The following is a 144,179-nucleotide window of genomic DNA, read 5'->3' as shown; positions in this document are numbered from 1 at the left end:
ATGGATACAACCATGGTATCTGAAGGGCCAGTCACCAATCTGCTTATTAGACCGTACATCTAACTGAGTCAGTAACTGCCATAGGCACTCAGAGAGGGAGTGAGTATTGTGCACCAAGGAAGGAGGAAAAGTTATGTGCAGGGCTAAGGTGTAGGTCCGAGCACCAAAGGGCCCAGAAAGAAGAAGCAAACTCCAGCATCTCAGTGGGTGATCTCAAGTGGAGGCTCTGTGTGCCAGATATAGCAATGGATATTCACTACATAATGTTTTTAAAACTTTTCTGATTGTTGATATTTGTTAGAATAAAATGCTGTGAGGTCACAGGAAAGATAAGGACCAGAGAGATAGCTCAGTTGATAAAGTGCTTGCTGCCCAGGCATTTTCAATCCCCCAGCACCTACTTTAAAAACTGGACACAGTGGTGTGGGCTTGCATTGGGAACATGAACACAGGAGGATGCTGGGGACTTGCTGACTGGCCAGTCTAGTGTAATCCAATAAGAGTGGCTTCCAGAAATTACATGTAAAGTTAACCTGTATCCTCTACATGCATGTGCACACACATGCATATGTGACAGCACACACCTGAACATACAACACACACACACACACACACACACACACACACACACACACACACACACACACTAAATAAGCAAATAAATGTGCTACAAATTTGGTAACTCTGCTGAGCTTTTCTGGCCATGGTTAGCCTCAGCACAATAATGAAATCAGGGAACCAGATCTATAAACCTATTCAATGGGCGCTGGAGACCGAAGTGAAGTGGAAACAGCTCCTTTCTTATCTGGAAGACACAAGTGGAAACCTTCCTACAGAGAGCTGGAAGTTGGTGTTGCTGTGCCCCTGTCACAGCTGGGCATGAGGCCTCAGCCCTTTCTAGCTCTGCTTCCAGCCTGCCTGGGAAACAGCTTGACGGATAGTGGCTGTGCTCTGACCTGGGAATCTAACTGGAGTATGTGGAGCTTGAGAAACATACCTTGCTTGCTCCTCCTGAGCAGAATGGACTAGTGAAAATTCAGAGTTACTGTAAAAGCCGGCCTCAAATGTCCTGAAGTGTGTGTGTGTGTGTGTGTGTGTGTGTGTGTGTGTGTGTGTGTGTGTGCGTGCATGTGAGAGGGACTACTGAGGGTCCTGGCAGTGACTCAGTCTGCTCTTTTGTTTAGGCTTGTCAGGTCATGCAGGGCATGAGGTAGTGGGTGTGGTGCTTATGTCCAGGAGTTAGAGAGCATGGTTCTTATATCTAACAGGGCAGGCAGTACGGTGTTGTGTACAGTGGTAGGTCTCAATTAACTTAAAAATCCCCTCCTAAAAATGTAGTCAAGGGAGAGCACGTGTTATATCTGAACTAAAGACAAACATATATATCTTAAATCTCATAGTAGTTTTGAAGCCCATACATATCTATTCTGCATCTATTATCTACAGTGTGATTACATATGAAGTAACTGGTCTAGAGATGGGTAAGTAACTTTCACAGCAATGGGTAAATTATGTCATATTAAAACCTTTTTTCCCATGTTGTTTTGTTTGTCCTTTTAAGAATGTATTTGTATTACTGTTTGACAGTTTTGTACATGCATACAATGTATCTTGATCATATTCAACCCAAATCTCTGCTCCCATTCTCCCGTCCCCTCCTTTTTACATACACCCATATAACCTACTGAGTCCAATTTTTGCCTATTGTGTGGACATGAGCGTGAAGCCATCCACTAGAGCTTGGCCACACTCCCACCCCCCCAGCCCCCCAAAAAACCTCCCTACATTAGCAACCACCAATTGCCAATAGCTCTTCAGTCAGAGGTGTAGCCTTGTGAGGCCCTCTCCTATTGATGACTGGTTTGCTCTTGTGTGGGTCTTATACAGGTCACCTGAACAATGGCCACACCATGCACACAAGTCAGCATGCTACAGCACTCCTCCCCATCCTCTGGCCCTCACAGCCTTCACACCCTGACCTTAGTGATGTTCACTGAGCTTTGGCATGCTGGCATGGATATAGATGTCCTTTTTAGGGCTGACCAATCAACAGCCATATATATTCTTAGTACTTGGATGAGTTATGAGTCTGTGCATTAACCACTATCTACTGTAAAAAGAAGCTTCTCTGATCAAGGTTGAGAACAGCACTAATCTATAGATCCGAACATAAAATATTGAAAATGTGGTTTGACAAGATGTCCATTTAGCAAAGCAATAGTAGTAGCTTCCTTTTAGAGCCTACGATCTCCACAACTGGAGGCCTTTGATAGATTTCCAGTGCTGTCCATGAATTCCCTCCTATAGAATAGACCTCAAATCCATTTAGTAAGTGGCTGATTATCCCCATGACAATCATACCACGTTTACACCAATAGGTACATGTTGCCTGGAAGGTCAGCATTGCAGGGTCCATTCCTAGGTAAATCTATTGATTATCCCCCAATCCCCTCCCCAGGATCCCATAAAGCACCTTCCAGTTCTCTGAAAGATAGCCATCAAAGGGGACATTTCCAGGCCAGGTACAGCTTTATTTCTCTATGTTCTACAACCAAAGGGCATTATGTCTTCAGCAATAGGCTCTTACCATTTAGTTAGTTAACAATGAAGACCAATGGCAAAGCCTGTGGCTTTTGTTTTTATTTTTATTTTTATCTTTTGGCATTCAGGGGTCTCTCTAAACAATAACTCCTAGGGAAGTGGAGATGGAGATTTTCACTTAATAACCCATGCTTGGAGAAGCATTGCACATCCATGCAGGGTACCTCCTCCCAAAGTCCTTCTGGTTTTTTGTTTTATTTTTGTTTTTGTTCGTTGTTTTTTAAGTTGCTTATAAAGCAGTGGGTTTCCATAATGCTTTTTAATATACCCTAAGTTTCGGTTAAACTACCCCACCCCCTCTTTACTCCACGCCTACCCTTGCTTAACCTTTAACCTCCAGTAGTCCTCTCTCCCCTCTAATTTCACATCACATGTATTCTGCTATCCCTGCTCTTAAAGGTCTCCTACACTCCATGGGCCCTTTCTAGCTTCCTGACCTCTATGGATACACACAAATCTAAAAACTCAAAGCTAGGCTCCAGTGAGAGAGAACACAAACTGTCCGCTGGGCTGGATTATTTCACTTTAGTATATAGTATTTTCAAGTTCCATTCATTTTCTTGTAAATGTCAAAGTCTTATTTTTCTTTACAGGTGAATTAAAATGCATTGTGCATAGGTTGCGTATTTTCATTGTCCATTCACCAGTTGACATATATCTAGGTTGATTCCATTCCCTAGCTATTGTGAATAAAGCAGCCAGGAATATGGATGCACCAATACATCCTTTACTAAGATATGGTGTCCTCTGGGTATATGTTGAGGAGTGGCATATTTCGGTCATATGGCAGTCTTGTCTTTAGCTTTTTGAGAAATCTCCGCACTGACTAATATAGTGGTTGTACCAATTTACATTCCCCAGCAGTGGATAAGAAGTCTCCTTTTCCTCCTCCTCACCAGCATTCATTGTTACCTGTTTTCTTGATGACCACCATGCTCACTGGAGTGAGATAGGCTCTCTAAGGAGTTTTAGTGATGGCTAACAGTGGTGGGCACTTTGTAAATGTTCATTAACCATTTGTATTTCTTCTTTAGGGAAGTCTTGTTCATTTCTGTAGTACAGTTTTTGAATGACTCATTTGTCTTTTTGATGTTAGTTTATGAAGTTTCTTGGTCCTCTGTGAAGCTGGCAGATTTTCTTCATTTTGTAGGCCACCTCTTCACAGCCATTGACACTTTCTTCTTCTGTACAGAAGCATTTACTCTTATGAGGTCTTAGTTGAGGCTGTCCTTCTTTCCTGACCTACTATCATCCTATCCAGAAAGTCCTTGTCTCTGCTTACCTCTTGAGGGGCTCTCCCTACCTTTTTCTCTAGTGCCGAGTTGCAGGTTGTACATTGAGACCCTTTATCCACTTGCAGTTGATGGTTGTGCAGGGTGAAAGGTAAAACTCAATTTTCATTCTTCTATATGTAGATATCCAGTTTCCTGGAACTACTTGTTAAAGACTTTCTTTTTCAATGTGTATTTTTGGCATTTTTTTGTCAAAGATCGGGTGATGCATTTGTGTGGTTTGTATCCTCCATTCTATTCCATTGATCTAGGGTTTGTTTGTTTGTTTGTTAATGCAGTAGCATGCTGTTGCATTACTTTGGCTCTGTAGGATAACTTGAAATCACGTATGAGGGATAACTCCAGCAGCATCTCTTTTGTTCAGGATTGCTTTGGCTATCCGGTGTCTTTTGTGCCTGCTTTCTGTTTCTGTGAATGTCACTGAAATTTTGATTGGGATTGCTTTGACTCTGTACATTGCTTTCGGTAGGATGGCCATTAATTCTTCTGATATTAATTCTTCTGATCCGTGAACCCGGAAGGTCTTTCCATCTTCTAATGTCTTCCTTGATCTCTCTCTTTAGTGTTTTAGAATTTTCATCGAAGTCTTTAGTTAGTTTTATTCTAAAGGGTTTTGTTGTTGTTGTTGTTGTTGTTTGGCTATTGTTAATGGTATTGTTTGCCGGGTTTCTTTGTCAGTGTGTTTGTCCTTAGCAAATAGGATGGCTTTTGTATGGTAACTTTGTATCCTGACACTTTGCTGAGTTAAGAGTTTCCTTGCATAAAAAGTCTTTTATGTATAGATTATGTACAAATGCAGATACTTTGATTTTGTCTTTCCCTTTTATGTATTTTGTATCTGCTTCTCTTATCTTATTGCTCTAGCTAAGAATTCCAGAACTATATTGAATAAGAGTAGAGAAGGTGAACATCCTTGTCTTATTCCAAATTTCATTGAAAATGCTTTATGTTTTTCCCAGTTTAACATAATGTTGGGTATGTTTGTTATATACAGCTCTTATTATGTTGAGATATGTTCTTCCTATTCTGAGTTTCTTCAGGACTTTTAACATGAAAGGGTGTTGGATTTTTGTCAAAAGCATTTTCTGCATCTATTAAAAATGACCATGTGATTTCTGTCCATTTTTGTAATGTTTAATATTTATTGATTTATATATATATATTGAACCATCCATGCGCCTCAGTAATAAATACAATTCAACCATGGTAAGTGATCTTTTTGATATGTTCTTGAATTTGGTTGGCAAATCTCTTCTTGAGAATTTTTGTGTCTGTATTCATCCGGGGGATTGGTCTATATATAAGTGCATTGTTGTATCTTTATCTGCTTTGGGCATCAGGGAAGAACTAGCTTCATGAGAGTTTGGTGATGCCTTTTCCTTTCTGATTTTGGGTAATGATTTGAAAAGCATCACTTTATTTCTTCTTTAAAGATTTGGTAAAATTCACCAGGGAGTCCATCTGGAGCTGTTCTTTTTTTAGTTGGAAGATTTATAATCACTACTTCAATCTCACTGCTTGCTACAGATCTGTTTAAATAGTATATCTTGTCCTGGTTTAATTTTGGCAGGCCATATGCATCTAGAAATTCATGTATTTCTTTTAGATTTCCAATGTATTACAATATATGTCTTAAGGTAACACACAATGATTTTCTGAATTTCAAAGGCATTTGTCTTGATGGCTCCATTTTCATCTCTGATTTTATTAATTTGAGTTTTCTCTCTTGTTACTTTGCCTAAAGGTTTGTCATTCTTGTTTATCTTCTTAAGAACCAACTCTGTCATTCATTCTTTGTATTATTATTTTTTTTCTTATTTCTGTTTAATTAATTTTGATATGAATTTGCTTTCTTTCCATATACTGACTAGAGATTTGGCCTGTTCTTTTCTCAGGGCCCTGTGGTACATTGTTATTTCTTTCAGACCTCTCTGATTCCTTAATGTAGGCATTTAGATCTATTTACCCCCTTCTCTGGACTCCTTTAATTGTCCCAAATAGGTTTTTATATGTTGTGTATTCATTCGATTCTATTTTTTCCCTTATTTCCATCTTGATTTCTTCTAGGACCCATTCATTGCTCAATAGGTTATTATTTAACCTCCAAAAGGTTGTATACATGTGGAGGGTTCTCTTGGTATTGATTTGTAGTCTTCCTCTATTGTAATAAGATAGAATACATGGCATTGTTTCAATTGCCCTATATTTGTTAAGACTTACTTTTATGTCCAATTATGTGATCTACTTTACAGAAAGTTCCATAGGTTGCTGAGAAGAATGTATATCCTTCAGTGTTTGGATGGAATATTCTTAGATGTCTGTTAAGTCCATTTGATGTATGATGACATTTAATTGATGAATTTCTCTGTTAATTTATTTTTGCAGAATGACATGTGAATTGATCAGAATTAGTTATTTTAATTACCAGCTGTGGTGATTTGAATGCTAATGCTCCCAGAGACTCATATCGGAGTGTTTGGTCTACCAGTGGTGAAACTGCTGGCAAAGGATTAGGAGTATGTCCTTATTGGAAGGTGTGTGTCCTTGTTGGAGGAAGTGTGTCACTAGGGGTGGGCTTTGAGATTTTAAAAGCCCACACCTGCTGGGCATGGTGATGCATGCCTTTAATCTAAGTACTTGGGAGGCAGAGGCAGGTGGATCTCTGGATCTCTGTGAGTTCAAGGCCAGCCTGGTCTACATAGTGAATTCCAGGATAGGCAGAGCTGTGTAGAGAGACCTTGTCCCCCCAAAATGGGAACATATATATTCAAATAAAATACCATTCACAGTTAGCTCTCTGCCTCTTGCCTCCAATTTGTAGATAAGATATAAGTTCTCAGTTACTGCTCCAGCACCATGTGTGCCTGCCTGCTGACAAGCTTCCCACTGTGATGATCAGAGACTCACCCTCTCAAACTGTAAATCTCCAATTAACTGCTTTCTTTTGTACATCACATTGGTTATGGTGTCTCTTCATGACAACAGAAAAGTGAGACACTAACTACTATTGTGGTGGTGTTAATGTGTGTTTGTCTCATGAATCTGGATACACCTATGTTTGTGATGGATCTGTTTAGCATTGGGACATGCTCTTGATAGATTGCTCCCTGCCAGCATGAAGCACACTTCTTTATCTTTTCTCACTAGTTTTTGTTTAAGCTTACTTTGTCAGATACTAGAACCCGCTTGTCTCCTAGTTCCATTTGCTTGGAGTACCTTTTTCCACCCTTTCGCCCTAAGGTAGCATCCATCTTTTGTCATGAGGTGGTTTTCTTGGAGATAGCAGATAGATGATTGCTGCTTTTTAAATTCAATCTCCTAGTCAGTGCCTTTGGTTGGGAGACTCAGACCATTAATATTCATAGTTATTATCCAAAGATATGTATTGCTTCCTGTCATTTGTTATTTTGTAGCATTTATTCTCTCTCTTCTCTTGCTTTTGTTTGTTTTTGCTTGGCATGGTTTATTTTTTCTTGTGGCTTCACAGATGGATTTGTTTTTCTCTTCAACCTGAAGGGCTCCTTCAAGTATCTTCTGTAGAGTTGCCTTGCCAGGTAGAAAGTCCTCTATTTTTATCATGGAAAGTTTGGATTTTCCCTCCAGTTATGAGAGGTAGCTTTGCTGGGTATAGTAGTCTGGGCTGGCAGCTCTTTCCTTCCAGAAACTGGTATACATCATTTCAAGACCTTCTGGCTTTTAGGGTTTCGTTTGAGAAATCTCTGTTACTCTGACAGCCTGCCGCCTGTCTGTGCAAGTCAGCATTCCTCTCTTCCCCCTTGCAATGCACTTTCTTTGGTTTGCACATTTATTGTTTTGTTATAATATGATAGGGGAAGTTCTTTTCCAGTTTTTCTATTTGGAGTCATAAAAGCCTCTTGTACCTGCACTGGCATCTTTTTTCCTAATTCTGGGACTTTTTCTCTTTTGATTCTTTTAAAAACATTTCCTAAGTCTTTAGAGTGAGGGCCAACACCCATATACTTGGTCTCTTCAGAGGACCCACAGACTTTGCTCTTCTGGGACCTTGGTATTCCTCGTTTTCACCCACGTTTGCTTGCCTTGGTCCCTCCACCTTGTCCTCAGGCTCAAAGTATCTGTCATCTCCTTGGTCCTTTCTATGGGAAAGACTTTTCACCGATCTTTTTTATTGATGTTTTTCATTTCCAACATTTCAGATTGCTTTTTCCCCCAGTATTTCTTTCTCTTTGTTGAATTCCTCTTACATATGTTACATCATCTTCCTTATTTTATTCAGTTGTTTGTATTCCCAATCAGGATCTTGTTTTCCTCTGTCATTTCTTACAAGATAGTTATGATCACTCTTTTGAGTTCTCTGCCAAGGAGTTCATCTCACTCATTCTCTCTGGATGACATTACCATCAGGGTTGTCTTGGTTTTTCATGTTTCTTGGGTTACTGAATTGGGATTTATGCATCTGGGGTTAGTTCTCTGAGTTTTTTTTTTTTTTTTTTATGGAGCTTTATTCTTTCAGTTGAAATATTTTCATGTTCAGGTGGGACTTGGATGTGGTAGAGTTGAAATCCATTATTCAGAAAATAGTTGCTTGGTCCTAGAGCTCAGGATGTTGCTGATGCTGTATTAACCCCTGGGTAGAATATTAATTCATCCTGAAACCTTTGGCAGATCCAGTCTCTTCTTCTCTACCTTTATTTTCAGGACCATGGTGGGTCTTCATAGTGATGCAGATGAAAATCTGGAACAAGGCTGAGATACTATTTTCAATGTGGTGCGGGGTCCTCACAGTTTTCAAGTGTATCATCTGAAGGATGAAATTTTTAAAAGTAATTTTAGAAGTAAAAATATGCTCGAGTGTGTGGGCACATGCCTGTCATCCTGGCACATGGGAGGCAGAAGCAGGAGCATTACCCTCCCTGAGCTACACAGCAGGACCCCCATCTCAATAAATCAATAAATAATAAAGCAAAGCAATAAAAAAAATTAAAAGGCCAATAAAGCACTAACTGAAAAGCCTGAGTCCACTTTTGTACAACACACCAAGCTCTCACTCTCCAGGGGTTTCCCTGGTAACAGAGTTTTGCATACCCTTCAAGAAAATGCTTCTGCATACGTAAGCATCTGTGACCCAGATGTTCCTTACCCATCTCATCTGTTTGGCTGACTCTCTTTGGCTCCAAGCTGCACTTGACACAGAACTCAGCTCTTTGACCAGCATTTACAAGAAATCCACTGACACCAAATATATCCTGATTCTTAAAGAATTATTAAAGATTGATGGGCTGAGGGGAAGGGTCACGTTATACAGCATCAGCTCCTCTTACTCTCCAACCAAAACAAAGCTGTGTTGAATTGTCTCCCTGGTGTTGTCAGCCCACACTACAAATGGGGACTGCTCTTCCCTGGCCTCCACTTACCCAATTTTGACACATATACCGTGTTCCAAGGCCCCATCTTTGCATAACAACCCTTTCCCTCTCAGTCCCTGCCACCCTGGTTGGAAGGACAACCCACACTCCATTTCAACAGCTCTTGCCTGGCCAACATTTGGCTTGCTTCAGGTTTTCCTTTAGCTCGTTAGCCCTCCTCATAATTAGTATGGCAGAAGCTACATCTCTGTGTACTTGTGAGGTTGCTAGGGGGCCAATTCTTAGAAGTGTAAAATCTGAATCAAGCATGCAGGCTTGATTTGCAGTTTGGATATATTGTGATAACTGGTTCTGTCAAAGAAAAAAAAGGTAGTGTGAATACTGTAACTTAAAGATCATGGGAGTGGCCCCACGTCTCAGTGTCTTGTCCATCACTGAATGTTACCAAACGGGGTCATCCTCACCAATATAAAGGTGAAAATATGTATTCTTTTAGCGATGAGTGGTATTAGGCAACTTTCATCAGTGTATTTGACACACACACATACAGTATGAGAAATGAGTCCATGCTTCACGTGTGTGAGATAAGCTAGGCCTCTGAGCTCCACCCCTCAGTAGCCATTCATATTTATTTCTTATCTTTTTTTTTTTCCTGGTCTGTATCCCAGGCTGGACTCAAACTTGAGTTCTTCCTGCCCCAGCCTCCCCGAGTGCTACAAGTTCAGCCTCCTGTCACCACACCCAGCTGTTGCATTTCTTTTTTCTGAAAGTTTTCATCCTTTCCTCCCCCTCCTCCCCCTCCTCCCCCTCCTCCCCCTCCCCCCTCCCCCTCCCCCTCCTCCTCCCCCTCCCCCTCCTCCTCCCCCCTCCTCCCCCTCCTCCTCCCTCTCCTCCTCCTCCTCCCCCTCCTCCCCCTCCTCCCCCTCCTCCTCCCTCTCCTCCTCCTCCTCCCCCTCCTCCTCCTCCTCCCCCTCCCCCCTCCTCCCCCTCCCCCCCCTCCTCCTCCCCCTCCCCCTCCTCCCTCCCTACTCCTCCTCCTCCCCCTCCTCCTCCTCCTCCTCCTCCTCCTCCCCCTCCCCCTCCTCCGCTTCCTTCTTCTTCCAGCTCTTTATCTAGGTGTCAATATCACCAGGAAATCTCTCTCCTCCTTGGAGGGATCAACTCCCTTACCTTCCAAGCCACAGCTATCTTCTGATTCTCTGAGGCCCTTTTGTGGTTTCTCTGCTGTTTTTTTGTTTGTTTGGTTGGTTTTTGTTGTTGTTGTTGTTGATCTGTCTCAAAAAGTCACTGTCTCAAGTTCCCTGAGGCAGGTGTTAGCCGCATCCTGTCTCTCCTGTCCATCATACTGTGATCTCAACTCCTGAATAAGAGGTTTCTTTTATCTGTTACTTCTTATGTCAAAGCTTGCCACCAGGTGCTCTGAATGCTTATTATTGTGCACTAATTCTATGAGGCCATTTTATCGGCCTCAGTTCTCCAAATAGGAAAATGGGGGTTACAGGCTAATCTGCATGCTGTAGATGGAACTGGATACCAGCTGTGACTCTCCAGTGTCCCCTCCTGTCATTCACCTCACCGTGCCCTCATTTACCTGCAGGGAGATGACCCTGACCTGCACTGTCACTCAAGACCTCTTCCCTACCTTCCAACTTGTCTATCCACCTTCTCCAGAGAAATCTCTACCTGGATAGCTGCCTGAAATTCATGTAGCATGCTCCCCAAACCTGCCTGAACCTGCCCTTGCAAGGAGTCCCCAGGCTCTGGCAAGAGTCGCCAAGTCCTATAGAGACAGCCCTCCCCTCCTCCCCTCTGTCACTCCCTAGTCACAGATGCTACATGCTTCCTATCCTGCCTCTACCCTCTACTTCATCCCAGCTCTGCAGCCAGATGTGCCTCCCCTTCCAGCAGAAGAATCGCTCTGCCTCAGACTCTGTCAGAACAGCTCTTGTTGGGGTCATAAAGGCCCTTGTGCCCACAGATCACTAGGGAAACCAGGAATGTTAAACAAGCAGGGGCTCTTCTCAATGGAGGAAATAAAATACCTGTTTTCCCACCCAGAAGGCTGGGAATGGATTTTAATGACTTGGTGACCTTTTTGCTATCTATGGAGGCAGACCTCACCCTAAGTCCCCAGAATGGTTATTCCAGACTCTTCTCTCCCTAGACCATTACCCATCCTTGGGGGAGATGTTACATGCACTGTATGACCTGCTGACCTCTATGCTATAGGTCAGAGATCACATTAGATTCTCGGCCTTTTAGCTATCAAAGCCACCCTCCTGGTCACCTGTACTTTGTAAGGACAGTTTCTATGTAGTCACACCTTAAGATGCATTGTGCACCTGGAAGTGGAATGACTGTTGCCTGGAAACCTTTTCCCAAATCGTACTGTGTTTTAAAGATGCTGATAACGAACTGCTTGGCATTAGACTCCCTGAAGTCTGGTCCAGGTTGATGAAGTCAATCAATCTGCACTGGGTTTTCATTCTCGTCTCTTCTCCGATCACTGCCTATGCTGATGCCTACAGGGTCCCCTTCAAGCTCTTAAAGGAAAAAGTGAAACAATCTATGTAAAATAGATGCTTTATGCTAATTCCACAATCAACTAGACTTTTCTCAGCACCCAGGAGGCAGAGGCAGGAGGATTGCCACAAGTCCTTACCAGGCTGCTCTACCTAATGAGTTCCCAGCCAGCCAGGGCTCCGTAAGAAACTCTGTCTCAAAACAAAACAAATCTAATTTCTCAATCAATACTAGACTCTGACTCGCCTCGTGGAAAGTCAGTCCCTGTGGTCTAGAGAGGAATGTGGCAAACCCCAGTTTTGAAGGCTCTGATAGACAACCCTGGCTTTGCTGCACATCTCCATATCTGCCAACCAGAGTCCTCTGTGCCTTTGTGCACATTGTTCTCAAAGCTAGGAACTCCCTTCCCTCAGTAGTGCTGGGGACTAAGCCCAGGTTTGTGGGGCAAATTCTCTGTCATTGATCTGTGTCCCCTAGTTTTCATTATTTATATTTTGAAACACAGTCTCACTAAATGGCCCAATCAGGTCTTAGTGTTCCTTTGTTGTTGTTTGTTTTTTAGAGGGCGTGTCCCACACCTCTCAAGCTGCCTCTACCTTGCTATGTAACAGAGGCTGGCTTTGAACCCCTGGCTCTCCCTTCTCCACCTCCCAAATGATGTGGCTATAGGTGTATGCCACTATGCCCAGTAACCTTTAGCTCCGGATCCTCCTGCCTCAGCCTCCAAGTATCTGAGATTACAGGCCTGAGTCACCCAGCCCCGCTTAGCAAGTGAGCATTCTTAGATTTTTCAGATCTAGCTTAACGGGCACTTTCCTCATGGTGCTGACCTGCATCCCTCCATTCAGGTTCCCAGGCATCTTCTCTGGCCTCCTTTTCCATTCTTCTGACACTGCAAATTATTGCTCTTCTGTGTTCATCTATCTCCAAGGCAAGGCTGCCAGCAAAGGCTTCATTATCCATTGCCAGCTCTGTGTGTGACGCTCACAAGGTGCCTTGGAAATGTGTGTGGAATTAACATGTTCCATGTGTAAGTCTCATCACCTGTGCCCTCCCCTTCTTCAGAACTAGAACTGTGAAGAAAAGGGCCAACAGTGTGGTGGTACAGTGACAGAACACAGGGAACACATGGGAGGCAACATAACTATTTCTGCATCCTAGCCTGAGGTGGGAGATTAGCCTCATCACCCTGCAAAGTTGTTCCCCTAAATCTAGATAGTCAAGAAGAGCCATCTATATATATGTTAGTGTGCTTGGGAAGTAAAGCAAGAGGTTAGTAGTTCCGGGATAGCACGAGCTACAGTGAGACCCTACCCAACAAACAAACAAACAAACAAAGTCAAGAGACACATATGGGAGAAGCCAAAAAGTGCAATCAAGATTCAAGTAGACATGAAGTTATAGTTGTCGGTGCAGGAAGGTGGGAAGCCTTTTCCTCCCCTCACCCATAAAGAGCATGGCTGACGCCTCTGTGACAAAAGACAGGTTGCCAAGGGAAAGCCATGACGAGTTTGTCTAATCAAAGCTTTACATCATGGAAGAATCCACAAATGAAGATCCAAAGACCCCAGGCAATGTCTTTACACTTCTGATTAATGAAGAAGAGATAGCCTTGAACAAATGGATCTGCCCAAAAGGTGTGATCTGATATGAAAGACAGAGAGGGGACCCAGCGAGGCCTCTCTGGGCAGCCTTCCCTCCTCCCTGAAATGAGACTAGACCCACTGGAGTGAGGGCTTCGGAGAGGAAGGGAGAGAGTGGCCTTGTGAGGTGGCTTTGGGGGAGATGTTCTAGTCTCAGTGGTACACTCTGGGGAAGGGGAATTCTGGGACCTGTGACTCACTTTAGGGGACAGAGACAGGGAGACAACAGGAGGGCAGGAGAAGGCTTCTCGGGCTGCCTCGGAGGTTTCCAGCATCCAAAAGTATCCAGCAGATCTAAGCACTGTACTTTAAGATGTTTTGTTGTGTTTTTTTTTCCTTTGTGCCCTAACATAGCCAAGGCCAGAAGAAAAGTAATCATTTTCAGGAAATAGATTGATACTTAGGAAGAATGTGGGTGCTAGAGACAAATTTAAATGTACAGTGTCACCCTGTCCTGACCAATTAACGCCGAAGTACCCTTGACCTGACACAAGAGTTGGTTTCACTCTGGGGACATGTCCACCATGGGGGATGTGGGTCCTGCTCTACACATTATTTAAGGACCCACTCTAATTAAGTGTGGCAGATTGAGATTTTCCTCAAGAGCAGATTTTAAAAGGTTCCCAACTGAGAACTTGTCAGAATACAAAAAATGAACACACAGCATGTTAGTTATGGAGGTCCCCTGGGGTACCTTTGGGGTCAGCCCCTCTGAGAAAAAGCAAAAGAAAACGATCGTGCAGAGTGGGGAATCTCACTGCAGTGTAGGCCCAGCCACAGCCTCGGTCTCGCCTCTGGGTCTCTGGAGCTTGGCAATCCCTTCAGAGCTGCTCTGGAGCCAAGGTTAGACCTCAGCCCTTGCAGCTGAGGAAGCCTAGGGGAGACTGACAGCTGAAGAAGACCTTTTGTGGACAGCGCTCCCAGTCCCGGGGCCACGTGTCTTGGGGGAAGAACCCGATGTGAGAGTAACTCCATTTTGCAGGAGCTGTATCCTGGGAACACAATCCAAAATTCTCAGCTTGGGGTTTCCCAGAACCTGATCTTGAGACTGGAATGTGAGCACAGGATGTCTGCTCAGGAACCCGGAATGGAGACGCTATGCTGGTCAATTCTGTGGAACTGAGATGGGTGCCAGTCAGTGTTTACCAACTGGACACCAATGCAAATCACCTGGGAAGAGTCGACCTCAATGGAGGAGTTGCCTTCATCAGACTGGCCCTTGGGCACGTCTGTGGTACATTTTCATGATTAATGATTGATGTAGGAGGGACCAGCTCACTGGGTGCCACCACCCCACAGTAGGTGGTCCTGGCTTGTATAAGAAAGCAGGCTGAGCAAGTAAGGAACATTCATTTGTGTCCTCTGCTTCAGCTCGGGCCCTGATGTCCCTCAGTAATGGACTGTGGCCTGTAAGCCCAAGGAGCCTTTCCTTCCCTGTGTTGATTGGTCCGTGTTTTATCGCGGCAACTGAAAGTGAACTAAGGAAGGCAGGAGAGAAACGGCATAATGGAGCTGGTGGACAGGGAAGGGTCGAGGACTCAGGCAAAGCAGGGGACAAAGAAAAGGTGGGCTGCATCAGCGAAGCCACTCCCGGAAATGGTCACTCTGACATTTCTCACCGGCCACTTACACCAAAAGTTGCAGGTCACTGGAGAGGAAAGCCGCTGATGTGAAGGTGAAAACCAGCAGTGTCTGCCAGGCCAGCGGAGTCTGAGCCACCTCCAAGAATGACTTCTCAGCCCAGAGGTGCCACATTCAGATGTCCACAAGGAGAGTTCATCACATGATCTGCCTCCTGGTGATGGCGGCAGGCGGAACAGGGAGCCAGCCTTGCTTCCCCTCGAGACAAGAGAAAGGGTTTTGTTGAGAACTGATAAGGTACACCCTGCTGCTTCTCCTCCCTCTTAGCTGCATGAAACTGAGAAGGGCTTCTTTTTCTATGCCTCGGTTTACCAATCTGTAAAATGGGAAGGCCAGAGAGCACCTCTCCGACCAGAGTGTGAGAAATGATGTGAATGCGCACAGCATTCCTGCCGTCTCCTGGTTCTAATCTGAATCAAATGAATGGAATGAATCTGACATAGCTCCTCCAATGCGATTCTTTTACCTTATAACACAAATGCATTATGTAAGGTTTTTTTTGTTTTTGTTTTTGTTTTTGTCTCAAACAACATTAAGTGTGTGCATTTGACGTGAGGTATGCTTGTCATTCTAGGACTGATGTCAAATATGTAAATATCCCAGAATACTAAATGAAGGAGCTCCGGTGAATGAGAACACAGGTAGCAAACCGCCTATGGGGCAAGCAAGAGGGCCCAGGTTTGGATCCCTACCCGATGCTAGAGGGTCGAGTTAGAGCAGGGTGGAGACATATCCCTGAAGCTCATTGGCCAGCTATCCACCTGCTGGACTGAGCCTCAGGATCACTGAGAAATCCTATCCCCACCCACGGGAAGACACCACTGTCAACTCCTGGCCTCTACGCGCATGCCAGCACATGTACACACTCCACCCACCCACACCTCCACAAATAAATACATTTTTAAAACTGTGATGGTCGACCACAGGGCTTAGCTCATCCAGGGCCTTCACTAAACAGTGACTCATCACTGCTTGGGAACTTTGGAACAGCGATCTCATAAATCCAAATCAGACGGGAGTGTGAGTTGCCCCGATAAACAACCCCACTCTCAGGTCTCCTGCGGGAATTGGAGGGCTGAGCCATGCTTGGACTCACGATGTAAACAAAAGTCACAGCCACTCACTAACAGTGAAGATCTATTTCCCACTGAGCTCTTCCAGTCGGGGCTCCAGGGCAAGGGGTCAAACAGGCTCACATGGAACCTGCTTTTCCTTCCCGCCAGGTTCCGAGCTGCAAAGGCTCCCAGGCTACAATGTCATTTGAATGAGACACAGAAATTGCTCACCTGCCAGAAGCTGGGCAGAGCTTCTGAGATGCAAACCATATCAGTCCTCTGAGATGAGAACTGCAACCAGAGAGAGAGAAGTCACTTTCAGAGCACTGCCCACCTCCTTCTATACACACCCGCTAAGCATACACCGCTTGCTCAATCTGCTACGAAAACAGAATTCTAAAATAAGCCGTAGTCTACCCTCTCGAATTGGGAATCTGGAAGAAGGTGGATTCGTGTATTTGGGTGAACGTGTCACCCTCATGCATGCACTCTCTACCCCCACCTCCATTCCCACAAAGGGCAGCACTGGTTGGCAGAGCCAGTTAAGAACAGGAGAGAGACACCAATAATTACAAGGGCAGGCTGCAAGGGCCATGAAAATAAAATGCACAGAAGCCAGCAGATGGCACTTAATCATAATTTTTCCTACAATTTCTATTAATTGTCGAAGATCCTTCATTCTGTCTACCCGTAAGATGAATGATAGGCTAATGTGGCGTCGTAAGTAATGTTTCCCCTTTGAGATATTAAATAAGCTTGTTACATAAAGGTTCCCTCCCACATAACCAGCCCCAGACCTGCTTTTCTCATACATATATTTATCATATCATAGCATGGCATGCATATGCATGCCCATATATCTGTGCACTTCCCAGCACGCTGCGTGCTTGATCAATGTATAAAGTCAAAGCTAACGCCCGGGTTTATCTCCAGAGGGGAGACTGAATCAAGGAACTGTTGTTTCTAAAACAGTGCCGAGAAACCATTTAAACCACATTGTTGGACAGAAATAGCAATGTGGAAATACCTCCAAGGCTCTTATTACAAGCATTAACAAGGTGTGTGACCCCTTCCAGGCTGTTCTGCCTCACCTGCCAATCCTTCCCCTCCCTCTCCCTACATTTCCACAACGCCTCTCCTTTTCTGATGTCTCATTCCCTTCGTTCTGCTTCTCCTGTTTTCTTTTGCACCCGTGTGTGTGTGTGCGTGTGTGTGCGTGTGTGTGTGTGTGTGTGTGTGTGTGTGTGTGTGTGTATGTGTGTGTGTGTGTGTGTCCCCGTCCCTGGTTTTCTGAGTCTTGCAGGGACAGATGCTATACCAGGCAGGGTTCTTGATTTCCAACACTACAAATCGACTCTTGGTAGAAAAAAAAAAAAGAAAAATTATTGGATAGCACTCAAGTAGTTCACAGACTCGACGGGAAGCCTGGGAGATTTGGCTCAGTAAACAGGCAAGAACCAACGGATCTGGCACCCAAGAGCAGAGCCCAGGTCACACCACTGAAAACTACCCAGTATGACTGCCATGGGCATCCAGGCCACCAGTCACTAATGACCACCTCTGCCAGTTGACTCTGTGGAAGGGTAGTCTACACACCTGAGGCCTGGCTTGGCCCCCTGCAGTTCCCAGTCTGGGCTGGAGATCAATGCCAAGGCCTAGAGGGAGAGAGGCTTGCACACAGCTTTCCAAGAGCAGGGCTGTGGTTCCGGCTCAGACCACAGCTGGGTCAGGGCACACAGCCCAGTGGCTGAGAGGCTAGCAGAGTACAGGACACAGTGGGTCTGGAGAGGCATTAGGTGTCATTGGCAGGGCCCAAGTTAAAGTCACCCCACCCCCACTCCCTCCCCGCCCCACGCACGTGCAAAGGTGTGGAGATCTGCACTTTCTAGCTGATGATAACTCTGGGGAGAGGTATTTGGCCAGACACATCAGGATTAGTGATGCCTCCTCTGGAAAGACAATGTCTAGTGAATTCCTGCTGGAGCTGAGGCCCTCCTAGCCCACTCAGTCTCTCCACACATACTCAGGCCCAGGCTGAGCAAAGAGCTGCAGCCGCTGTGCACTGTGATGTGAACGCTCTTTGTTCTCGGGTTTGCTTAGCCACTTTCCAGCTCTGCTCTCAAGGACTGCTCTCCTGACCTCCCACATTTTAACCCTTAATGAGGACTAGTTTCTTTCTAGGGAGCGAATTTGCACCCACATTCCTGGCCCAGCCCAGGGCCTTGCTCTCTCCTGCCAGCTGTTTTCAATTAGGAGCTGGTTTAAGTAATTTGAGCGACCTAGGGTGTCAGTCAACAGGAGAATATTTGTTAGTACCTAGTTCCCCTTAGGATCCCAGCCCCACAACTAATTCTGTAATATCCCGAATTACAAGGTGATTTTTGTTGGTTTTCCAAGGAAAGGGAATAAAATATATGAAATAAAGTCTCCAAGCAGCGGGCCTGATGGCCCCTGCCGCTGCAGGGTGAGTGATGGAGGCAGTTCCCTGTGTTATTCTGACAAGGCTCTGACTTTGCCTACATTTCTTGGGTGGTTACCTCAATTCTCCTCCATGTTTTAACTGAGGGTCTCTGTGTTGCAAGAAGCTTCCTGGCAAAGGACACCCAGGCAGGATTCTGGGGGAGCTCCGGCTTAGCGTGAAAAGGACTCCGCACACAGGACTCCGCACACACCCGTATTCACTTGGTTTCAGCCTAGTGTTTATTGAGCATCTATTACAGCTGAAATACTCGCCTATTTTGGAACTCAGAATGACATGAAAGTCACAATTTGGTAATACGGACCCCTTCCAGCCAGTGCCATTTTTAGAGGAAGGAAGACCAGCCTTTGGCTGTATCTGTCGCCAACTATTCGAAATTGCCATGGCCACGGTGATGATATAAACCAGATGGCTTTTAGTTGGTTTTAGTATTATTTTTAAACTCTAAAGACTAATATGGCCCTTATTGCCTGCACCTGGCTGGCTTCTTCCCTGACTCCCTTCCAGTACTCACTGCTTTCAATCACTCCTCCAATTGACAGCCGCAGAGAAGAGAACGGAGGGGGATAAATGTCACCGGAAGGCAAGTGCCGTGGCTAAGTGGACTGTGCTGCTTGGCTAGTTAAACCACTTTCTGTTGCTTTGGATCTGCATTTGGGAAGCTACCTGAGGCACTCCCTCCATCTCTACAAGCTGCTCCTTTTAAGTACAGATGCATGCTCTGGGGACAGTCCACCCTTCTGGCGCCACTCACATGTCCTCGAGGCACATTGTGAGCATTTACAAGTCAGCTCCTTTTGTCTTTTATTGTTTACTGTCTTTGGGCCTACACTGGCCTCCTTGGTGGGATGTGCCTAAGAATGGTCTCTCCTGGAGGACTCTTTTCAGGAGTCAGTCAATGAGCAAATACACATGAGATGACCAAGTCTAGGCAGAGGCTCCGTGAACAAAAGCTGTACTTTTATCAGCATTCTGTCAGAAGATGTAATGCTATGCTTACAGTTATGGAGTGGTTTAATACAGCTGTAGAACTCAATTCAAGGTCATAAAGACAGGGCTCAGGAGTGATAGAGACCGCCTGGGGGACACACGGGACTGTGGACCCAGGTCAGCTGTCCAGATGACAAAGACATAGTTCTGAAAGATGGAGGCAGCGTGGGTGGCTCGTGGTTCCAAGTCCTCTCCTATTGGCCTCAACCACGGGGGTCCCATAGTCACTGTCTTCTATTAACATTTCTTGCCTTTAGTACCCACAATGATGCCCATCAGAGGGGGACTTTCTCCTGCCATCGTTGCTCTGTATTTATTAATAGACCTTGTACTTTGAGAAATAATCTCTGCATGTATTTGTTCATTTATAGAATTATATCTGGGTGAGCATATGTGTTTGTATTTTATCAATGGATCTTTACTGTTATTTTGACCCTCAGATTGTTTCAGATATAGCCAGTAGAAGTCTCTTAAAGGCTGGACAGTAGTGGCATATGTCTTTAATCCCAGCACTCGGGAGGCAGAGCCAGTAGGATCTCTATGAGTTCGAGGCCAGCCTGGGCTACAGAGCGAGATCCAGAACAGGCATCAAAATAACACAGAGAAACCCTGTCTCAAAAAGAAGAAGAAGAAGAAGAAGAAGAAGAAGAAGAAGAAGAAGAAGAAGAAGAAGAAGAAGAAGAAGAAGAAGAAGAAGAAGAAGGAGAAGAAGAAGAAGAAGAAGAAGAAGAAGAAGAAGAAGAAGAAGAAGAAGAAGAAGAAGAAGAAGAAGAAGAAGAAGAAGAAGAAGAAGAAGAAATCATCCCTTAAAGCTGGTTTCAGTGTCCTTTTATTGTTATCATTTGGGGGAAAAAACCTTTACAACATACAATCACATGTTTGTTTGTTTGTTTGTTTTTCTTGTTGTTGTGGTGGTTTTTTAATGTATAGCTGAGAGGTAGACTGTCTGTCTGTCTTCCTGTCTATCTCATTATTTGCACTAGTAGCTTCAACTTCAATCCAGTACTAGTTAAGTTTCCTTCAACTAGCTTTCCCTTTTCTACATCTGAGCCTCTCTTCTCCAGTCCTGGGAAAGCAGGCTCCCATCATCTCAATCTGTTTGTACGTAGCCAGTCTCCAGCGCTACTGGGCATGCCCCGGGCCCTTGGTGGGTAGCATCCTCTGAACTGACTATCTTCTTCCTTCGGATTTGTTTTCATGAAGAAAGAGGCAAGGATTCTGGGAGTGGAAAGGTCTATATGGGAGTAGTGCCAGAGAGATTGGGAAAAGGAGAGGGGTGTGGGGAGCTGGACCAAAACTAAGGATATATGAAAAGCCTTATGGAAACCCACTACTTTGTAAGCTACTTTTACAAATATAACTAAAAGAAAAGAAGTTTGAGTGGTGGTATCCTGAATGAATACAAGCTGTAGGTCACTAGACCAAACCCCAGTGCTGGGAGTGGATACCTCCCCATGGGCAGAGGGGCCCCAGAGGCTCCCCCAAACAACGTAAGGGGGCCATTGCTATTGTTCTTGTTTGCTCACCAGATGGGAAGACCCTATTGCTGGCCTGGACAATTCCTTGTTAGCGAGCTTTCGTAGAGACAGAATGTGCCACGCAAGCCGCTGAAGAACAGTCATTGGTGGGCTTACCACAGAGGTGGGCCACGCATGCTACAACACTGACCTGCTAGGCAAGATGGACCCACTGGTGAAAGAGAGACACAAGTGTTGTGAGGCTAACCAGCCACATTCTGGGTAGATATGAGGCCTTCTTCACAGGAGGGAATTCACGCCTGGTGCTGGTCACCCGGTCAAAAGCCCATGGCTAGGAGGTTATAGGCCCTAGTGAGGGCCTGATGACTGTTGTTTTGTTAAATGGACATGTTGTTAGCTGCCTTCTCCATGTCAATGTTTATATTGATGTATTAGTACTACTCTCAGGCTCGGTTAGAGAAGCTTCCTAGTGGCTGAAATGTTGAGAACAAGTGAGTATGGAGTGCTCAGTCCTACCATGTCTTTAAAACAAACGAAGTCAGAATCTAGTTAAGGTCGCCGCCATGTGCATGGGTGTGAGGTGTTTGTTTGTTTGTTTTCCTACATCATGGTAATTCACCAGAATTCACCGAAGAAAAATGACTCCTCCCCTAAGACTCAAGGAACATCCGGGAAGAGGGGTGGGAAGAGTATTAGAGCCGGAAGATGGTGAGCGGTACTCTGACATGTCATCCTCTGGACATGACATGGGGGTGGCACACGTGAACTCACAGCAGCTGTGGATACCTGCACAAGCCCGTTAATAGTCCAGAGTGGATGAAGGAGGGGCATATGAAACCCCGCCCCCAGCTGAGCACTATTGTTAGTTAATAGTTTCCGGAGGAGGGGGAGTCATTTTTCTTCTGGAGGTACAGCCACTGGTGAATTACCCATGATGTAGGAAAACAAACCAACACCTCATACCCATGCACACGGCGGCGACCTTAACTAGATTCTGACTTCGTTTGTTTGTTTTAAAGACACGGACATAGGAAGAAGGGGTCCAGAGGAAGCAGGTCAAAATACATTATATACATGTATCAAATCCATAAATACTAGATAAGAAATTAATGGTCAAAAATAAACAAGGAGCCAGTAAATACTTTTTAAAGAGAAGAAGAGCAGGAGAAAAGTCTGAAGAGAATAGGAAGAAAAGGAAGTGAACAGCCTGAAGGGCAGGAGAGGGAAGGAGGAAGGGGGAGGAGAAGGAGGGAGATGTAGGTTACATTTGGCTTTGCATTTTTGAAGGGCATCCTGGTGGTTCTGAAGAGAAAGAATTGAAGGGTAGGTTCTCCTCATCCTTATTTTCTCACTTTGTAGCCTGTTCTGTGGAAGGCACTGTCTGTCTAAGGGTGGAGGGCAGAATCGCGTGCATCTCTACGTCGGAGAACTCACAAGACAAAACTGTCCTCAGTGTGTGTCTTCTTTGTGCTGTGAAGACCCTCTTAAGTGGCTTCCTGTGGTTTCTGATGTAAGATTGGTGCATTATTTTGGAGTAGATATTCTTTGCTCGGTGGCAAAGCACTCATAGTCTGTTAGTTATATACATGTAGGTCAGATACAAGCTTTGTCCTGGGAGACATTTTGGCAGGTTTTTTTCTTCTCCCCTCAATCTATTTCTGGTCAAGACTTTTCTCTTTCTTTCCTACACAAAGCTCACATTCTGGAAGTGGAGACCTATTTCCTTGCGAACCCAGTGATCCTGGAAGAAAGAGGATTAAAGTTCAGGGTCCTGCTCCCTGAGTTCAAAGCTGGTAGACAGCACAAGATGTGGCTGACGCTGAAGCTGGAGTGACTAGGAAGCTGCTGTGGTATTTGGGAGCTGGCTGGCTGGGTCATGTGAACCGAAGTTCTCCGAGGAAGCCCTGTCTCTACTGAAGACCTTTCAGGCTGATTTATCTTGTGTTGCTGACATTACTTCCAGGAGAGAGTTAGAAACAACAGCTACCCCTCCTCCTAGGGCCCAAAGGGCAAACTAAGGTACCGATGACTTCAATGGGCTTACTTAACAGAGCAGTGGGTGAGGGATTGTGGGCCGGAGCAAGGGTGACCATAGGGTAGTCACACTGGAAGGTATGCACCCATCAGAAATGACGGCTTCCCCAGGACTATGTAGATGGGACTCCCTTTTTTTCATCTTTCCCCACCTGTATTCTCTAGCCCCTCCCCCAAGACAGAATTCCATCCAACTGATTGGGAAGGGTGGCTAGAGTATCAGGTGAGATTTCCATGACCCTTCCCGGCCCCTCCTTCCATGAGGGACCCAGCAGACCCCTGAAGACAGTGGCAGTTTGCCCAGTCTTGTACAACACCTTGGCTGCGTTCAACACCATGACTGTGGAGAGGTGGACTGTTGTAGATCTAAAGTTGTCTTGGGCCCTCTTAGCCATTTACCGTCAACTTCTGTTTCTGACCTAACATCATCCTGACCTCTAGATAACATTCCTAGAATGTACCACTAAGCCTGCTAGACCTCTAGGCTCCACCAGGCCCCAAAGCAAGAATGCAGCAAGATAACATCTGACGTCCCTAGAACACTTCGCCTCACCTTGCTGTAGCTGGCCCAGCTGGTATTCCCACCGTTGTAACTGATAAATGTATTGATTCCCGGCTTTCTTTTATTCTGTGACTGCAAAGATTACACATAACATCTTCCATGGTGGGAGATGTCACTCAAGATAAGTTGAACCTGTGTTCTTATATCACAATCTTACTTCCTTTAACACAGGGAACACACTGACACGTACATGAACTCTTACGTTTTCTTAAATTCAGAAAGCTCCTTGTTAAACGTATCCTGTAATAATGGTTAAATTATGTAAACTTTCAACTAAATAACTACATTTCAAGCTGTGAGTGGATGAAGGTTCTGGCTGCTCACTGCTCGAAAGCCAGTATTTAGTAGTTGAGAGCTAGTTAAAGGAACTGGGATTTTAAAGGGACAGTAACATTGAGGAGATGGGGGTGGGTAACCTCTTCAAAGTGCTGTCTGTCATGGGTGTCTTTAGGGACAGGTCACAAAGGGCTTTTCCAGGAAGGGAAAGGAGGAACAGGAAGGCCACACACTGAGTGGGTCTCCATCATCATCATCATCATCAAAGCCCATGTCTCTTTTGTTCTTCACTGGAGCATTGCAAGGGACTAACTTCCTCAAGCAAGTTCCCGTATTTTACAAACAGACAGACAGACATGTAGAAAAGGACTTTAGGAAGGGTGCTAGAGAGAGAGCTCGGGTGGTAAAGATGTGTGCTGGCTACTTTTACATCAGCTGGACACAAGATACAGTTATCTGAAAAAAGGAAACCTCAATTGAAAAAATGCCTCCAAAGATGTGATTGCAAGGCATTTTTTAAATTAGTGATTGCTAAAGGAGGACCCAGCCCATGGTGGGTGGTGATATCCCTGGGCTGGTGGTCCTGGGTTCTATAAGAAAGCAGACTGAGCAAGCCAGTAAGCAGCACCCCTCCATGGCCTCTGCATCAGCTCCTGCCTCCAGGATCCTGCCCTGTTTGAGCTCCTGTCCTCATTGCTTTTAATGGCAAACTGCTATATGGAACTGTGTGTGAAATAAACCCTTTCCTCCCCAGATTGCTTCTGGCCATGGTGTTTCACCACAGCAATAGTAACCTGTAGATGTAACTGTCTTGTTAAATAAGAAACACAGATCCAATTGCAGAGTTAAAAGCCAAGAGGTCAGAGCAATAGCTGAGAGCTGAAAACCTTACCCTTCACTGCTTCTGCTGTCTTTCCTCTCCGAAAGAGAGCTACTTCTGTGTGTTTTTTCTTTTTTATAGACTTTCTGTTCTGCTTTCTCATTGGTTGCAAACCCAGCCACATGACCTCCTCGTCACTGCCTGGCTGTACAGACCTCCAGGTCTTCTATGGTTGGTATTGAGATTAAAGGCATGTGTCGCCATGCTGGCTGTATCCTCGAACACACAGTGCTAGGATTAAAAGCATGCGCCACCACCACCCAGCTTCTCCTATGGCTTGCTCTGACCCCAAGGCAACTTTATTAATATACAAATAAAATCACATTTCAATACAAATAAAATATCACTATAGTAACCTTAACTAAGACACATTACAAGCGTGAAGACCCGCCCTAGTTTGGATACTCTTGCTGTGATAAACACCATGACCCAAAACAAGTTGGGGAGGAAGGGGTTAATTTCATCTTACACTTTACAGTTTACCATTAAGAGAAGTGGAAGCCAGAACTCAAGTCAGGAACCTGGAGGCATAAACTGAAGCAGAGGCCATGGAGGATGCTGCTTATTGGCTGGCTTTCCATTGCTTTCTTACACACTTCAGGACCACCAGCCCAGGAGTGGCACCACCCACAGTGGGCTGGGTCCTCCCATACCAGGAAAATTCCCCACAGACTTGCCTACAGGCCATCTGATGGAGGCATTTTCTCAGCTGAGTTCCCTCTTCCCAGATGAGTATAGTTATTATTAATTACCATTATCCAGCTCTACAGTGAATCAAAACCGAGTGGAGAAGAAAGATGTGAGAAATGTGCAGTTTGCCGAGGACAGAAGTGCGAGCCAGTTAAAGCTGCAGACAAGGGTGCAGAAGAGCCAGGATTGTTGAGGATGTCAGTACCACTAAAGAGAAGCCTTGTGTTCTACCCTGGGAAATTAGCAGAGCTGGTCTGAGGGCAAGACCCCACCCATAGACTGGTCCAACTTGTGAAAATAAAGATGAATTTAAAAGGAGAAAATCTATACTGAGCATGCCACCATGGGGCAGTGGGGTGGAGGGGAATCTATTCTCAAAACACATGTGTAGAAGCATTTCCCCAGGACCAGCCTCAAAGGCATGCCAGGCCATATCTTATCTGGCAGCAGAACTTGGCAGCATTGCCCACATGGTACTCAACTGATTTTTGCAGACATGAAAGCTGCAATGGTTTACAGGGGGTGGGGACTTGCACCAATATTCTAAAAAGCCCCTGAGCCAGAGCCAGATTTCCTGAGAGGAGCCCCCGCCCCCATAGACCACTGCATCAACTTGGGAAGGTGAAACCCAAGTTTCAGTGAAGATCCTGGGATGTTGGAGATGTCTGGGATTGTGAAATGTGTGTCAAGGAAGGCAACAGGCAGGAAGGGCAGCTGGTGGCCTAAGGGTGTGATAGGGTGGCAGAACTAGAGGTCTAGGCATGCCCAAGCCATTGGAGTCCAGATGATTCCATCACAAGTACAGATATGGAACTCCAGGGTTTGGTGTGTACCTTGTTGGGTATGGATCTATCTATGAGTCAACATTTTCTTGATGTGCTTCTATTCCTCCATTTTGGAATAAGAATATTTATTCTGGGCCATTGTATACCAGAGTATGTAAGCTATTTTTTATTTTATTTTATAGGCACTTATAGTTAAGACGTTGTCTTGAGTCTCAGAAGAATCTACTTTTGAACAGTGACTGAAACCATTAAGGACTGTGAAGACTTCAAAATGAACTAAATGCTTTCTGCATTATGAGCTGAAACTGAGTCCTTTGGGTCCTGAGATGGAACATAAGATTTTAAGTGTTGTGTTTGGGTGTCAAGTGGACACTGGGTAAGAATGTGATGGCTGTTCTTCCTCGTCAAATTGGCTGGATTTAGAACCATTATGGAAACACACTTCTGGGTGTGTCTTTATGGGGGTATTTCCAGAAAATTCTGACCAAAGAGGGAAGATTCCCTGCTGAGTGTCAGCCACCCCTTCCCGTGGTCTGGGGACTTGGACTAAATAGAAAGGAGAAAGTTTGCTGAAGACCAGCGTTCATCTCTCTCTGCTTCCTGACTCAGTGTGAGCAGCTGTTTTACATCCCTGCCGTGGCCATCATGATGGCCTGTACCTGTGAGCCAAGCACACTTTTACTTCCTTTAGTTGTCTCTTCTCGGGCATTTGGTGAAAGCAACCAATGCGTGTTCCTTCTCCACACAAGAGAAGCTGTCACTTCAGAGTCTGTGGTCAATGTCTGCTCCCTAAGACAATCTTCCCCTGGATAGCCATGTAGTTAGCCCCCAACTTCTCTTTGCCCTTGATTCAAAAAGGCCTGTTCTCAAGGCTGGAGAGACGCTCAGCAGCTAAGAGCACTTGTTGATCTTTCAGAGGACCCAGGTTAGGGTCCCAGCACCCACATGGCAGCTCACAACCATCTGTAACTCCAGTTCCAGGAGATCCAGTGCCTCTTCTGACCTCCAAGGGCATGCATGTGGTGCATAGATAGATATACATGCAAGCAAAACACTTACACACATATAAAAAATTAAATCTTCTCAGGGAGCCCTACCCTAGCTACTCACTCTTCATATTCAACTTTTCTTCCCTATTTTTTTATTGCACCGTGTTAGGGGGGGGGGGGCGACACACATTGATTGACATTGATTGGCTTTCTCTCTCTCTCTCTCTCTCTCTCTCTCTCTCTCTCTCTCTCACACTATCATGTGAGTTCACAGGGCAGATTTGTTTATTATCTGGGTTTTAAAACATTGCCTTGTTCATGGGAAGCATGTATTTCAACTCTTTACTACTACATCATAAACTGTCCCATGACATAGTGACTTAAGATAATAGTTTATCATCAACTCTCAGTTCCATGGGTTGAGAAGGATCCACTAGGAAGTTCTTCCTTGGGGATACTAAGTAGTTGGGGTCAGATGGCCACAGGGAGTAGAGTCACCTGGAACACATGCTCTCACAGAATGCTAGCTGTTGAGTAGAGTTGACTAAAGTCTGTAGTGGCTGTATGTAGTGCTGCCAAGTCCATCAGAGGAACCATGCCTAAGGGTTGGTCACAAAACAGCAGTGAGCATTTGGGGAGGAAGGCAGGCGGACAGCAGGAAGAAGGGATCTGAAGGATTGGAAACAAAGAAATAAGGAAGGGGTGGGGAGGAAGAGAAGGGGAGAAAGGGGTTTCGGAGCCAACGGTAGCCTGGTAGCCCTGGAATACAAGCCCTGATTGCCTGGCTCTATTTCCCATCTCCCTCAAGTTACACAACGAGCTGGCTTAGAGGCAGAAATCCATCTCATACGGCCGATCAGAACTGGAGTGCTCTTGGCAGGGTCTTTTACAATTTATGCCCCACGTTGAAAATCAAGCCAAGGCGTAACTCCAGGGGAAGAACAACAGAGCACTTCATCTTGAGGTTGCTCTTTCCCCTTGGTAAATTCAAGGCAGTTTTATAAACAAGTGTTATCATTGTCCGGGGAGGAAACGGAAAGGAACTGGTAATATTTAGGTAACGAATAACAAAATGCTTGAATCAACATACTGACATGATTAAGTAATTATGTGGAATCAGAGTCAGGCTACCAACTGCAGCAAATTAATAAAATACAATTTGGAGGAAAGAAAATGTTGAAAATTATGTGCGTGCGCGTGTACACACACATACACACACACACACACACACACACACACACACACACACACGACAAGTCAGTGGGGGAGGGAAGGAAGGAGACAGCAAAAGTACACTTGTACACAACCAGGTAGAGAGAAGTTTAGACGGTGGAATGTTTAAAATGGACTAACTTTTAAAACAGTTTGGAAAGATTCTGTCATTTTCCAGAGCCTCAGAGGGTCTCTGCCAGCTGGAGGCTTCTTCCTAAGCCAGCCTGGCAGGCGGTTGTCTAATAAGAGACTTTGCAGACAAGCTTGCGGCTAACATTCAGAGACCGTGGGCCTGAAGATCTCAAGTTTCACGGTCAACAATGATGGATGTCCTCGGAGCTTCAGCCCTCTCTGCCCTGGACGTACCCAGGATGCCGTGTTACTGTGCTTACTGTGACCTTTGTCCCTGCGGCTCACATAGGCTCATTTTGGGGAAACTGGAGCAATTTTAAAAAAAAATCAACTTCTCTTGTTTTGACATTAGGCTTGGGGGTTTGAGGGGGGACTCTGTCTGCCTCTAACTCCATAGGTCATCACACCATCCATTTCTGCAAAAACAAGACAAAACACCACAAACAAACAAACAACAACAACAACAAACAGTGGATTAAGCAACTTACAAAGACTCTTCTCTTTCATACAAGCCTGGATATGGGACACAGACCATAATTTTCTTTTCTAATCATCTATGGCCCAGCGTGACTGTGTTAGCCCCAGCTCTCACATCCTCCTTCTATTCAGGAGAAGACATAGGTAAAGAGAAGGGACTACCTCCTCCCTTAAAAACAGTTGCTGTGGGCTACTCATGTTACTGCTACAGGTATCCCAGTACCCACACCTCCATCACCTCACCTTACCTGACTGGCAGGAAGTCTGGAAGCCCAGGAAGTAGCGTCTTTGTGGTATCATGCACCGGGCAAAGCATGAAGGATTCTCATATTACAGAATAGAGAAAAATGGAACAAATATTTTCTTGGGAGATGGAGATAGGAGGACCAAGAGTTCAAGGCCAGTCTTAGCCATGTAGTGAGTTTCGAGGCCAGCCTGCCTTTTATAAGAACCCATCTCAAAAAAAAAAAAAACAAAAACAAAAACCTGAGAAAAGGTGGGGGAGGGGCACAGACCAAACAGCCTCTGCTACAGTTCTACCCCTTTGTCATCTTAAAAATTCTTCTCCAAATAGGGCACCCCCCCCAAGAGAAGAAATCACAAAATCCTATCAAGAGTAAGATGATGATGATGGTGGCGAAGAGCAAACTTTTAGGTACTGTTTCATCTCCCTCCTTGAGTCCAGACACAATGCTATGCAAACCATCTTATTCTTTTCAAACTGCCTTAATAAAGCGCCCGAGACTAGGTGACCTCTTATACAGACTAGAACTTCATTTTTCACAGTTCTGAAGACTGACAAATCCAAGATCAAAATGGCAGCAGATTTGGAGTTTGGTGAGGTCTCAATACTTCAAAGACAATGGCCCCAATGAGCCTTTAGTCAACATCCTGTGACAACCATGTGCTCAGGTGCTCAGGTGACTCCAGTCCTGGCTGCTATTTGATCCCAACTACATAGAGATTCCTAAGGAAAAACTGCTCAGCTGATCCTACTAAACCCATGGGACTGTGAGATTATGATAAACGATTATCTTGTCATTGTATAGTGGGATAGTTTATGGTGTAGCAATCGATCACTGAAAAGTGGCCAAACAGACCTCCTTATGCCCTCCATAATAAGGGTGGTCCTATTCACAAGGATTAAGCTCTCACAGGTGTGTTCTACCTTTTCACACTGCAACATGCAACTAATACCTGCCCAAAATTTATAATATATTAAGTGAGATTACAATTTTGGATTAGGCCATATCTATAGCTATCCCTGGATGCATGTGGCCCCAGGACTGCAGGTTCAACACATCTGAAAGTCTCCTTCTTGTACTGTTGAATTGAGGATTAAGTTCTATGTGGATTTGGGAGAGAAAACATATAAACCATAACACAAACCATGAACCAAAAGACCAGTAATTTGCCCTCTGGTCCACTACATACACTGTAAGACAGGAAAACTGTAGTTAAAGTTACCCTTCAGAAAATGCAAACCCCTAAAATGATCAGATCCCTGGGGAATCTTATAATAATGATCAAACTCTGCGGGTAAAGAACAAAGGAGCCCTTCTAACAGCAGACTGTCCTGGGGGAGGTGCTCAGGGCACAGCATCCTCTACCACCATGTTTGAAGCAGGAAGTAGAAAGCTGGCTCTCTTGGAACTTCACAGCTTCCAGAGCCCACTTCCTGCTGACAGAGATGTCTAGACTCTGGGGCTGCCTGAGGTGTGGAATCACCTTGGACTTCAGCAGGTTGGACTTAGAGATTTGGGTTCATTTGCCTCTCCCCAAACGCAAGAGGCACCTCTTCCATTTGCCTCCCGTTATTTCCATGCCTGATTAACAACATCTAAAGACCTTGTATAAAAATATTTTTAAGCTTAAAGACTCAAGTCTTTTATCTATAGTTGTGTGCCCTCTGATCACCTGCCCCCAAATTTGATGCTAGTAAGTTGAGACTATCTTTAGCAATAAGATTTGGAAGGGAAGCAACAGCTTTAATTGGATTGTTGCCATGAAGCTGTCACCCATCACCTCACAGAGAGATTTTCATGCCACTTGGATGGAATTGAGCTTTGGAGCTGCTACCTACGAATGTATCTCTTCAGGGTCAGCACATCTGCCTTTTGTACTTTGAAGGTCTCGGATCACTGAATTGCTAGTCAATTTAGGTGACAGTTAAGACAGAGAGCATAACCTGTGTCACCTCCCTAATATAAAAACTGGGAGGTTTAGCTCTTGTTTCTTACTCTCCTGCTGCTCACAGATTTTTAGGGTTTCATAATGATATTACTCCGTTTATTTTAGGATTTTGTAATGATACTTTACCACCCCACTCCTGGTACCAATTTATGTTTTGATTAGAGTAAACTAAATTGCTCCAGTAGTAGACCTAAGGGTTTAATTACTCTTCTACAAAATGAAAGTATCTCCCTTGCATGTAACTGACCAGGATAGGTCCTTTAGAGATTCAGCGACTCCGACTGCTAGAGTTAGTGTCTTCACAAGCAAATCACCTCATATAATGTCTGATGAAGGCCTCCTGTCAGACTTGTGATTTATCTAGATTTAAGAAATCTAGATCTGTGATCTACACAGCAGGAAAGTAGATTTCACTAGGTAGACAGTAAATAGAGTTTCATGCACTGACAATAGGGTGTCTGTATTAAAAAATGCCCATTTAACAGTTCTCTCGGTCTCCTAATCTGGACCCCCAGCCTCATGGTGCTTTGAATAGGCCTGCATTCGATTATCCACCCTGTTACTTACTAGCTGTGTGTTTGGGCAAATTAGTTAACTCTTTTGAACTTCTGTTCTTAAATGTGGGATGCCGTTTAAGAAACCTATTCTCTCTGCAGATTTGACATAATACCCCTCAACTATGCACATTTATTTAATATTTCATAGACGCTGAATAAGTGATTCTTACCCATCAGAGGAACACACGCTTAAGATGAGAACTAGGGTTTGGATTTTTACAGACATGGATGGATTCTCATTCCTCCCTCCCTTGTTCTATGGCCCTGGGAAAACTCTCCTCTCGTCTTCTGTCTATAAAATAGCAACCATGATATCCATTTTGGGGGTCCATTCTTGTTTTTATTCTTTTGCTTTCTATTTAACAGGGCAATGTTTAGAAAACACAAATGTTATGGAGACATAGAGTCCTACTGAACACCGACTGCTCAGATGGAACTGGCACTATTACAGCTTGTGATTTCATTTCCATCGTTCTTGGCTCCCAGGCTGTTACTTTTTACAGCTGAAGACCATGGGATGCCCTTTGGTTCCATCCACAGTGAGTTCCTTACTCTGTGCTATGAAAGAGGAGCCAGACGTCCCTGCCAGTGTGGAAAGAACTGCCTAAAGGCTCCAGTTAATATACGTGGGCACTCCCAGTGAAGAGAGCCTCAGTTTGTCTAGCCGGCCAGCCATCTTGGAAAGAGAAACTGGCCCATATGGGAATAGGAGATCCAGGCTGAGTGTGAGTCTGTAACTCCTGAGACCAGACATTTGCCCAATTCACAGCCTCGCCTTGGGCTAGTTCTGCTAAGGGAACAGCTAGAGCTTATTCCACTCAATGGGGGTATTCTCATCACAGAGGGATTGTGAGATTTGGCAAAGATCACAAAGGGGAAAAAATGCCGACGGAAATACTCAAGAATTGCAACTCAAGATGGGACAGAAATAAAGCCCCGATTTTGATTCACATATTCTGTCATACCCAGTTGATCTGGAACAAAGATCAAAAATTTAAATTGGACGTTTCCCAGCTAGGACTTATTTCCTTCCCAATGAGCTGTGTAGTATTAACAACCAAGGAATATCTTTTATAATCACCAGTGATAAGCTGATAATGGAAACACAGACACATTTGTCGTTTGTAATTTCTATACCTCCCCTTTTTATTATCAGAACCTCGACATTTTGCACCCATCTTTAAAATGTAAATTTACCTACAGCTATTCATCCCGCCTGTCCTAATGCCTGTCAAACTGAGATGAAAGAAAGCTGTACCAAGGCAAGGCTAGAGCCTCCTCTCAATCAGTAAAATCTTCCATGGAACCTTGCATTACTCAAGCAAGACAGATCTGAGCTCTTGATACAGTCAGAAGAGGTGACCTACTTAAAAAGCCAGCAGTGTGTGTGTGTGTGTGTGTGTGTGTGTGTGTGTGTGTGTGAGATGAAACGAAAGTGAATTGTTTTGCTGAAATCTGACACTAAAAATAGGGCACTGGATCCTTCCCCTGCCGGAAAAAAAAAAAAAAAGCATTAAAATGAGTGTGTCTGTATGTCTGGGAATATGTTTCCATAGCAACCATTGTCCCACCTCCCCTATCAGCAGCATTACCCTTCTCTACGAAAAGAGGGCATATGCACGCCTTTCCCAGCACCCCTCCCAAGCCCTTACTCCATGAAATCTAATTAAAGAGTGAAATGAATTTTAGCGATGGTCCTAGAGGCTGGGAGAAGTCCAAGGCTGGGGAGGGAGGCACTTGGGAGGAGGCATAGGGAGACCTGCCCTTCCACACTGGAGGAGCGGCGTGCAACTCCTTTCTCATTTTTAAAAAGAGCCACAGCTTCCAGGCTGAGGGGCTGCAAGGGAGTGATAAACCCGCCATGCAATGATGTTATTACTTTAATGGATGCAGGACCGGTTGAGCACTTTATTTCCACCAGGGCTTCTTACTTTGCAGCTTCTTCTCTTTATGCAGCATCTAGTTTTCCTCAGACCCTCCTTCTGTTATTAATGAACGTTGTCCCCATTTCTTATGACACTTGGGCGAGGGAAGAGGAAGCATCATTGGAGAAAATACATCTGTCCCTAGAGTGAGGTGAGTCCATCACCATTAGGAACCTTCCCCACCTCCAACCTTAAACACTCTTTATTTAGATTGTGCATAGAGGGGCACATAGGGCAGATACCCCGGGAGGTAGAAGCTGCTTTAGGCAAAAGCTACAAGGTAGATTTTAGCATCTGCTAGGGAAATTTCTTCAAGTCCTTCTAGGAACTGCTTTGCCTCTTTCCTTCATCCTCCATCACCCACTTCATTGTCTAGCCACCAGCAACCCAGTACCCTGCACTCCCTCTACTCTGAACATCCCTGCCCTTGGCTCTGTGGTCACAAGGTTCTAATCCTTACATTCAAATTTTTTTCTCCAAGTTGGCTGCTGGTCTGACTTTTGTAGTATGGGTCCCCTCAGAAGCAAAATCGCCCTCACACAAGCATTCGGTCAGGTCTGGGCTCGTCCCCTTGACAAGCAGAAGTCTGCTGGGGTCTTCTGGAGTGGAGGGTAGCGTTAGTTACCCATAGCACACAAGCTGGCATGTTTTGGAGCTGAGAGAAGCCACAGTAAGGAGAGCAGCTAGGCCCTGTCCTCCTTCCTGGTGGAATGAGCCCAGCGAGCTGTGTGCACATGAAAAGTCAAAAGCTGTGATCTCACCCAGGATGGAGTGGTTGGCACAGGGCAGCGGGCATGTGACTCGGAGCTCTGGGCAGAGCCAGCTGTGGCATCTGCGGTAGCGTCCACCTCAGCTGCCAGCCCTGCAGCTGCAGCAGCAGGCATCTCCCGTTGTCCTTGGATGGGATAACCAGCCCCCCTGCTGGGGTCACTGGAGCCTCCCTTCTTGCCAGCCAGCTGAGGCAGCAAGAGCCCCTTGATTGCCAAATACCTGTGAAGCCTCCTGGGGAAAAAAAAAATCATGAAAGACCCAGAAGAACAGGTCCCTGTAAGGCCAGAGAAAGTCCGATGACCTCCGTGCTTTTACCCAGGCTGACGTGGCTTAGAGCTCAATGCTTACTTGCAATAGAATCATGAAAACTAACGTTTACTGAGCACTCACTCTGGGCCAGGAGTTTCTCTGAGCACGTCTAAGGGTGATTTACAGAGATGGAAACAGTTATCATTCTTATCTGTGTTTGACAGACACGGAAAGATGAAGGCTAAGTTCTCAGCCCAGACAGTTGGAAGCCAGAGCACACAAGCAGTCCAAGAAAGCTGGTGAGGGAGAGAGACAGCAAGAAAATGCTGCCCATCCACTGGCAATAAATCTTCAGTTTTCAGACCATCTTCATTTTTTTTTTCTCCTCCAAAGTGCTGAGGAATTTTTTTTACATCCCCCCCCCAAATTTATCATATAATCGTTAGGTAAATGACATCATTAAATACTAGTGTTTAAATGAGAAGAAGGCACCATTAAGCTAACCATCCTGAAGCACCCGTAGCCACCCCCACCACTTGCTTGTGTGTTCATGTTTCACACAGTGAAATACAATTCTCTATTTCCCACTGGCTTTATAACAGAGTGCTATAAGTGCATTTCCACAGGGTTGTATTTTAATTGCAGTATCACACTCATTCCTTCAAGTTCATGTACCGAAACTGACTCGGCCAGTCTCTTATTTTGGACTTTTAGATGATTTCCATCTTGTCACCATTTAAAAGTAACAAAAGCAAATCCTTTGCTCCTTCCCCCCCCCCCTTTTTTATAGATTCCTTACAGTTGGGGAGGGCCATTCACTCTGTGCATTCTGGTGACTTTGATAACCTTTGGCCTATAGTCAAGATTAACTCGAAGGTTAGAAGTATGCGAGCTGGAAGGATTTCACTCAGTGCTGCTCATTGCCTAAGGACTTGGAAGGAATGAAGGTGTGAACAGAATTACACTCAGTACCACAGCACTACTGCCAACATGCTAGCATGGCATACACACCAGTCCCAGGTTGAGCAGCCATCCTGCTGAGGCCACATTGAACTTGGTAGTAGACAGCCTGAGCTCAAAAGGCCAGGGCTCCTAAAATCAGCAGGACACAAGTATGTGATTCAAATATTCTCTGTAACCAGAGGGACAGACATTGTCCACTCGCCAAGGGGCTGTTGTAGTCAGTGGTGATGCTAGGGAAGCAAACACATGGCTCTGTGTGTGTGTGTGTGTGTGTGTGTGTGTGTGTGTGTGAGAGAGAGAGAGAGAGAGAGAGAGAGAGAGAGAGAGAGAGAGAGAGAGAGAGAGGGCGCTTTGGGATGTTCAGCTTAGTAGTGACTTCTCTTTCTACAGCTCTTTCCTATCCTAGGATTAGGGCTCTTCAAAGTAAAGGACCATGAACAGGGTCCTAGCCCCAGCTGGACTCAGTCCTTATGAGAAACCTCAAGATCCAGTATATACCTGGATCAGATGGGACTCAGCTTAAACCTCAGCAGAGACAATCCATCTCTCCCTGTTCTCAAGCTCAGTTCTGGGCAGTACATCAGTCTAAAGAGGCACATACAAGTGTGTCGGAGTGCTCAAATCTTACTTTAAAAATGTGCTTATTTTTATTTTCTGTGTATGTGTATTTTACTGCATGTATGTTTGTGTACCATATGCATATAGTGCCTGTAGAGGTCAGAAAAGGGAGGTGGATTCCCTAGGACTAGAGTTAGACAGTTGCTAGCCACCAAGTAAGGGCTAAGAATTGAACCCAGGTCCTCTGCAAGAGCAGCAAGTGCTCTTAACCTCTGATCCATCTCTTCAGCCCGATAGTATTCAGTTTTTAAAGATACCTCCTTTGCAGGTACTAACCCCATACCCATGTGACCCTGAGTGTGAAAGTCACTTAAACTTTGTGTCTTAGGCATCACCTCACTTGCCTCAGCCCTGTCCTGGCCCTGCCCTAAAGTCACAGCAAGGTTCTGGCACATACATTGCTGCATTTACCATGTCCCTGCCCCTTTGGGCTCTGAATAGCTCATTAAACCTGGCTTCCTGACATCAGAAGGTAAGAAAGAAAGAAAGAAAGAAAGAAAGAAAGAAAGAAAGAAAGAAAGAAAGAAAGAAAGAAAGAAAGAAAGAAAGAAAGAGATGGCTGCATCTATAACTGTAGACAAAGGACTAGGCTGACCTCCTTTGCATGGTCAGCTGGGGAATGAAAACCCATGGACTTCACGTTGCAGCCCAGGCCAATTGACAAAAGGACCAGACAACCCAAACCTTGAGTTCAGTATGGACTGGCGCTTGTGCTCTTAATCCTGTCGAGGGAATTAGCATTGAGCAGCTGTGAGTATTCACACTGCTGAATGAGTATTGCACAATATTATCAGATGTCCTCCTACGCAGAGCGGCAGTATTGGCCTGTTGGGTGATTCACCGGGATCCCACACAAGCTGCCAGAGAAAAGGAACCATCCAGACTTGGGTGAGGAGAGAAACCAGAACACATGGTCGCGGAGAAAGGCAGGCCGGGTAGCTTTCCAGGCTGGAGCAAGAAAAAGCTTTGACAGGATGGCATGACTTTCCTTTATCTGAATTGCTTCAGCTCCACAGATCCATCGTTCAGTGTTTGGACCAATTCGAGGAGTTACTCAATCCTCATGAGCTGAGAGAGGAGAAGGCTGTGAAAACCGAGGAGGGAGACAGTAAACTCAGGTTTGAATAATAGATATTTTGCTAATATAAGCACAGAGAAAGCCAGGGCTGACCCAGCCTTAGTTTTCCCCAGCTTAGACTCCTAAATAGGCCACAGAGCACAAGGCTACTCTAAGACAAGACCCTTCAGCTCTCCCCTGTCGCCTGAATCAGTGACCCACAGTGTGGGCAGTGTGCACCTGAATCTTCTAGGGCAGGGAGGACATCAGGGTTATCTTTAACTCACTGCCTCAAGTCCTATTCTTGAATATTTTACACCGGAACTTTTCTTCATACAGGAGGAATGAGAGACATCTGGACAGAAGATAGTAATGAGATTCATTTTGACAGAAATACTCCAAAAAACGTCATGCTGATGGATTTCAGGATCAAACATGTTTGGAAATCCCTCATCTGATAAGAAGATGAAACCTCTTGGCCTGATGTTCAGGGTCTCTGGATTTTACCCATTCAGACTCCTCTCTGGTTGACTCACTTCTTGGACCATCTAGTGCAATAAAAGGAATCTGGTTCTAGACCTATCTTCCTCAACAACAACAATGAACCAGTTTCTTGTTCTTTTTCTTTAAGACTTATTTATTCTTTTTTCCTTTTTTTTTTTTTTTTTTTTGGAGCTGAGGATCGAACCTGGAGCCTTGTGCTTGCCAGGCAAGTGCTCTACCACTGAGCTAAGTCCCCAACCCCCAACTTATTTATTCTTATTTTACATGTGTGAGTGCTTGTCTGGATGGATGGATGGATGGGTGCTCTGTGTGTGCCTGTGCCTGCAGAGTCAGCCGAGGGTGTCAGGTCCTTTGGAACAAGAGTTACAGATGGTTGTGAGTCACCTGTGGGGACTGTGAGTCAACTCTGGGTCTTCTGCAAGTATCCTTAGCTGCTGAATCATCTCTCCAGCCCCCACTTGCCTGTTCTAACTCTTGGCCAATGGAACAGCAACAGATGAGGTCACACTGACAGATACATTGAGCTCCCATCCATTTTACTTAGAGGGGTACCACTCTTGTCATAGAACACTCCTTCATGGATGAGCTGTCCAGGGGGAAGTACCACTATTGCTCAATGAAACACAGCCCGCTATTGTCCGCTCAGGGGGCCCAGGTGTAAGAACTTGCATACATAAACTTAACTTCTGCCTCCTCCATTGGCAGCTGCCCTACTTCTGATAGGCTAGAATCATTAGATTAATACCAATCATGTATCACCACCAGCACCTCCACTCACCAGCATTGCTGCTTGGGCTTGGGCAATGCCAAGCAAGAATGGTTCCAGATGGTATGGTATGGGGATCCAGAGAGCAGTTACCCCACCTCTACAATCCACATCAGTGGATCTCCCAAATCAAAACCGCTGAGAGTGTCAGTGGTCCCTGCTCTGTAGACCTCTGATTATGTAACAGTTCCAGGCAGACAACAGAGTAACTCCTCCACCTACTGCTGTTTGTCAAGGAACCTGGAGGCTTCTTCCCAAGATGGCAGCCTCAATGGACCTATCTTTCAAGATCTCTGACAGTGTGACATTGGCATTCTTCTTATGGAGTGCTGAGGTCAAGTGCCACCTCTCTTTCAACTTGAGGATCTTATAATGTTTGGCAGAGATGAGAATGTGATTTCCAAGGCTGGCCGTTAAAATGCCATGGTCTCTACAAAGGCCTCCCCCATAACCATTGTTGGTGGTCATTAGTGCTGTATGCTCCAGAGGAGCTGTGTGACTGTGGATCCACCACCTATGATAGTGGGCCTTCACTTTCCTCTCCATAAACTGGGATAATATTGATCTCTATTTCCTGAAGATTGAATAGTTAACTCATGCAAGCCTGTAGTATAATGTCTAACATACCATAGCTACACACTTTTAGCAATTGATATCACTTCTTCACATTTGGGAGGGGACCAGTTAATATTTGTTCATTGTTTACTCAAAATTCACAGTGTATACGTGGAAAAAAAAAGGGTGAAGATCCAATCTGGAGACAGTGGCATAGAAGACCACTTGTGTCCAGGTCCTGTCAGTGTCTCTAGTCTCAAGCCATGTACTGAGTGCCTTATACTAGCCACTGAAGGACATCTCTCATCCTAACCCTTTCTAGATTTCTCTGGATTTCCCTCCAAACTCTGTTTTGCTGGAGTATTTGCTTTGTGGTTCTCTCCTCCCAGAAGGTTCCCTTCAAGCCCCCCCCCTTGCCCCTTTCTGCTGATGCCCACTGGTGCTTCAGCCCTCATACGACCTGGGAAGCCTCTCTGGACCTTAGGAGTAAATAAAGTGTCGATATTAGTAACTTTTCTCATGCTGTGACCTGAAAAGAAACTTGGGAGGAAGAGCTCATTTCCACTTGCAATTTAAGAAGGGATGCAGCCCACCATGGTGGGGGTGGGGTGGGGGTGTCAGGCATGATAGAGGGACTGTGCAATACTGCCTCTGTATTATGGGAGCAAAGAGCAAGTGGAAAATGGGGCCACACTATCAAGCTTCAAAACCGCAATGACTCTCTTCTTCCAGCTAGACTCCATTTCTTAGAGGTTCCACAGCCCCTCCCAAACAGCGTTTGGGCCTCGGGACACTTCACATCCAGACCTCAGTGGTGTTCTCCACCAGCAGTAGTTCATTACAGAGCAGCTGTGGCTCCTATCTCCACCTTCTCTGTTTTCTGGAAGGACGTGGAGGAGAGGTTTATAGAGTGCCTTTGGCACTGCTCTCCTAGGACTTAAGAATGTACAGCCAATGGAAGTCCCTCAGCAAACACTCGACTAAATGGCTGCAAATGAACAACTATCCTAAAACGTAAAAGAATGTTTAAAGGAAACTAACAGTGTCCAGTATCATCACCATGGTAGCTCTGTTTTTAATTTTTTGAGAGATCTCCATAATGGCTATATTAATCTGTATCCTCAATAACAGGAAGAAACTAAGGTTTCTTTCTCTCCATTCCCTCTCCAACATTTGTTGATGATAGCCATTCTGAGTGGGGGAGTAGTATCATGTCAACGTAGTTTGAATCTGCATTATCCCATTGGCTTGGGATAGTGAACACTTTTAAAAATAATTTTTCACCATTTGGACTTATTTGTTTGCAAACTTTCTATTTGGTCAATTTGCCCATTCATTGACTGGCAGTTTGATTTCCTTGGTATTTAATTTCTGGTGTTCTTTGCAAATTCTGGATACTAGCCCTTGTCTGGAGTGTAGCTGCTAAAGACTCTCTCCCATCCTGTGGGCTGTCTGTTAACTCTGCTGATTGTTTCCTTGATGAACCGAACTGTTTGTTTTCATGTAGTGTCATCTGCTGATACTTAGGGTTAGCTCCTGTGCCGTTGGTGCTCTGTCTAACCAGCGCTTGCCTATCTGCAAAAGCTTGTGTTTTCTTCGCAAAGTTTCAGTGTGTCAGGCTTTAAATTGTACAAGGCAAAAGAAAGATGAAAATCTGATTTCCTTCTTCTGCAGGTGGAAATCCAGTTTCGCCAGCACCATTTGTAGGAAATCTCTTTTCCAAAGTAGTGTTTGCCTTCTTTGTCAAGATTTTTGTGAGCACAGCTTTACCGTCTTATTTGCGGGTTCTCTTTTCTATGCCGTTGCTGTCTGTTGTCACGCCAGGCCCAGCCTGCTTTATAACTGTCCCGCCATGTTATAATTTGAAGGAGGGTATCGTGAGACCTCCAGCAGTGTCCTTTCTCTTTGGGAGTGCTTGCTGTTCGTGGTCGTCAGTGGTTCCAGATGAATTCTTGTATTGTGTTTTCTAAACCCATGAAATATGACTCAGGAATTTTGACAGGTATTGCATTAATTCTGCAAATTGATTTGACAGCATCAACATTTTCACAATATTAATTGTGCCTGTCTAGGAACATGGGATATTTTTGCATTATCTGGTATCTTCTGGGATTTTGTTTTCCAGTACCTCAATTTTTTTATTATAGAGATCTTTCACTTTTGGTTAGATATCCTAAATACTTAATTTTGGGGGAGTTACTCTGAATGGAGTATTTTTATTAATTTCTTTCTCAGAGAGTAGAATGCTACTATAAAAGAAGGCTACTGGTTTTGTGTATATATATTTATGTATAATATATTCTTACATATAATGTATTTATATGTATCTATATAAGATAAATATATATACAAGTATATATTTATATATGATATATCACTAGATATAAAATATTTATTTATATATAACAGTAGCTTTCTTTTATAGTATAGTATTATATATATTTATATATCTTATCTTATATAAATATATAATTTATTGTATATAAATTTCTCTTATATAAATATATGTAAATATAAACTATAAGTAGATATTTATACATGTGTTATATAACACACACATATATATATATATGTATATATACAGTAGCCTTCTTTTATAGTAACTTTCTACTCTCTGAGAAAGAAATTATTCATATTTTTTTTGGATCCTGCCTAATTTACCATCATCACTTTTAAGGTGCCGGGTAACATATTTTTAAAAGATTTGCATCAAAACAGATTGAAATATAATCTTGGCATGTAGTAGAGTAAGCTTTAGCTGTCTGGAGAAGGCATTCACCTGCAGGGCTTCAGCAGAAGATGGGAGCTGAAGGAGGATGGTGTTTTCTTGATTTCTCACCAGTGCCTCAGGTAGGCCTTAGAGGAAGGGCTGGGAAGGAGTCCCTGCAGCCTGAGTGGTGCCACAGCTGAGGTCCTGAACGCTGCCTTGCCCTGTGAATGTTTGATGACTGAAACCTAAGTTTGACGATGAAATGAACCTTGATGACTGGCAGAAGATTGATTGAGAACTGAGCCATGACAACCCTGGGGGATGGACCACAGAGCTGTCCCTGCCTCGGAGGGGAAAGGAACACGTCCCTCTAGGCCAGTGATCTGACCCCAGGTGTCTGCACTGAGTGGCTTTCCAGGAACCCAGCCACCCTGCCAAGCCTGTCTTCTCTGGTTTGACACTAAGGCTCTCCTTATGGAACAAGGAACTGTGCAGTGGGTTTTGTTGAAGTGTGTTTAGCACAGCATTCTGTGACATTCCTTTCCAAGGAAAGCGTATCACACTTCACCTGCGAGAACACCCAGAATTTCCATTGTGAGAAATCCACCATGGCAGAGCCAATAGCATTTGCTATCACCCCACAGAAGGTTCTGTCTGGGTTTGTCTGACCAGGACCCGCTGGAGCACTGCATGTCAGGACCTGAGCTCCTCGATCTGCTGCTTGTTCTATTAACAAAATCCCAAGACTATAACAAAGGGGCAATGACCTTCAGAATGAACAGTGGGGTTTCCTCCCAGCCTGGGAAAGTCTTCTGCTACGCAGGCTAGCATGTGCCAGTCAGGGAACTCTTAGGGCTCATTTTACCTGCTTCTGCCCACGGATACTGTGGAGGCAGGTGTTCACTTACGACTCCACCTATCAATTCTAAACCTTCCTTCCTTTCTTTTCCAACAGTGCACACCTCCAGTGACAGTTCCACCCAAGGCAGTCTCTGGCAGGTGATTCAGACACAAAGTCAAGCGTCAGTACACTATGGAGAGATGCCTGACATCCCAAGGGACAAGCGCAGCTGTTGTACAACACAGGAACACCCTTCACACGGGCTATCCTGCCAGTGACCTGGGTTTGGGTGTTTCCTCTTGTTGCTTAATTCTTTTGACATAACCATAAAGTCTCAAATGTTTGATTCCTGGCTGCCCCTCACCATAGTCCACATCCCTTTCTCCAAGGCTCTGAACTTGGGAACTGACATTTCTGCTGGCGTAAAATGATGGTGTCTGACTTTCTCTTGTAGCTAACCAAGTGTTTCTGTGCATTTTACAACACGTGCATACAGCAGTCTCCTGAGAGGTGGGCAGTTACTATTACCCTGGGTTTTACTTTTTATTTTTAATTATGTGTGTTTGTGTGTAGACTTGCACATATGAGCATGGTGTCTACAGAGGTCAGAAGAGGGCGTCAGATTCCCTGGAGCTGCAGTTACAAAGCAATTGTGAGCTGCCCAGTGTGGGTCCTGGGAATGGATTACAAGTGGGTGCTGGAAATTGGGTCCTCTGCAAGAGCTGTACACATTCTTACCCTCTGAGCCATCTCTCCAGTCCCAATATAACCCTGTTTTACAAAGTGAGAGAGGCCAGAGTCTCACAGAGGTCATAACTGGCCCGTGGTCCCCCAACTAAGCGAGAGCAGAGGTCTTGACTTCTAGTGTGTAATTTATTCAATTTGAACTATAAAAAAGTATTATCCCAATGGTGCTGTGGGGTTTCCAGTCGCCCTGTCTCTCCTGCTTATTTTTAAGATCCTGGGGAAGCCGATGCATACATGTGCACAGGCGTCATCAATGGTCACGTGACATCTGCCATTCCGTTTGTTCCTCTGGTCCTCTGTCAATGTTGCCCATTGCTGGTGCCTACAGCAAGGCAGACTGAGCCGCTGCTGGGTCAGTCCTTCCCCATAGGGAGCAGGAGAAGGGAGGGCACCAGGAAATGTCCTCAAGCCCTTCCTGCTGATGTCGGCATGTAGAGAATGCCAGGGACCCTGACAAGCCTGTGTCTGACTCACCCGAAACTCTCTCCTTCCAGAACCTTTCTTGTCAAAAGCCTACTGGTGGCCACCTCCATCTGGATTTCAATCAGTCATGCCTGGAGTGACTGCTAGAATACCAAAACTGGTGCCGGAGGTACCAGTGTGACCTGGGAGCCACAGCCACTTGACTCACGTTTCCTCCCAGTGGTGTGCATACCGCTTTTTTCCCAGCACCCTTGACAGGTAACCTACAACACTGTCCTGTTTTCTTTGTCTCTGTGGACTGCATGCTAGTGTACATGGAAACAGCTTAGTGAACAGTACTGAAGCCATAACCCACACTTAGGTACATTGTGAACCGGAATAGGGGCAGCGGGGCTACCCTCAATGAGACCGGATCATCCCATTCTTCTCGTGTATTTAGACCCTTTCGTATTCATGTTGTGAAAGTGTCTTTCTTGCTTGGGAAATTGTGAAAGAAAGCTGCATTGAGAGCAACATTTGAAAAGAGGATTGTATCTTGCCAAGTGTACCCAGTCAGTACCCAGATTCTGTTTGGGCCAGTGGAAATGGATCAATAGGAAAATCTCCTATAAAGAGCTTTTATTGATAGAAAAGTAATTTATTCTTGGAGTCACAAGCTAAATGTTGAACAAATATTTCAGGTATATAAACAAAATCAGGCTGGGCATGATGGCACACAGCTTTGATCCTAGCACTCAGGCAGAGGCAGGTGGATTCCTGTGAGTTTGAGGCCAGCCTGGTCTGCATAGCCAGAGCTGCATAAGGAGACTGTTTTTTCTCTCCCTTCCCTTCCTTTCCCTTCCCATCCCCTCCCCTCCCTCCCTCCCTCCATCCCTCCCTTCCTCTCTTTCTTGGTTCCATTTGTTTGATCCAGCTCTGGACAAGGGAGTGTGTCAGAAAACCGGCCTCCAGACTCACCTGGCCCATCACTTGCTCTGACATGACACGAAGGAATGAAGATGGAGCTTAATCAGCATCTGATAATGGAGTACCTTTAGAGCCACAGGCATCACTGAAGTCCTTCCAGAAAAAAGCCCTCAGCTGGAGTCCAGGAATGTCCTGCGTGAGGGATTTCCAGGGCGGTATTGCTGTGGTGATTAGATCTGAGTGAAAGGAGTAGCCATGGTCCACCGACCACCCAGGTGGGCTGGATTGCTCGCAGACAGTGAGGTTTCTAGCCTGACCCTGCTTCTTGATCTGGCTCTGTTCCTGGTCTGCCCAGATGTGAGCAAGCAACCTCATTCTCCACGTCTTCCCCACCATGACAGACAGTACTTTCAACCTATATGCCTTAGTAAACCCTTCCTCCACTACCAAGTGTGGTGGTGCATTCCAATAATCCCAGCACTGGGGAGGTGGAGGCATGAGGATTGGAAGTTCAAAGTCAGCCTTGACTATAGCTTGGACTCTGTCTCAAAAACAAAGATAAACAAAAAATAGATAGTGAGGAAGATCCCGGGGGCTTCACAGCTCCCTTCAGGGACATGATCCCAATGACCTATACACCTCTCATGAAGTCCAACCTCTTGGAGGGTCTACTACCTCCCCAAACTGCCGCCCCAGAGACCAAGACTTTGGGTCCACACATGGGTCTCTGGGGACATTCAGATCCACACTACAGAAAGTGGCAGCGTCTCTGAGAGACACAATGTCCTTTACTCACTTCTGAGTCCTCTGCCTAGTTTGATGTTGGCATCTAAGGTCTCCACAGGAGCTTGCTGACAAAATGAATCAACCAATTATGACATTCCACTTTTTTTTTCTGCAGTAGAATAAATGTAGCATAGATTTACCCTTTAAAACACTTCGAGTGGAGAATTCAGTGGAGGTAAGGACAGTGTACAGCCGGCACTGTGTCTGTCTCCAGAAGTTCTCCTCACCCCAAACTGGCACTGACCCTGTCAAACAGTAACCTGTTCCTGACTGCCTCTACCCCTGGTAACCAGTCTTCCATCTTCCGTCCCTGTGTCTGGCTCTTCCAACTACACCAAACAAGCTGGATTATACACTACCCATCCATTCAGCATTGGCCCAGTTCAATTAGCTTTTCTTCAGCGTTCATCCACGTTGTGCATGGTAGATAGAGGTCTACGCCGATAACCTTAGTACTTGGGAGGCTCGGACCAGAGGATGACTTTACATTCAATTTCAGCTTGGGTTACATAGTGAGTTCCAGGTCAGCTGGGCCTGCATAACCAGACCCCCGTTGTTGTTGTTGTTGTTGTTGTTTTAAACATTAATTTATTTATTATGTATACAGTATTCTGCCTGCATGTGTCTCTGCAGGCCAGAAGAGGGCACCAGATCTCATTACAAGTGGTTGTGAGCCACCATGTGGATGCTGGGAATTGAACTCAGGACCTCTAGAAGGGCAGTTGGTGCTCTTAACCTCTGAGCCATCTCTCCAGCCCTCCAGGCCTCCCCCTGTTTTAAGACACTTAGGCTGAATACTACTCTGTGGCATGCCCGTGGTACACCTTGTTTGCCACTCAGTCATCCAGGGGCCCTTTAGCCACTGGCACCTTTGAACTATTGGGAGGAATGCTGAGTCCCTGCCTTCACATCTTTTCAGTATAGTCCTGGGAGCGCGTTATGGGCTCATACATTAATTTTCTATTTAGTGTTTTCAGGAACTTCCTCATTATTTCAGTTTTGTTTTGGTGGCGCTTTGAGGCAGGGTCTTTCTGTGTACTTCACCATGGACCATCCTCTTCTGTCTCCCAAGTACTACGATCAGAGGTTTCATTCACTGTGTAGCCCAAACTGGCCTGCAGTCCAGGCTGGCCTAGAACTCCTAATTCTTCCGACTCGGTCTCTAGTGTGCTGGAATGACAGGTGTGAGCCACCATACCCAGGTCTCAATGTTAAATTTTAAAAATATCAGTATTTGCATAGTCCCGGAGTTGGGAACGTCAGTAGATTCTCTTTGCCTGGAGAGGCCTTCAAATGTGCTGACTGGTCGGAAGATTCCCTCTTTTGGACCCTCCTCTGAGAGGCAATGGTAACACTGGTAGGTTGGCGGGGGTGGTGAGACTGTGGGTCACAAGGTTTTCTCCACACAGGACAGGCCAATCCTCACAATGTCAGGTGGGGCTTTCAGCAGCCGGCTCTGAGAGTCCCCCACCCTGGGAAGGAACAGGATGGATTTCTCTCACAGAACACCTGAAGAGCAGAGCCAGCCTGGATCCTGGAGCCAATGACGGGTTGTTTTCTACAAGTGACAGTCCTGGTGGGAACATTTTCCAGGGGCCCGAGGCATGGTACTCACAGACAGCCAAGACAGGGGCACAGCTGCCCAGAAGCTTGGGGAGGGCGTGGCTGAGGCTCCTGAAGGCCGGAAAGGCTGATCCACAGCTGGAGGCCCTTAAAATGTGGCAAGGACTCTCTTCTTTGTTCTCAGGGTAAGTTTAAAGTGCTACCAGCCTGTAGGGCAGGGAGTGAGATTCCAGGAACAAATGGGGAGACCGAGGGAGATCCTGACAAAATCCAGACTTTGAAACACAGCATGCCATCCTTCTAAAAGCTGTTTATCGAAACAACAGACGTTTTTAGAAAGCATCCAAAATATCAACCATAGGTTTCTGGTGTGTGTGTGTGTGTGTGTGTGTGTGTGTGTGTGTGTGTGTGTGTGAGAGAGAGAGAGACAGTGTTTTCACATATTCTGCTGCTGCTTCAAACTTGGCTATGTAGCTTGAACTCACAATTCTCCTGCTTCCATCTTTCCTGATCTGGGCCTTCTACAAGCTGCCTTCCTGTCTCCCCTTATGTCTGAAGGTGGTTTTATTTAAATTCTCATCATCTTTGGCTTTCTGGGATTGCAGGGGAGGAAGGTAAGACCCTTGGCTGCTGTTTCTAGTTGCTTGGGTCCTTTGCTCCAGTTCTGTGGGAAAGGCACCAGGTAGGGAGGAAATATGCCAGTTGAGCTTTATGCTCAGGTCTCCAGTCTGCTTAGAGTGATCATTACCAAAGCCAAGAGGGGTGGGGGAGATGCCTCAGAGGGTTACATGCCTGCCTCAGACCCCTGACACCTACAGGAAAAAGCTGGCCAAGGTGAGCACTCTGGAACCCTGTGTGGGTAGAGACAGGGAGATCCTGAAGCTTGCTGGCCAGAGCATCTGTTGGCAAACCTGATGACCTGAGTTCCATCTCCAGGTCCCACATGCTGAAAGGAGCAAACCAATTCCCACAAGCTGGGCTCTGACCTCCACCATGGCATGCATGCACCCACACACATGCACAAATAAATCAATGGAATTTAAATTGTTTAACAAAGTAAAGAGTAGTAGAGGAACGCCCCAATGTCAACCTCTGATCTACACACACACACACACACACACACACACACACACACACACACACACACACACACACACACACGCGCGCCCCATGGGGAAGTTCTCTTGCAGCTTAGTGCCAACCATTCCACACTGTATCAGCAGAACCCTTTTCCTGATCCTGGTTGTCCCGCCCCCCCCCCCCACCCCAACTTGAGACAGGGGTTCTCTGTGTAGTCCTGGCTGTCCTGGGACTCACTCTGTAGACCAGGTTGGCCTCGAACTCAAAGATCTGCCTGCCTCTGCCTCCCGAGTTCTGAGAATAAAGGCATGTACCCCCACCCCCACCTCCGCAGTGGTCCTGAGTTTTTTGATTGACAGCTCAGGACAGAAAACAAAGATGGAGACGCTCCTAACACCAGACCAGGCTAAGAGCAGAAGTGAGCAGTAGGAGGTGTCCAGCAAATCTCTGGAAGCCCTCAGCCTCCACCAATCAGAAGCAGCGACCAAAAAATTCTGCAAGGATAAGATAAGCTTTTGAAGGGCCATAAAAAATGCAGGCCCCGGCAGCTCAGCACACTGGTCCCCAACTATTCCTCAACACACAGGAGCCACTTGTCCTAGCCACAGGGCACCCTTCCCGATCTCCTGCCTCTGGCCTGGCTCTGGCTTTGGTGTCCAGCACCATGGTTGACCTGACTGAGTACAACTGAGGCCGTGACCAGCAATCCTCCATTGCTTTCATCTGCTACAGAGCCAGCACCCATTCACTGCCCTTCCCATCAGTGGGTGTGGATGTGGTGGCATTGGACAATTGGACTTGTGCCCCCTCTGCTTGCTGTCCCCGAGTAAACTCTGTTTCTAGATATCAGTGGCATCATTTAGAGCTGGATTTTCAGGCTGTTAGAGTCATTTGCTGTGTGCGCCGTTTCTCCTTTCCTAATGTGTGAACGATAAACCGTGGGTTTGAAAAAGATAACTCTCAGCCTCTGTGATGTGTAAGTCACGTTCAGGGAGGGTTTCTTCCTCCCTTCCCGTCTGTGACAGCAGCTCTCAGAAGCTCCTCTTGCACTGAGTGGCTGAGCCTTTGCAAGAAGAATTACAGTGTTTGCACACTGCCATAACATAGTTCGTTTTTCATGTCTCCCAACGTCTTAAAACTGTGACTTTGGCGGTATTCCGAGCAGAGACCAGGAAAGATTTAGGGGCCATAGGCTCTTTCTAGCACCTCCAAGCTAGCATCATCCAGGTCTTATGCAGAGCAGAGGCAGCACACAGGGCCTGGGGCATCCCCCTGTGGCTTTTGCTGCCCATGTGTCTGACTCTGACCTAGAACTTTTCTTCAGTAGCACCCACACGCCCTGACTACTTTATTTCATCCTCCATGCAAGGATTGGGGTCTGTCAACCCAGAAAAACACAGTTCTTAGCTCAAAGGAAATAGGAGATTGTTTATTCTTAAGGCAGCAAACATGAGAGGCCATGGCCCAGGAATACAGATTCATGTTGCTGGATCGATACATTCCAATGTAGACAAATTTTCATGAAGTTTTTATACTGACTGAACAAAGCAAAGTCACAAATCAGGTTATTTTCCAAATGCATTTGTGGTACGCCGAGCAGAAAGGCTATAGCAAAGCAGGAGAGGGCATCCTTTGATAGTTCCAGTGTTAGTTGATGATGCTTAGGTCCTGGGTCGGCAGAAGGTAGTGATCTGCTAAGAAAGTCTAAAGGTTTTACCCAATAAATGAAAGCATGTTATCAGAGGTGGTCAATGAACAGCTACAAAAGAGACAAAATAATTTGGCTCTGGATTTGCAACATTCCAACTCTCCACAATCATGACGTTCTTGTTAATCACCCCTGTAGAACCTTCAACATGGATGTCACTTCTTTTCTTTCTTGAAGTTCACAAGGCCTAATATTAGCTCCTGGTTGCTTGTTCCTTCTCTGTCGGCTCAACTCATGAATCTCTTTCCTCAGAAGTGCCCAGGTAGGGTTAAGTTAGGAGACATAGCCCAGACTAGAACGTTCTCTATGTAGCTGACTCTGGTATAACACTCATTTGTCAAGCTCCCTTTTCTTAATCAATTTTTCTTTGAGGTGAAAAGAACCATGTTTCTGAGATTCAGAAAAAATTAAAGTTCGTCTGGGGTTGGAACCTTTCTGTGCCATCGATTAAACTTTGTAAGCTTGGAAATGTGCGCAGTTTCCTCAGCCTTGATGTGTGTGCACTGGGGTTAACACAGCTACCTCCATACTAGGCTTGCTAGGCATCGGGAAGCAAAGGTGTGTGGCACTCAGTATACTGACTGTTCAGTGTTCTGTCATAGTATCCAGAATTACTTGCTAACAGTGATTAAGTGCTGACTCTTGCTCCTGTGTTAACACACTAATGTGTACTAAGTGGGGTATGTTTTATTGCAAATAAAACCCAGTTCGATTGGCTGAAAACTTAAGAAGTTTTTTTCTTACTCTGCCATGATTTTCCATGGCGGGATGGCTCAGTGTGTACTTGGTGTCTTTAAAAACACAGGTAATGTCAGGCATGGCCACACGTGCCTTAGTCCATTCTGATACCTGGAGTTTAGGGCAAGAGGATTGTGGAGAGTTCGAGCTTAGTCTGGGCTACATAGCAATATCCTCTCAAAAATAGACTCACAGTGCCTGATGGTTGTGGTGTATGCCTTTAGCACCACTCGGGAGGCAGAGGTAGGCAGATCTCTATGAGTTTGAGACCAGCCTGGCCTACAGAGCTGGTTCTAGGACAGCCAGGGCTACACAGAGAAACCCTGTCAAGAAGAAAAGAAAAGAAAGAAAGACAGAAAAGAACATGCTCCTATCTTTGAGCATGAAGAGTTGCCAGGGTCCTACGTGCCCTCCTGACAAAGCAACTTGGAAACCAGACAGAGCAAGAGAATCCTGTAGTGGGGGCTCTCAGGGTCACCCCAGCAGAAGGGCACCATACCAGTGGGCCTTCTACCACCTGGTTTTCTTCATGAAGTCATTTCCTAGACTACAGAGAGGGGCAAAGTCCCCCCAGGGAGTGAGAAACTGGGATTTGGAGAGATTTTAAAATACACAGTTCTGACATTTTTCAGGTTTCTGGGCTTGTAGGAGGGGAGTCCCTTGCTCTGTTTGTAATGTGTTTTTACCTATCTCTCTGTGGGGATGGAGGCTGGAGAGGAAGTTTCACAGGAAGTGAAATCCAAGGACCATGCATAAAGGGAAGCTTGGAGTGTTTGGCTTAATATGAAGTTGTACCAATTCCAGCTGAAACCGCATAGGATAGGAAATCAAAATGTCTCTTGGAGGTCAGTGCCCTGGACCATCTCTCTGTTCATACAGGAAAGAGAATTATTTGTATTTCATCTAGGTAAAAAGGAGAGCTGAGCATTCTCTAAGGGCCCAGAAGGGTCACATCTTCAAAGAGAGCTTCAGTTAACCCTACAGTGGAGGCTATCTTCAACAAAGCTCAGCACACGATCCTGAAGAGAATCTAGATGCTGACCTGCAGGCCACTTGACTGTCCACCCAACAAAGCCTTTACCCTTTAAAGGAAGACAACCCAGTTCAGATAATCTGCAGTAACAGTTTCGATGCTTGGCAACCAAGAGTTGACACACACACACACAAAGGAGCAGGAAAACTGGACCCGTACCAGGAGAAGAGGCCAATAAGAACAAACTTGGTTTTGAGCATTCCCTCCCTAGGGAGATTTAAACACTGTCTACCCCTCCTTCTAAACTCCCAATGACTGACTGATGTAACACTCCACCAAAGGTCGATGAGTCTATCGGGTTTACTTACAGAGCATGGAGAGGGGTTATCTACAGGAGCAAGATCATGGGTGACCCCTGAACAACACGCTAGAAGTCTTCACCTAGTGTGGGTGATGGCTTCCCTCCACAGCCACACACACACACACACACACACACACACACACACACACACACCCTTCCCCAGGCTGAGTGTTCTGCTCTTCCAGAGTCTCTGAAGCCACCTGCAGTTAGGAATTGCATCCAAATGGCTGGAATGAAAGGCTGGAGTCTTGTGAAGGGTTCAGTGATGTTCCCCGTGTCCAACATATTCTAGGAAGGGATGTCAGCAGCCAACAAGACAGTGTGTGATGGACTCTTGAAAGCAGCCTAACTGACCTGACGAAAATGGTGAGTGCTCTCAGAGAGTCCTGTCCTACTTAGAGTGGCCCACAGAGGAATTCTCCAGAGAGCAAAGAGACACAGCACGGAGACAAGAATGACCACAATCTCCCTGTCCTAAGTCCCCAAAGCTAGACAACAATGAAACTCCACCTTCAAAAAGCTGAAGGGAAATGAAACCACACACACACACACACACACACACACACACACACACACACACACGGTTTGTACATGTATTATATATATATTACAAACTATAATTCTACATTCAGGGGAAATAGTTTAAGAAATAAAGACAAAGGCATCTCCAGGCAAACAAAAGCCAAAGGGAATTCTTCAAGCAGAAGGAGAATGAGCAGATGGAATTTGGGAATCACACAAAGAAACAAAGAGCTCTGCAAAGGGTAACATTTTAATGACTACAAAAGATTTTCCAATGTGTTGAAGTTTCTGACTTTTTGACTGGTTTTAAAAAAACAGCATTAATATAGTCTGAGATGGATGGTCTATGTAGAAGGAACTTAAAGGAGGACAGCCCTAGAGGGAAAGAGACAGCCTCCCATCTGACCTGGGTGGAGACTGGGACTATGGAGATGTAAGATTGCAGCTGGTAGACACAGAGGCCGGGTTATAAAAGAAGAGGGACAGGTAAAGCCCAAGTGAGAACCCAAAGAACCAGAAAACAGAACAAAGCTGCATCCAGGGAGACGCAGAGAAAGAACAGATGGGGCACACGGAAAAAGTCACAGACCCAGACATGTAAGCATTCGTCAGCAGCTATGTTAGAGGTGAGTGTTTTACATACTCCACCTACAGAAGAGAGCAAAATCCAACTGCACAGTATTTACTAGACTCCAATTTTTATATCCATCTATTATTTGTGTACGCGCTCCCATACTCCTCGCCTGTGTGTGTGTGTGTGTGTGTGTGTGTGTGTGTGTGTGTGTGTGTGTGTGTGTGTGTGTGTGTGTGTGTGTGTGTGTGTCTCTGTGTGTATGTGTGTGTGTGTGTGTGTGTGTGTGTGTGTGTGTGTGTGTGTGTGTGTGTGTGTACCCTGTACATGCAGATGCGAATACTATGCAAAAGTCAGAGGACAGCTTGCAGGAATCAGTGCTCTTCCTCTATCATGCAGGTCCCGGGGATTGAACTCAGGCTGCCAGGCTTTGCAGCAAGCTCCTTTACCTGCTGAGCCAAGAAAACACCTGCAAAATGTATCTGATTTTTTTTTCCAGTAGTGAGGATTGAACGCATGCTAGGCATATACTCAATCACTGGGCTACACTCCAACCCCCTGACAAATGGTTTATATTCAAAATATATAATGAACTCATAACTTATTAATAATAAACCAATTAAAAGTGGGAAATATTTTAACAGACATTTCCCCAAGGAAAATATCTAGATGGCAAAAAGCACACAAAAGGATGCTACAGATAATTAGTCACAAGGGAAATGCAAATCAAAGCCACAATGAGATCCCATGCTGTACCACAGAGTCCTTTAAAACTATCTGACAATACCAAGTGTTGACAAGGGGCAGAAGGACTAAAATGTTCATACATTTCCACTGATAATGCTAAATAATATATTCCAAAATGTTACTTGGGGGAAATGTGTTATAAATCTAAATGTAAACCTACTACGTGGTCCTATAATTCCACTCCTGAGGTTTTTCCTAGGAGAGTATGTCTTCACACACAAACTTGCTTACAAGCATTCATGATATCCTGGTTCATAAAACTAGAAGGAGTCTAAGTCTGCATCAGCCAGTGAATGGATGAGGCAAGTGTCTTGCAGCTGCAGATGGGAATAACTCCCAGTGCTAATAAGGAACGGGATGTAGAACAACAGCGGTAAACCTCCAGGCAGGTACAAGGAAGATGGCCAGGTTCTAGGCCAGTGTGAGCTACATAGTAAGTTCCAGGTAGCCGGGAAGACGATGTGAGACTCTGACTCAAACAAAAATAAGTATATCTACATGAGTCGATTTATATAAAATGTTAGAAAAGAAAAGAAAAAACAACCCAAAAAACCAACCAAACAAAAAACCCCATGGTGATAGCAAACAAACTGTTTTCAAGGGCTGGGTGTGGAGGCAGGGTGTTGACCATAATCAGGTGCAGGGAACTTCAGGGAGGGTTGGAGATTCCTTATAACTGTGGCAGTAAGACTACATTTATCAAAATTCATCAAACGTTTAAACTGATAGATTTAATTTTGTATCATGCTTAACAACGAAAAAGAAGGCAAAGAACAACCTCCCCTCCTTGGAAAAAATAAAACAAAACTCCATCAGTCATAGGGAAGCTAAAGAGCCATACAACAGAAGGCAAAGGCCTCTCCAAGAATCCTTCCTAGGAGACATCTCAAATCTCAGTGCCCGCCTTTCCTCCCACGTCCATGCTTAAGCCGGCAAGGAATGAGGATTAACCTCTCCGTGTACAGTGCTCAGGTTTATAAAAGTCAAAATCACACCCTGGGCTGGGAATGGAGCCAACCTCCCTTGAATAGAGATGAGAAGATCTGTGAAGAACACTGAGGCCCCATTAGGAAAGAAGGAGGTTTGTTCCTGAGGTGACCGTAGTCATTGTAACAAGGGAGCCCCATGTTTTGGTTGCTTACCACCATCAAAACTTTTCAGGCCCCATGTTGACAAAACAGTCCCCCACACTCTTGACCGGGTCAGCTTTCTTCTGTGTGGACTCTCAGGGGGCTCTGAGGAGTTGTCATCCTAGGCCTCTGGTCCCACCTAGACAAAGGGTGTGAAGAAGCCAAGGCACTCTTTCTTAGCGTGGTCATCTTGAAGTTAATGCATACAACTTCCGCTCAACGCTGTGGCAAGAAGAACCATATCCGGCCGCATCAAGCAGGTGGGAACTTCTGCTTCTGGCAGGAAAGCTGGTTCCCAGTGGGGGACTGTATGTACTTAATGTCCGCATTACTGACAAAGCAACAGCTCCTACTATAGACTTTATCCCAACCGGGCGGGGGTGGCGCACGCCTTTAATCCCAGCACTCGGGAGGCAGAGCCAGGCGGATCTCTGTGAGTTCGAGGCCAGCCTGGTCTACAGAGTGAGTTCCAGCACAGCCTCCAAAGCTACACAGAGAAACCCTGTCTTGAAAAACCAAAAAGAAAAAAAAAGGAAGACTTTATCCTTCCTCAGTCACCCCCTAAGCCTCTATTATGTGCTCACTTTACACATGTGTGGCTTGAGGCCCAGGGGAGCTAAATAAGGTATCCAAGGTTGGATAGCTTACCCAGCTAGCTGAGCTGGGGCATGCTTCCAGGGTTCTGAGACCCAATGCTTTGTTCTATTAATTGCTGTGTGTGTGTGTGTGTGTGTGTGTGTGTGTGTGTGTGTGTCCACGCATGTGCGCGCGCACGCGCGCTTTGAAGGTGGGGTAGAGCTTTACCATTTCTCTCAATCATTTGACATCATGACATCATGGTTCCACTCAGGTCAGTGTCAGAAGGAAATCTTTGGGGGCTGGGCCACACAGACAGGGCTGGGTATCTGCCTCCCACTCCCCAACTTCTTTTGTATCAGCTACTCTTTTCCAGAGTAATGCTGACCCTTGTCTGTGCAAATAAAACAAGCTTAGTATGAGGGGGTCTGTTCAAACAAATCCTGCTTCTCTCGTTTGGCAGGAACAGCTAGTCCCCAGGACTCTCAAGGTAACCCCACCATCACTGTTTATTCCCCTGGCTTTTTATGCTAGCATACAGGGAGAAGTGGTATACCTTTTATTTTGGTATTTGTGTGTGTGTGTGTGTGTGTGTGTGTGTGTGTGTGTGTGTGTTATGGGTGTGCACATAGTCAGAAATTGACTTTGTGTCTTCCTTATTTATTCTCCTTTGAAACATATGTATTTGTTTTATTTTTAATTATGTGTATGTGTGTGTGTATCTATGTGTGAGTGTGTGCATGCGTGAGTGCAGGTGCCCTTAGAGTCCAGAAGAGGGCGTCAGAGCCCCTGGCGTTGGAGTTACAGGCCCCGTGTGGATGCTGGGAACCAAACTTGGGTCCTCTACAAATGAAGTATAGCACACACGCTACTCTAACCCACTGAGCCCTCTCTCCAGCCCCCACCTTAGTTTTTGAAAGAGGGCCTTTCACTGCACCTGGAACTCACCAATTTGGCCAAACCAGCTAGCCATCAAGCTCCCTGGGTCTATCTGTCTCTACCACTCCTGCAGTGAGGTTTTGGGTACGTGCTGCACGTGGCTTTTTCCTCACCCTCTGAATTTTTGGTTTCCCTGTAACCTTTGAAAGTCCCTGGCACTGTGTGTCTCACAAATGTGTTGAAGGTAGCAGGGGAAGGACACAGAGGTAGGAAAGGGTCAGCACACTGAGGAGGAGGGAGACTCTAGAGGGCTCTTATAATTTATTGAGTTAGCGGAACATCCCAGAACTTCAGTTTTACTTTAAACAAAGCCACTATTATCTCTATGCTGCCATTGTTGCTGAACAAGTTGGAGGAAGAGAACTCTCTGAGAGTTTGCACTCATATGAAATCCTTGCTACTTTACCCAGCATTCTGTCTTGGTCACTGTCCCATAGCTGTGAAGAGACACCATGACCAAGGCAACTCTTACAAAAGAGAGCATTTAAGTGAGGCTTGCTTACAGGTTTCATTTACTACCATGGCAGAGAACATGGTGACACACAAAAAGACATGGTGCTGGAGAAGTACCTGAGAGCTTTACAACCATGTCCACAGGCAGGCCAGCAAGTAGAAAGAGAGCCACTGGGCCTGGCTTGGGCCTTTGAAACCTCAAGGCCCATCCCCAGTGATACAATTCTGCCAACAAGGCCACACCTACTCCAATAAAACCATACCTCCTAGTCCTTCTCAAATAGTGCCACTCCCTGATGACTGAACATTCAAATATATGAGCCTACGGGGCCATATTTATTCAAACCACCACACTTATAGAGGGTGACTGTCTTCCTCTTGGAGGGAAAGCCTCATTCATATTGCTCATCTCCTTAATTAGAGCTCAGGAACTTTCCAAGTTCATTTATTTCAAGCAATTTCCTATTGGAAATTCAGCAGAGAAGTGGTCAAACTGTCCATCTCAAGTGTTAACAGCGCACATTATAGCTCCAATCGGCTCCCTGATCTGCCTTTGGCTTGCTTTGTGGACTCATTTTAATATTCCACAATTACTTTAATGTGCTGTGTAATCTCAGATAAGTTGCTTAGGTTCTCTGAGCCTCACTTGGGCAAATTTAGTGGTTTCAGATGATTTCTCTCCCCTCCACCCCCAAGGAACATCCATATAGCACTCTGGACTATAAAAATAAAAGCAGAACTCATAGCCGGACCTGAAGCATTTACTGAGCAGACCTACTGTGTGTTGATCATGGTGCCAGAAGTGCAGGACACAGCCTCTTCTACCATCCCAGTGGAGGAGGGGGGCAGAACTTCTGGATGCTGGGCTCAGGAGGATGCTGACCACAGGGAGGAGAGTTGGTACCACTGTGAGCTAACCTCAGAATCAGAGAGTGGGGACCAAGGAGTCAAAGCCTGCAAAGGACACTGCCAGAGCCCCTTTCCAGGGTGGGGGCACAGCAGGGCACACTTCCATAGCACACCTCATCAGCTCTCCTGCTCCCTGCCCTGCTTTTCCTGTCTCCTCCTTGCTGATTTCTGAGATCGTTTCTTAAGGGAAGGACGCAACCACATGGGCATCTGGAGCTTTCCTGGGCCATGTGAAGAGGGTGAGAGGCACTGTCAAGGCAGGGGACAATGAGAGACAGCAGGGAGCAGGAGGGAGGTCTGGGCAGCTCCTCCCTGGCCAGACCAGTCTGATTCTGTGCAGTTAGTAGTGTGGCATTGGACTAGCTTGCCACGCACTGGCCTGGACACTCAGGCCACTCCAACCCCTCCATGACTGTGTGCTTAGAGAAAGCAAACTACTCCTAATATTTACTCACCCCTTGCAGATGGATAACTGTGCACGCTCCTAGGTTAGAAGAGGCACAGCCACTGTTGGCTGCTCCTGGAAACGAGGCTCTTTGTCCAGAGCTTGGTGGGTCCCAGTGCCCTCCTCACCACACAGGCCTCATCTCACGGCAGCCCTTCCCAGCCAAGCAGAGCTCATTGAGATGATTACCTCATTGCATGTCGTCTGCAAATGGGGAGTTCTGATTTAAAATGTCTTTTGAAGGGCAGGAGCTGTGGACTGGATTTTACAATAAGGAGCAGAGCAAGACAGCACCCTACACAAGGAAATAGGAGTAAAATGGGGGGAGGGAAGGCAAGGATGGGGAGGTGAGGAGGAGCTGGAAAGGCAGACCTGCAGGGGGTCCTGTCTGTGTGGTAGTGGCATTCTAAGCACTGTGTACTGTGGAAAGGAAAACACCAACAGTTACAGATTTACAGAGTCCAGGAGGTGAACAGAAGCCGGTCCCTACCAAAAGAACATCTGAGCAGCTGAGACGAGAATGCAATTTCTGCATCTTTGTAGGCAGTGAGGCTGCTGCCTGGAGTGACAGAGGGCATCTGTAAACCTGTCCTGTGCACAACACAATGACAAAGTGCTCAGGGCTCTTTGTGAGGACATCCTTCAATAAGGCTGATGGCATCATGACAAAGAGCAATCTGTAAAGACAACTTTATGGGGGTGCCGGTGTGATGTATCCAAGTATTAAGCTCACTGACAGTCTCTTTAATTCATAACTCAGGGGAAGATCTTAGGGACTCTAGAATGTACAGGCTGCATCTTCTTCAAGTTATCTTCCATAAATATTGCTTTTCTCGGCTGAGCTTTTAAAAAAGATATTGAGAGACAGTAAGTTTGAAATCATCTTCTGGATGTTGGCTGTTCTCCGTTGTGGGTTAGGCATAAAATCATTTGTTTTGCTGATCAATCCTCCCAGCCAGGGAAAACCTGCCATCACCTGGTGAAGGGCAGCTGGCTATGACTTGGAAGTAGACCTCAGTGTTCCAATGGGCAGGGCACCCAAGAAAGTCACTGCATTCTACCTGAGACCTCACCAACTCTGTGGAACAAGGTATGGATGTAGCCACCGTCGGGGTGAGAAGTCATTCCCTAAGTACCCATAAAATCACTGACAGCAAAATATCCACTCCTGTAGACCCTCCAAGACAGACAAAGGAGCAAGTTGTACCCTGCAAGGCAGGGGCTGGCTGACCTGGAGGGGACGACGAGTTACCAAGTAGTCAGAAATGTGGAGATGAGGGCCATGGAGATGGCTCAATGGGTAGACGCTCTTGCCCTCAAGCCCGACAACCAGAGTAGCATCCCTGGGACCCCTATGATGGAAGTAGAGGATCAGACTGCTCCTACAAGTTGTCTTCTGGCTTCCATATGCACTGTGTCCCATATGCACACATGTGCATGCTAATCATAAATTATATTTTTAAAAAAGAGGACTAAAGAGAAATGATTCAGTGGTCAAGAGTGAGTTTGGTTCCCAGCTCACATCAGGCAGATCACAACTGCCTGTAACTCCAGCTCAAAGGGGATTTTGGCACCTCCAGACTCCATGGGCACTTGCAACTCACATGGACACACTCCCTCTCCCTGCAACTCCATACACACAATTGAAACAAATAAACAAACAAACAAGAAACAAAAAACCTTCTTTCTTTTCAGAGATGTGTACTGAAAATGTAGCTTGGGTTTCCAACAGTAATAGATGGGTTCTCTTATGTAGATGGCAGGTAAGTGGTGAGGAGAGCAGACCTATGTTTCCCCAGTAAAATAGTTACAGCTGAGCCTCTCTGTAACTAAAGGTGCAGGACCAATGCAGCTCAGCCCTTGCTTTTGTTAGCTCAAAGAATGAATAATTAGAACAAAGGCTGAACTTTTAGAGTAAGCCGGGTGTGGATGAACTGCCCATTTTAAGGAAAGGATATCCTTCAAGTTAGCTGGTCCGTGGCTCGTCTTCCTAATGCAGCAAACTGCTTAATGGTTCCCTTCTCAGGAAGGCACTTCACTTAAGGATGAGTGTGTTTTAGAGATGAAGGGATGCTACCCCACAGGGTAGCTCCAAGCAACTTCTAGCTAACTCTGGCTCTACAAACTAGGCAGGTTCTCTAGGCATTTTCTACCAGAGACCCCATGGAATAACCCCCTCCCCCCCAATAGGATTCTTTCCCTAAAACACAAAACTTCAAAACAATCTGAAGATGGCTTACTCAGAGAAACCACATTGTCTTCTCCAATCCTTCAGTGGGATCCATTTCCATATAAGGTAACTCCTCTGTGGAAGAGGGCTGACAGGCTCAGCAGATAAAAACATGGGATGCTGAGCTGCATTGGAGTTTCAGATAAATGAGGGATGACTTTTTAGTATAAGTGTGCTTTGTATAATATTTAGGCATATTTGCCAGGCAGTGGTGGTGCATGCCTTTAATCCCAGCACTCGGGAGGCAGAGCCAGGTGGATCTCTGTGAGTTCGAGGCCAGCCTTGTCTACAGAGTGAGATCCAGGACAGGCACCAAAACAACACAGAGAAATCCTATCTCGAACCCCCCCCCAAATATATATAGGCATATTCATACTAAAAAGTTATTGTTTGATTATTTGAAAATCAGATTTTAGTGGGCATCCTGTCTCTTAGCCCTACAATCGATGTAGTCTAGTTTGTAAATATCATTGTAAAGACTTAGTGCTTGAGACTCAGGTCCCACTCGGACCCACAGTATAAATGTGAGGGGGGGGGGCAGTGGGAGTGGTGAAGGAAAGGGAAGAGCACACCTTGTTCTTCCCAGCCTGTACCCCTGTACCCCTTAAAGCTTATAGGCATAACCAGGGTAAAGACTGTCCTGAGAGACGGAAGCTTTCTCCCTGGCTTCAGCTGGATGTGAGGGCAAGAGGTGTGCTGGAAGGGGTCACCTCGGGTACAACCAGCTAACTTCCTCTCTCCCTCCATGTTTCTTTCTGCCTTCCCCTCCCTTCCTCCCACCCCTTTCCTCCCCACCCCTACCTTTTCACTGCTGGAGAATGAACCCATAGGCAAGTGTCCTACCTCTGAGCCATGGCTCCAACCCTTACATTTCTCTTAAATGAGTAATCCCTTCATTTCAATGGGGAAGTTACCTTCAGACACAGAAGGGAGTTTTGAGTGAGTGACTAATGGGATAAAATGTTGCAATACAACATACTCCTTTTCCTAAGGCCCACTGCCATGGTGGTCAATTTGGATACATACCATGTATGGGCTGTGGGCAGTAGCAGGGTAAACTTACCACATCTGGATGAATCTTAAGAAAAACTATCAAATTCACCTATTTGGAACCTTTTAATATTTCATTCTGAAATTTAAATGATACAGTGTGTTGTTGTTATATTTGTTTGTTTTTGACAGATTTCAATAGGGAAACCGTTTGAGAGGAGAGAATGTGAGGACTTTTGTGGGACATTCAAGGGTCACAGCTGCAGGCTGATACTCATTATCAAGAGCTAATAAAGGGTCTGTGCCCTTGATGGTCACTGTATCACAGTGACACCAGGGCTGGGATTCAACCTCCTTGGGCATGGGGGAGGGTTAATCATGATTACTAGAAATGAGTCTTGTTGCTTCAGGCAAGCCTGTACATGAACTGACAGAACCACTGGCTGGGGCAAAGAGGCTTACCTGTGCAGAAAGTTACTCACACTGGCAAACAAATAGCTATCAGAATCGAAGCCTCATCAGGTCCCACAGAGATGAATGGAGCTGCTATGGGCCTCTGCAGCAGGTGCGGGGCTTCTAAGTTGGAAACATTGTATCTGTTGGTAGTCAGCCGGAAGGGTGGTAATAGGATCAAGTGTCTGCTGTTATTAATTTGTGCTTGTTTTCTGCTACATCAATGGCTCATCGGTGGCTTCTCATGACACAGTTGACTGGCTGCCAATCAGTCAGTCAGGTGACAGCCATGCACCTAGTCTCCTTTGTACTTGTCCTACCCGGATAGTCTCATTAATTCCTACCAGTTCAGTTGTTCACCACAGTTATTACTGCGATTATAAAGTGTACATTTGTTTAATAACACGTGGGGGCCGGGATGGGAGGAGAGAAGGATCTTCCATAGCATATGTGTACCCTTATTGTTAATTTCTTGCATCTAGCAAGCTCCTGGTCTGTAGGACTCACTATGCAATCATCCTTCTGTGCAGTCTGTAAACCTTCTCTAGCGCTGACCACTCCTTAGGTGTGTCGTGACTGGACTTTGCACCTGCTGTCACACTCACTAAGTCACAGGGCCCACTATAAACACCCCAGGGGCAGGAACTGACTCATAGCTGCAGTTCCGGGGTCTAGCTCAAAGACTCTGCAGTCAGGGGGCTTTCCAAGTTCCAGATTTTGTTTGTTTCTTAAGCAAAGAGCACAGGATCCCCAGCAATGTGAGGATGCACGATGACAATGTGCCAGCCTCTTAGGTCCCCACGTTAGTAGGCAGAGGTGGAAGCAGTATCCATAGTGTGCTGAGCTCACTGTGACCAAGTGCCGAAATGTGCAGTCCAGACGTTAAGCATTCTGGGTGGTAAGAAAGCAGAAAGATTGATGAGCTGAAATCTGAGCTTCTGGAGGAGCCAGGCCTTACATTTCTCTGTACTTCCAGCAGATTTCATAACTTAGCATCGGGCTTGTATTCAAGATTGGTAGAATGGAGAGAAACAAAAGAAAACAAAACTTCCCTCAGAAATACTAGGAACAGGGGGTGGGGAGGGAAAAGGGATGATGGGCAGGGGTGTGGGTGGGGAAGCCCTGGGAAAGGCTTGGTGGCAAGACTGAAATTAAAAGAAAAAAAATTATTGAGGTAAACTATACTTAACACCAAGGTTACCATTTTTAATTCTGCCTAACTGTTGTCACTGTGGCAGTTAAGTAAATTCACACTGTTGAACCACCAGGGATTTGTTTATTTAGGTCTTTTGACCAAACCGGGTCTCAGGAAGCCCATGCTTAGTCTTGAGCTCTGTTTGAAGCCAAGGATGACCTTGAACTGGTCCTACCTCTACCTCCAAAGCACAGTGGAGGCCACCATGCCTGGCTGGAAATAAATTTTTAAGAGTCTCTTTTGGAAGGCTTCACACCTGGCTAGTCACATGTCAGTTAACAGAAATGAGAAACACGTGTGGAAATCTGAACAAGAGCAATGTTCTGCACCGGAGAGGGCAGTTTCCCCAGGAACATCTGTGATTTGTTTTGCATGTATTAATGAAAGGCCGGGGTGAGGGGGGGGGTCACTGGATACCAGTGAGCCTTTTTGAGTGTCTGAATCATCCTTGTGAAGTTTTAAACAAGGAACATTGATTTTCCCCCCAGCACTGTGGAGCCTTTTGTATTCAAATCCAAAGCACAAAACTCTATTGTGGGAGGAAAAAGAGTCTTTAATAGAAACCCAGACGTGTCCACTTAAAGCAATGAATGTAGTCTCACGTGGCAGACATACCATTTGAGCACTACAGCTAATAATAGGATGCTGTGGGTTTTCTTTTTCTTTTTTTATGGGTACCTTTGTTGGAAGTTGTTCTAATTAGTACCACAGGGACAGACCCTGGAGAGGAGGGAGGTGGGCCAGGAGGAAGGCAGGCCCACCCAACTACACGGTGCTGGATAGTCAGGCCAGACAGAGCCTTGGTGGATCTGATGCATGGCTGAGAGTCCCTGGTCAACTCTCTCCAGCACATCAGGTCTCTGGACCATGAGGGGGTGGGAATTCACTGCCTTTGAAGCCCTTTCAATCCTATCTGAGTAATTATTTTTAGCAAGGGCTAAGCAGGTGGCGGGTGGTATGCTTAGCTGGGGACCGGAGGGTGTACGTGTGGGTTGCTGGCTGCTAGACACTCGTGGGGATTCCACAGCAAAGGAATGCCGGACGTCCCGGGATAGGGCCCAGTCGATGAGGTTTCCAGACAAGTCTTCCAGGCCAACTTTTAAAGGTCGGAGGAAAGTTTCTCGAGGAGTGGGGACCCGAGGGGAAGGCTGGGTGGGCTCGGGCATCTCCTCCCCTTTAAGCGGGTGGCCCCGACGCCTCCTCCGTTACCTGGAGCGGGGAGGGGCTTGGGAAAGTTTGTGTTTGTTGCTGGCAAAGCGCCGAGTGGGAGGCGCGGGCGGGCGGACGCCACGGCTCTTCCCTTTTGCTTTCGGGAGGCGGTCGGGCTGTGCCCTGGGATCGGCGGGGCCGGCTCCGGGGCCCGGCGACTGGCGGAGGGCGGGAGGGAGGAGGCGGAGGGCCGCGCCGAGCCAGGTGCGCACGTCCGCGCCGGCGCTGGGCTTGCTCGGCCGGCAGGGAGAGCGGAGCAGGCGCGCGGCCCGGCGGAGCAGCCGACTCTGGAGCAGCCGGAGCTGGAGGAGGAGGAGGAGGAGCGGCGGCGGGGAAGGAGGAGGAGGCGGAGAGTCGCTCCCGCCGGCCGAGCATGGGGCGCCCGGCGCCGAGGCCCCTGCTGCTGGCGCTCCTGTCGCTGGGTGAGTGCGCGTGGGGCGCGGCGGGGCGCGGGGTCCTGGAGGTGGGGGCGCGGCTGCAGCACGGGGCCTGGGGCACCCGGGGTGCCCGGGGCGGCTCCCGGGAGACCCGGCTCCGGAGTGCGGGGTCGCCGGCCGGGCGGGGAACGGTGTGCGGTCGCCGGGAGCCCGGTGCACATCCTCCTGGGCCCGCGCGCGGAATACCCGGAGCCGCCCGGCCTGGCCGAGCCGGGTCCTCACGTGTGCCGGGGGAGTGGCCCGTGGCCGGTTCCCCGACAGCGCTCTCTACCTGTTGGCCACCGGGAACCGGGCTCACCTTGAACTCCCGGCCCCGGAAGATGCCGGCGGCCCCGGCCCGCGTGCACGGCTGGGCGGAAATATGAGCCTTTGCTGTGCCCCGCCATAGCCGCGGCTGGTCCGGATCGCTCTGCACTCGTTAGCCCATGCTGAGTTGCTTTTCTTGGGGAGCAAGAGAATCCAACTTCCTTCCACGAAGGTCACTGGGGTGGCCCAGAGCGTTACAGTGACAATCGTGTACCGTCCCCGTCATTTTAGTTGTGGCTAGATCTGCCTCAGTGTTTCCTTCCAGCTTTTCCTGAAGCCGACTAGGCTCTGATTTATACACAAAGACCTGAGAGCCCTGCTTCCCCAACTTTTCTACCTGTTACTTCCCTTGTTACTGCCCCTTTCTCTTCTACCCTCCGGAAACCCTTGGTGCCTTCCCGTGGTTCGGCCCAATGTCCTCCCCCCACCCTAGGAATCTTTCCTGGGCTTTCCCCCCCTCTCTCCATTTTCCATTCACTCCTTCCACAGACACCATCTTCACGTAGATACACACAGGGTGATCTTAACCAGCCATGAGATGTATTTATTTAGTGCCTGCCATGGTACAGGAAGGCAGATCTCCAAGTGAGGTTATATGGTTGGATCCTTGTGATCAGTGTCATCTAGGACAAGCGGAATTCCAGACTCAGCCCTAGGTTCCCTTCCAAGCCTCTGCAGAAGACAGAGCTCAGTCTTTTGCAGGGCACGTGTTGTGTGTTGTCTATCCCAGCCAGGCCTCAGCTGCATATAGGCTAAATTACTGCACTTCTGGTGGCCTGAGGGTCCCAGTGGAGGCCTGCCTCCACCACCCCCTTCCCCCTGGCATTAGGACTTTACTGTCCCAGCCCCCATGAGTCCTGGCTGCCTGCAAACTAGCCTTTCTAGCTGCTAGTGTGATACTTTACCTCTGAGGGCTTTTCTGGAAATGACTCCCTCCAAGAACTCATCTAGCCACAATTCTTCAGCCACAGCCCATGTACAGAAGGCATCCGTGGTCCTCTGTGGTTTCTGATCCATGTTTTCCCCTGCTAGGCATCTGCCCTTGTAAGTTGTGTATTTGTTGCACATTGCTGGGGATGGTCCACACCATTTAATTGGCTTATGTGTCTGGGTCAAGCAGGGCCATGGCCTATGGCTGCACAGATTGTGCAGGGCACCACCCCCATCTGCTACTCACTTTGTGGTTTATGTGAATGACTTTTCCTAGAGTGGTCAGTTTGCAGTCTGTGTATGAACCAGTTAAGAGGGTAGCATGAGGGAGAAGTTTAAAAAGAATGCCCTTGAGCGTGTTGGGGTTGTAGCTCTATGGAAGAGGGCTTGTGTAGCTTTGCTAGGCTCTGGATTCCGTTTCTCATTCTAAACAAATAAACAAACAAACCATAGCCAATGACACAGGAAAAAAGGCACAGCTTAGGGAAATCATGGTAGTGTACTCATGCATCCAACCTTGATGAGACATAAGGAATTTTGGCTAGTGCGGGTTCACCAACAATTCTCTGAACTATTGATGTGCTGCCTGCAGACTGCCCCCTTGGCACCTCACTGGGTGCAGCTTCCATCTGACCCCGGAGGCAGCCTCCCAGTGTTCCACCATTCTCCAGATACACTGAATCTGGACATGGAGTGTGTTGGTAAGCACGATCATCTTCCCTCAGGTCTTGCTCCCAGGATAGAATCTTGATGTCACTGCTACTTGCTTGGTGATCGTCTGTTCCGTGACCTCCACCTGTACCCTGGCCCTTTGTTTTGTAGCTTTTCCCAAGCACAGGGTCACACTGTGTCCACCTTCTGAGGGAGCCCCACATCTCACTCATTCCACACTCCGTCTTAGCCAAGGTCCTGGAGGAGCCCCACCAAGATAACTTCTGATCCCTCATGTTGACATTTTCCTCCAGCTCCCTTCTAAGGTGACCATGTTTCTGATGGATGATTTGGGGGCTCTGGCCTGTGTGCACTGAGCTCTTGTGATTTTCCTACCAGGAGACGCCTCTGTGCTCGCTTCCCTACTCTTTCTGCTTCAGCTATTTTATTCTAAGCACCTGTTTGCTAACATTCATGGACTCTGTTGAGTCTTCTAGCCCTCCTCCTGGCCTCTTCCGGGTGTATCTCCATTTTCCCAGAAGTCTTTTCCCTCTTGAAGCTTTCTTACTAAGCCCACCCACCAGGACCAAGCCGGAACTGCTCAGTCTCTGCTCCTTGTCTGGGTCAGTCTTTCATCCCTTATTCGACATGCCGTTTCTTAAGTGCCTACTCTCTCCGTGACAGTGTGTTGAGTATTGGGGGTCCCCCAGCAAATGGCCAGGGTACAGCGCCTCATTGAGTATTTGACTGGGCTGAGTCATCAGGTGATAAAAACAACACTAGCCCGGCACTGGGGAGAAGCAGGGAGGAGGGGGATTCATTTTGACTTGGGTTGGGGTTGCTTTTGCTGAAGAGGTGACATTTGAGCTGAGCCTTGAGGATAATTAGAATTTTTGAAAGGAAGGCTAGAAGAGCATCGCAGGCTCTGGGGAAAAGCAGAAAGTGTGGGTGAGTGAAGTGTGTTGCTCCTTCAGAAATGGCACCTGAGTTCCATGTAATGGGATGGGAGGAGGATGAGATGATTGGGTTTGCGGGTGGGGTGGCCTAGGGGGAGGTGCTGGAGACTCTGTGTGCTGTGTGAACTAGTCTGGGCTGTGAATTGTTGGCTCCCTGGGGGTGGCCAGGCAGCCTGTGTTTTATGTCATGGCTTCTGTTCCTGACACTGAATGTCACTGTCTGTCTTGGGTCTTACATCTCCACCTGGTTATCGCCCAGGAGCAGGGACCCCATTGGTCTTGCTCTCTTTCTATTCTCTTAACAATAGGCTGTCTAACACACAGGGAGCGTTTGACCACCTGAACACCTGTAAGTAGGCAGCCATGAAGAGTTTGCTGGGCGAGACTAACAGGAGGGGCCGGCTAAGTCCTTACCTGGTGTGCAGCATCAGACCTAGAGATGGTGGAGAGTGATTAATATATTCTCTATAGCTTAAAAAAAAATTGCAAATCCACTGAAATAGCTTTTAAGTGACAAAAGCATCACATCCACATTTTCAAACTCAATTGCTGTAAAAGAGTATTATGTTAATTAGCAGGTTAAACTGCCTTCACAGATACACTCCCACTCCTACCTAGCACAGTGACTCAAACAATAGGACTTTTTTTTTTTCCTGTAACAGTGGCCAGGGGGTGCTTCTGAGGGAAAACTTGGGTGGGCTCTTGTTTCCTTGATGTTCTTCTGGTCCCCGGTTGGTGACCCCTTTAGCTCCTGGTTTTTAAGATCACTATATTTTTTATGCTCGCTTTTCCAGCCCCTCAAAGGAGGAAAGCAGCTTGGATATTGTAATAGATACTTCATAGGCCAAGCTTGGAAGTGATATCATTTCTGTGCATATTCCATTGGAGACAATTTAGTTCTGTGTCACACTAGCTGCAAGGGAAGCTGAAAAACACAGAGGAGCCTGGCAGCCATCTGCCAGCCACTGTAGAAAACGGAAGGATGGATTTGGAATTTGGAGGGACACCAAGTAGTCCTTGTTAATTATAGAGGATGCATGGTACCAGATAAACTAAGTCCTTTTTTGGTGGTACTAGAGAATGAAACCAGGACCTGTACACTCTGCTATTGAGCCACATCCCCAGCCTTGTTCTTTTCTGGTGGCCATCTGTGAGGGCTTTGCAACCTGAAAGGCACAGAGCACCAGTAGCTATCACTTTAGAGTCAGGCTCTTGGATACTCTCTGTCAGTCATCAAATCTTGGGAAAGGCTCAGTTATTGTCATCTTCTAGATGAGGAACTAGGTGCCCAGAATAGTGGAATAACATGTTCAATCGTGGCCAAACTCCATCCTGTCTATGCTAAGGATCACCTGACCATGGTTCACCATGCCCATTATGCTGCAGACTGAGATTCATTTAGATGAAGAAAAGATGATCATGGCTAGAAAACAAAGCAGTAATTAAAAATAGGATTGGGGTGTGCAGGGCCCAGGTGCAATCCAGAAGGGAGTAGTGGTGTCAGCATGCACCTCTCGGATGTGACAGTCTGCAGCCTGTGCAGGTCCTCCTGCCTGCTCAGAGGAATGGGGCTGATGTGAAGCTTGCTGCTCCGCAGGGCACTGGATAAGGAGGAAAGCTCACAGGAGAACCACGCGTGAATCCCTCTAGCTTAAACAGGCTTTGAAGTGCTGTGGTCTTCAGAGATTCCTTGGCACTTATTTCAGCCTTGTTAACAGAATTCCTGTATCTGCCAAGCTGATGAATGCTTGCCCTGGCTATAATTATTCTTATTAGCCTGCTGGATAGGAGCTGTAGCTGTTGGTGATATTCCTTACAAGGCAGTTGGGCTAGGTGGCTTTTTTATGGCTATTTGGTAGTAGTGATGAGCTGATGAGCTGATTTCTCTCCCTATAGCTGAATCTATACTTACGTATTGGCGCAGCGTCTGGCAGTGAATAAAGTGTGGGCTTGTCTGTCGGAGTGTGTCTGCGTCTCACTTTATCAAATGAAGTTGGTGGAAGCTGTCAGGACCAGTTCATAGCTGTTTGGTTTAATTGCAATAGTTTCTTTAAGGCAGAGCTGCTAGGCCATTTGACTCTGCTTTGGGAAAATAACTCGAACTGGCAAAAAATTCTAAATAATTTATCTTCTGGAAAAGGCGAAGTGCTGGAGTTGGCACAGTCGGTGTTTTTTGTGTTTTGTTTTTTTGTTTTTTAGGTTTTTTTTTTTTTAGATCTTGGACTACCCCCCACCAACACATCCACACAGCAGTTTTAGTCTTTGGGAGGCAGCAGACTCAGACCCAGTGGCAAATGCTGTCACATCCCAACAGTGTGATTTCCAGGAGACAAAAAGACAATAGAAGTGTGTATTTCTGTTCTTTGAATGCTGATGTCTCTCAGTGCTCCCTGAGTGTTTGTGCTGGATCATGGTTTGCTAAGTGGCACGATTCAAGTTTAAGCATGACATTCCTTGATGCTCTACCTGCAGTGTCTTTTACACCTCTGTAAGCAGGAACGTGGAAGCGTTGGCATCAGTTGGAAGGTTTCAGGGGATCGAGGGACCTGGTAACATCAGGTGCTGCTCTATCTTGGGTGAAGCTGGCTGAGAACGTTAAAGAGCATCCATGCTCACAGGTTCAAGGTTTGTTGCAGGATGTGTGCTGCCATGGAATCCAAATGACACAGAAGCACTTTGCAGACAGAGAGGTTACATCTCAGACCTTAAAAGCAACCATGAGCCAAGGATGCCTTGGAAATGGTTCTTCCTTGTTCTTACTTAAAGCTGGAGTAGGCCTTTACTTCGCAGCCTGTGGGCTGGGGTGGGGGGTCCCTGTCCGTTTCGTGTGGGTTGTAGGTGTAGCTGTATTCTGGTGGCCAGCCCTGGGAGCCCGTCAAAGGCTGTCTCTAAGCCCTTGAACCTTGTAGATAGTATCATTGCTGAATGCAGTGAGGAAGGCTAGTGGATATTGCTTTCACATAGTGAACCTCAGCACTCCTATCCCTGCCTCAGGATGAGCTATTTGAAGATGGAAATGGAGTCAGGTTTGATGGTGTCTGCTGCTAATCCCAGCTTTGTAGAGACAGAAGCAGAAGGTTCAGGGCTAGCCTGGGTTGTATAGGGAGACTTTGGGGGGCAGGAGAAGCAGAAGAAGAAAGGGAAGGAAGGAGCTAAGCAGCTTAGTGGCAGATCCTGTGACCAGTCAGTTACACAGGTCAGCATCTTGAGTGCTGGGGGACTCTGAAGTGACCAGAGCAGGGCAAATTCAGGTCTCCCTGACATGGTGACACCAAGTGTACTAGCTGTGAGGTTAGGACCTTCACAGAAAGTGGGTCCAAGAGCTGGTTTGACAGCAGATCAGAAGGGGAAGTTCTAGAAGAAGTCATCCGAGGGTTGGGAAAAGAGCGATGAGCGCGTCCCCTTGGGAGGGAAGCGGAGGTGAGTGGGAGCATGCTAAAGAGGGAGTGGGGGTGGAGAGTGCTACTGCAAACCAGGATAGAGAGGGACAAACGTGGGCCCCGCGTGGACGTTCTCGCCTGTGCATGCAGCTCCCGAAAGGCTGTCCTTGGGTTGGGACCCTGAAGTTGGACTACACAGTCAAGGTGGGTTTGGAAACAAATGCTGAGGAGTCAATGGGTCAGGGAGGACATCCTTGACACGGGCTGTCACTGGCCCTCTCAAGGAGCGACAAGTAGACTACTGTGGAGGTGGCATCTGTTCAATGTGATCCAGGGGACACTAGTATGTGGGAGAGGCACCTGGGAAGCCAACCAGAGAGAGGAGTAAGCATGACTGAGTCCTAGGTGGACTCCAGAGAACAGGCACAGTGAAGTTGGAGCCCGACGCATGTTCTTGGCTGTGCATGGTCCAGGAAGAGTTGGGAGAGGAACAGGCAGAATTTGTGAGGAGTGGTTTAGTGTGGAACATGGTTCCTGAAGTCCTCAGCCTTTGAAACCCACAGTCCCCAGACATTGCAGGGAGTTTTCTGTACGGTTTTTTCTTTCTTCTCTGCATGTCTAGAGTTCTTGGGTATTATCTAACGTCTGGATCAGTAGAATTAACCTCACTCCCTGACAGTTATTTGTATGTCTGTGGGTGTGTGCACGTGTGCGTGTGTGCACATGCATGCATGCATGTGAGGCTTGCTGGCCTGAAAGCCCCAGGGATTAACCTATCTTCACCACACTAGTGCTGGTATTACTAATGTGCATCACACCTGACTTTTTACATGCGTGCTAGGAATCAAACTCAGGTCTTTGTGACTGTATAGCAAGTCCTCAGCTTACTGAGGCATCTCATTTAGCTCCCTTGGGTGAGTTTTTGAAAAAATTATTTTAAAAGAAAGAAAGAAAAGTGTTTGTGGTACTGGGCATCACACCCAAGGCTTTGGGCATGCTCTACCACTGAGCCACATGCCCAGCCCATCTGTGCCATTGTATAACCCATCTCTTTTCTGTCTATATTACCTAAGAAGGCTTCAGTAACTTGTTACAGACAAATGATTACATGTATGATCTAAAAACTATTTCTGTACCCAGTACCCTTCCCATCCCACCCCAACTCCCAGTTGAAAATAACTTACATGGAGAAAATATAATTGGGTTTAGGTTTTTGGAACCAGCCTTTCCCTGAGCCATGCCTCCTGGACTGTGGACCGTAGGCAAGTTTCTTTACTGCTTTGAACCTCACTTTGCATCTCTGGGAAATGGGAAGAATGCCTCTCTTGTAGGATTATCATCAGTATGTAAAATTTATCTTTGAAACGCAAGCATTCCAGTTAATACATATACATCGCTAGTGTTGTCTGGGACCACAGCAGCTCCCTGGGGGACTCTTCAGACCCAGTCTAATCTGCTGAATCTGAGTCTGCATTTGAACATATTCCTAGGAGGCTCAACTGCACACTAATGAGTGGGAAGTCCTGGTCTGTGAGGATGCTTAGCACACAGAATATATGGCAGCCTGGCTTTCTCAGTGAGCACCTGGGGCAGAGGTCACGGCAGTGGTAGGAGTGGGTCAGAGGTGGGCTTTGTGGATGTGGGAGGTATTCAGTTAGCAAGGAACGATGGGGTTAGTGTGGGCATGCAGTGGAAACGGCCAGCTTGGTTTTGTGTTTAATCCACCAAATTTGGCACGTAGGAGGGATGACATCATGCCTTTCCATGAAATGAGGTTAGAAGGAAGGGGGACCAAGGACTTGAGGGAGCCGCTGAGAACATCACAGGGAAGGTTGGACAAGGAGAGCAAGCAGGACAGACAGGTGACTGAGACTTCAAGGCGTGGTGACTCGGCACGGGATTTGAGGGTCCAGAATCTAGAAGCTCCAGTATAGAAGCGTGTGGGGCAATAGATGGGGCAGCCAGTTGTCAAGGAAGCATTTCATCAGTCTTCCTGCTGTTTCAGTCAGTTTAGCTTCAATATCAGACTAGGGTGGGCCTCAGATACGTAGGCAAGAGCCATGCAACTTTTTAGAAGCCCCAGTTCCCGGTGTGGTGGGGAAAATGGTGAAAACTGGTAACTGTGATAAGCTGGGGCTGGGTAGCAACCAATATAAGAATTCTCTAGGAAATCCCTTCTCGCCTCTGTATAGTGTTTAGTGTGGGCCAGGCTTTACACTTTCCATGTATTGACTTGTTGAATAGGCTTTGTAACCGCATCAGATGGGTCCTGTCATCAACCTCACTGGGTAGGTGGGGAACCGAGGCACAGTGAAATAAATTGCCCAGGGTCACATTCTAAGTGACAGCTGTTGAAACAAACTCACACATCAGTCAAATGGATCTCTACACATGAGGAGGAGTTGATCCAAGTAGCTAGCGTGTGCTAACAATCGTCTCACTGTCTTTTAAGACCCGAGGCTCGGATCCTGGCCTCATTCCTTCTCCTCACTAGTTTCTTGACCTTGAACGAATTGCTGAGTAGCTCTTAGCCCCTGTGAAAAGGATTAGTTTAGCTGGTCCTGAAGGGCTCCCCTTCCATCTCCAGACTTCTTTAAGCATGCTGACTCCCGCTGTTGGCCATATGGACCTCTTGGTTGGCCCTGGCTTTGCTGGCTGGTTGCCATCTTTCCCAGCCTTGCTCAAGTCTGCAGCCCATGCCTGGGTGTTGAGTCTCGCTTGCCTGGCCTGGGGCTGGTCACTGGTTGGTGCCACCAAGGGCTCTGGCTATTGTCTGCTCTTCTGTCTGTGTAGTGTAGCAGCCACTGGCCCTCCTCCCAGCTCATTTCCTGTGCTGTGAAATGGGATCTCTTTCTAGGCTCTCTAGGGTTCTGGGGTCCTCATCCCCAGGTTAACTGGGCTTCCAGACCGATTTCTAGTGGGGAAAAAGAAATCACAGAAATGGTAAAAACCCATATAGCATTAGAAAGTGGCTGACTGTTAATTGTATTACTGCCCTTTTATGTGTTGGTGCTGTAAGATTTGATTGAGGATATTCAGTGTTAGTAGGTGGAGATTATGTGATTAAGTCCCAACCTTCTGAAATGTAACTTGTGTTTTCTTCTACCTTTATCCTTTGGGTCTCCTACAGAGCCTGATTGATAGCTCTGCCCTACCGGACAGTGCTGCGCCTGTGCGCTTACCCAGCTGGTGCCCTGTCCTTGTGTATCCCCCTCTCCCCTCTCCCCTCTCCCCTTTACCACTCTCTGCTTCCCTGCCTGCTCCTGCCCATGCTGGCTTCACATGCATGGTGTCCTTGTGTCAGCCCCTCCCCCCCCCAAGGGTTGCAAGCATGTGTCACCATGTCCATACAGCAAGAAGGGATACAGGTGTTTAGATGCGTCCGAACGCTGACACTGTTCTGGATTTGACACCCCCTTCCTCCTTCCACATGAGCCCTGGGGTTCCTGAGGGTTTTCCTTCTCCCTTGGTCTGAAAGGGGAGGGTTCAAGATTATTGCTAGGTGCCAACCCACTGAGGGAGGCGTCCTAGAAGGCCTGTGAGATACGGGGAGGAGCCTGTGCTTCTGGCCTCTGACTTGATGCGTCTTGGCTGTTACCCAGTCTTCCCTGGCTGCTTTGGGGTGCAGCTCGCTGAGTCCAGCCATGCTGTCTCTCTTGTTTTGTGTGCTGATATTGACAAAGAGAGCCCCCTTTAGGAGTGAAGTCTGTGTGCTAATAGCTTGCTACTTTGTCCTACTCTAGAGGTGATGGGGTCAGCCTTGCTTTCTAAATGCATTGTCTTCCAGGATGACCAGGGGTGACGTTGGACTTGGTGTTGATCCAGGGTGTTGCCTCTTAGCTTATATTGCAGTGAGGAGCTTAAAAAAAAAAAAAAAAGCACTTGGCACAGCTATTCATTTTTCCATTTTTCTGAAAGCTGGCACATCCAAATGTTTTTTATTTATTAGAAGACATTACAGTCTGTCATCCTTGATTGAGAAATCCATACTGTAAATCCAAGTTAAGACGATGATGCCTGACCCAGGGCCGGGTACATGGCGGATACTTTGTCATGTTAGTCAGTGGGCACAGCTGTGCCTCTAGAAGGAACACGTGATTTGTGCCTGACTGCTGGTCTCCTCTGCAATACAAGGCATTCCTGCTTTCCCTCAGCAGCACCGGGGAATATTTACCATGTTCCTGACACCGTGACACATTACAGAGGAATTAAACACAGCTCCAAGAAGAAATGGAGCCAGTTGTAACTGAGCAGAGGGGTGGATCCTAGGTGATTCTAAGGGTCTGAGCGAATTAGTTATTAGATGGCTGTGCATATGGCCATCAGAATTAAAGGGGTGTAACTGTGGCCAGGGGCTGTTATGGAACAGTGTCATGGAGCAGGTGGGCCAGAGAGTGGAGAGATGTTCAGGTAAAGAAAATGACCACCGGGAGGAGATGAATGTGTCCAGTTGGCATCCCATTTAGGGATTAGCTGACTTAAGCTGAGAAAGTAAGAGACCTCAGGGGCTGTGGATATTAAATTCTGGGAAGGGGAGTGGGTGGAGAGGAAGACTGTGTATGCAAAGTCACCCTGAAAGGTGTTGGCAGCATCACCAGCGCCCACAGAGCATCCTGAGCCACATGCACACACACGGCATGTGAAGTCTTCTGGGGCTTCCAGGAAGCAAGCCTGTTAAATGAAGGTGATAAGTCAAGTCATAAGCCTATTTTTGGTTGTTTCTTACAAGGAAAACAGCTCACCAAACAATTACTGATGTTCCCCTTAGGTCGTTTAACACAGCGTTTCTTCAGAGGACTATCACCCGAGGAGACGAAGGCTGGGACGTTAGTTAGTTTTCTACGGAAACAAGGTTTATGTAGTCGCGTAGCTTATTTGTTGGAGTCCCACTTTAATAACGATTTATCCCACAAACAGGTTTATCTGAAACATCGGTATGAGTCCCAGGAAGTGCAGTGTGGTGCCTGGTGCATAAGTAAATAGGAAAGTTCCTCTTTTTGGGCATCCCTGGAGGGTCACAGAGGCAGAGAGGCTTCTTGCTCATCTAAGTATGTAGTGGCATGAGTCTTTGTATGCTTGGATGTACTTGTATGCTTTGAAAGTATCTCAGGTTTATGTGACTATTACATAGTATTCATATGGTACACACACACACACACACACACACACACACACACACGAGCCCTGTCTGTCTTTGATTTTGTATTGGAAATTGAACCTCAGACTTCACCCACACTAAGAAAGCACCCTACCACTGAGCTGTATCCCTAGCCACCAGTTCCCTGCCTTCTGATTTTGAGACAGGGTGCCCTTACCTTACCGAGGCTGGTCTCTAACTCACACTGTGACCTAAGTGGACCTTGAACTTGGGATCTTCCTGCCTCAGCCTTTTGAGTAGCTGAGGTCACAGACACAGCTAGTTTTGCTGTCTTTTGTGTCTCTCTGTGTGTGTGTGATCTGTTTTTGTTATTACTATAGTATTTAGGAAGAATTGCTTGCGACTTGATCTCTAAAACAAAAACTTGTAGAAGAGGAAAAATAGAGTCTACTCATGGTGAAAAAACCAACCAACAGAGAGGATTCCCCAGCACTACACACACACACACACACACACACACACACACACACACACACAGTGAGAAAGTCTCCATCCTTCCCGTGGATCGCCTCTGTTCTCTTGGCGGCTTGTGTGTAAGACACACCACTCTTAGATTGTCAGTATTGTCCCTTCACTGTCCCCACCCCTTCCTCTTCCTCCCTTTGTGGGGTTGGTGTAGCCTCTCCCGCCCTAACAACAGCATCTCCCCCACTCCGACCTCCCCAAGCCTCATCCTGATATCCACAGTGAAGAGAAGAGACTCCCTTCACCCCAGTGCTTGCTTCCAGCACCTTGTGGCTTGATTGGTTCCAACCATAGCCGTCTGCTTGTCATCGCTGTTGAAGCAAGCAGCCAGCTCCAAGCCACGTCTCAGGGTAGGGCAGTGAGGCCGCTGCCTGCAGCCTGTGCCACATCTCACTGTCTGCCTCATTCAAACCCCTTATTTATTATCTACCCTGTGCCAGTCATTATTCTAGAACCTGGGGCACATAAGGACATAGACAGAGTCCCCTGACTCCTTAACTGACAGGTTTGACATCCATGGGAGGAGAGGTGGCGTTGGAGAAATGGCCAAGGGTCATTAAAGACTGAAAGTTTAGAAACCGTCAAGGAAGTTGTGGAGCGTTCTGCTACTTCAGGTAGAGGTGCTTTTGCAGAAAGGCTAAGAAAGCAGGTGTGTAGCTGGATTTTTCTTTGGGCCCCACAGCTCACAAAAAACAAAAACAAACAAACCAAACAAAAAAAAAAACCAGAGACATCTTATTAATTATGAAAGCTCAGCTTTAGCTTAGGCTTGTTTATAACTAGGTCTTATAACTTAAAATAACCAATTTCTATCAACCTACATGCTGCCCCACGTGGCTCATGGCTTTTACCTCTCCTCCATGCCCCGCAGGTATCCCCCACCTAGATTCATCTCCTTGTCTTTCCTCTCTGTCTGAAAGTCTTGCCTAACCTCTTCTTGCCTAGCTATTGGCCATTCAGCTTTTATTAAACCAATTGTTGTTGTTTGTTTTCTGCTTTTTTAGGGGGCCGCCACCCAGCTCCCAAATAAATCACACATGGAAGCTTAGTCTTCATTATGAATGTCTGGCCTTAGCTTGGCTTGTTTCTTGCCAGCTTTCTTTAAATTATCCCATATACCTTTTGCCTCTGGCCTTTTCCCATTCTCTTACTTCTGTAGATTTTACTCTTACTCCATGGATTGCTGTGTAGCTGGGTGGCTTGTCCCTGGGTCCTCCTCCTTCTCTGGCTATTCTTCTTCCCAGATTTCTCCTTCTATATATTCTCTCTGCCTGCCAGCCCTGCCTATCCTTTCTCCTGCCTTGCTATTGGCCGTTCAGTTCTTTATTAGGCTATCAGGTGTTCTACACAGGCACAGTAACACAGCTTCACAGAGTTAAACAAATACAACATAAACAAAAGTAACACACCTTAAAATAAGATTCTCCAATAACCAATCACTGTGACACTTCTTCCCATCCTGTAAAGGAATAGTCCACAACACAGGTGTGCTTTGCCCATTTGTATCACTGCTGGGGTTACTTCTGCATCTGTCCATGCATTCTAAAGGCTTTGGTGGCATGCCCATGGAGAGAACCTTTCATTAAGGCTCTAAGCACCCAGGCGTTGGCTGCTGCTGTCTCAAAGACGAGTGCTATGCCATGGTGGGGAGTTGGTGTGGAGAACACTGAGACTGACAGGATGTCACTTGCTGTGGTGCTTGTAACCCATCTCATTGACTCTGCCATGTGTCCTACTTGCTCCAGACAGGTGCCCTTCACTTTCTGTGATGAGCTCAGCCAAGAGCTTGGTTGAAAATGTCTTAGTGAGGGACCGTTTCTAAAATTAATGAGATTAAATACTCCTATTAACCTTCCCGGATGAGGAACCAAAGGTCCAATATTCCTTTGAAATTCCAGGAACTTGTGGATGTAAGAGTGACCACAGTTACTACGTCATCGAGCTGGGCTGGGGATGTGGTGTGCCATCTGTCCCTCTGGGCCTCACAACCATTGAGGTGGGAGACAGACGGCTTCAAGCCTGGAATGCTGATGGGTGGGCGGTTCTCTGCAGCCACTTTCTGAATTCTCCCCGGGAGGGGGGGGCGGCACGGGGGCTTCAGCAGTGTGGACTCATTTATTTACGCTCATTAAGTAATGCTATTCAGTAGGTTTTGTCTGGCTGAGAAGAGATGGGTTCTCCAAGCAGATGGAAGAATGTGGGGAGAGAAATACCCTGGTTTATAAACGCTTCTTAGCTTTTTTGTTTTGTGTGTGGGTTTCTTGTTTGTTTGTTTGTTTGTTTGTTTTGTTTGGACAAGGTTCCCTATTTAGCCCAGGCTGGTCCTGAACACCTTAAATATCTCAGACTGGCCTTGAACTTACAGTCTTTCTGTCTCGATCTCCCAAGTGTTAGAATTACAGGTGTGTCCCATCCCATCCAATCCAAAGCTTGCAGCTGAAATAATGACTTGTAGGCAGGGTGTGTGTTGTATACAGCCAAGAAGAGCCATGCATGTTGGTCCAACACAAAATCATAAACTAACTGAAAACATCATAGATTTTTATTTTAAATTTACTTATTTATACTTATTTTTTGGTGACTTGGTCTCATGGTTTCTGAGCTTGGGCTTTATGAGAAAATGTCATATGACTGAGAAGAGTCCCACACATCACCTGAAATGCTTTAGGTCCCTCTGTTCCTTTAATTACTTGATACTTATTGCAGGATTCCTCTGGCCCAAGCTGTCCTGTTCATCAAGCAACAGGGATCCTATTAATTTATATGGCTCTATACACAATAGGTATGCCGTAAAGAGTTTGTGAAGGCAAGGCATTTTTATTCCTAGCTCATTGATGTAATCTTTTCTTTAAAAGCCATGCAGACAAACACAGAGTCTTTCCATTTAATTCCTTACATGATAAACAGTCACACTCAGCCCTTTACTGCGCCTCATCCGGGAAGCTGGCATAGACCCCATGCCACCCACAGTACCTGGCAAAGTCTTTGAACCTCAAGAACAGGTTCTAGGTCTTGCTGGGGAGGAGGGACATACAAGGCAGAAAGAGGAGAGACTGGTTTAAGAAACAGTAAGACAAAAAAGCTAACCAAGTAGTAAGTGGGGGAGCGTTGCCCTAGAATCAGCTCAGGTGTCTTTCATGCCTGTTTGCAGGTTTAAGCTGGGCACTCTCCCGTTCTCTTTAAACACGCAGCTCAGAGGAAGAGCAGGTGTTCACACCGAACTTGGCAGGCAAAGCCGGCCAGTGTGTACGTGGAGAGGATGGAGAATGGCTGAGTAGCAAGGGATGCTAGGCAGTGCCTGGGCCCCTGGCAGCTGTTAATTTTGTAGAATGTGCTGAACTAATCCTTGTGGGTAGATGGTGCTCCAGCCTTTTCCGTCTGTGGTCCATGGACAGAGAATCATTTTAAAGCATCTTGTGTTTATGGGTTATTCTGTTTAGTCAATGGTACAGATTGCCTCGAAGTGGTATTTTTACATCTCCATCTCTCTCTCTCTCTCTCTCTCTCTCTCTCTCTCTCTCTCTCTCTCTCGTAAAACTTATCATTTGGTCATGTGACTCTTTGGAACCTCAGTTGCCTTATTTAACCCTCTCCAGGGTGAGTATTAAATCACGTGAACACAGTGTGCAAACTGTAGAGAGCAGCTCTCCGTCAGGCGGTTCTGCTTGGTTCTGAGTCCTTAGGGTGTAGATGTCTACTCAACACTTGGGTAAGTTCCAGCAGGGAAGTGGAGCCATGATGAATATTATAGGATAGGAGTTAGAGTTCACACAACTACGTTGGGAAGAGCTGGAGTCTCAAAGGGGAGTTGGAAGGTCGGGAGCCAGTCGCTGATTGGCCATCCAGTGCTTGGGTGGGTGGACAAGTTGAGGACTGTGGAGGAATCTGGAACCCAGCAGTGTGGAGTCTCCAGAGGGACCGTTGTGGGGATCTGAAGGGTCTCCACCTCACTGTTTACTTCTGAGCTTACATCCAAGTACCCAGTGGTTTGTGGGGGGGGGGGATTCATGGGGTCCATAAGAGCAACATCTGGGAAGAAACAGGAGAGAAAAAGGAAGGGCAAGCTGGGCTCAGGGTCGCTTCTGCTCTGTCTCCCTGCTTGTCACGTGAGGACGCCAGAGCAGGTGGCCTGCAGCTTCTCTCCCACTGCTCAGCTCTCACATGGAGCCTGTCTCGTTCAGCTCTAATCTGGAGTTACAGAGAGAAGAGGATTCTGGAAAATGTAGTTTGAGCTTCGCCGAGGTGACACAATCCAAACCCCACTGTTGCGTAATGTAGCATTAAAGATTTATGTGGCTTCGGCCTGCCACAGTCTCTCCAAGGCCCCAGAACCAGAAGCACTGTCAGGTTGAGTTCAGTAACCCAGGCTGTGAGATGTGGCCCGAGAGTTTGTTCCCCGGCTGCGGTGGTCCTCCATCCCTGACAGTCTTCCTTACCATGGTTGTCTGTGATGCAGAAGGTCATGGCCACCTAGGCAGTGGACGCAGTGACTGTGAAGAACCCATTAGTTCTAGTTCAGGTGGTTACAGTCTCCTGACAGCCACGTCCATTTCCTCTGAATGACCCAGGGAACGTCGTCTGAAGGCCGAGAGACTTGTGGATGGAAAGGACTGCAGACCTGGGGGCTATCGTGCAGATGTTGAGAGAATTAGGTTTAACTGGACCACCTCACTTCATCACTGTGGCCTGCTGGTCACTCCACCCCTTGCAGCTGCCTAGTGGACATGTCAACCTGTCTGAACCTCACTGGCTTTCTAGTGTTTCCTTGGGGAAATAGTTTTTGCTGGCTAATAGGTTCCCGTTGCCTTCTCTCAGCACAGTCCTTCAGTGCAGCAGAGAGTGCCCCCCTGGTTGATCTTCCCCGTGGCTTTGACTCTCTTCTTAGTCTACAGAGGAGAGGACCTGGTGTAAGCCACGGGCTCCCACATCTGCTCCGGGTACACACTCTACACATACATAGGTCTTTGTTCAGGCCACTACCCTTATCTTAGCCACCTTCTTCTTGCGTGTGTCTGCTCAGCCTCCTCATTCACCCCGCCCCTTCTCAAAGGTCCAGTTGGAATAATGACCCTGCCCGAAGCCCGCTTCACCACACCCTGCGGATGGGAATGCTCTCCGCTCTGCTTTGCTTTTGTAGTTTGGAACCCCACAGCACTTGCTATCATTTCCCTTCATTATGCTGCGTACCCCTCAAGACTTCAGGCTCGCCCCATGGGCCTGTGGCCGAGCACAGGGGCTTCTTGCACTGTGGTTGTTTATTGAATTAATCATTTATATTTGTCTAGTGTATCTTGGTACATTGTCTAGTGTCTAGAGTACATTGGTCATTTTGATTGTGTGACCAAATGCCAACAGGAAGCACTTTCAAGAGAGGAGGGCCGTTGGGTCACTGATTCGGTTGATGTGATGGTGGGTGGTACGGTGGCCGGAAAGTGTGCATCTGCTGCTCTTCACCATCTCACTTCTCGGTGGAACAAGAAGTAAAGAGCAGGCAAGGAAGGAGAGCCAGACTATACTTGCAGTGAGGCTCCACCTCTGAAAGACTCCACCACCCTCCAGAGCCCACCATTGAGTTGAGACACATGAGCACAGAGGAGACATTGCATGGTCACACCACCGTGGTGAGGTCTTAGCTGATTTAAAGGCTCATTCTAGTAGAACCGTATTTGCTTTGGGATGGCATTTTTTGAAGTACTGGCCATGTGTGACTTTAAAGTCACATTCTCTGCTGGCTGTAACTTGTTTAATGTGTACATTGCAGAGTCCCATCACTTAGGGACTGTCTGGATGAACATTGGCATGCTCCCTCCATGCCAGGTCTCTCAGAGGCAGACTTAGGGAGACAAAGGATTTTCATTTACTGAGGCAGGAACCCCGGCAGAGGCATTCACTGTAAGGTTTGTAAGTTGGTGCTTCTCTGGGACATCCTTGCCGGATTCCGTGGGCTCCTGGGCTCCCGCAAGGGCGGCTGGGGAAGAACCGTTCCAGTGTCTTTGATAACAGAGGCACCATGAGCTTCTCATTTCAGGGCTCAGCTTTGCCGGTACCACTGTCGTCATAGCAGCCGATATATACCTTACAAATGGCTCCAATCTGAAAGCCAGATGATAAAAATTTGAGCAATAATAAGGACAGATTGCAAGAATGCTTTGTAGCTAGGCCACACTCTGCAGGTCTTGATTTAGAATAATGTTGGTGATAACCTGAGAAATAAAATTATTTCCCGTGGCTATCAGGGGGAACTTACCGACGCACACGTGGCATGTGTGGTTGTTTACCTTGAAAGCCTTGCCTGGCGTTTCCTGCCTCTCTGAAGCTATTCCAGATACAGCCAACCTGAAGGCATCTAATTACTTTCTTGACTAGTCTAAAGGGAGCAAAATGGTAATCTGGAAAGTCAGCTCTCCATTGTTAAAACTGTCTGCTGCTGAGATGTCAGAGCCTAGGGCATCCAGGCACCCTTCTGAGTGGACTTTGAGATACGGCTTGCATTACCTTTCTACTGTGTGTGCGCATGTGGTGTGTGTGTGTGTGTGTGTGTGTGTGTGTGTGTGTCTGTGTGTCTGTCTGTGTGTGTGTGTGTGTGTGTGTCTGTGTGTGTGTTTGTGTGTTAGAGCTGCCATCACTTCCAAAACAAAGTGAGCATAGGTGGGGGAAAAAAGTAAAGAAACTTGAGATTATTTTTTGATTTTAAATTGTTTTTATTGATGTGTATGTGTATGCACACGTTTGTGTGGGTGCCCCTGGAGTCCAGAAGAAGGAGTCAGGTGCCCTGGAGCTAGAGTTACAGGTGCTTGTGAGCCACCCACTGTGGGTGTTGGGAACCAAACTTCAGACCTGTAAGAGTGCTAACCAGTGAGCCATCTCGCCAACCCCTGACCCTTCATTTCTCACCTACCTACTTAGTAGAACTGTCCTCTTCACGACACATTTTTCTGTTGCTTTGTTACCCACCTGCTTCATGTTGCCATTGGGGAATATGAAATATTTCAGAAGGAATGTCCAGCTGTTTCTCTCCTTCCCTCAGAGCAAGCCGAGCCAACAGAGGCAGAACCAACCCAGCTTGTGGTTGCTGGATAGCTCAGTGTGTATGCAGCTGGGGTGGGGACTCTGTTCCTCACTTAAGCTGTCTGGTGCTCTTCATCCAGCTTCCTCCTAGTCTGTGACAGGCTGGGAACACCTACCTCCTGGTCGGTTTGCTGGACTGGAGGTCTCCTAAACAGTGCCCGGCTCAGAGCATGGCATATCAGAGACACACAGACAGCACATTACAAAGTCGACACCTGAGCGATGCCGCAGTGATGTCACGTGGAAGTTTGGATAGCTTTCTATCCCTTCTCCACCCCCCACCCTCGATGATTGTTTGGTTGTCTGAGATAGACTCTCATGTAGCCCAGGTTGCCTTCACATGTGCTGTGATTTCAGACGCACCCAGGCTCAGCCTTTCATCTTTGTGGTTATCCTAGAGATTACAACACACATTGTTCCACGTGGAACCGGTAACTGTTTCAGCCACCTTTGCCGTTGGCTGAATGAATGCAGAAAAGTTGAAATTGGCTAAGCTTTTTATTATGTTTGAATGTTTATGAAATGTTTAATTAAATGTGTGGTGTGTATGTGAGCCCACAAGGTCCGAGACAGTTTGTGGAGGTCAGTCCCCAGATCTAACTCGGGTCATCAGGATCGGTGGCAAGTGTCCTTACTCACTGAACTACCCTACCATTGAACTCTTTACCACTTCTGGGGTAAGGACAGGTCATTGACATCTAAGCTCCAATTCACTCTACCCCCCCCCCCTACTACTACTTAGTATGCTGTGGATCTCATATATTTTTATCAAGTATCTAGATTGAAATCTAAAAGATGTCACTGACATTATTTGGTCAGACGCTGTAGAGCCACCCACAGAGTTATTTCTCTCTTCTTGCCTCCTTGTGTTTTCATGGTTTCAAGATGAGCCAGCTATTTCTGTTTGAAGAACTCCATTTAGTGTTTCTTTTGGACGCCAATTAATTATCTTTCTTGTTGTGGATTGGTTAAAAGCATATTTATTTTGCTTTTCACTTAAAAGTAACCCCACCCCACACACATACACACACCCTTTTACTGCATGTGGGACTCTGGGTTGGTAGTTAGGTTTTAAAAATCACTGAAGACTGCTATTCCATGGTTTTCCGAGCATTGTCTCCTTTGAATGGCAGTTATCACAAGTGCTGAGGCTCCCTCCTCTGCCTCTTCCCAGGCTGCACGTGGAATTTATCCTGCTTGAGATATGTCATATAGTTCGCTTTTGCAGCAGCAGAGTGTCATTCAGTCTAAGAAAAATCTTAACCATTATCGCTTCAAGAATTTACCCTCTCTCACACCTTCTGGGACTTTGGCACACATATTTGTAAACTTCTTACTGTGCCCCTTGTATTTCACAGCCTCCCTTTTTGGGTTGTTTTTGGTTTTTGGTTTGTTTTGGTTTTGTTTGTTTGTTTGTCTTTTGGTTTTTTGAGGCAGGGTTTCTCTGTGTTGCCCTGGCTGTCCTGGAACTCGCTCTGTAGACCAGGCTGGCCTTGATCTCACAGACATCCATCCACCTGTCAGCCTCCAAATGCTGGATTAAAGGTATGCACCGCCGCCACCGCTGCCCGGCCACTGTTTGTTTTTTTATCCTTTTTCCACCCTGGAGTTCAGGTGGATTACATATACTGACTGCTTTTCTGCTGCCTCTAAACTGCTATCAGAACCACTTAGTGAACTCCTTAGTTACTGTATTTTTACTTCTAGAATTTAAACTTCCATTTTAATGGATCCTCGTTTAGCAGGTAAAATCCTACTTGCTACTTTAATAAATCATGGTTATTTTAATATCCGTGTCTGCGTCAGTATATCCGTCCCTTCGGCTCTGTCTCTACTGTGTGCTTTTTCCCTTTTATTTTTCGCTGTTTGGCTCTGTCATCTCATTTTTCAAAAACTTTTGTTTATTGCTATCTCTCTTCATGCATATGCATGTATGTTCATGTGTGTATGCACATGTATGTGCAAGTGCCCTCAGAGGCCAGAAGAAGTCCTCATATCTCCCAGAGCTGGAGTTACAAGCGATTATAAGCTTTCCAGAAGTGTATGTTAGGATCTGAACTCTGCGCCTTTACAAGATCAGTACATGTTCTTAACTGCCGAGCCATCTCTCCAGCTCAGTATTTTAATTTAATCTTTGGGGTAGTGGGGATTGATCCCAGGGGCCTTTCACTTACCAGGCAGGTGTCCTCCCATGGAGCCGCACCTCCAGCCCTGGCTCCAGCGTTGTGACTGTCCCATAGCTGCAGTTAAATATGGAGCAACCATTCAGTCCCTGGATGATTTCATCTTCTCCCCAAGAAGACAGACAGATGTTTGCCCTGGTGTACCAGTAGCGCGAGAAGCATCCCTTTCTCCTGCAAGGAGCGTGGATGCTGCGGGTCTGGATGTCAGTCCTGCTGCCTCAACTTCCTTTGTCCGCCTTGCTTTTGAGCCAGGAGCCTGGAGGGTCCCTCCCGGCCTTACAGCTAAAAGTCAACAGATCTGCCCACTTTGCTTTGTGGATTCAGAATTGCAGTTTTGACGTCCTCATGCTGTGAGTTGGTTTTAAAAAAAACACTGCTTAACTGGCTTGGTAAACAGCTTGTTGCTTGAAGCAGGGTCTTACTCTGTTGCCCAGGCTGACCTGGAATTCACTATGCTTGGCCTCAAACTCTTGGGATCCTTCTCTTTCAGCCTCCTAAGAGCTGGGAGCACACATGGTCTAACCTGTTGGTTTTCCTTCTGGGATTAGCCTCCCGGCCACTTAGCTTGCCCTCGGACATGATCTGTCTTTTAAGATATCCATTGTGTGAGAGGAGAAGCCCTGTATGATGCCAGGGCCACTTCCTGGCTGTCTGTCTGTCTGTCCGTCCGTCCGCCCCTGCCCCCCCTCAAGTAGAATCTTGGCTCTTCAAATTAGCTCTCTGTATGTCCCTGAACTTGCGAGTTATTTCTTGGCCCCATGAGGTGTTCGAACCTCTGTGTTTAGACATATATTTTGAGGCCTTAAACCACTTGAGAATTGGCATATTTCTAAAGAGCGGAAGAAGCATGGGGCATCATTGGGATCAGTGACTGATTCATCCCTCAGGAGACATTGATCTAGGCTGTTCCAGTTTTAACCTGACTACCATGGCTGCTTCTCAAAGGCAGCTCTCTGTTCTACACTACTCTATTATACCAGAAACAGAACAAGGGCAAATCTGAGTTACCCACTTTTTAGATTTATGCCTACTTACCCCCACACCCCCCCCCCCAAACAAATGTTCAAAGCAATTTACAATGAAATACACGGACAAGTGCAAAGAGAACCTTGAAATAAGATTAAAAAAAAAAAAAAACAAAGCTTACAAGGCAGCATGGGAAGTCCAAAAGGAGATAATTATTTGAAATTTAAGCTAAATGATTTTCATAGTCGTATTTAATACTGATGTTCCTTCAAGGCAGGATAGAAAAAGAAACATGAATTGTATTTTTCTTTTTTGGGGGGGAAGATGACTTATAAGTTGGAATAATGACAGATGAAGTTAGTAGTGGTTGTATTAAGTGATTTTTTTCCCCTACAGACTTAAGAAAAACATTTAAATGTGATTCTGTTTACTGCTGTAATTGGAGTGGGACCTGGGAGAATGGAGCCTAAAAATGAGGCAGACTAATGGCTCATGCAATAGCTAACTTTTTCCACAGCCTCAGACAATTTATATCCTGAGGGTTAAGAAGAATCACACGAGAAAGTGTACAACACCAAGGACAAGCCACACATGACGAAAAGCATGTTTGTTTCATAGAGGCATTTAATTATTAGCAAGCAGTAATGAGTAATCTGGAGTAAACTCGACCCTATCTGCTACAGTTAAGAGGCGCATGAAAACACATCCCAAGAACAATTCCAGGTTTTGAAGAAACTGGGGTCACAAGACTCTTACCTTGTTGTCTTGGGGTTTTCTCACAAGCACTCAGAATTCCATCCTTGGACCCTGTTCAACCAAGAATCCAAAGGCAATGGGTACGGAGGCTCAAGGGTGTGCAGCTTACCTCAGGGGTCTAAGCTGAGCAGGTTGTCACAGCAAGTGCAGGGTTCTTAGCCATGGAGATTGGAACTCATTTGGTGTAGACGCCTTCTTCACATCCTCGAATAAAGCACCCTTTTTCTTGAGGGTTTAAAATGTTCTGAGACTATCATAAGTGGCCCAGAAGGTCAAAGATATCTGTGTAGTTTATGTTTCCTGGAATATGAAGATACAGTTGTCCTACAATTCTGTTTTGTTTGTTTTATTGTTATTCTTTTTGGGTGTTGTTTTTTTTAAAAAAACTAAACTTTGGTGGGCTTTATCAGGTGGATTTTTGTAATGCAACATGATAATATTCTTGATAGTATTTTATTCTTTGAGGCAGGCTCTTCTGTAGTCTAGGCTTACTTGGCTGTGGAGCTGAGGATGGCCTTGAACTTCTGACCCTTCTGTCTGCAGGCTCAATTTATTCAGTGCTGGGGATTGAACTCAGAACTTCAAGCCTGTTAAACAAGCACTCTACCCGCTAATCTTCTGTAGTGCTTTTGAAGTTAGTAGAAAAAATGGTTTCCGGTGGGTATGGTCTCACAAGCGCTTGCTCCCAGAATTCAAGGGACTGAGGCCAGCCTGGACTGGAAAACAAACCAAACAAAACTTTGATGGCTTTCATATAAAGGGTTCTTTTACTGACCCTGGGAAACACATGAAACCTTCGTTTTTAAAAAATTTTTTATTAAAAACAAAAGAAAACATTGATTATGACTGTGCGCCCTCCTGTCTTGTGTCATGTGCCCCAGCAGGCAGGTGGAGGTCAGAGGACAGCCTGTGGAGTGGATTTTCTCCTTCCGCCTTTACATGCCCTTTGAGGATGGAGCGAGGTGGCCAGATTGGCCTCAGCCTCACGAGATCTGCCCGCCTCTGCCTCCCGAGGGCTGGGATTAAAGGCGTGCGCCACCACTGCCAGGTATCAAAGACCTTTTTATGAGGAGTTCTGGTAACATTGTTTTGGATCAGAAATGCTTAGGACTCTTGATTCGAAACACTGGTAGCACTTGGAAACTTGGAGGAAGCTTGTCTTTTCCTCTTTCTCTGTTATCAGCTGTTACCAAAGGTTGTGACAAAAATTGGCAAGTGTGGCTCTGAGATATTCTTCTTGATTTGAGAAAAGCCATATGCCTTCCCTTTTACAAGTTATATTTATTTTTAAGTATCGTTTGCCGCTATTTAACAATATTAAGGGGAATCTGTACTAAATACCAGATTGCTGCTGGCAAGTTGAAATTCTGCTACCAAAATCTTGGATCTCCGTATGCTCGGATGAGAGGACACCCTGGTTCTTGCATGCATGACATGGCTCAGGCTTAGAGGTTTTCGGATTAAAATCTGCTCTTTCAGGCAACTGCTTCTACTATTTCTTTTCCCAGTGGTACGGTGACATAGCTTCCATCCAGATACTTGTCCAAGTTTGTCATAGAATTTGAGGAAGGAGTGTGTGAGTGATCCCAGGAGAGGGGGATGCCTCACCGAGGGGAAGGTGGGACTGAAGCCTTCTCTTGGCAAGAGGATTGCTGGGAAGGCATGCTAGCCAGAGCAGACAATGAAGCAGACCCTGGTTTCCACAGGGCATGGTGGCGTTTCCAGAAAGGACGGTCGTTTGGCTTTGTTGAAGTATAAGCATGAGCGGGTAAAGATGTTAGGAGATGAAGCCTGAGTTACAGACTCGGGCCAGGTCCTGAGGAATCCTGTGTCTTCCATTCATCAGGTACTTCCTGGATAGCTTCTGCACCAGGCCCTGCTTAGACACACAGTGCTCACAATGAAGAGATAGGCGATAAACAGGAACAGATGGTGCATAAAATACATGAGTGTCCGCTGGCAAGAGAAGTTTTGAGGTGAATAAAAATGGGGGTTACCATGTTAGGGGGTCAGGAAAGGTTGGTTAAAGAACCAGCAAGGTGAATGACTTTAGTGTTCAGGCTTAAAGAGCTATGCCCTGAAGTTGGGACTGGAGAAATGGCTCATTGTCCCTGAGTTCAGTTCTCAGTACCCATGGTAGGCAGCTCACAACTGCCTGATCCAGCGGGGGCTGATGGGTCTATCCCCCATGGGTGCCCCCCCCCACACACACACACACACACGCGTGAGCGTGCATAATTTTCAAAAATGTGCTTTTCAAAGCCCTGAAGTTAGGCGGTCTCTGGCCTGTTAAAGGAACTGTTAGGAGTTGAGCATGGCTGAATACCGTGAAGGGAGAGGAATAGAGTATGGGTTCAGGAGACAAAGCAGGGATTTGGGGTGAAATGGGAGAATGACTAGAGAGTTTGGCGCTGAGGAAACATATACTATATATTTTTAAAAGATTGCTTTGTAGTGGGTGGAAAGCCAAGAAACCAGTGAGGGAGTTATTTCAATAACAGTGATGAGAGGTGGTAGCTTGGACCAGGGTGGCCACAGTGTAGGGGAGATAGTTTTGCCATATATGATAAGCAGCCACTGACGAATTCTGATTCACAGGACTGGAAAGATGGCCCAGTGGTTAAGAGCGGTGGCTGCTCTTCCAGAGGACCCAGGTTTGATTCCCAGCACCTACATACCTTCTCACAACTGTGTAACTCTAGATCCAGGGGCTCCTATACCTTCTTTTGGCCTCTACAGACACCAGACATACACATAGTATACAGATATACATGTAGACAAAATATTCATATACATAAAATAAAAATAAATATTAAAAAAAGAATTATCCATGGAACCACAGGTTGTGTTTGTTTAAAAAGAGAAAGAAAAAGAAAGAAAGAGGAAGGAAAGGAAGGAAGGAAAGAAGGAAGGAAGGAAGGAAGGAGCGAAGGAGCCATGTGGAAGAAAGCTTGGCAAATTGAGGTAATGAGCTGGATTCATTTTTAAAAGTTCAGTCACTAGGAATAAAGATGGAAACCACAGAAGGGAAGTAGACTCAGGAGTGGGCTCAGGCCCGAAGGCCCTGGGAACCACCTTTTTGCCAAGGGGTAGAAATGGAAAATAGTTACCCATTTGGAAAGTCTTTTGTGAGCCTTGCAAAGTGACTGATTATGGTTAGGTTTATTCTAGAAGTATCCCACCTCAAATGTTACCTGCGATACACCACATGCCAGGTACTGTTGTGAATACTGTGTACTGGTTCATCCGAACCTTACCATGGCTCAGGGGTGAGGGTTGGGACAGAGTGCCAATCACGGTCCAATTTTTTCCCATTTTCTACATGTGCAATGTGTATGTGTATGTGGTGTATGTATGTCTACATATTCTTGTGTGGGAGCGTGCATGTATTCAGGTGTGCATTCATATGTGTGCATGTGTTGAGGCCAGAAGTGTATACTGAATGTCTTCATCAATGGCTTTCCACATTTTGGGGTTTAGAGTCTCCCACCACTTAGCTAGACTGAAGCTGACCATCTATCCCCATCTCCCCCACCCCCAAACACACTAGATTACCGTTGTACAAGCTTTGTATATGGGCACTGGGGATCTGAACTCAGATCCCCATGTTTGCATGGCAAGTACCTCATTGACTGAGCTGTCTCCCCAGGTACTGTGGTCCCCACTTATAGAGACTTGGGCAAAGGGTGGTTCTCTGTCACTCATGTATCTTTATGCACTCATCTGTTCCTGTTTATCACCTATCTTTTCCCATTGTGAGCACTGTGTGTCTAAGCAGGGCCTGGTGCAGAAGCTATCCAGTAAGTACCTGATGAATGGAAGACACAGGATTCCTCAGGACCCGGCCCGAGTCTACCACTCAGGCTTCATCTCCTAACATCCTTCCCCGCTCATGCTTATACTTCAACAAAACCTAACGACCGTCCTTTCTGGAAACGCCACCATGCCCTGCAGGTTCTGTTTTTGAGCCAGGGTTTTGCAATGTCAAGGAGTTGCCAACTCCTAGACTCGACTAGCTGGGGTTATAAGCATATAATGCTTTTTAATTTAATTTATTTATTTAGCTTTATTTTCAGTGCTAGCAGCCCTGGGCCTCACATGTGCAAGGCAGACACACTAGTGCTGAGCTGCACACCACCCCAGCCCTACTTTATTTGGTTTTTAAGGACAGTGATGTGTTTTGGGGTTCAGCAGCCTTTCTTAGGTTTGGAACTTGTTTTGGACCTGTCCGCAGCTCAGTTAGGACAGGAAGACAGTTGGTTCCTCCTGTCTTAGGGTTTTCATTGCTGTGAAGAGACATCATGACTATGGCAACTCTTATAAAGAAAACATTTGATTGGGGCTGGCTTACAGTTTCATAGGTTCAGTCCATTATGATGGGGAGCATGGCCGCATGCAGGCAGACGTGGTCCTGGCGCTGAGAGTGCTACATCATCTTGCAGGCAACAGGAAGTCAACTGAGATACTCAGTGGTATCTTATCATAGGAAACCTCAAAGCCAGGCCCACAGGGACAGACTTCCTCCAACAAGGCCGTACCCACTCCAACAAAGCCACACCTCCTAACAGTGCCACTCCCTGTGATTGCCGGGCAACAATTCCGTTCAAACTACCCCAATGCCTGTCCTTGTACAGCGTCTCGCACTGTCTCTGTCAATGTTTCTCTTACACAGCAGCTTCTTTTTTCCTTTCCCAGAGGAAGTGACAGTTGAAAATGCTTTTGAGGTTAGAGAAAACAAGAGTTAGGTTTAAAAATGACCCTCCACCTTTGTTTGTCCAACCCTGACCCAAATTTATGTCAGGTTCTCATCGAGATCTGATTTACGCGTACCTTTGTTTACCTAACAAAGTGCCGTAGATAGCAATACTTATCCCTTACCAAGTGCATCGCACTCTGCTCGCTCCTGTTCATTTAAAATTCCATTTTTAAAAGCGCACACAACCACTATCAATTCATTTTGGAATCCACTAATAGGCGGCCACAGAGTTTGAAAAACATGAATTACACCAGCAATAAACAAGCAGCCCCGGTGTGCTGGGTTCCTGGGAACGATGCTGTAGACTAGGAGGCTTAACCAAGAGACCCCTTTCCCTGCAAGCTAGAGGTCAAAGCAAGGTGGTCAGAGTCTGTGCCTTCTAAGAGCTGGGAGGGAGGAATGGGCCAGCCTCTTGTGAGCCTCTGTGGGCTGGCTGCCATTCTGTGGTGTTCTTACCTCTCAGGTGCCTCACCTTGATCTCCCGCTCCATCCGCTGTGCATTATTCTCCCTCTGTGTCCAAATTAGCTCCCCTTTAAGGACACCAGTCATACTGGCTCAGAGGCCTACCCTATGCCATATGACCACATCACAGCTTGCCTGATGACATCCTCTGTGACCCTGTTCCCAGTTAAGGCTGTGTTCTGACATACTGGATTTCAGAATTCAGCATATGAATTTTGGGTGAGGCACACAGATCAGCTCATCACAGATGAGAGAAATACAATAGTGACTGCAGGCAACCCCATCATACTGAACCCACATTACATAGAGGACTCTCGGTTATGCCGGCTTATCTTATAATCAAGGAAACCAAGCCAAGAGAGATTTTATTCTGATCTCCTTGATTCAGAGCCCATGTTATCTCCTGACTCATGGCTCTACCCGTTTGCAGAATATCAAGAGAGGTACAGTTAGTCATATGGTCTAAATGGAAATGCAAAATCCAGGTCATAAACACTACAGAATTGTGCTGAATGGAGTTCATTGTAGTGAGACCCTCTAAAGAGCTCTGCCCCAGAGGTCTGTGGATCACAGGCTCTCCTGGCAGGTCATGCCAGCCAACCGCTGGTTCTGTCCACTCCTTTTCTTCCCCACCACAAGCTGCTGTATTCCTGACAACACCAGGCAGCCTCCCTCCCTCTGAGCTTCCCCATCCGCCTTCTGAATTTAGATCAGGGTGAAGAGTACAGGGACGGAAATGAGCCAGAAAATAGAAAATTAATACTTGGTGGAATTGTCATATTTTAAAAATAATTTATAACCAATGTCAGATAACAGGAGTTAAATCATTTTATCAGCAGGCTGTTCGAGGATTTGAAAATTGGCATCCATCATTATAAATCGGGTCTTGGGAATGGTCTCCAGGGATGCAGGTTGATGTGGGATGGGCAGAAATGTAAATATGTGCTGATCTGGGTCCTTTTCTTTCACACAGACCCTTCCCATATCTCATTGCATGATAATGGTATGTTAAACACTAACAGGAGAGACAAAGCTATTTGAGGCCATAGTTAGCCCACTTTTCATATGTAGTCTGCCTGTCAGCTCTGGGGAACTGGTTCTGTAGAAGGCATTCATTTCAAGGTGCTACTTCCAACCCATAATTTCAAGAGTGGGTTCATCCTCTTCTATGGGGGTTCCATTTTTTTTTTTTTTTTTTTTTTTTAGAGATTCAGATGCCACATTATACCCTTGGGCCCCTGAGCAGAAGTGTCCTTCCCATGTCCCTTTCCTACTAAGAAGGCCCTCCATGATTTAAGGTCCACCTTCCGTTTCCTGTCGTTACAGCTGTTTGCCGCGGCCGTGTGGTGAGAGTCCCTGCGGGCAGCCTGGTTCGAGTGGTGGGCACCGAACTGGTGATCCCCTGTAACGTCAGCGACTATGATGGCCCCAGCGAGCAAAACTTTGACTGGAGCTTCTCATCTTCGGGGAGCAGCTTTGTGGAGCTGGCCAGCACCTGGGAAGTGGGCTTCCCAGCACAGCTGTACCGGGAGCGGCTACAGCGGGGTGACATCCTGTTGAGGAGAACCGCCAATGATGCTGTGGAGCTGCACATAAAAAATGTCCAGCCCTCGGACCAGGGCCACTACAAATGCTCGACCCCGAGCACAGACGCCACGGTCCAGGGCAACTATGAGGATACAGTGCAGGTCAAAGGTACAGTTCTCACACGGGGCCAGACCTTCCTCTGCCATTCTGCTTCTGCAAAGAGACTCAGTTTCCCCTGTCCATTGCAGTGATGGTGTCTTACCTGATGATAGGTAGAGAGTGGACCAAGTGACCCCTGGGAGCCTCTTTTCCTTTCCCAGTATAATTCTAACACATCCTATGGCCAGTGAATGGTAGGCACCATGGTGTGGTCACCTGTGAGAGTCCAGCTCTGTAGCCAGCTTGCCTGTGCAGTCGGCCCCTGGCTCTGCTACTCATCAGCTAAATGGCTCCTGGCTCACTCCATGCCTCAGCTACCTCTGTCCAACAGAGCTTGCCTTAAAAGGTGTGGGGCCAGGAGAGCTAGCCCTGCCAGGCCGCTCCCACCGTCATAGCAAGTATTCAGCTTAAAGACAAGCTGGAAGGCATGCCTCTGAGGTTCAGCGTTATGGGAGAAATAGATAGTTCAAAGTTCATGGCTTTCTCTCCGGGACCGTCATGAGTTAATGTCTGTTTATATCAGAAGTTGTGCTTGCTGTTTATAGACGATAAGACCACGTGGTTACTGCTGTTTCATGAACCCAGCTGTGCAAAGCTGACATCATAGGTGTCTGGAATATCTTGAGTTTGGGTTTGCCTTGCCTTGTACGTGCTGTTGGATTTGCTCCCGAGTTCAATTATCTGAATCCAGTGAAGAAGAGAGGACAGGCTATTTCCCTCATTTACACATGAGATGGGAGTGCACAGGTTAATTACTTGCTTAAAATGACATAGCTCATTAGTGAGTGAGCAAGAAGAAGCTGTTTTTATTTGAGGCTAACAAAACAAGAAACATAATTATTGTTATTATTAGTTGTACATTTATTTGTGCCCTGCTTTGTTTCTGAAAATATTTGTATCAGGGCAGGAGTGTGTATAATTACCTAGGAAGTAGAAAATGATAACAGAAAAAGAGTGGGCTAATCCAGGCGCCCACCCTGCCGTGGTTGGTAGAAACTGATACTGCTCAGCCCTTGCTGTTCCTTCACCAAGCCATGAGGGGATGAAACGTCAGCCCCACCCATCAAGTAGAAACCGAAGCATTACGCCACCAAATCTACCTCTTCCATCTTCCCATAAGAGGTACAGAATGTAGGTGGGTGTGGTGGCACACACCCATAAACCTAGTGCTTGGGAGCTGAGGCAGGAGGATTGAAACTTTGAAGCTAGCCTGGGTTAGTTCAAAGCCAGCTTGAGCTACATAGTGAGACTCCATGGGGGTTGGGGATTGGAGTATAGGAAACTCAAAAGTTCAGTGGTAGAGTGATTGCCTACATATGAAAGGCCTGGATTTGACTTCTAGAATTGGGGGGGAAAAATCCTAACTTTTTTTTTTTTCCTTGTAAGATTTCCCATAATGCATTTTTGCACTGAGTTAAGCAGACAACAGATCATCCCTCCCTCAGGTCAGACACTCTTGTGACTTATTGTGAGAGGTGGAGGATGACAGAGCCCCTAGCCCTCCCTAGTATCTGCCTGTTTCCTTACCGGTCTTTGAAAGCAAGAGATCAGAGGAGGCTTTTCTTGGCTCAGGAGAGCAGAAGGACAGTGTGAGAGTAGCCGGCTGGCTGCCAGGTAGGGTCTCTGGCAGGAGCCGGACGTGGCCCAGCATCTATCTGGCCTTCAACTTCACAGGTCCTGAAGCTGCCTCAGTGAGGAACTGGCCTTGAGAATGAAGCCCTGCTAGCCACGCTCACAGACTGGTGTGTGTGTGTGTGTGTGTGTGTGTGTGTGTGTGTGCGCGCGCGTGCGCGCGCACGCGCGCGCCTGCTGGAAGAGAAGGGCCTGTGGGAAGTGTTCTGCTACAGGAGTAACGCTCCCGTCATCTGGAGTGACCTTTCCGAGTGTGTGATCCAGGAGAAAGCCAGAGAGATGATGAATTGTGGCCCTTGAAGAGCCACATATGCAGCTCCTGGGGGGCATGGAAGGTTTTCCCAGCCCTCGGTGGACAGCCCCCACCTGATTCTCACCAGCTCACCAGCGTCGGCCGCTGTCGCTTCTCCTGAACCCACCCTCTTTTCTAGACTGTACAGTGGTGGCTTCTCCCTGTTGGTGCTGAGAATTAGCGGCAGAATGGTCAGCATTTCTTGACCTCTGCCTGTCCCGTGGATGTATCCTACTCAGGACATGAGCCACAGGCAGCTCCTGCCGTCGTCTCTCCCTGGAGATCTTGAGTCTTGGCAGCTCACTTGTCTCTAGAGTGCAGGCTCCTCCTCCAGTCCTGTGTCCTAACCAAAGTATTGTTTGGACATTGTGCCGGTCTGTTTCATCCTGGTGCCGGGCACTGTCCTGTCCTGCCACTCTAGACACTGTCCTGGCACTCACTGGACTCCTGTTGGCCCCGTGAAGCAGGTACAGTCATCATCCTCCTTTCTGGGAAACTGAGGCACAGAGCTCAAGGTAAACCTGCATCCTGGTGACCGAAACACGCACAAACCCATTTTAACTGGAATTTCATTACTGTCTCGCTTTTCTCTTTTGTTTTCCCAAGTCAGGAAGTCAGTTGAGATCGTGGGTAGATCAGAGTAGATGACTTGCCTCTCTAGGCTTTAGAACCGGAAGTGGAGTGAGGAATCTTTCTTAGGTAGCTGCCGTGGCTCAAGGCTAGAGTCATGGAATAGGTAGCCCATTCCTTCCTTATGGGACAGGACAAGTGGTGACCACTGACTGACACCTTCCCTCTGTCCTTCACAGTGCTGGCGGATGCCCTGGTGGTGGGCCCCAGCTCCCGGCCTCCTCCAGGTCTGAGCCTGCGTGAGGGGGAGCCTTTTGAGCTTCGATGTATCGCGTCAACCACGTCACCGTTGCACACTCACCTGGCACTTCGGTGGGAGCTACACCGCGGCCCAGTGCACCGCAGCATCGTAGCCCTGAGCCACGAGGGCAGGTTTCACCCAGGCCCTGGCTATGAGCAGCGTTACCACAGTGGGGATGTACGCCTGGACACCGCGGGCAGCGACGCCTACCGCCTCTCTGTGGCCCGGGCACTCTCTGCAGACCAGGGTTCCTACAGGTGTGTGGTCAGCGAGTGGATCACAGAGCAGGGCAGCTGGCAAGAAATCCAGGAAAAAGCTGTGGAAGTGGCCACCGTGGTGATCCAGCCGACAGGTGAGGTTTTGAAAGCGTGTCTCTCAATGATTGGGACCGGTGACCCGGTACAGGACTAGACCAGAAAAGGGCTAGCCTGCTTCCCCTTGTTGGGTAAGGGGAACAGAGTGGTGGTGGTAGCTTGGGGAAGAACAACTGCTTTGAGCTGTGTGCTGAGACCAGTTTTGCCTTCCTGCTGTATTTTGGGAGCCTGGGCTGTTGCTCACCTTGCATAGGAAGGTTGCTGTCTGATGCAGGGGTGAAGAATGCTGTCCTGTCAGGGTCCACCTGATGTTCCCTGGAGCTGTGGGTAGATTCATTCACACCTGCTGCTCTAGCTTTTGCTTGTTGACTATTTCCTTGAGTCCTTGGGTGTGCCTTCCCCGGTGGCTGTGGTGTTGTGTGTGTGTATGGCTGACTCCAAACCTCTTGCCAATGTGGCTCCCTGGATGCGCCTCTCCACCCCATCAGGTGCACCATCCCCAGCCGAGTGACACATTCCCCATGGATGAGGTTTCTTGTTTCCTATGCCATAGATAATCCAGAAAGTCCAGCCATGGTCCATATAAATTAATCTGTGTCCTATAATTTGCAAGTATACCCCCTTTTAAAATCTCCGACTACAGAAACAAGATAGAAGAGACTTAATACGGAGTACACAAAAACAGAGGAAAAATGAGAGAAAACAATTATTGACTTGGTCTTCAACAAGCATTAGTAGGGAGCCTACTGATTTCAGTGCTGTGTTTGGCCCTGGGCTCAGAGCTGCTACAAGCTCCATCCCAGGTCACTGGAGCCTGAAGCTTCAGTGAGGACAGAGAAACCATTGCAGGTTAATGTCAATGCTGGGGATATCTGGGCATGCTTGGTTGTCTAGGAGTCTAACATTTTCAGAGAGCAGTCTCCCCTGCCTCCTGGGAGACCTTGGCTGGACTCAGTCCCTGTGTAAGAATGTGAGTGTGTGGCCTGCTCTGTTCACTGGGAAGGAAAGTGGGAAGCTATACCCGGTGATGGTTTTTGTAACTTGCGTGGTCCTGGGCAGCCTTCCCCGCATCTGAAAATGAGTGTGACTGTCTTCGTAAGTGGCTTGTGGCAGCCGAGGTGTGGCCATTACTGTGGGCCTTGGCTCCCTTGGCTGCAAAAATGACTTTCTAGATGGACTAAGGTCACCTTCTGTAGCCAAAGTAACTGTCTGGAGTCTGCCATAGGAAACCTCTAGCTGTTGAGTGTTTACCAGGCAACTACTTGACTGAGGCAGGAGGGCTAAAAACTTAACCAGCAGCAGATTCACCATCTAGAGGAGGGGTTTCAGTTGGAAAGGTGCTGCTTGTTTCAAACATACCACAAACCCATAGCATCTAGTCACATGATTGGGGCTCAAGACTGGGTCACAGCAGCTCCATCCTGAGTCTGCACCATCTTCTCTGGTTTGGAACTCAGAGCCTCCCACTTGCTAGGCAAGCACCTATGGCTTAGCTATATTGATTGCCCTTTTTATTTTGGGGTAGGACCTTGCTAAGTTACTCCAGCAGGCCTTGAACTTGTGCTCTTCCAGCCTCAGCTTCCAGAATAGCTAGGATTGCAAGCTTGCACCAACACACTTGGCCTTGTGATCTTTTCCTGTGTGAATGGGCTCTTTGACAGCCTTTTGAAGCCCGTAACTCTCTTAATTCATGAAACATAATACATAAGATGACGGGGAAAGAATTATACTGGAGTGGTTATCAAAATATCTTTAAGACAAATTTGTTTTATACTAAATTATACTTCATTATTAACACATGAATAATAAGCCATATTGGCAGGCCTCACAGCCCTCATAATTTCTAGGGAGCAGCGAATGCAAATGATGTTTCATATGTCTACAACTGCTGTCAAGTGATGTATGAGGATCTGTTATTTCTGCTGAGGACCAAGCCCCCAAGCCATCTTTCCTGCCTTGTTGCTTTTATAAAGGGAAGATTTGTCATGTATCAGCAAAGGTTCATGAAAATAAAAATAGGAATGGATCTTCCCATCTATATGCCCAGACTCCATGTGTAGTCCACTTGGTAAAGATGTGTAAATTCTCTGTGCACTGCAGATTAAGAAGCCTGTGAGCTCGCTTGCATGTGCTCCTCCTTCCCTCTCCTCCTTCCTCTCTCCCTCCATCCTTGTAGCCCTCTTCCTCTATTTATTTATGTGTTTAGACAGGGTCTTGCCGGCCTCAAACTCACAGGCTGACCTTGAACTCACAGAGATCCACCTACCTCTGTCTCCTAAGTGCTGGGACTGTAGACATGTCTCACCATCCCCAGCTGAAGGATGGTCTTTTGTTTATGACCAACCTCTGCATGGGTCACAGGTGCTTGCTCACGTCCTCTGACCACAGTGGTCTTGTAAATGGCACAGAGCCACTTAGATAGCAAAGCTGTGTCACCCTGTGGTAGGAATGACACAGGTGACATAGGTCCTCCCTATGGTGGGAGTGGCTGGTGATACAAATCTTAGGATGTAACTTGAGGATTTAGCCATAGTCTACAAGAGAAAACCTGGATTGCCACAGGCATTGCCCAGGTCTCTTCTTGCATTCTGAATCCTTAGAACTGTCCCCCCTCCCCCTTCCCCACCTCTATCTAGTTCATCTCCCATTACCAAACCCTTCAATCTGGAATACCAGGACCCATGGTTACTGATCGGACAGATATTTAGCCGCTTTCACTAAGCTAGTGGACTACATAGCTGCAAAGACTTTGCTGCCAATATTCCTGGGCCCTAGGAATGCATTTCTTGATCTATAAAGAGGAGAGAGAGAAAGACCAACCAGACTTTTAAACTCTTTTTCCTGATACTATGTCTTCCTCATTTTCTGTCATGTGTTGGGATGGATGTTGAACTTGGCTTGGAATAGTTATTGGAAATATTGTCAAGATTTGGAAATATTCATGTGGAAGCAGCGTCTGTTGGAGGGCATGGGCTTGGTGTTTTCTGGACATCAGCCTTTGGTCCCTGAGCTTCCTGGGAACGGCCGGGGATGCTGAATGGATTCTGCTAGAAGGTGGGGCCTGTGTCTCACTTGACCCCACTGGGAGAAGTTGGCTGGCGTCTAGTGACAGTTCCCAGAGCCTCATTGTAGCTTGAATTTTTCCACTCTGATTACAGATGTTCGACATTTTAAAAACTCCCTGAATAGAATAAAATATTTCCATTTGAAAGCTTTGACAGTGGAATACTAAACAAGACCTTCCCTGAGTCTGTGACACCCAATACTTTAAGGCTTCCCCTAAATATAGGTTACTTTTAATTGTCCACAGTCCTGAGAGGACGGTAGCATGGAGAATGCAAAACTCATTGGGTTTGGGGTTTACAGTATGTCTCATGCTTGACTTTCAGCTGGCCATGTCTAATGAAATGACAGTCTACATGCATCACATTGTGAAGGACTGACTCATGAGGAGAGTTGTCTGGTTTCACTTTCCTGGCTCATCTGTATAGGGTTTTCCACCCCCACCCCAGGGTGCTGGAGCCAGTGATGGTAGAGGAGGGCTCTACCATGGACCTACTGGGCTTCAGCCTCCGTATCAGTAACCACTCCAGTATAATGACCATAACAGTACCCACCTCACATGGTTAATTTCAGAATTAATGTCCAGTGAGTACTTGAAAGCAATATAAGTGTTTGCTGGTGCTCATTGCTTCTCTTTCCCAAAACCAATTTAGTGTGTGTCATGAATTTATTCATTAACTATTCCTCAAGTGCTTCCAACTGCACAAAGCCTTCTAATTTTAACCCAATAAATCAGCTTAAAAGGAGGTGATCTGGAGGATGGTAAGGAGAAGGGAGGGTCTGGAAAGGGCAAACCACTTGATCACTTGACGGACTTGTTTTTCCTCTTAGCGCTGCAGTTGGCTGTGCCCAGGACAGTGTCTGTGACTGAAGGAAAGGACCTGGACCTTTCTTGCAACATCACAACAGACCGTGTGGATGATGTCCGACCCGAGGTGACATGGTACTTCAAAAAGACACCTGATGCCTCCTTGCTTGCCTCCCACATGCTGGCTCGGTTGGACCGTGACTCCCTGGTACACAGCTCACCACACGTTGCACTCAGCCATGTGGATACCCGCTCCTACCATCTACTGGTGCGAGATACTAGCAAAGAAAACTCTGGATACTACCTTTGCCTTGTGGCCCTCTGGGCTCCTGGACACAACAGGAGCTGGCACAAGGTGGCAGAGGCCATGTCTGCCCCGTCTGGTGTAAGCGTGACCTGGCTAGGTGAGTAGCTTGAAGAGCGCCTTTTAAGCTGTCTGCTTAATCCTTCCTGTGCTCTTGGGAAGCCTGTGGTATGCTGGGCATTCTGCCTCATTTAGATGTTTGGATCAGACAAGTGTCCTTGAGCTCCCCAGCTCCCAGGCTGAAGGGAAGCATGATGGGCTGAAACAGCCTGGCCAGCAAGGGAAAGTGGAGGCGATGTTTGTTCTAGTGCCTTTCCTCGAGGATGTGGGTTCCTTTGTTGTTGAGGGCCACGTGCCTGTGAGAGCTGAGCTGAATGACTCTTTGCAGTGACTCTTTGTTGAGGGGAGAGATAGCCATCTTCTTCTCCTTACTTAGGCATTTGTGCCCTGGGCTAGTGCACAACAAGAAAGAGCAGTCACCTCCTCCAGCTACCAAGAATGTTCTCTCCTCCTGCCCTGGAAGCTCACAGTGGTTTTCTCTGCAGTTTACAGTAGGGGCCATCCACCTCCCTGTCTCTCCTCAGGCTCTCAGCCCAGGTGCTGCTCCCTTGGTCGGGGGACAGAGGTGTCATCTCACCCCATGTTTTATAGCAGCTTGTAACATGGGAGGATGACTGAGGTGTCCTCATAATGTCACCCATTGTCATGTATGTCATCCCTTATCACATATGTGATTGTGGTCATGTTCTACCTTGTCATATGTCAACTGATAGATCCTCATCTTGCCATCGTGGGTGCTCCCTGGAGAGTGCTCATTTTATCATATGTGTGCTCCCTTGGGACTCCTCACTTTATCATGTGTGTGCTTCCTAGAGAACACTCACTTTACCATGTGTGCTCCCTGCTGCACTCACTTTACCATGCATGTGCTCCCTGCTGTGCTCACTTTACCATGCCTGTGCTCCCTGCTGTGCTCACTTTACCATGCCTGTGCTCCCTGCTGTGCTCCCTTTACCATGCCTGTGCTCCCTGCTGTGCTCCCTTTACCATGCCTGTGCTCCCTGCTGTGCTCCCTTTACCATGCCTGTGCTCCTTGCTGTGCTCACTTTACCAAGCCTGTGCTCCCTGCTGTGCTCACTTTACCAAGCCTGTGCTCCCTTTACCATGCCTGTGCTCCCTGCTGTGCTCACTTTACCATGCCTGTGCTCCCTGCTGTGCTCACTTTACCATGCCTGTGCTCCCTGCTGTGCTCACTTTACCATGCCTGTGCTCCCTGCTGTTCTCACTTTACCATGCATGTGCTCCCCGCTGCGCTCACTTTACCTCAGAAGGTGTCTTCACCTTGTCTTCCATGTGATTGCTGTCTTACCTGTGATTCCCCATGTCCTCACCTTAGGAGTGATTTGACTTCTTCCATGCCCTGTTTCTCATCTTTTTCCTGTCTGCCCATGGGGAGGAGTGTGTCCTAGCCCTTCCTGTTGTTCATCAAGGCTTGTAATTGCAGTCCGGCTTAGGAGGGATGGGCCTGTGGGGTGCGGCTCGCTCCCCACCGGCATCATTTCCCAGCGGCCAGGCCTGTGGTCAGCTCTTCTGTTTTCAGTGCTGTGGGCCTGACAAAGGCATTTGAGTTTTCTGTAAGGAGGCCGCAGCACAGGTCTTTAAAGGCCAGGAAATGACTTCCCCTCTGCCTGGTGCGAAACCTCCTCCTGCATTGCACATCTTCAGCTCCCATATAGTTAGTTCTTCTCTATCTTCCAGAGAGGTCCTCTACTAGCTCAAGGGTGAGCTCCCTGTCTGGCTGTCCCTAACAAGCCTCTCTTTGGCACAGATGGGAACTTGGCAAGTGGTAACGGGGGTGCAGGGGAAGAGTCCTTAGAGAGTAAGCAGTAGGAAAAGTCCAATCAGGGCTGAGACAGGGTGAGTGGGGTGTGGGGCTGCTAGTTAGCCCCACAAGCAAAGTGGAGCTTTGATATCTGGAGGGCGGAAGGAGCAGGCTTATCTGGAGAGCTTTCATTCCTGCATTCAGAAACCTGCACGAGCGAGGCTCTGTGAAGTCCTGAGCTGGAACAATGCTGGCCCAGCCAGGACTCTCCTTAGCAACCTTCAAAATAAAACAGATGTTGTCAGCACCAAGAGAAGAGTTTTCATCTCTGGAGTTGAATCTGTCTCCCGGCTCTGATCCTAGTGCATTGTGTGGCACTGTCAAATTCCCACTCTGGCTCTCTCCCCCTCCTCTCCCCTCCTCTCCCCCCTCCTCTCCCCTCCAACTTCTGAATCCTAGCTCCAGGATTTTTTTTTTTTTTTTTTTTTAAATTCTGCCTGCACTTCAATTGGAGGACTTCTTTGAAGTCCTGGTGTATTGATCCCACATACCCTGGGGGAAGTATAGGCACTGGCAGACATCAGGGGCAAGCTCTGGGAGGGAACGGGCTTTGTAACTGGAAGGGATTTGTCGGTGACGTGTTCTCCAGAGATTGAGAGAAATAAAGAGGCTAAACTGTGGGAAAGACTCCTTTATTATCCCAAGGATCCTGTCACTTGTTTTCCTGCAGAGTGCCAGCGCCATTGTGAAAATCATCTGTGCACATCTCCAGTGCAAAAGAACTCCAGTAGAACCCCATACCTTCCCCTGCTTTACACCGAATAGGCGCTCCATCAGCATTGGCTGAGTGGGGGGAAAATGTCAGCCCCAACATACAGATCATATAAAACCTGTGCATACAAAAACCAGAAATGTATGCAGGCATAGCCGTGGCTTAGAGTATTCAGAGACCCCTGTGTACAGGGGAACTTACCAGGAGTGTAAATACTATGAAAACAACTGTGTTCTTCTTTCTGCCTCCTAAGTCTTCCCTGTCTGTGACTCATGCTTTGCAGCTGCTTGGACACTCATCTGGAGGCAACTCAGGCCTGACTACAGCCACAGGCCTTTAGTCACAGTCTGCAAACTGCATTCTCTGCCCAGAAACTGAGGCAACCAGAAGACTTTAAATGTCTCTAGGAATGTAGTCTGTGCATTCCCTCAAATACAATTGTGAGCCTATGTAGGATAATGGGATAATGAAGATGTGACCCCCCCAAAAAAAAAAGGCCAGGAAGATAGATGACCTGCTTAATGTTGTGTGACATGGACTGTTGTAACAGAGGCATTTTTTTTTTTTTGCGGGGGTGGGGGAACGGGGGAATGAAACAGGGTTTCTCTGTGTAGTTTTGGTGTCTCCTGGATCTCGCTCTGTAGACCAGGCTGGCCTTGAACTCACAGAGATCCGCCTGCCTCTGCCTCCCGAATGCTGGGATTAAAGGCGTGCTCCAACACAGGGGCATTCTTTCTTTTTTTTTTTTTTCTTGCCAGAGCTGAGGACGGAACCCAGGGCCTTGCGCTTGCTAGACAAGCGCTCTACCACTGAGCTAAATCCCCAACCCCTCACAAGGGCATTCTTAAGAAAGTTGGCTCCCTGTGCAGATCTGACACAGCACCCAGTTTCGCACTTGTTTTCATATTAAGAATTGTAATTTCCGTTTATTGGACACTTGACTTTTTTTCAGGCACTGATGGAAAACTTCATAGGCACTAAATGGTCAGGTGGGAAGCACTGTTGACCATCTTTGGAAAATGTTCCAGTGGGAGCTAAACATGAAGCTAATTTTTGTTTGGGAATGGCTTGGAATTATGGCCTGAGTTGAGTCTGTCCTAAGCATGGTTGTCGTATGCGGGGCACATCCTTGGCTTTGGAAATCAGCTTCAGCACCTGAGATGGCCAGCATCAAGTCTTAAGGATGAGCTGTTCCTGTTTTTATCTTCAGAGCTGTTGTGCCGATTGATGAGGGGGTGGGATGGTCATTTCAGGACAGTAGTGTTACATGGGCCTGATATTGATGGTCTGAAAAGTTAAAGATCATTCTTCATAGCAGGGCAGGGAATTTTTTTTTTTTTTTGAGGGTTTGAAAAAGATCTTTTGCTATGATTTGTGTCCTCCTTTGAAGGAGGAAAAGATATAAGTTGGTTTGCAAAATGAAGAACAAAGCAGCCGACATAAGAATATAATCAAGATCAAAAGGGGCAAAGAGAATCTAAGAATAGATATTGTGAGGTGGTCATGAGGAATTAGTTGCTGCATTTGAGTGCTGAATTTGTGAGTTTTGAAATCGAGACAAAAAAGAGATGTGATTATCCAGTTCTTTGAGGAAAGAAAACATAAACTCTTTCAGAGAGGCAAACTTTTTCTTGGCACTGAATTTGTCCCATGCTCTTTTCATTTCGGGGGCAGTGGATAATGTAATGGACAGTGCTTGTAACTGTTCTTTTACCAGAGGCCGTCGGTCGGCGATTGTTCAAATGGATGTTTCTTATACCCACACTTTCTCAGAGCTGAGGGTCTGAGTTCTAAGTGTGGAAAGGAGTTTCTCTCGCAAAGAACTTGAATTGCTTCAGGAAACAAATGTTGCTTTGTGTTGATCCAATTTAGTGTATGGCTAAAATGTAGAGAGCCGAGCGGAATGCCCAGTTAATCTGCACATTAAGCCATCTCTCTCTGCTATCAGATATCTTAAATGAGCCTTTGGCAAGAGTTGGATACTAATCAGTTTATGGTTGAGCTCTCTGCCCAAAGTACCAGACTTCTGCGGTGTTAATTAGAGATGGTTCCAAAGGCTTGGGATGGGGCAGGAGGGGGGCAGAGCTGAGCTCCACTGTTCAGGCTTAAGAACCTGATTTGCATTCTCCCCCACTGGAGAACCATCCCCTCTTCAGCAGTGTGCCAGCAAGGAGGGTAATTATTTTTTCTTTAAAAGGACTGTTAATCTGCTAAGTAGAAATTCGAATTCTGTGCTGACTCTAGGACATCCTGTTTAGATCTATGGAATTTTTTTAAAAGATTTATTTATTTATTTTGTATACAGAAGAGGGCACCAGATCTCATTACAGATGGTTGTGAGCCACCATGTGGTTGCTAGGAATTGAACTCAGGACCTCTGGAAGAGCAGTCAGTTCTCCTAACCTCTGAGCCATCTCTCCAGCCCTAGATCTATGGAATTTATAGCATGGCTGTTGCCCATGTCTGTCCAGGATTATTCCAGAAGTATAAGTGGTAGAGCATTGGTGTCAGGGAGACTTGCGTAGTTTTCTTGGTTTAATAGGAAAATGCATAAAGTGCTTAGCATAGTAGCTGGTGGTTATATGCTTGGTACATTCTTTGGTGGTCATGGTGATGATTTAGTAGTTCTTGAGGGTCTTCTCCACCAAGTCATTAGCTAGTTGGGATGTAGGAGTATGTGTTTGGGCACCAGGGATTCCAGCATGGAGGAACCGGGAGTGTTTACCCTGGAAGTAGCATTCCCAAGAGGTGCTGGGGCCTAGGGGTTGAGCTAAGCACACCCAGTCCTTTCTACTGTGCTCACAGATCTGGATTTTTATTTCCCTCTCTGAGAGCAGTAATGAGGATGAAGAGATTCGAGGGCATAGGTGTTCTATTTGAATTATCATAATGCTCTGAAATGGCCAATGCTGACTTCTGTCATGATAATAATTCTGCTTAGGCTCTGCAGAGCAATTCCCCCTCCACAGGACTGTATTTGTAGCCACCTCTGTTTAAATATTAGAGAATCTTTATTATACAAATGACCATGCTAACGCTTTGACAGTCAGCTATGCATTTGGCTCCTCTTCAGTACCTGCCTGCTGTAAGATCCACAGACGGAGAATGTTTCTCTAGCTGGTGCCTTCCATCCTTTCCTCTCATACTAAGACTACAGTTTGAAAAGGGGTGCTCGAACATGCCCCTGTGGAACACAGTGGGGGAATCAGAGTTTCTCAGCTATCGCTCTGGGCTCCTGTGAGAAAGCCTTGGTATCCCAGGGGTAGAATGAACTTGTCGGAGTAGGTTGGGTTGGGAGCCAGGCCATGTAGAGAGAAAGTCTCCCCTGTAGTTCTGCTCAAACTCTATGTAAACATTCTCTAACTTAGCTCGTCTAGGCTTCAGTCTTGTTTGCTGTTTAAAATGTATAGAGAAATAATACTAATCCCATAACATTGTTGTAAAGATTGATCAAAATAACAAGGAAAGTATTGTGATCTGCTGCCTGGGATCTAGAAGGCCTTCAATAAATGCTAGTTGCCACCACTCTTGTTATTGTAGAATGGGGATAAGGTTATATTCCTTCTCTATAGAATTGTTAGAGTAAATGAAAGACATCTGTATACCTTGCTGACACATTGTAAGGAAAGTGGGCGGCTCCTGAAAAACAATAGATAAAAAATACTCAAGTCTGTAACTTAGCCCGTGATTCTCAAGGTGTTTCAGTGTTTTGAAAGTTACCACAAAGAAATTCAATGATCCTTGTTTCCAGTAGAATCTTTCTTCGGAGGAGGGTCACCTGGGAGTCTACAGCTTTGGAGATAGTGTTTGTGTGTGAGCAAGTATGTACCCAGATTAGAAAGCAGGTCCCTGTTTTCACATGCTGCTGGCATTCCGCTTGGAGTAGCTCCGTGTTCTGTAAAAGAGCTGATAGCGTGGGTTGTTGTTTGTTTTCAGCTTTTCAAAACAAATTTACAAACATTCACAGTAGAAGAAATAATTACCAGCTTTAACTATAAGTATCTTGCTCATCTGATTTCAGCTCTCTTTCCTCCCTTGGAGACACACCCACCCATGTACATACATACCCATACACACACACACACACACACACACACACACACACACACACACACATTTTATCTCTCTCTTACACTTTCTTTTTTATCTGCATGAGCATAAACCATACCTGAGATGCCATATCTTTTTTTTTTTTTGGACAGGATCTCTTTCCTTCTGTAGCCCACATTGGCCTTGAACTCAGCACCCTCCTGCCTCTGCCTCTCACATGCTGGAATTACAGGCGTGCGCTGCCCCCCCACACACACACACCCTCCAGATACCACTTTACTACTAAATACTTCAGGATACATCTTATCTGATGAGCATTCTTCAAACATAACTCTCCTTGCATTCTTAGCTGATTTCTTGATGAGATCAGGCAGAATGTAGCAGTAATCAGTGGTGAAACACCATGCCAAAAATGAGCATTTTTATGCAAAATATTGAATTTAGTCCAATTCAGCCAGTATGCTAATATCTTTGATGTAGAAGGTGCTTTATGCATAGCATGTGCAGATGGATGCTCTGGGTAGTCCATAGCCTTGGGGAAGGAGTCCTGTAAGGTTCCGTGAGATATACATACAATTAACAGAAGTTCAAGGCAGTGTTCTAGTAGAATCTCCAGAGAGTGGGAAGCCTGGAAGGTGGTAGGATCTCTGCTGAACACTTTCTGAATGAGAAGTGGGGATATGGGATGATGTGCCGAGCAAGATCAGAGGAGGCATCCTGGGTTGCCAAGGGGAGACCACAAAGAAGGGGCGTTGTACCAGAGGCCTACAGAAAGACACAACCTCTGCAAACCGTGTTTAAAATTGTGAAACAACAGAAAAGGACACCTTCTGCACAAAACAGAACAAAACAGGAACCCACGACCTGACTCCTGTCACTCCTGACGTCATAGGCAGCATCCTGTCTTCTCTGAGAGTGTTCATCTGAAATTGACTCACAAAGTGGGTAGACAGCTCAAACTAGCCTACTCCCATTGAAGAGCAGCCACCCAAGCCCATGGAGACAGTGTCCTGTCCTGCCAGTGAGATTCTTATAACCGGATGCGAGTGTTCTGCAGCCCTACTGTCTTGTGCCCCTTCCCATCTCCTGGACTCACAGGAAGGAGACAGATCCCTTTCAGGGTGGAGAGTGGAGTAGAGTGGCAGAGTCTATTCGGCTATTTCCTCAACAGCGTGCTCTAGATGATGAGTAGAGGGTATGACAGGGAGGACAGCCGAAACGAGGAGCAGCGAAGTTCCGAGAGAATGGAGGGAGGCGGTGCGGGCCTTAGGTTGGGTTCAAATGGTGAAGGTCTTGAATGTAGGCTGGGGCACGTGCTCTGAACCAAGCAGGTGTGAGGAGGCCCAGGAGGTTTGACTGTGACTCAGCAAGTCTATCTGTGTAGAGGGCCACAGTGAGGGTGGTGGTCCCCGCGATTTCACTCTTAACTGCCATGTCAGGCTTGGAGTGGGAAGAACGGAAGGGGCACTGAGGAGGCCTACTCTTTCGGGGTGTGGAGGCAGGAGGGAGAGGGAAAGTGGAGGCGGAACTCCACCCCAACCCACCCGGGGCGGCCAGGAGAAAGGGCAATGAGAATGTGGTCCTAGGAACAGGCAGTGGAGAGCTGCGGGTTGGGGGGAGCTGGCTGTGCTTCTTTGGAGTGGGTTCCAGCTGTGTTTCCCTCCATGTGCACACTGGTGAGGGAAGGTGAGGGCTGGGGTGGGTTACGTTGTGACCTGGCTACACCTACGATGCTGCAGAGCCCCAGTCTGTATGCCTGACACAGCTCCGCACCTGTGTTGGGTTGTGACGTCTATACAACATTGAGTGGGTGAGTTTGGGGGAGAGCCAGGGAGGGGAGGAGAAGAGGGTAGGGAGAGGTACCTGGTGGGGCTCTTTTTCACTGACCACTAGAAGGTCAGTTAGTCATGTTTCCACTTCTTAATCTTCTTTTTAATTTAACTGACTGACCAACTAAAATTATATACATATATTATACATATGTGTTATGTCCGTGTCTCTGTGTGTATGTGGTTTTGGTTTTTGGCATTTTGGTTTTGTCTTTACTTTTGAAACAGGGTCTCACCATTGAACTCTGGCTGGCCTGGTACTCACAATGATTCTCCTTTGCTTCTGGAGTGCTGGGATTAAAAGATAAACACTACCACATCTGGCTTAACATTGTATGTATTTATGGTGTACACCATGATACTTGATATATGTTTGCAGGGCTGAATTAAGCTAATTAACGTATCTATTACCAATGATTACTCTGACTGTGTAGTAAGAACATTTAAAATCCATTCTCAAGCACCTGTATATAGACAGTCACCTAAGAATAGTCACCATGTTGTAAATGAGCTTTCTGGATTATCTTCTGTCCAGTAGAAGTTTGACATCCTTTGGCAGACCCCTGCCCCTTCCCTGTCCCAGCCTCTGAGAACTACCACTTTATTCTTCGATGCTGTGAGTTTGACCTTTTTTAGGTTCCATGAGGCATTTGTCTTTCTGTGTCTTTATTTTGGTGAACACAATCTATCAGGTTCATCCATGTCCTTGCTGATGACAGGATTTCCTCTGTTTTAAAAGCCGAAAAGTGCTGTAGTGTGTGCGTGTATCCTACACTGCCTTTCTCTGTTCCTCTGTTGACACTCAGGTGGACTCTCTCTCCTGGCTACTGTGGACAGTGCTGTGATGAGCATCCCCTGTCATTCATCATCATTTTAACAGCCTTTAGAAAAGGGTCACTTGGGAAGAAAGCGCCTGTGGGTGGAAGGAAACCATGAAAGACAGGAAGGTTTATTATTAAAAAGTACATGATCTGAGAACAGAAGTCCTGAGGGGAGCAACAGGGCAGCTCATTTCCTCTGGCCAGTCGGGCTAGGGTTCAGGCCCATGGGAAGCCATCCTCTGGTCACATTCCCTGTGGCAGTAATTGGCAATGTCATGGCCAGCACACCCTTTGGTGTCCTGAAAATTGTCCTGTTGAGCAGTAGAGCTTAGAAACTGTAAAGTTTAGTTTGGAAGAGAGCAGGTTGGGCTCCAGAGAGATGCTGGTCTTGAAAGGTAGGAAGGATACAGCCCTGGGGCTAGAGCTCCCACCTGTGAGCCATGTGAGGCAGTCACTCAGCTCTGAAAGGTGTTCCTTCTGGGTATGAATGGGAACTGTGAGTAGTAAATAGTGTATGTGTGTGCTTGTGTATGTTGATGTTTACTCCGGGAACCAGGCTGAGCGTCTTTCTCTTATTTTATTATTTGTGTTGGGGCGAAGGTATAGGCACAATCAGGTCACAGTAGACGTGTGGAGGTCGGAGAACACCTCTTTTCCACCTTGTTGAGGAGGCTCTCCTGCTGTTTCTGCCATGATGTGTACTCCAGACTAGCAGGCCTGTGAACCTCCCGGTGATTCTCCTGTCTGTGCCGTCCATTTTGCCATAGAAGTGCTGGGATTACAAGGAGTCCCACCAGGCTCTTCATAGTGGTTCGAGAGATTGAACTCAGGCCATTCAGTCTTGCACAATCAGTGTTTGTGCTTGCCACGCCGTCTCTCCGCCCCTCTATGGTGATGTTAGGAGGTGTAGTGATAGTCATTGTCTGCATCGTCACAGATGAGGTGTCAGAGAGCTTAAGAAATGTGTTCAAGATTGTCTGCAGGTCAATGGCTGAAGCAGGATCAGCACCCGGTCCGCCTGCTGACCCCTGGCGCTTCCCAGCTGCAGACCGTCTGCATTCCTCTCCATGGCCTCAGGAAGTAGTGTGCAGGCTGATGCTGTTGCATCAGAAAGTGTTGCCCATACCGTACTCCGAGGAGACGGCTCTGTACACGGCAGTGAGGGTGACTGCAGCCACACAAAGTTGAGAGCAGTGTCTAGGGTAGCTGTGTTGCATATTTCTATGTCGCTGGCTCCAAGCTTCCTCCACACTTGCCAAGAAACTCACGCTAAAACCCCTTGATAGCCTTGCTTCTTCCTCCTGACACTTTTCCTCTAAGCTCCCTTGTGTTCTCTTGAATGGCAGGTGCCCACTCCACAGTGACTCCAGTTCGAGTGTCTCATCCCCAAGCTTCAAATATACTGCCTTGTGCACAGCAGGCACCCAGCGACTTTGCTAGTTTCATACCAGGGTTTCTAGAAAACGGTGTGCCACCTTGCTGTGTACACACCTAGTCCAACTCTGTCGTTTCCACGTGAGATGAACTTGGTTGTTCTGTTCTGCTTTTCAGTCTGAACCACATTTGGGCATAACAGAAGGGTCTAAAGCCTTGATTGTGGGGAGCTGAGGGTCCTGCATGTCCTGTATATGACAGCTTTCACGAGTTCCTGGGAGGTTACCCTGCAATCACCTGCTGCTGGGAAAGCTTATGACATGTTAGCCCCCTTCTGAGAAGTGGGAAGACAATCTCAGAGCCCATCCACCCCCTGCACTGCTGCCCACCCCCCCACGCAGTGAAGTGAGGCAGCTTGGTCCTCTCTAGCACTGATGTCGTCGCAGCAACCTATGGTACCTACTTACACAGCATCCACATCACAGCAGGGCTGCTCACACAGCCACTCAGGGGCCCTGTGGGTTTACTTCTATGGTGGAGCCTAGTCTAACTCACAATTAAATGCTTGTGAAGATGACATTTGAGAGAATTAAGATTTTGAGTTCTTTCCATTTCCTAGCCCTGTTAATCATTCTCGGAGAAGTCATGATGTTATAAATTTCATTAGAAGTGTAAATCACAAAAGAACAGTTCCTTGACCTCAGCAGTTTATAATCCATGTGAGTCATAAATAAAAGCAGCAAGAAATAAAACAAAATTGCTAAAGGTGATGGAGATAAAGAGAGCCCTGGAAAGTGGAAGGTTCCGTTTAAGTTGAATGATTTTTTTTCTCATCAAAGGCAAAGTGCTTGGAGAAAAAAAAAATGTAGACATTCTAATAACCTTACCATCAATCCAGGGGATATAGCTTGAGTTCTTCCTGTGTTCCAGGATCTTGGGGATGAAACTCCCAAACAAAGAGCAGTTGCAGAGTGGCTAACTGGTATAGGAAAGACACATGGGAGTTCAGAGAAAGAACGCCATCCCCAGGACACTGAGGCTTGCAGAACATCCCAAACACTATTGTACCACAAGGGCATCTGCCTGTGTTGTGGTTGAAAAGCCTATGGACGGGTTGTGGGGAGGAAGGCAAGCTACCAAGGGGTTCTAATACAGGCTCCTTAAGGAGGCAAGTGTGGAGGAGGCCTGCAGCCAGTGACGGACAATACAAACATGGAAACACAGTAGGGAAGGGGGTGGTGATATTGGTCAGACTTACCAGGACCCGGTTCACTGTGAGGTGGTTTCACAGTTGGCAGAGTTACAGGGTGAGTTATTTGTGGCAGTGAAAAGAATGTCCTTTTGGGGAGTCTAAGCTAGGGGGTGTTGGCTGACTGAATACAGATTCAGTGGAAAATAGCAAACGAGGATAAGAATATGTATGAGGATAGGGACCTGGGGGCTTTGCATTTGGGGCACAGCCAGGAGTGTCCAGAACTTGAGTCCTTGTGGGCCTCAGACTGTGGGTTGTTCGCTAGGTTAGAACTCGGCATTACTCTTCCAGTGGGAGCATCGGAGGTCTGTGGGCTTGCATGGCATCCCAGAGATAGTCTTGATAGAATGTGGACCCTAAGTTTCTGAGATCCTTCCCAAAGACTCCAACTGCCTGGAGCACCTGTTAGTTTCCCTCATTCTGTGTAAAAGTGGGGGTTCTGACCCAGAACATCTGGCTTCTGGCCATGGGCATTTTCTTTCTATTTTTAATCTTATTTTTTTTTTAATGTGTATACGTATTTTGCCTGTATGTATGTCTGTGCACCACATGTGCATGTCCTCAGAGGCTATAAGAGGGGATTGGGTCCCCTGGAACTGGAGTTACAGATGGTTATAATTGCAGTGTGTGTTTTGGGAATTGACCCCAGGTCCTCTGCAAGAGCAGCAAGTGTTCTTAACCTCTGAATCATCTCTCCAGCCACCTTGGCAGTTTCCTTAAGGCAGATGTAGGAAGAAGTGATTTACAAGCATTGAGAAACACTCTTATAGGGTCTATGCTGCCCAATACAAAGACATGGTTTCTATCCCAGAAGCTGGTAGGTTGGACAGTTTGTCAGAATATGAGTGGTCCTAGCTTGTTCCTTTGGCCACATCTTACATTGCTGTGTTCTCTCTCTCCTTCAGAGCCAGAATACCAGGTTTACTTGAATGCCTCTAAGGTCCCTGGATTTTCAGATGACCCCACAGAACTGCAATGCCGGGTGGTGGACATGAAGCGCGTGGAGGCCGGCGTCCGACTCACCGTGTCGTGGTACTACCGAATGAACCGTCGCAGTGACGATGTGGTGGCCAGTGAGCTCCTTGCAGTCATGGACGGGGACTGGACTCTGAGATACGGAGAGAGGAGCAAGCAGCGGGCCCAGGGTGGAGAGTTTATTTTTTCTAAGGAGCACACAGACACATTCAGTTTCCGGATCCAAAGGACTACAGAGGAGGACAGGGGCAATTATTACTGTGTTGTGTCTGCCTGGACCAGGCAGAGAAACAACAGCTGGGTAAAAAGTAAGGACGTCTTCTCCAAGCCTGTCAACATATTCTGGGCCTCAGAAGGTAGGAACAGTACGCTGGTCGTCGTTCAGTTTGGTTTCTTACGTCATCTGTCCGGGTCTGTTTCTGTTACCATCCCCCTGCCCACTCACTCTGGAAACCCATATGATGCTCTAGGGAGCTGTAGTCACCCCACAACCCTCTTTAAACTCACTGTCACTTCTCCTGTGTCCTCAAGCTGAGACCCTGTCAGTAGCAAAGCCTTGCATCTCCTGAACTCCACTGTTTCTCTTTTCAGTCGCCAGCCTCCTCTCTGAGAACAGTTGTCCCAGGAGCCCTCGTTGGTCCTCCTGACTCTAAGAGGAGTCAGGTACCCTCCTTGTTCCTCAGGGCAGTTTCTACCATTTCCCTTGAACCCCAGAAGTCTCCCCTGCATCTCTTTGCCCAGGGCCAGACCTCTTCCTCCTCCCTCTTCCTCATCTCCATTCCCATCGAGAACTGGATCGACTCCTGGGTCTTCTGCTCATTTGCTGGCGATGCCAGCCCGGCTCTCACGGCCCTTCTGTTACTGCTCCTGGCTGGCCGGCTTTGTTGAAGTCATCCTGGGAGCTTTCAAAAGGAAAAGATCCCAGGAGAAATTATGTTTGAAGTGGTCTGAGGTGTGTGTGGTCTGGACACTCGTATTGAATCATCTAGGGTAGCCACTGTGGAGAACCCTGGCGTAGACAAGGCTTTCGTTCTCGGTCCTCTGTCTCCGTCTCTCTAAGTGTCACATCCTCTGTCCCTTTTGGTCCTTCACTCCTGATTCTGGACATCAGACCCGCTCACTTCTGATAGCTGAAACCCAACCCCTCCATAGCTGAAGCTTCACATGCCTGGTTCTCTCTGCACACAGTCTTTCTGGATCATTCCCTATAGTGCTTCAGTCCTGTTGATCCTGCCATCTGCCATGGTCTTTCCTCTTTACTGGGGCTTCACTTCTCTCACCAGGAAGTCCAGCATGTTCCTGTAGCGCTCCCAGATGTGTGTCCAGGGCCAAGGGGTAAGGAGAACTAGATGCTCACCAACTGATAGCTAGCCTAAGGTCCCAGTCAGTCATGCCCCTCGCTGGCATCCTTAACTCTCTCGCCACTGGCTTGGTCTACCCTATATTCTGCTTACAGCACAGCCCAATTCAAAGCCAACTTGGCTGTCTCCTTGGCTGCATGTGCAGAGCTAGATGCAGTCAAAGAAAAAAACATTCCAGCAGTGGTCTGCTCTCACTTGAAACCTCCAATCCCTTCTGTCACACGGGCTCCCAACATGGAGAGCCATTCTGGTTCCCTTCATGTGTTTACTTCCCCACTCTCCTAAGTGCTAATTGCACACCACCTGCTCTCTGCAAACATCCTCCCCCAGCCTCCATCAGCTTCTGGCCTTGCCTCTCCACCCTATAAAAAGACAGTCAAAGGAGAACTTACGTCTGCCATGTCCGGCATTGAGCCTGTTCCTCACCCTTACGTCTTAGCAAAGGTCAGGCCCATGACCCTCTCTCTCATGTCTTCGGTATTCCCTCTCCTCTGGTCCTTTCCCAGCAGCCTGTTGACATTGCTCTTAGGGAAACTAATTTTGATCTATCTTCTTCTTCCATCTGTCCACCCCCCTGTCCTTGTGTAGTGGTGGATTTGATTGAGCTATATTTACTATCTTGAGTTTCTCCTCCATCTCTCTGTGGTACCGACTTTTCCCTTCACGGCACATGTGAAGATCGCCAGACATCAACACACTGCAGACGCCTGTTGTCAGTGTCTTTCCTGGACCAAAAGTGCTTTGGCTTTTCCCATGGCTGGTGGGCTGCCTTCCCCATGCTTGTTTCTATCCTCATTGGCTGCTGCATCTCAGCCTTCTTTGCTGCTTCCTGTCCATTCTCCCAGTTCCTGTACAGGACACAGCATCAGGACGTGGTCCCTGGGTTCCTGCTTACCTCCTTACCAATGTCTTCACACTCTACATAGCAGTGCCTGACTCCCAGTTCTGCATGTTTATCCCAGCATGCTCTAGAACTCTAGACTCTGTGATATGCTGCCTGCTTGCCTAGTAGGCACCTCTCAGACTTGTGTCCAAAGTGGAACCCCTGGCCTCTGTAACCTACCTTCTTCCATCTTTAGTTGCTGACCTAAACCTTCGCCTCTGATTCCTCATTCTTTTTATTTTGTTTTGCTTCGTTTTTTGTTTTGTTTTTGTTTTGTTTTGTTTAATGTGCTGGGGATTGAACCTAGGTAGGACCTTGCAAGGGTTGTGCAAGCTGGCCATAACCTGACTGACCCCTTACTTCCCCTTTTTGGTTGTTGTTTGATTGATTTGTGGCCTTTTTGTTGTGAGAGGTAAGATCTCATGTATCTCGTCATCCTCAACCTCACGATGTAGTGAAAGGTGGCTTTGATCTCCTGACTCTCCTGCAACTACCTCCTAAGTGCTGGGATGACAGACACCACCATGCCCAGTTCTAACTCCTCATCTGGGGACTGGTTTGGAGTCTCACGGCTTCTCACGCTTCACTCTTAATGAGCACTGCCAGCTCTCATCCGGGCTCCTTGCAGCCACACTTAACCACACCCTCAGCAGCTGGACAGTGGTGGCACATGCCCTTAATCCCAGTGCTTGGGAGGCCAGCCTGGTCTACAGAGAGAGTTCCAGAACAGCCAGGGATACACAGAGAAACTCTGTCTCAAAAGAAAAAAAAAATCACACCTTAGCATCCATTCAGGTCATGAAAGTCTTCCACCCTGAACTTCACAGGTTCCCTATGTCAGCGTCCCTTCGGTGGCCTTGAGTGACTGTCCAGCTTCTGCTACAGCTCTCCCCACTCCTCTGCCCTTCCCATGGTTCCCCTCACCACCTGACAAGCTCTGTAGTTCACCATTGTGGTTTCCTCTGCCTGGAAAGCTTTCCCGCCATCCTCGGGGGCAGAAAAATGTCTCCTCCTTGGTGGGACCTTCCTGGGCACTCTGTCCATAACTCTACTCCCTTTCCCCTGTCCAGTCCTACGCTTTCTCTTTCTTGTCTTTCTTCTGTGGTGGTTCTTACGTTCTCACCACCTAAGCACGCTGTGTGTTTCGTCGGCTTGTCTTCCTCTCCTAGTGCAGGAAGTGAGGGCTGCTGTACCTTTGCTTTATTTACTGTTTCATCACCAGAGCCTGTGTTAGGAAGGCTGTCAGTAATTATGTCTAATTCATACATGGAAGACCACACTCACAGGAGAAGCAAGGATGAATATGGCTGGGTCAGTGGCACCTCTGAAATCATCTCTCCCAGACAGTATAGCAGCACACATGTGGTGCTGATAGGTTTGATGGAACAAATTGTTCCCCAAATCCCAGCATAAAATTCTTAACTGGATAGATTTTTGGATTAATTTTTATATTAAAAGTTTTTTTTAGAGATGGGCTGTGGTGGCACATGCCTTGGATCTCAGTACTCAGGAGGCAGAGGCAGTTAAATCTCTGAGTTTGAAGTCGGTCTACAGAGTGAATTCAAGGACAGCCAAGGCTACACAGAGTAACCCTGTCTCGAAAAAATAAAAACAAATGAACAAAATAAAACCAAGACCAAAAGTCTTTTAAAGGAATGGCCATGATTGATTTCATCTTTTAGTGGCTATTTGAGCACCTTCCACATGCCTGACTTTGAACCAGTGTGACTGATGAGACCTCATGTGTACATGCTTAGGGATTAGCATTAGACAGAGAAGCCGAAGGAACAGGCAGACCCACTGGCCATGTGGCCGTAGACATTGGCTCAAAACCTTAAACCACGTCTCTGAAGTTGAAGGTGTAAACCAGGTAGAAGTGGTCGAATCTGCAGATGCATTTAACGATATAGGGTCAGGCAGAGAAGAGCCATGCTGGCACATAGACTAATGCTCAGCGGAGAAAGCTGTGGTGTGGCTAGCCTAGCCTATCTTCCCCGGCTCGCTGAATCTTGAGAGGCCCGTTAGCTCTCTGAGTTCTCTCCATGAAACATCTCAAGGATTTTAAACTCCTCCAGTCCACACTTGCCCTGTCCATTGCACCTCAGATCACCCCTGACTGCTGCTTCCCTGTGGCCATTTTTAGCCTGTTCACAGACACGTTATTTTCTTCCAGAGTTTCTGCATTTTCCTTAGTGTTATCGTGTGGCAAATTGCAAATAAATCCCTATTTCCTGGATGCTTTGATATTTTTTTTTTCAGATGCCTATCTGTTTTAACCAAATCTGTTGGAAATGACCTCCCTCTGATTTTTCACTCTAGATTCTGTGCTCGTGGTAAAGGCACGACAGCCAAAGCCCTTCTTTGCAGCAGGGAATACATTTGAGATGACTTGCAAAGTGTCTTCCAAGAATATTAAGTCACCACGCTACTCTGTTCTCATCACGGCTGAGAAGCCTGTTGGGGACCTCTCCAGTCCCAATGAAACCAAGTACATCATTTCCCTGGACCAGGATTCCGTGGTGAAGCTGGAGAACTGGACCGACGCCTCGCGGGTGGATGGCGTCGTGTTAGAGAAGGTTCAAGAGGATGAGTTTCGATACCGAATGTACCAGACTCAGGTCTCTGATGCAGGGCTGTACCGCTGCGTGGTGACAGCCTGGTCTCCGATTGGGGGTAGCTCGTGGCGAGAAGCAGCGACTAGTCTCTCCAATCCAATTGAGATTGACTTCCAAACCTCAGGTGAGCGGAGAACTCCGTGAAATCATAGATGGAGCTAGAAGACCAGCCTGTTATTTTAATCCAGGGTCCTTATTATTTGTTTATTTGTGTGTATGTGTGAGTGTGGTGTGTGTATGTGGTATATGTGTGTGGTTGATGTGCACATGTGTGCTTGGAAGGCAGAGGAGGACGTCAGGTGTCTTGCTCTATCACTCCGCCTTCTTCCTTTGAAACAGTTTCCCACTGAGCCTGGAGCTAGGCTGATGGCTGCTAGAAAGCCAGGGATCCTTCTGTTGCCCCTACCACTAACAACATGTGCGCAGTGCTGGGGTTATGGGCAGATGTGACCTCACCCCGCTTTTTAAACGGGTGCTGGAGATTTGAACTCACATCCTCATTATTAGGCCGCCATCACTCTTATATATCTTGCCATCTCCCAAGCCCCTGTCCTTGCTTTTTCAAATAGCTTGTGAAGTAGAAGTCATATGCCATTTCGTTTATCCATATAAGGCCCATAATTCTGTAGCTTTTCATATATCCACAGGACTGTGTGGCCATCAGTCACCATAGTCAGTCACATTTCTGTGGTACCCAAATGAAACTCGGACCCATTACTCAACAGGGTCCGGCCTCCCACCTCCAGTAACCACTCTGCTTCCTTTGTATATGGGTTTTCCTGCACTGTATACTGGACACATAGGTCACCTTTGAGTCTGGCTGACTTGACTGGGCATAGTGTTTTCAAAGGTCACCCATGTGGCAGCATGTTTCCCTTCCACTTCATCTTTATGACTGAGTACTGTCCCATTACATGGTGAGGCCACACTTTATCATTTCGTCAGCTGATGGACAGTTTGGGTGTGTCCAGGTCCCCACTGTTTTAATTCACTCATGTGCAAGTTATTGTTTTTGTTTGGGAAATATATGTTTTTATTTAAAAAAAAAAAAGACTGGCTCAGACTTCAGTCTTTGGAGAACACTGTGGAGAGAAAAGCACATGGCCTGTCAGAGTGGATGGTGCAGAGTGGGAGCCGGAATCCAGGCTCATTTCATGGCTTCCAGTTCCAGGACTGGAGGTGGTGATTGCAGCTCTGGATCTCTAGGAGTGTCTCCACCCAGAGATGACCCTCAGCCTTACCCCTCTGCTCAGTTTTGGACTGGATAAACTTCCTGAAATTAGGAGTTAGCAGAGTTGCTGTGGTGCTGTGCATCGGTGACTGTCAGCTTGGTTTGTTAAGAATGGTTATTGATGATGTTTCTCTTTGGTGCTTATTGTGTCTGCTCAGGAAGGAATTTACCCTTAGGAAGTAGAATATTATCGTGTTGTAATGCAGAAAAGCCCACATTTCTGAACTGCACAGCTACAAGGTGTTCTCAAGTGGAAATATTTCACACTTATGTGTGACTCACTAGGCTCTGGCACACCTTTGGTGTGTGTGTGTGTCTTTCAGTGGGAAGATGGCTTTTAAAGCTTCAAACCCCCAATCTCATTTAGATGATCCACCGTGAGAATTGTCCTCTGTGACAGACTAACAGTGCTCACTGGTGTGCCCTGCATGCTGGTTAGGGAGTTTGGGGTTTTAGGTTTTTGTTTTATAGTTTGGGATTTTTGAATGCATACATTTATACTCATCTACAAAAATTCTGTCATTAACTGAATCAGTATAACACATGCAAGATGTTTTAACTAAATTATTCACATTTGGAGGGTGGAGAGATGGCTCAGTGATTAAAAAAGCACATAACTGCTTTTGCAGAGGATCCAAATGTGGTTCCCAACACCCATGGTGAGCATATCACACCCACCTGTAACTTCAATCTTTTTTAAAAAAGTTATTCTTAAACCATTCACATCTGATTTTGGGAAAGTCAGAATCTGCCTGCCTTTGCCTGGGGGATGCTGGGATTAAAGGCCTGTGTGTGCCACCACACTTGGCCCTTGTCAGGCATTTTTGTCATGGAAAAGACTTATCAAATAATATCCCCTTCCATCCCCTGTATTTGTGTTTGCTGAGATCATTACATACGTTTTTTGTTTTTGTTTTTGTCCCAGGGGATCTGACGCCCTTTTCTGGCCTCCAGGGGAACAGTACACGTGGTGTTCAGACATACACACAGGCCAAACGGGGGAGTACTTAAGATAAAAATGGTACTTAAAAAATTAAAATAGAGCTATGCCGCAAGTGGAGCAGCTGCCCCCACCTCACCCTGCCCTGTGAAACGCTAACTTAAGTTGTTCATCTCTCTAGAGCTTTTCCTCTGGTGTTCTCTTCATGCTTGGAAGTCTTGACCGTACGAAGAATTCTATGACCCACTTCCTGCCCTTTAATCATTTTCCCTGTTGCAATAAATGCCAGGTAGACACTCACGCAGTGACTGCGGAGAGTAGCATCACTTAGCTGAGACCCCATGGCTGGGGGACCAGATGGGTGGCACTGTTTGCTTACACCAAAATGCTGCCCTTCCAGCCTTTTTCGAGGGTGGGGCTGGAACATGGTCATGTCAATGTTTGTATTTAAAAAGTAAGTGGTCCTATACTCTCAGCTGACTAGGAATTCAGGGACCCTTAGTGACTCTGGCTATTTACTGAATTCTCAAGACATAGTCTGTGGTCTGCAAAGTTAACCAGACAAATTCCCTCACAAAACAGCATTGCCACAAAAATTGACCATAATGAAAATATTTCTAAATATCCCATTATTCTGGGATAATGGCCATATTAACATCAGGCTATTGATTTCATTAGAAGGAAATCCACTACTGTGAGTTGTTCACTACAATGAAGGCCTTCTTTCCCAGCCCTGTCTGCAGTGTGAGACAGAGCACAGACCCACCCTCGGTTCCCACGGCAGCCACCAGTAGGGAAATGGGAGTTATGACTTGTGCCCCAGAAGGCATGTGGGGTTCTCTTTGGAAATATAAAGAAAAGTGACATTTGTTCAAATTAGGTCTTTCTTTATCGTTTCAGATAAGAAAAATACATATATCAGTGGAGCATTTCAGTGTTTGGTCACTTGGGGTCCTCTTAGAAGGGGCCTGAATACTTTCAAAGAAAACCCTTAGCAGAGTTATTACAGTGAAGTTTCTAATCTACAGGAAAATTATAATCCCCTTTTCACCATGGCCACTGACATCCTTAACCGACAGAAACAACATTCCCAGTCATTTCCACAGAACAGGTTCAGAGCAGTAAGGCTGGCCCTGTCCTCCACACAGCTGTAGGCATAGTGGGGCCAGAGCATAAGAACCTAAGGGAGCTGGAGCCAGAGCTGAGGCATCTGTAGGAGATGATGTCCCCTGGGACTGCCATCCTGCCATGTTCTCAGCCCCTCTGCAGTTAAATCCCCAGGTCTCCCTAACACACTTACCTCCATAACCAACTTTTCTTTACCTTTCTCTCTGAACTACACAAATTATTCATATCCTTAGTGCTAGGAAAGCAATTTACTGACTTCTTCTTAGTCATTAAATTGAAGGGAAAGAGAGCCAGAGTCATTTCAGCTCATTGCCTCATGACAGTGTAACCTTTCACACACTCTCCTGAGCGAGTACCTTTTTATGGACGCTTTAAAACACATTTTGGGGCATACTTTGCTTTCCAGTTATCTGACTAGAAAACAGTAATGTCCCTATTCCTCAAGTAAGCTTTACCTCAGCTTCTCAGGCCATCTATCTATGCTCTACTGAAAATCCAAGTAGAATCCCATAGCACTGATGTTCTAGAACATTCTTTCAGTTTTTCCTGTTCCTAGATTTTAGAAGTTGGGATGATAAGGTTAAAAATTAAGCTGTGGGGTTGTAGAGATGGCCTAGCTGCTCTTCCAGGGGACTCAGGTTCAATTCCCAGCACCCACATGGCAGCTCACAACTGTAATTCCAGTTCCAGGAGATCTGACACCCTCATACAGACATGTAGGCAGGCAAAACACCAATGCATTTAAATAAAAATAAATAAATCATTTTTTAACAGTATTAAGCTGTTGGGATTAGTTTGGCTTGAGCTATGTAATGCCTTTAACCTAGGAGGGAATCAGAAATAGATTCATAGTGATCATTAGGCCACTGTATTCTTGGGGGGAGTCAAAGCCTATCTCAGTGGAGGTTGAGGTGTGTGTGTGTGTGTGTGTGTGTGTGTGTGTGTGTGTATGCATGCATGTATCTCAGTTATAGTTCCACAGCAGAATTGACCCCAAAATATAGTGTACTCCTATATGCACCCTGCCTCCCCCAAATTGGTTGGTCTTTTAAATGACTCTCCAGGCTGTCTCTGTTCCCCCTGAAATGCTAGTATTCTCTCAGTGCCCGCTACTAATTTTATGTAAACATTGTCATTGTTGGGGTGTGTGTGTGTGGTCTGTCTCCTAACTGGGTTTTAGCCCTTTAACTCTGGGGTCTCCGTCCCCATCAGTACTACAGAACATACTGAGGCTGTGAACATGTTCAAGGTCTGCCCCAGAGAGCTTGCAGCCTAGAGACACCCATGAAGACAGACAGAGCAGAAAAAGAATGATAGCATTAGAACTTCAGGATAGCTCTGTAAAGCCCTTTCTCCCGTTGTCCTGGAGATGAAACCTTGCCCATGCTAAGCCTGTCCCAAGCTTTGACCCTAGCTCTATGAATCTCTATAGAAAAGATTAGCCTTGCCAACAGATGCCGCAGGATTGTGGGCCCGTCCCTCCTACATTCTCTGCTTAGTACATTCAGCAGCCAGGTGACATCCCTCTCATCGGTCCCTCTGGTCTTGAAGGAGCATTAAAAGCATTAAGGTGTTGTCCCTCTTGGTGAGTAGTCACCCAACTGGGACCAAAACCATGTGTGGTTCAGTTCCTGACTCTCTGGCTCTAACCCACCCCGGCTAGTTTGAATTGCATGGAACCAGGAACCAACCTAAGCTTACCAGCTGGGAGGGAGCATATCCTACCAAAGGAGCTGTGGTTGTCAGGCGGAGACAGTTCAGTTCAGATTTAGTCAGGACTGACTTTGGGTAGGTGTGCCCCAGGCCAGTGTCTCTGAGTAGAGAAAGGATATCTTGGAATACCTGTTTTATGAGCTCTCTAGATCAGTTCCCAGGAAAGAGAACCACGTCTGAGATGCTTTCAGAGCTTCAGGAGTGGAATTTGAACGTGTGTGAAAGAGTAATGCAGCTTAAATGTCACTGTCTTCCAGGTCCCATATTTAATGCCTCTGTGCACTCAGACACGCCGTCCGTCACCCGGGGAGATCTCATCAAATTGTTCTGTATTGTCACTCTGGAAGGAGCAGTGCTGGATCCAGGTACCTCTGCGTTCTGTAAATGTTTCCCTTGTCATTCTGAGTGGGTCACTCAGGTGGAGGGACTAGGGTTTGGGTTGTCTGCGGACGTCCGTGTGTCTTAGGTAAGTAGGGTGTCTGTTGCTGAGATGAAACAACATGCCCCAAAAGCAAATTGGGGAGGAAAGGGTTTATTTGGCTTACACTTCCACATCACAGTCCATCATTGAAGGAAGTCAGGACAGGAACCCAAACAGGGCAGAAACCAGAGATAGAGGGGTGCTGCCTACTGGCTTGCTCTCTATGGCTTGCTCAGCCTGCTTTCTTATAGAACCCAGGGGTGGCACCACCCACAAATGGACCTGGCCTTCCTCCATCAATCACTAATTAGAAAATGGCCTACAGCTGGATCTTATGAAGGCATTTCCTCAACTGAGGGTCCCTTCTCTCAGATGACTCCAGCTTGTGTCAGGGTGACTGACAAAAGACGAGCCAGGACAGCACTTTTCCTGACTTGGTGCCAGCTTGGGTCTGTGAGGCCGTGTATCTGCTGTGAGGTTTGAAAACACTTTTCAGGGCAATCAGTAGATCTCTTCCTGGTTTATTGTTGCCTGGATGGAGACCCACTCACAGGGTCCTCCTTCTCTCTGGCCTTCTTTCATTATTTCTGAGCTCCTTCAGTGCACAAGAGCAGCTGTAGAGCGGTGAACATGTTCAAGGTCTGCCCCAGAGAGCTTGCAGCCTAGAGACACCCATGAAGACAGACAGAGCAGAGGAAGAATGGCCGCATTAGAACTTTGAGGATGGTTAAGCCCTTTCTCCCGTTGTCCTGGAGATGAAACCTTGCCCATGCTAAGCCTGTCCCAAGCCGTGTCCTCTAGCTCTATGAATCTCTAGAAAAGATTAGCCTTGCCAACAGATGCCACAGGACTGTGGGCCCATCCCTCCTACATTCTCCGCTTGGTACATTTAGCAGCCAGGTGACATCCCTCTCTCATTGGTTGCTCTGGTCTTGAAGGAGCATTAAAGGCATTAGGGTGTTGTCCCTGTTGCTGAGCAGAACTGTACCCACCTTTGCCTTTTTCTCAAAGGTTCTGTGAAGAGCCTAGCTTGCTGAGGCCTGCCCTTCTCCCATACACCCATTGTGACCCTGACACTGTCTCGCCCCACCCCATTCCTAACAAAGTCATACACTTTAGAGCAGCCAAATCGTGTGAGTTCTTGTGTGGTTGTGTGTGTAGACCCCTGGAAGTATGGCCCTGGGGGCAGGCAGGCAGGATTTGTTCTCTGTGAAGTGCTGATGCACAGGGATGGTGGCCCATGCAGGCCTCACTGTATCTGAAAGTAATCCACTAGTGGCCACCACTGTCAGAGTGGATGCCTGGCTCCTTCAGGACTACTGTTCAGAGGTCCAGGTGGCTAGCAGCTCAGGATCAGCACATGCTTCCTATGAAGGACCCAGAAGGAAATAGTTTGGGCTCTGTGGGTCATATGGTCCCAGCTGCTCAGCTCTTCCTCGGACACAGGGAAGCAGCAGTGGGCGACAATACAAACAAACAAGCATGGCTGAGGAGCAGGAAAATCATACTTCCAAACAAGGTAGGCTCCATTTGACCTGTGAGCATAGTTTCCTGATGATACCAGCATTTGGTCTCAAATGTCAACGTGGGAGAAAGGAGTTTGTAGAAGGAAAGGAAAAGAAAGAACCCTCCCCCACCCCCAGCACACACACTTGCACACATCCAGGGGCTGCTTAGCTTGTCTACTGGGGCGAGGCATGAAGAGACCAGCTCTGAGCGGCCACTACTGTCCTGAAGCTGGAAAGCATAGAGACACAAAGGTACCTTTGCAAGTGGAAATGAAGGTAAAAGTAGAAAAGATTGCCAGGGAAAGGCACACAAAACCCCTTTAAAGGTTTGCCTAGAGCATTGCTGTTTTAAAGCTCACTTATGATATATTCAGAAATAAACCCTCCGAATGCTCTTTCTCAGCAAATTAATAGGTCGTTGGTTGTGCTTTTCATGGAAAACTCTTTTTCTCCAGTGTAATTGCAAAAGCTATAGGTAGCCAGTATCTTGCAAATCACAATTTTCCAGAACTTTGCACTCTTGGTCTGTGTGGGTGGAAGAGTCTGAATAATTAAACACAAATTGTAATTTCTTTCTTTTTTTCCTTTTTTTTCATTCATCCTATGGGCTCTGAGAGGGAATTCTCTGTGGGAAAGTTGCATAAGTGGGCCGAGAGCCAAGGCACTCCTGTACCAGGGCAGGATGGGAGCAGCCAAGCGTGGGTGGCGCCATGGTCCGGCTCTGAAGCAAAGCAGAGCAAGTATGAGTCATGGAGGGCTTTCTCCAGAGTGTGCTGTGAGGGTGCGAAGGAATGGAGCCCCAGCAGCCATGCTAATAGGACTTGGAGCTGAGGGCCATTAAGGAGCTGGGCTTTCATGTCCTTGGTGCTCAGTCACTGTCCAGAGACAGAGTGGCTGAAGTTAACGGTGTCTTGTAGCCTCCATGAGGCATTTCTAGCAAGTAAGGTGGCTCTGGAGAGGTACAGTTAGAGAGTGTCAGCACCTAGTAACCTACACCAGTGTATGTGGTGAGATGAGGTGGCTCAGCACAGCAGCTGTCCACATGAGGGACCCACAGCCTTGACAACAGAGAGTCATGCCTGTAGCATGAATCTTAAAGGTCTTATTAATAAAAGCAAACCTGGAGCCAGGTATTGGGGTGAATGCTGGAAGATCAGAGAGGCAGAACAAGCCACAGCTACAGCCACCTCACCAGCTGAGGCTGATCCTGTTTCCTCAGACTGGAAGCTTCTGAGTCCTCATCCAAATGGATCTCAGCTGAACTGCTGCTCAAAAACCTAAAAGTTTAACCAGCTCTAGTTCCTGGTCCCCACACCTTATAGACCTTTCTGCTTTCTGCCCTCACTTCCTGGGATTAAAGGTGTGAGTCACCATGCTTGGCTGTTTCCAGTGTGGCTTTGAACTCACAGAGATCCGGATGGATCCCTGCCTCCCAAGTGATAGGATTAAAGGTGTGTGTGCCACCGTTTTCTGGCCTCTGTATCTAGTGGCTGTTCTGTTCTCTGACCCCAGATAAGTTTATTAGGGTTCACAGTATTTTGGGCAACATAATGTATCACCACACATGCCCTTCCTCCTAGCAGCAGCTGCTTGCCGGCCAGGTATGGAGATGAGGGCAGTCACTTTTATTAAGCACTCACTGTGGTGGTGGTGGTGCAAGGGGTGTTCTTGCAGTATTTGCCCATGCTGTTAGATTTATTTATTTAGTTTTGTAAAGATTCATTTATTTATTATGTGTACAGCATGTATGCCTGCAGGCCAGAAGAGGGCACCAGATCCCATTACAGATGGTTGTGAGCCACCATGTGGTTGGTGGGAATTGAACTCAGGACCTCTGGAAGAGCAGCCAGTGCTCTTAACTCCTGAGCCATCTCTCCAGCCCCTAGATTTATTTTTTTAATGTGTATGTGTGTATATGTCTGTGTGTCTGTACATAAGTGAGTGTGTGTGTCTGTCTGTTTGCCTGACTGACTGCCTGCCTGCCTGCCTGTCTGTCTGTCTGTGGAGGCCAGAAGAGAATGTCAGATCTCCTGGAGTTGGAGTTATAAGCAGTTGTGAGCCACTTGACATGGATGCTGGGAACTGAACCCGGGTTCTCTGCAAGAGCAGTAAGTGCTCTTAACTGCTGAACTGTCTCTCCAGACCCCTATCAATTGCTCTTTACAGATGAGGAAATGAAGTTGCAGTGAACTAACATGGCTTGTTCAGGTCATCTGGCCAGTAGGTTCTGGGGTTCTAGCCCAGGCTAGCTCACCCTACCATCCTATGATGCATAGTGGGGATGCAGTAATGGGAACACCACCCTATGCCTTGTCTCTAGCAGCCACTCTAGACTTGCACATGACAGCAGAGTTTCCATGGGTACAAGAGCCCACTGTGCCCTGGCACTGGGGGACAATGAGGCAGTTGGCAGCATTCACTCCATTTCCTGCCTAGCTGGTCACAGAGACTTACATACTGGGAACTGTTTGTGCCGATGTATGTAGGATGGAGGAGAGAGATGGTCTGCTTTAGCAGTGAGCTGAGAAGGAATTATCATTTGGACAAGTTAGGAAATGCCTGCTTTGAGTTCTGCTCATGCTGTCTTACATGGGTCTGGAGAACGTTTGTTTGCCTTGTAGTGTTTTCCAGTTATTGGTGTATTTCCACTGAATGAATGTGTGTTATTTTTTGTTGTTCAACAAAAACTGACATATAAGGAGTCCCATGCCAGGGGTGTAGCTTACCAGCAGAGCGCTTGCCCAGCATGGTCCTGGGTTTAATACTTGTAGTGGTTGTTTTTGGTTTCTTTTTTTTAAAGGAATTTTGTCAAGCAGATTTAAGACTTAATTGTGTTTCTGATCCACATCCAGTTCTCACATGACTTCTTGATGAATTTCTCAGCTCAACAGCTGGTATTGGTTGGTACGGTCAAGGGGAGGTCTGAGTTTAGCATGTGGCCTCAGTTTCCACATCCTCTGTAACCCCGCCCTTTCTCTTCTGCCCATCTTAATTCATATGAGGCTGTTGGAATCTCAGTTTCACAGTGTACTTCATGATCCAACAGCTTTACTCTCTGGGACTATTAACTGTTCAATTTTCTCAGCTTGACTTTTTTCCCCTCTTGTTTTGAACTTAAAACACTTCTGCAAGGGGGAAGAAGAAAAAAAAAAAAAACTACAGTGAACAATAAAATCCAAACTGTTCTACAGCTTTTAATTTGGTACCGTTTATTTTGTGTACATGTTGTTCTTTCAACCTCCCACCCTTCCCAGTCACCTGTTCTTCTGCTTGAAGTGCCCAGGACCCTGTATATCATACCCAAGCTTCACACACAGTACTGTCTGTGGGAGCCAGTGACCCCAGGTCTTCGTCCTGTGGTTCCTCAGGTGGTGGTTAGGTTGGACACTTTGTCATAAGCTCACACACCTGTGGCTGTGTGGCATTGCCACAGGGGTGAATGTGACAGTTCATCATCACAGGCTGCCTGAGGCTTCATATAGAACAGACCCGGCCTGGAATAAGGGTTCCAGACATGGGAGTGTGTCAGTCACTTCTGCTCACACACTGACCTCAGCGTTTTGGCTTGGTAATCCACAGACGACATGGCCTTCGATGTTTCCTGGTTTGCAGTACACTCCTTTGGCTTGGACAAGGATCCTGTCCTCCTCTCCTCCCTGGACCGGAAGGGAGTCGTGACTACAGGCCAGAGAGACTGGAAGAGTACTCTCAGCCTGGAGCGAGTGAGCGTGCTGGAATTCCTGCTACAAGTGCATGGCTCTGAGGACCAGGACTTTGGCAACTACTACTGTTCTGTGACTCCGTGGGTGAGGTCACCGACAGGTTCCTGGCAGAGGGAGGCCGAGATCCACTCCAGGCCCATCTTTATAACTGTGAAGATGGATGGTGAGCTCCCTCCCTGAGTTTCTGGAGTGTCTTCTTGTGTTTTGCTGCAGCACTTAGAATCCAGGTTTCCAAAGTTTGGTCTAGCTTATTTTTTTGATTTAGGGCCTGGCTTAGGCCAAAGCAGTTTTGCCAATTCCTGGCTTTGCAGTTCTGGCCTGGTGACCGCACTGGGAGAAGATTTTTAGCAGCCTTGGCTCTTCTGTGGTTCTGTGGAAACCCACTTCACTGTGTCCTAAGGTTGGCGTGGCTTCTGCCATGTGGGGGCAGAGAGGTCTTCAGACGAGGCAGTAGATTAAAGACTGACTACTCTTGCTCACCTGCTGCCTTTTTGTTTTGGAGATATGATCTCATGTGGCCCAGGCTTGCTTCATATTCACTGTCTAGCCCAAGGCTGGCCTCGAACTCCTAATCTTCTCACGTCTATCTCCCATCGCATATTGTTTTACTTCTTGGAAAAGGAAGGATACCCCAGAGCCACTAGCGCAGAGTGGAGACCTCTTGGAACCCCAAAATGGGAGAGCGTCTCTTAGCTTTACTGACCCATACCAGCTCCATCCTATCCCGACCAACTTAACCAATCAGATCTCTGCCCCTTGAGCATCTCAGAACTGGGCACTTGTCCCTTTATTCTCAAGAAACGTGTCTGTCCTATGTAAGCCTCAGAAAGTCACTCCATTTGGAACAACTCCATGAAGAGAATTGATTCCAGATGCTCCAAGGGTTAGGAGAAGCTTGGACCAAGAGTGTGTTTCCCTAGTAGCAAATCAGTTTGAGGAGAGGGGCCTTCCAACTCCAGCTCCTCCTCAGGTCAGTCAGTCTTTCTGCTGTGTGACCTTTTCTGGGGAGTCTACTTTCTAGTCACCACAGATGAAAACAATAACTAAGCAGAGAAACGATTTCACCCAGGTCCAGCTTGGTGACCCAGTGAGTTCATCAGTGCTACAGGAGTATGGGCAGCCTAGAGGCAGCAGCTGTACCACTGAAGGAGAACCACCCCCACACCCCACACCCCCACACCCCAATAACTACCAACCACTTATATACTGGAGTAGAGGGCCTCATGAAGCACTTCTGCACCCTCCCCAAAAGGGACTGTTAGGAAGCCTGTTCTTCAGAGGGTCTCATACAAGTGAGCACAGCCTATCTGACTTGAAGATGGCAACAGCCATGCCCTGCTTGGAGGACAGAGCTCCACAATACTTCCTGGAAAATGTGACAGTGGTCTCGCATGGGGCTGTTAGGAAAATTAGACCCTTCTAAACGTTAGGGACCTGGCCAGAGGCAGCATCTACCCCGAATGCTGATGCTTAGTGGGACTTTGTGGGAAGGAAGATGGGATGGGAGGGGATGCTCCTGGGGTGGGATACCAACTTCTGTGTCTCTGCCTCATTTGTATCTTCAACTCTGCTTGAAGTAACTCCATAGGAAAACCCAGATTTACCAAACAAGGAAGGGAGCGATTATTCACTTTGCTCGATAATTTACTATAGTGTTACTTAAAATAGCATCTTTAGTACACTTCAGTTATTTGATGCATAGAATTGATTTATTCAGGTTTGTTTTTTTTTAAGGATGCATCTGCTGCTCAATGTGTGGTGCCCTTATACTGACTTTTAAAAATCAATCTCCTGCCAAAACCCTAAAAAGAAGTTGACATTCAAAGGCATCAAGCAAAATCTCTTTACGGTGTGCCCAGCTCCGAAGAACTGAGTGGGGGACGTTTGCTCGTTTCTTCAATGGAGCTGGGCTACTCCTTTCTGAATCATATGCCAGGTTCAGGATATGGGATTTATGAGCTCTGATCTCTGCAGAGACCCGACTGGGGGGGGGGGGGGGGGGGGGACACAGACAGGGGAGGGAGGGATCCAGTGCTCCCTGGCACCCTCCCCCTCAGCACTAACCCTTCCGCTCTCTCTCTCCTGCCCAGTGCTGAATGCCTTCAAGTACCCGCTACTGATCGGTGTGGGCCTGTCCACAGTCATCGGGCTCCTGTCCTGCCTCATCGGGTACTGCAGTTCCCACTGGTGCTGTAAGAAGGAGGTGCGGGAGACGCGTCGGGAGCGCCGCAGGCTCATGTCCATGGAGATGGATTAAACGGCAGCGGAGACGGGGACAGAGAGACAGCGTAGGAATGGTGGGGGGTGAGAAGAGGGCCAGTGATACTTTCAGACAAAGTGTGTTACACTAAAACCAGTCCTCTCTAATCTCAGGTGGGACTTGGCGCGCGCTCTCTCTTCTGCATGTCAAGTTCTGAGCGCGGACATGTTTACCAGCACACGGCTCTTCTTCCCACAGCACTTTCTGACATGTAACAATCGAGTGTGTGTTTCCCCAGCTGCAGCTTTGTAATGGTTAACCCTGGTCTAATTAGTTTTCTCCTAGCGGCTTATTGACCCTCTGATTTGTGTGTGTTGATCCCCTTTGATATGAGGGATTGCGGTGAGGAAGGGCGAAGGCGTTCAGAGCTGGTCATCGTGGGTGAGAGGGTACCTGCCCGCCTGAGAGCCAGCATCCACGAGGGACTGGCCCCTGTAGAGTTGCTATCTACTGCCCTCCACACTGGCCCCAAGCTGATAAAGACCCGCTACAAGGCCAGCTGTGGTTTTGACTACCCTGCCCATCCCCCATTTTCAGGAGTTTAAACGATATTAGAACCTAAACTCAGAGTCTGTGACTTCTTCATCCACATGCCTTTTGTGTTTTCCCTTCTTCTCTAGCACCTTCTGTTTTCGGGTTTGTTTCTGTGAGAATGAGGAAATGGCAGCCCTGGAGTCTAGAATTTGGCTTTCCACCAAGCACCTTATCTTGCCACCTTAGCCTTAAGAATGAGTATGAAGAAAAATCCACTGCCACCTCTGTCCAGGGCAGAAGGTCTGTGAACAAGAGGACACTGGGGACAAGGAAAGGAACAAAATGCTCTCTCTCCCTGATAGTTCTAGGCCACTGTGCCCCCAGGGACCCGGGGAGGGAAGGAGCAGAGGGCAGCTGAGCCAGATGCCCTGTCACTTCCTGAGAGGCGCTGTTGCTGGTTGCCACTGGACCTGCACACAGTGTGCCACACCCTTCCCTTGCCTCTTGAGCTCCCTCACACAAAAGCAGATTGCTGCCCGCAATGCTGACTGATTGCAAGGAATCAGAAATTGCCTAGAGCAAATGTGTGTTTTCGGTGACCTTTTCAGTCCTTGAAGTCTTTAAGACCCCCGCAGGGGCTAGTGAAGAGGGGTATGTTTTGTGGACGTTTGCCTTCCCATTAGGAATATGAAGGGAACCCAGCAATTTACTGTCATGTGAATGGCCTGGAAAATAGGGTTGAGAGCAGCTGGCGCTGCCTGACTGGGCCCAGCAGGAATTAGGACATCAGACAAACACACCTTTCAGGTCCCCAGTGCCTGCACTATCGGGGCCGTGGCCACCCCAACACAGCACTGGCCTTCCACAAGCCTCCCCTGGGTGCCAAGGCTGGCAGCCAACTGGTGCCCTCACTCTTCCCTCTGGCTCCGAAGGATTTAACACTGTTGTCTTCCTAAGCGGGGAAGACTCCTTTGTTTTGAGCAATAAAGTAATACAAATAGATGGCCATTCACGGGCAGCTCTTTGTCACTCTGGGCCAGGATGAGCTGAGCTCCCCTCTCCACCTTCTCTCATGTGGCCCACAGTGGCCTCTGCGTTCACCACCCAGTTTCCTCTGCTTGTTTTGCCCACCTGGGGACTGTTCTGCTCCTTTGCTGAGTTTCTGAGCCAGATGGTCCAGCCCAGCAAGAAGGGAGACAGCCATTGCACCCCACACAAGCCAGAGAAGCCAGAGGAAGAGGGGAGGCCTTGGTAGCTATGGGTGTTTCTATATGTCACTTCCTTACTGCTGGTTCAGAGGTGGAGTACAGGTGACTGTACAAACAGGAATTAGGGGAGTAGAACCAGGTACTGTGTTAGTAACAGCCTTTGAGCCCGGCAGTTACTACAGAAGATTGAGGGTCACTGTAGCCCTCCTTAGGAGGAGAGAGACTTGGGTGAGATGGGCCCTGGGTGTCTATACAGCCACTGCTGGGTCTGAAGAGGCACTGGATGGCGAGACAGGTGAGTGTGCGGGCCTACCTTTCCCTTTCTCAACTCGTGTTGAGATTTGAGCCTGAGTTGCTGAGGCCCTGGCCTTTATCTTCTGGCCATGCCCAAACCCCCTAGTTGCTTAGGGCTGGGAGATGGTCGAGAAACCCCAGGACCTAGTTCCCTTTGGGACTATTAACATTCTGGGATGCAAGTCTTTTTAAGTGTGGTCAAACACTCTTGATGTACCAAATAGGGTTCCCCATGAAGTGCTCTTCCTGAGCCACACTCTGCCACCCCACCTCCCCATTCCCCAGAAGTACTGGTATGAGGGAAGGCTAAGCCACGCCTTGGCAAATGAAATTGCACTTCTTAAATAGAAACTTTATAGAAGGTTGGGTTTTTTCCCTAATTGCAAAGATTCCCCCCTCCCCCCCGAAAGAGCCTAAGCTACATTCAGATTGAAGCCTAGAAATTACTTTAAATTGTTTACTTTATGATGTTTACACACACGATTCACTTTTTTAAAAAATAAGAAAAATGCAAACTCTGGCTTTTTAACAACTTTTCAAATTTTTCATGCATGGGATATGCTGGCACCCTGACTCACCAGCTGGATTAAATCCTCATTTAGAAATGTCCCAATGTGTGTGTCTTCCCCCCACCTCCCCACCCCAGCCACAGGGCTTCCTCCTGCCCAGACCTCTGTCTGTTTCTCTGGCGCCTTTTGCCTCCTGCTTTGCAGACCGCCTGCAGCCATGATTTTGTGACGGCCTCTGTGAGCCAAAGACTGCGCCTTTGGAGCAGGAACAATAAGCAATACTACACAACTCGCTACTTTCGGGGGAACTATTTTTTCCTTTTCTAGCTTCACCGTTGACAACAGAGGAAGAAGGGAATTAGGGTTTTGGTAAGTTCTCCACTGTGTGACCATATCCTCAGTGACACACACGTGTGTAGATCACCAGGAGAACAAGGTTGGGTTTCTTTTCTAGCGTATAACACGAGAATCTGCAGACTTTTCCGTAGACAAAGAGAAGGTCTTGTGTATTGTGTCCATATCCAGTGTTATACAAACTAATTGCGTTGTTTTATACTGTGGCCACAAATATTATGCAATGCACCATTTGTTTCTTTGTTTTTTTATTTCATTAAAGGAAGTTTAATTTAAATTGAAGTTGTGTGAGGAAGTTGGTGTTGGCTTCTGCAGGCCTCTCCTCTCACCGGTAGGAGGAATTGGGGCTAATTCCAGGTGCGATGTCAGAACCTTCTGATCTCCACAAGTCCTGTGAGAGCATTATCAGGCGAGGGAGGTGATTCAGTCAGTAAGTCCCTGCCTTGCAAGCATGGGGACCTGAACACGATCCTGTGAACCCATGGGGTTTGGTTTTGTGGGGGTGAAGGGGTGCTGGCTGGAGAAATGGCTAGGTTGCTCGTGCAGAGGACCCCAGTTCAATTCCTAGTGGTTTATAACCTTCTGTAACTCTAGTTCTAGGGAATCTGATGCCCTCTTTGGACTTCTGTGGGCACTACAAATGCATGTGGTGCACATATACATACATGTAAGCAAAACACTCATAAACATAAAATAAATTACATATATGTATGTATGTATATGTATATGTATAAAGCTGAGCATGGTAGCACACACATCCAGCACTATAAAGTGGTAGGGACAGGTGATTCCCTATCCAGTGAGAGACCCTGCCTCAAAAAAAAAAAAAAAAAAAAGGTGGACAACAGTAGAGGTTCTTTTGGCCTCGACATGTACATGCAAGCCAGACACACACTCACACACACAGATAGCATTGTAGATGTTGACCTACAATGAAACAAGTGTATTTCCTAGAGTCCATTGGGGTTCTCTGCAGGAACCTAACATATAAAATGGATACACACACACATATACAGGGGATTTTTTTTTTTTTTTTGGTTTTTCCAGACAGGGTTTCTCTGTGTAGCTTTGGCACCTTTCCTGGATCTCACTCTGTAGACCAGGCTGGCCTCAAACTCACAGAGATCCGCCTGCCTCTGCCTCCCGAGTGCTGGGATTAAAGGCATAAGTCGCCACCACCCAGCTTCTTTCATGTCCTTTATACAGGCTGCCACCAGAAGGGGTGGCCCAGATTAAAGGTGGATCATCCCACCTCAAAAGGTCAGGATTAGAAGTGAAATTTGAAATTTAATTATGAAAACAATCCCTCACAGGTGTGCCCAGCAGCTTGAGTCTTAGTTCCAGAAGTAGCTACATTGACAACCAAGAATAGCTGTCATATCCATGATAAGGTTCCCAGCAAGCAGAAAGGTGTAGAGGCTGGGACCTTGTTGCTTGGGGCCCTCTTTGTCCCCTGCTGAATTCCCATGACCTTTAGAGGTCTCCTTTTCAGAAAAGAGAAGTTGGAAACCATCCCCCTGTGCAGATGAGGAAACACACACTCACATTCTGTGACCAGATTGAGACCTGAACGGGTGGCTTTTATGACTCACTCTGCAGTCCCAGCTCTGGAAGGCACCAGCCTCTACAACATAAAAACCACACTGTACCCCAGGAGATCTGGGTAGCCCACCTCCCGACCTGACACTCCCCTTGGCCTTGCTTTGTACCTTGTACTTCTGTGTCCCAATTAGTAACCACTTCATGTGAGTTACACAGATGGGGTGTATGTCCCAGTCACTCACATCCTGCAGTTAAATGATCTGCTGTCAAAACGACCTGTCATTACATTCCCTTCATTCCCAACACTGATGCAAACGGAGCCTGGCTTGGGCAACCCTTTACTGTTACTGAAGCAGTTCCTTTCTCAAATGTCAAAAGCAAAACAAACTTTCTCACATACCTGCCATGTGCTCAAACACTGCTGAGGCTGGTCACCTGCCACAGGCCCGTTCCTGGGCTGGGGTGATCTGAAAGAAAATGGCTCCCAATGGGCGTGGCACTATTAGGAGGTGTGGCTTTGTTGGAGTAGGTGTGGCTTTGTTGGAGGAAGTGTGTCACTGCTGAAGCTGACCACCTGCTCCTGGGCCGTTCCTCACACTGGTTGCTGCAGAAAGCTAACTTGTACTTACTTCTCCGGGGACATAGCTCTACCCATTGAGTCTAAGAGGCTCTACCCATTGGGTCTAAGAGGCTGCCTGACAGATGGCCTGATAGTCTCATAGGGCAAGAGCCTGTCATGTGTTAGTACACAGAAGGGGCAGGCTTCAGAGTGGTGAGACACAATCATTTCAACCTGTTGGGGGCACAGAGACCATCCCTACCTGTCTAGACCTAACCTTGGTATAGGGCAGGAGGAGGGTGCCTCTGAGTGCACAATAGAAGGAAGTGGGTTGCCCTGAATGGGGTGGCATGATCTCAGCAACCATATCCTTCTCTGTCTCTGGCCAACCCAGAGAAACCAGCAAAACTTCAAATGTTAAAACATGAAAAGTTGTCAGGTGATGGTGACACACACCTTTAATTCCAGCACTCAGGAGGCAGAGGCAGGCGGATCTCTGAGTTTGAGGCCAGCCTGGTCTACAAAGCTAGATCCAGGACAGCCAGGGCCACATAGTGAAACCTTGTCTAGGAAAAGAACAAACAAAAACATCTAAAGTCTGCAAGGAAAACAGCACTATGAACAGCCACACCCTCTAGTGAGTGCGGGGCCAACTGAGGCCTTGCTCCACCTGCTCACCTGAGTCCTCCCTATTCTGTGCATTCTCAAACATATTGGGCCAGCAGCCCTGGTTAGTATGGCTATCTAGAGTCCTTTGATGGTTGCGGAAGCAACGGAATGTTGAGGTCAGAGTGTTATCAAAGCATGTTGATAAGACGATGTCCATAGGCAAGAGAAGGAAGTTGGACCTCACATCATATACAAACATGGTCCCAAATGGGTAAGAGCCCCAAATGTAAGATGAAAACTGTAAAAACAAAAACAAAAACCCAGGAGAAAATGTGGGGGAAATGTTCAGAACTTGGGATTTGATAATTATTTCTTGGGTATGACACAAAAAACATAAGTAGCAAAATAAAAAATGGACAAATGGGACCATAGCAGAATTTAAAATGTTCCTGTGTGAAAGGAGAAAATATCTACATATCATATATGTGATACAGGATTGATATTCAGACTGTGTAAGATATTTGATTATTGGCTGGACAGTGGCAGCACACGCCTTAAATCCCAGCACTCGGGAGGCAGAAGCCAGAGGATCTGGAGGATCACTATGAGTTTGAGGCCAGCCTGGTCTACAAAGCAGATGCCATGACAGCCAGGATTGTTATACAGAGAAACTTTGTCTTTAAAAACCACAAAAGAAAAAGGAAAAAGAAATTTGATTATTAAAATTAAAAATTGGGAAAGGACTTGCATAGAAAACTGTAAAGAATACATGTAAGTGAGAAGATGCCCATTGTTGTGGCCCATAAGACACCAGGAGATGTCACCTGACATGTGTTAAGATGGCCACTCTCAAAAAGAAAGTGCCTGGTGTTATTCTTGTGCAAGAATGAAGGGAAGGGGCTCAAGAGATGCTTCAGTGGTTAAGAGCACTTGATGCTCTTGCAGAGGACCCACGGTTTCTACCCCACACTGGGTGGCTCACAACTGCCTGTAACTCCAGCTCCAGAGGATCCATTGCCCTCTTCTGACCTCCAAGAGCATTCATGTGAGCATGCACGCATACACACACACACACACACACACACACACACACACACACACACCATGTAAGTGAAAAATCTTTAAAAGATGCAGAAAAGTTGGAATAAGCTGTGTTGGTGTAGATGTAAAGTACAGCCATTATGCAAAATAGTATGGAGGTTCTTCAAGAGATTAAAAATAGACCTGCCAGATGATTTAGCAATCCCACTTCTGGGAATATGTCCTAAAGAAAATATGTTCTTAAAGCAATGTCTCCAAGAGACACATATGTTCATTATATTCACAATAGCCAAGAGGTAGAAGCAACTTAAGTCTTCATCAGCAGATAAATGAGTTAACAAAATGGAATATTGTTTAGCCTTTAAAAAGAAAATCCTGGGGCTGGGTATATGGCTTAGTTGGTAAAGTACCATGCAAGCAGGAGGTTCTTATCCTGGACACCATGCAGAGGCTGGACATGACAGCACATGCCTGTAATCCCAGCACTAGGAAGGCAGCGACAAGAGGCTCCCTGGGGCTTTCTGGCTAGCCAACCCAGCTGAATCCACCAGCTCCACTGTAAGTGAGAGGCTTTGCCTCAAAAAATAAGTCAGAGAGTGATCAAGGAAGACCCTGATTGCTTCCATGTGCATGTTTATTCTCACACAGGTGCACAAGGTCCCCATCCCCCAACACACACACACACACACACACACGCACACGCACACGCGCACACGCACACGCACACGACAAAATACAAAGGTAGGTATGTGGATGGATGGATGGACGGATGGGTGGATAGATGGTAGATAAATAGATAATCCTTGAGCATGCTGCAACATGATTGAACCTTAACAATACTACACCATATGAAATACACCAGATATAAGAACTATTGTGTTGGGTTCTTCATACAGAGCATCTAACAGACTACAGATGAATGGCAGGGGGTGTTGTAAAAACATGGAAGGGCTCAGTGCTCCCATGGCACCACAAATATTTAACTTCTTCCACATTAAAGGAAAGGTGTTAGTGATTGTGCATGCTGCAAGACAGCAGCTCTAGACAAGTTGGACGTGGTGGCATACCCTTGTCATCTTGGAACTTGGGAGGCTGAGGCAGAAGCATTGCCAAGAGTTAGTTCAAGGTCAGCCTGCTCTGCATAGTGAGTTTGAGGCTGGCCTGGGCTATGTATCCCTAGTGTGGCTTGGAACTAGGGCAAAAGGGTGGGTGATTAGGGTTGGCAAAGTGGCTTAGCAGGTTCAAAGCACTTGCTGCCAATGCTAACTCCCTGAATTCAGTCCACAGATGCTGTGGATATCTCTCTGTACAAATAAAATGCTGTTTGGCCAGTGGCTAGGCAGGAAGTATAGGCGGGACAAGAGAGAAGAGAATTCTGGGAAGTAGAAGGTTGGAGAGAGACACCGCCAGCCGCCGCCATGAGAAGCAACATGTAAAGACACTGGTAAGCCACAAGCCATGTGGCAAAGTATAGACTAACAGAAATGGGTTAATTTAAGATAGAAAAGGTAGATAACAAGCAGCCTGCCACGGCCATACAGTTTATAAGCAATATAAGTTTCTGTGTGTTTACTTGGTTGGTTCTGAGCGTCTATGGGCCTGGCGGGTAAGAGAGATTTGTCCTGACTGGGCCAGGCAGGAAAACTCTAACTACACACAGAACCCACAGTGTAAGCAGCGAACATCCATATGGGTACTCTGACACATGTGCACCCCACCGATATACACACAAATACATTTTAAAAACATTTTAAAGCTGGCTGTGTAATACAATGGACACTTGAACTTTGCAGACTGAAAAAGCCACAATAGATGGGTGTTGGTCCCTAAGGGTGGGTACGGGATCTTCCTGTCCCCACTCCTTCCTATTTAGGGCCTATTCTGAGCCGTCTTTTCTTAACTGTACATCAAAGTTGCTTGTCAATCAGGAAGTTTATGGAGTAGCCCTTCCCTGGGGAATGTTCACTTAGCAAGAAATGACCTAGGAATCCCTGCTGTGGCTTCTTCCTGTCTTTTCAGGAAGCTAAGTCTATCTCCAGCTCTCCACCCCTGTGCCCACCCTGCTTCTGTGCCAAGCCCTGGCCTTTGCCTTTGCCCACAGGAATTCAGTCCACACTTGGAAAACTTTTTCAGCCTTGTAGTAAATGTATTAATGGAGCCAGGGTAACAAGGAGTCGGAAAAAAGGGGTGCCTTTGATTTCTTCTTCTGGGTCAGGGAAGGGTTGACTGAGGTCACAGTAGTCTCTTCTTGTGGAGTGACTGGTATTCTGAACTGTTGTCCTTTTTTTTAAATGGTTGCTGCCTTTTAAGCCACAGCTGTCCAAATCAGCAAATGCAACTCCACTGCGGTTAGGCTGCAAGGGCTGTAGTCAGAGGGAAATTTGTTCCCTCAGGCTCCAACTCTCACTAAGCTAGGAAAGGAACTTCACTAAATCCCTGTCCCTCTAAAGAACTCAAGATTCAAAAGTTAAGGTGGAATTCTGCTCTTCAGAGGTTGAATAGCAAGTAGCTTACCGCCTCTCCTTGCTCAAGTTCTCCAAAATACCCTCCTGCTTCTCCTGGCCCCTCCTTATAAACCCTTTCTCACCTGGCTCCTCCCCACCACTTCCTGTCAGCCAGTTGTTGACTCAGCCTTCTGACCACAGGTGAATTTTATTTAATCAAACACATCTTTGCATCATTAAACAAATGGTCAGAGCATAAACAAAAGTAACACACCTTGAAATAATATTCTACAACACTGAACAGGTAGTCATGGGGCTTAGCCACAGGCTGCCTGACATTAGCAAGTCTGAGTTTAGGGAACACAATAGCAGTCAGTTTACTGCCGACTCCTTAGGCTGTTTGTTTTTCTTAAATTCCCGTCAAGCCACACACTATCCTACACTTGCCTTCAGTTAGCAACGCGCACGTCCTTAATTCTAGCACTTGGGAGGCAGAGGCAGGTGGATTTCTAAGTTCAAGGCCAGCCTGGTCTAAGGAGTGAATTCCAGGACAGCCAGGGCTACACAGATAAACTCTGTCTTGAAAGAAAAAAAAAATTCCAACCCTCACAACCACCTCCCCTCCCCCCCCCAAAAAAAACCATAACAACAACAAAAACAAAATCCCCATCATGACCAGAAACCATCTGGGAGGAAAGAGCTTATATCAACTCTCAGATCACACTCCATTACTCAGAGAAGTCAGGGCAGGAACTTGGAGGCAGGGACTGATGCAGGTGCCCTGAAGGAGTGCTGCTTACTGGTTTGTTCCTTTCTTCTGGCTTGTTCAGACTGCTTTCCTACCTCAGGACCACCAGTCCAGGAGTGGGCCCGCCCACAAGGCCTGGGCCCTCCCACATCAACCACCAATTAGGAAAATGCACCACAGGCCTATCTAGAGGGGCATTTTTCCCATCAAGGCTCCCTCTTCCGAAATGATTTTAGCTTGTGTCAAGTTGACACAAACCTAGCCAGCACAGCAGCCTTGGAATCCAGCCACTTTCTAACCTTGTGGGTTTCCATCGATCAGCCCAGGACTTGGAGCCTCCATTCACGGGGCTGTAAAGCGGGACCAGCAATGCCCGCCACCCTGCCACATCAGTCTGTGAAGCTGCCTTGTACCCAGTGAGGAAAAGTCTCTGTTTGTTTGGGGGCCCTCGATGCGTATGATACAAGATCATAATGCTCACGGTTTCAGTGATTCTGTGGAACTAATGTGGAGGTGTGTCAGCCTGTGGGAAAAATAGAAGGTTTTTATCTACCTTGCAGGAAGAGGGACAGCTTTTCTTCCAGTGCGTTCTAAGCACCCTGTACTGACTGTTCTCTCCCTCCATTGCTCTGGGAGAAACTACATCTTATACCCTTTGAACAGCTACCATGCAGTGATTCCCCAGGCAGCAGAATAGCTGTCTCTCTTTCTTTTTTCTTTTCCTTGACAAAAGAAATGCACGCTCTCTCTCTCTCCCTCCCTCCTTCCCTCCCTCCTCTAGAAAAGAAGCAACATCACCCTGTCAGTGCTCAATTCTGGCAGAAATGGAGGGAACTAAAATAGAAAGAGAAAAAATATTTTGGCAAGAGCCAGGAATCTGAAGTTGCAGCGCATTTACTGGGTCAGATACATTTCAGGGCTGCAGAAACTCCGTGTTATTGGCAGCGTGTTTCATGCTTATTTCTCAGATCATTCTCTCTTCACCACATATGACAGATGCGCTGATGCTCGGGTTGTTTACTCCACCCCTTTGCTGGGTCATTTTGCTGCTTCCTTCAACAAATCTCTCACTTGCATTTGAATTTGGTCTTATGTTCTGTGGCACAATTCTTGTAGCAATGATCCACTCATTGAAGATGGGGAACCAATGACAGACCAAAGTAATACCACCAAAGTTCAACTGGTGACCCATGAGTTCATTGAGGTTACTTACTTCATAGGTGAGGGGTTACTCACAGGTTCAGAGATAAAGAAGCTGAGTATAGAAAACCCATCCCAACATGGGTGGCAGTTCATGATAGCTAGAATTCTGGAGATCTCTGTACCACTTAACAGGAATCTCAAACAATGGAAGACTCTCCTGTCCTTAGTGTCCTTGCTGCTTATACTGGGCATGGGAAGGGGCTTGTGAGTGTGGTAAGTTTTAGGGACTTCCTGAGAAGTCCATGGAATGTTTCTACTAGGTCTATGGGACCCTTTATGTGAAAATATGTAAGACTCGTGGCAAAGTACTGAGTTGTGTAACCCAAAGCCATGCTAGGCCATTATTGATCCCATCACCTGACACACTAGTGAAAGCCCACTCAGCTAATCCACAGACTCATCAGTAAAAATAAATAATTATCACTGGAACCACCAAATCTTGTAGCTGTTCGTTACACAGTGATAACTGTGGACACAGTATATTTACCTAAAATATTCATATCAGAAGGTGGCCTCTGACATCTCTAGCTAAAATGGTGAACAGATTTCTGCATTTCAAGTTGTGCTGATACTGTAATTACCAGCTTGGAGGGTGAGTTTGAATTCTCAACCCTAGGCAGCCTGC

The 144,179-nt window shown here is 46.8% G+C and overlaps 1 protein-coding gene across 1 annotated transcript; it reads left to right on the top strand.

The window, feature by feature from the left end:
- Positions 1 to 64,449: 64,449 nt before the first annotated feature.
- On the top strand, positions 64,450 to 135,690 carry Ptgfrn (prostaglandin F2 receptor inhibitor). The gene is made up of 9 exons (XM_036190454.1): positions 64,450 to 64,869; positions 94,249 to 94,617; positions 97,342 to 97,755; positions 101,612 to 101,992; positions 114,718 to 115,143; positions 119,351 to 119,770; positions 124,916 to 125,023; positions 130,167 to 130,472; positions 132,400 to 135,690. Exons 1-9 carry the CDS (start codon positions 64,821 to 64,823, stop codon positions 132,564 to 132,566), a joined length of 2,640 nt encoding a protein of 879 aa, XP_036046347.1. The 5' UTR covers positions 64,450 to 64,820; the 3' UTR covers positions 132,567 to 135,690.
- Positions 135,691 to 144,179: the final 8,489 nt, after the last annotated feature.

The sequence above is a fragment of the Onychomys torridus genome, chromosome 6 (genome assembly GCF_903995425.1).
Source record: "Onychomys torridus chromosome 6, mOncTor1.1, whole genome shotgun sequence".
Lineage (NCBI taxonomy): Eukaryota > Metazoa > Chordata > Mammalia > Rodentia > Cricetidae > Onychomys > Onychomys torridus.
This window is presented reverse-complemented; position numbering and strand designations above follow the sequence as displayed.

Coding starts and splice junctions, on each gene's coding strand:
- Ptgfrn (XM_036190454.1), top strand. CDS start 64,821: ATGGGGCGCCCGGCGCCGAGGCCCCTGCTGCTGGCGCTCCTGTCGCTG. Junction 94,618..97,341: donor GGATACAGTGCAGGTCAAAG/GTACAGTTCTCA, acceptor TGTCCTTCACAG/TGCTGGCGGATGCCCTGGTG. Junction 130,473..132,399: donor TATAACTGTGAAGATGGATG/GTGAGCTCCCTC, acceptor TCTCCTGCCCAG/TGCTGAATGCCTTCAAGTAC.